At 37.3% G+C, this 144,179-nt stretch overlaps 6 protein-coding genes across 6 annotated transcripts; all 6 read right to left on the reverse strand.

The window, feature by feature from the left end:
- Nucleotides 1-1,712: 1,712 nt before the first annotated feature.
- Nucleotides 1,713-17,407, reverse strand: tbx19 (T-box transcription factor 19). The gene is made up of 8 exons (XM_067373826.1): nucleotides 15,240-17,407; nucleotides 10,260-10,524; nucleotides 7,263-7,397; nucleotides 5,584-5,645; nucleotides 3,753-3,814; nucleotides 3,409-3,612; nucleotides 2,519-2,654; nucleotides 1,713-2,363 (listed from the first exon to the last, which is right to left on the reverse strand). Exons 1-8 carry the CDS (start codon nucleotides 15,467-15,469, stop codon nucleotides 2,126-2,128), a joined length of 1,332 nt encoding a protein of 443 aa, XP_067229927.1. The 5' UTR covers nucleotides 15,470-17,407; the 3' UTR covers nucleotides 1,713-2,125.
- Nucleotides 17,408-17,635: 228 nt separating this feature from the next.
- On the reverse strand, nucleotides 17,636-22,815 carry sft2d2b (SFT2 domain containing 2b). The gene is made up of 8 exons (XM_067373827.1): nucleotides 22,608-22,815; nucleotides 22,281-22,370; nucleotides 22,102-22,187; nucleotides 21,609-21,690; nucleotides 21,423-21,458; nucleotides 21,227-21,285; nucleotides 19,918-19,947; nucleotides 17,636-18,707 (listed from the first exon to the last, which is right to left on the reverse strand). Exons 1-8 carry the CDS (start codon nucleotides 22,668-22,670, stop codon nucleotides 18,668-18,670), a joined length of 486 nt encoding a protein of 161 aa, XP_067229928.1. The 5' UTR covers nucleotides 22,671-22,815; the 3' UTR covers nucleotides 17,636-18,667.
- A 2,822-nt stretch (nucleotides 22,816-25,637) lies between these two features.
- si:ch211-207l14.1 (E3 ubiquitin-protein ligase DZIP3) lies at nucleotides 25,638-27,343 on the reverse strand. The gene is made up of 3 exons (XM_067373500.1): nucleotides 27,051-27,343; nucleotides 26,086-26,184; nucleotides 25,638-25,752 (listed from the first exon to the last, which is right to left on the reverse strand). The coding sequence occupies exons 1-3, from the start codon at nucleotides 27,330-27,332 to the stop codon at nucleotides 25,645-25,647; spliced, it is 489 nt and encodes a 162-aa protein (XP_067229601.1). The 5' UTR covers nucleotides 27,333-27,343; the 3' UTR covers nucleotides 25,638-25,644.
- Nucleotides 27,344-30,427: 3,084 nt separating this feature from the next.
- LOC137011371 (PI-PLC X domain-containing protein 1-like) lies at nucleotides 30,428-34,706 on the reverse strand. The gene is made up of 6 exons (XM_067374182.1): nucleotides 34,236-34,706; nucleotides 33,998-34,134; nucleotides 33,592-33,720; nucleotides 33,354-33,509; nucleotides 31,192-31,372; nucleotides 30,428-31,109 (listed from the first exon to the last, which is right to left on the reverse strand). Exons 1-6 carry the CDS (start codon nucleotides 34,336-34,338, stop codon nucleotides 30,862-30,864), a joined length of 954 nt encoding a protein of 317 aa, XP_067230283.1. The 5' UTR covers nucleotides 34,339-34,706; the 3' UTR covers nucleotides 30,428-30,861.
- Nucleotides 34,707-36,381: 1,675 nt separating this feature from the next.
- rgn (regucalcin) lies at nucleotides 36,382-48,045 on the reverse strand. Its single transcript, XM_067374183.1, has 7 exons — nucleotides 47,930-48,045; nucleotides 45,765-45,930; nucleotides 45,360-45,545; nucleotides 44,768-44,974; nucleotides 44,544-44,675; nucleotides 38,156-38,310; nucleotides 36,382-38,076 (listed from the first exon to the last, which is right to left on the reverse strand). Exons 2-7 carry the CDS (start codon nucleotides 45,925-45,927, stop codon nucleotides 38,026-38,028), a joined length of 894 nt encoding a protein of 297 aa, XP_067230284.1. The 5' UTR covers nucleotides 45,928-45,930; nucleotides 47,930-48,045; the 3' UTR covers nucleotides 36,382-38,025.
- Nucleotides 48,046-48,759: 714 nt separating this feature from the next.
- On the reverse strand, nucleotides 48,760-62,809 carry vps16 (VPS16 core subunit of CORVET and HOPS complexes). The gene is made up of 22 exons (XM_067373146.1): nucleotides 62,622-62,809; nucleotides 60,779-60,867; nucleotides 60,576-60,667; nucleotides 58,327-58,455; nucleotides 58,079-58,223; nucleotides 57,840-57,955; nucleotides 56,848-56,970; nucleotides 56,613-56,668; nucleotides 56,325-56,509; nucleotides 55,600-55,676; nucleotides 55,130-55,261; nucleotides 54,858-55,021; nucleotides 54,604-54,712; nucleotides 53,137-53,271; nucleotides 52,921-53,029; nucleotides 52,696-52,793; nucleotides 51,897-52,001; nucleotides 51,561-51,638; nucleotides 51,267-51,436; nucleotides 50,505-50,601; nucleotides 50,310-50,413; nucleotides 48,760-49,339 (listed from the first exon to the last, which is right to left on the reverse strand). Exons 1-22 carry the CDS (start codon nucleotides 62,669-62,671, stop codon nucleotides 49,195-49,197), a joined length of 2,508 nt encoding a protein of 835 aa, XP_067229247.1. The 5' UTR covers nucleotides 62,672-62,809; the 3' UTR covers nucleotides 48,760-49,194.
- Between the last annotated feature and the right edge of the window lie 81,370 nt (nucleotides 62,810-144,179).

Consider the following 144,179-nt stretch of genomic DNA (forward strand, 5'->3'; position numbering starts at 1 on the left):
AAGAGTGAAAGCACTGTGCCTGCCAAAAACTGCTCCACATGCCAAAGTGTTTTAACTGATTAACTAGAGTAATCATTTATTCTGGGCCCTAATTGTCGAATTTTACCTCAGTTGAAGTTGTATTAAGCTCTCTGTATGAGTCAGTCCAATCAGATGTTCTGAGTTCAGATAACAGCTTTGAACTTTTGACCACACTGTTGTACAAATATACAAATGGACTGTGAAGAGAAATAAAATATAAAGATTTGGGGTAAGTCAGATATATTTTTTTAATTAATTCTTCAGCAATGATGCATTAAATATATCAAAAGATTCAAATAATTGCTGTTCTTTTGAACTTTCTATTTATCAAGGAATCCAAAAAAGTAATCAGGTTTCCATGAAAATGTTAAGCAAAACCACTGTTTTCAACACTGATAAGAAGAAGAAATGTTTCTTGAGTACCAAATCAGCATATTAGAATGAAGTCTGAAGGATCATGTGACACTGAAGCCTGGAGTAATGATGCTGAAAGTTCAGCTTTACCATCACAGAAGTAAATTATATTTTAAAATAGACAATTTCAAAAACAGAAATAAATCTTACTGACCCCAAACTTTTGAACGGCGGTGTACATTTACAGTTATATGACAGATGTTTTTATCCCAATTTTTTTTTTTAGCAGTATGTGAATTGAACCCATGACCTTGGTGTTGTTAGATGATCACTGACGTGATGACAACATTCACACGAAAGCTTTTCTCAGATCCACTGTAATGACTTGTAACATATCAAATTATGATTTATGACAGAAGACTGTCAAGCACATACACTGAAAGCACAAAAATGTCCCCCTTTTCTATTATAATGGATGGGCATCAATCGGAACAGGGCAATAGAGTGCAGCAGTCGGCTTCCGGAAGTAGAATCTACATTCATTTTCATTAAAAATTGATTTTTAATGATAACTTATAAACCTTTAAAGACAGCCCTACTGTGAGTTCCAAGGTTTGTTTAATCGATGATATTTGCTTCTGTTGAACCATCAGCCTGCATTATTTCAGGTTATTTTTAAAATAATTGTGTTTAACATTGGAATTCATGGTGAAAAGTTGGGCGGATGATATCGTGGCAGTATATCATTTGAGATTTTGCTAGAGTATATCGCGGTATGTAAATATTTAAGCATAGCACAGCACTGTTGATACTTTAGAGTGATGTCACATGAATGAGACAGAGCAGGATGTGCTTGATGTTAAAAAAAGAGTTAAAGGGATAGGGAAAGGGAATGTTGTGGTAATCAGTAGGGTGAGTAAGCTATGACAAAATTTTCATTTGTGGTGAACTATCCCTTTAAGCGTCTAAGTTGTGAAAAAGTGCTCGCTCTGACTGACACGTGTGCACAGAAAGCAGTGTCATATCGTAACTATATATCATGATATACATCGTTATCACAAAATAAAAATTTCTCATATCGTGAAATAAGATTGGTTATATAGCCCACCACTATTACCCATGATGCTGTACAGAAAATTCCACCAATCAGAGAGTCACAACAATCAAAACACACCAAAAAAGCTCATTAGCCCCGCCCACCCCCACGAAGCACTGTGAAAAACATAATCGAGTCAGTCTCCCTACATTCTGAAAATACTTAAACATTTGTATGTATGCATGTATATTATATATTATATACACACATATATATATATATATATATATATATATATATATATATATAGCAATAAATTTAATTGTTTGTTTATATTGTAATATATTGTTTATATATAAAATCAACATTTTTAAATGAGTAATTTGATTATGCTGTTTGCAATGCTTTATGGGATTGTGGTTCAATCCATTAAATGCAGTCTTGTACCTTTGTATTTTTGTCAATACTTTTTTTGCTTTCAAATCAAAGTTTGCAATGTTATGATTCACCTCATAGCTTGTCGTAGCTTGGTTCATGGCTCATAACGCTTTAATCCTTATGGGAGAAATGAATGGAAAAATTACTTCCGGAACCAACGGCACTGAAAAAGTGGTGCACTTTTGCACTCTATTAGCACTTCAAAACCTGCTGTACACTCATAATCTTCAAATATCATGTATGTACACCTGTTTCTTTGCAGTTTAATGAGATCACTCAAAATGAGTGGGTGGTGACCGAAGACCAGCTCACCCCGCCTACCCTAATGTGATTAGCTTGATCTACACCATTCTCGGAGCTGGTTGGTCCGTGGCTCTGCAGTAAGGAGCAGGGTGATGTAGAAGTGGAGCCACCATCTGCAGGCTCCTCCTGGCTGTGTGTGGTGCTCACAATACCCCCTGGAGGGCTGGATGATACAGTGCAACTGCTCACAGTCCACAGGCATGGATACTGACTGAAAATCACAGATGAACAAACAGAACTTTGTGGAACACTTTACTTAAGGTTTGTATGTAAAACTGCATTACTTTACCTTATTGTTTGACATGTTGTCATACTTAATAAAGCTTAAATGACTCATCTGTATATAAAGTCAGTTCTCTTTCTGACCTGCTGGCTCCGGGTGAGTTCGGAGCAGGAGGCATAGACAGCATCGCAGCAGGACCAGGAGGAGACACACCTGTCCAGCTCTCGTGACCGGAGAACATCTGCATAGCACCTGGACTCAGATTCTCAGAGAGAGACACTTCAAAGAAAAACAAAACAATTAAAATGAGTTAGCAAAAAAAAAAAAAAAAAAAAGTGGATACAGATATAATAGTAGGTTTATATCTCTGTTATATAATGTAATACCATGTAATATAATATAATATATAATAAAAAACCTTTTTTCTCTTCACAATAGGCAGCACAAAATCTCATTTCAACCCTTTTGACGAATGGCTATGTTATTTTTAATTTTGCTATTTTACTTGAATATCAACATTTGTGAAATTTACAAAACTCTGGAAAATAGTGATCAATGACATTATTTTATGTTGAATATAAAAGTTCTCTGTGTCTGTTAATGAGGGATTTGCAGACTTGAGTAAAAGTTCAATTATAGTTTTTATTTTAAAGTAAGATAACTTTAGACACTTAGGTTAAGATGATTCAGTATTTTACATTAATGACACTTTAAAAATATATAAATATTAATAAGATTAACATCTTTTTTTATATACTTTTCCCCCATCCTCCCTTAATATACCTAATAATGTACAATAAATACAAAACTTGGAAATATAGTGCATACATCTATAAACTTGAATCTTGAATCACTTTCATTATATGGAAATGATTTTTCAACTTTTCTCCTTTCATGTTCCAGGAGGAAGAGGAAAACCATACAGGTTTGGAACGACATGATGGTGAGTAAATAATTACATAATTTTTCAATTTTAGATTCATTTGTTCCCTTAATACAAAAAGCGCAGTGGTCTGTAGCTGTGATGTATTACCTGAGTTATGGCCACGGTGGTGGTGGTGATGATGATGATGACGGGGCAGGTAGGGCGATGGGTACGGAGCTGCTCGGTGCCCGTGCAGACTAGGTACTGGGTAGTGTTTGTACCCATGGTGGGGAGTAAGTGGTAAACCTCCTGGGTACGGAAAGTTGCCACCACTAGAACACAGAGTGTCTGGGTTTGATATGAACCATCCGCCTGCAAAGCAACAAATGAACACCAATATGCTTCACATAACACTGTTAACATAATGCAATAAATATGTCTTAAACAGGTCTATAAATCAGACAAAAACATTAGTTTTGCCAACATTAAGAAACCGGAAAATGATCACTAACAGTGTGGTATGCCCACATGCTGGTTTTCAGCTGAAGGTTCAAGATGATTCTTAGGATGGCTCCTATGGAGAGAAAAAGCTTTGTGCATGAGACAAATCTCAAATGAAAAACTAACCTATCAAAACCATTCATATCCATAAATCAGTCACAAACACCATCTTTCAAAAGTTTGGGGGCTGTACGATTTTTTTTTAAATGTTTTTGAAAGAAGTATTTTATGCTCACCAAAACTGCATTTATTTGATCAAAATACAGTAAAATAATATTTTACGATTCAAATTAACTTCTGTATTTCATTGTCACATGATCCTTCAGAAATCGTTCTAATATGCTCAAGAAACATTTCTTCTTATTATTATTATTAGTTAAAAAGGGTTGTGCTGCTTAATATTTTTCTTGTAATTTTTTGCTGTAACATTATAAATAGAGTCATTATCGATCAATTTAATTAATGTTTTCTCCAAGTATTAAAGAAAATCTTACCAACCCCAAACTTTTGAATTGTATAGTGTATGCAAAATCATCTAATTTACATCATCATGAGTTTTTCCTTCTCTTTTCACTATTTATATTCTTTTCAGGCAAATCATGTGACACACTACTTTATGGACTGTGGTGGAAAATCCTTTTTACTGTAATGCAAAATATGTAAATAAAATATATTATTTAAATTGAAAAGTTTTATAGTTCAAAGTAGTATTTTTGTTGTGTTGCCTTTAATTACTGCTTTACATTAAAAATAATCATTAGCTGTGTCCCAAATGATGCACTTATACACTATGTCCTTGTGCACTATATACTCAAATGTGTAGTGGATGAATTTTATGAGGTTATTTTGTCATTCACCGTTGGAATCTGACAGCCCCTCCCCCTCCGCTACATAATTAAAGCTGCGACAGTTGAGTGCATAAAGTGTCCAACATTCCACACTTTCAGTGTGTTTGAATACTTGCCTACTATATAGTATATAAAAAACAGTATGCCAAAAGAGTAGTATTTGAAAAACAGCAGGCGAAAAGTCCCTGAATGACCTTCTAATTTTGCCGAGATTCTAAAGTGTGCATTCGATGGAGGCCACGGGAGGGGATTTATGAATGGAAGTGAAGTGACTCGCACTATTTATACTACAAAACAGCATAGAATAGTGCATAAGTATGCAAACTGGGACTCACCTGTTCTATTATAGTAATGAAAATCACCAATGAAAATAATAATGGGAATTACAAATTATAGTAACAATAATAATTTGGGGCTGGAATTTTTCTTTTACAATTGTCATGAATGTAATGCAATGTAAAATATGCAAATGGTCCTAAAACATGTATTCATTATATTTTCATATTATATGTGTGTACATTTTCTTTATAATTTCTTTTTCTTTCTTTTCTTTTGATTTTTGGAGTTAAAGATGTTTACGAGATTCTTCAAATGTACAGAGTATAGAGTGAGTATCATTTAAGTAGGAGTGTTGTACCTCTGCTCCAGTGAAGTTATGACTACATTTACTGGAGTACAATTATTCAGCGCTCATTCCACCGACATTGTTGTGTAATATCTCACACATTCTTCACTGTAGCCGCTTAAAATCTCTCACTCTCACTTCACACTGCCTCTCCAACAAGCTCCTTTACTCACACACTCACTCGATTCAAAGCATAAACGTTTAATAATTGGTCGCTAATCACGGCTGATTTCGCACAGTCATGCTAGCTTGACTAGCACTAATGCCTGTTATGATATTATGAGTTGAAATACGCATTGTTAAATTGGTGAGAAAACTTATCTTCTGACACAGACGATGTTTGTTTGATGTCATTTAAATAAATTGTACCTTTCCTTTGCATCGAGGAAAGCTTTGGCAAACGGATTGTGTTTTATCTTCAGTGCAGTTATCTGTGAAGGGAAGGAGACCAGATGATCGTGAGGATAACACATTCATACACCAGAGGTCATATATTTTCATCTATTAATATAATATTTTTTTATTATTTTTTATACCATTATATTTTGCTTTTAGCAAAACACAAACAAGTAGCTTCTTTTTAAAAGGTAAAGTTTACCAGCAAGATTTTCCACTGAAAAACAACTTAGGGGCCGTTTACACAACACAGTTTTTAACTAAAAATAAAAAACGTTTTATGCCTTTTGGCCGTTCATTTACACGACAACAGGGTTAAAGGGTTAGTTCACCCAAAAATGAAAATTCTGTCATTAATTACTCACGCTCATGTCATTCTACACGTGTAAGACCTTCGTTCATCTTCCGAACACAAATTAAGATATTTTTCATAAAATCCGATGGCTCAGTGAGGCCTGCATTGCCAGCAAGACAATTAAGGCCAGAAAGCTACTAAAGACGAGACAAGAATAATTTTTGTGCACCAAAAAAAACAAAATAACGACTTTATTCAACAATATCTAGTGATGGCAGATTTCAAAACACTGCTTCATGAAGCTTCGAAGCTTTACAAATCTTTTGTTTCGAATCAGTGGTTCGGAGCGTGTATCAAACTGTCACGCCCCCCAGTGGTGAACCAATGAAATTTCAAAACACTTATGATGCAACAAAACCTTGTTTACTGAAATCACATGACTTTGGCAGTTTGATACACGCTCCAAACCACTGATTCAGAACAAAAGATTGGTAAAGCTTCGAAGCTTCATGAAGCAGTGTTTTGAAATCACCCATCACTAGATATTGATGAATAAAGTCGTTATTAGTTTTTTTGTTGCACAAAAAGTATTCTCGTCGTTTCATAACATTAAGGTTGAACCACTGTAGTCACATGAACTGTTTTAAATATACGTCTTTAGTAGTTTTCTGGGCCTTGAAAGTGTAAATGATCTTGCTGTCAATGCAAGCCTCACTGAAACATCGGGTTTTATAAAAAATATCTTAATTTGTAGTCGGAAGATGAACGAAGGTCTTACGCGTGTAGAATTACATGAGCGTGAGTGAGTAATTAATGACAGAATTTTCATTTTTGGGTGAACTAACCCTTTAAAATAGACCTATTATGCTCAAAATCTTAATTTTGTTTTTGGGGTCTAGGTTTTTTGTGCTTGAATGCTCAAAAAACACATTATTTTTCTGATATTTTGCATTATTACAGCATATTTCTTTAAGTGTGCTTTGTTTGGCTGTACCAGTGTGTTGTGATTGGTCAACCTCTTCGAGTTTTTTGGGAAATATTTTACTATTAAAGCAACTCATCCAGGCCTCGTACCCAATTTTTGGAGGTGTTTCAGGATGCTCAGAAGCAGTGTGCACTAACTCCCTTTTAAGTGACTTTCTGCTTTGTGATTTTGGAGACCTTTGGAGAGTTTGTCATTATTTATTTTCACTTCTTGGTAAAGAGCAGCATAAACATCCTGACTAACCGCACTTTTCAAGGTATACGGAAGAAATGTGTCTGTCCTTTGGAACAACATGACAGTGAATAAATCATTTTTGGGTGAACTATCCCTTTAAGCATGTTTATCCTAAATGTTTTGTGAAGATGCTCTGACCTCCTCATTCTGGTAGGCAGTTACAGCAATGAACTGAGTGTCTGCGAAAGAGATGTTGGTCACCATCCTGTGGCTGCCTCCTACACGAACAATGTGAATTTGAGGTTCGTACTTATGGAGAGAATTCAGCATGATCTGGACCAGGTAATCAGAACAGAAGACAAAAGGAAAGTTAGAAAGAAATTGGTTCTTTACAGGAGGATAGTGTGTAAGGTAACATACAAATGTAGGTCCATACTGCACCCGTATATAAATATTTTTTAGACTGAATTTTAATGAATTCAAAAAGAGGTATCAAACAAAGGATGTAAAATTGCAAATCGATTTTGTAAAATATAAAGAAGAATTAAAACAGACTGAAGTCCAGTGCAATTCATACAACTGCTGTAAATGGGTATAATACATACACAGAGCAAAGGGTAGCACTTTATTCTGATGGTCCACTTTAGACATTCTACTAACTATAAGTAACTTTGCAACTACATGTCAACTATCAGTCATTAGATTGTTAACAGACTGTCTGTTTAATATCTGCTCACGCTTTAGACCTTGATTCTACTAAGTAACTTTGCAAGTGCATGTCAACTTATTCTACTAACCTGGGCAGTTTTTCCTTAAGTTGATCGAAACCAATGAAGCTATGCTCAACTTAGGCTTATGATGCTTATGTTTTAAAATGTATTCCTGCGATGGCTGATGAATTTTCAGCATCATTTCTCCAGTCTTCAGTGTCACATGATCCTTCAGAAATCATTCTAATATACTGATTTGCTGCTCAGGAAACATTTCTTATTATTATTATCAATGCTGAAAACAGTTTTTGCTCCTTAATATTTTTGTGGAAAGCATGATACAAAATGATTCAAAAACTTGTGGTAAAAAAGAAAGAAAGAAAGAAAGAAAGAAAGAAAGAAAGAAAGAAAGAAAGAAAGAAAGAAAGAAAGAAAGAAAGAAAGAAAGAAAGAAAGAAAGAAAGAAAGAAAGAAAGAAAGAAAGAAAGAAAGAAAGAAAGAAAGAAAGAAAAGAAAAAGAACTTTACAGAAAAATACATTTATTTTATTCAGCAAGGATGCATTAAATTGATCAAAAGTGACAGTAAAGACATTTATAATGTTACAAAAGATTTCTATTTCAAATAAATGCTGTTCATTGAACTTTCTTATCAGAGTCCTGAAAAAATGCCGTTTCCACAAAAATATTAAGCAGCAACCACAGTTTTCAACATTGATGATTACAAGAACATTATTACTAATTGATCATCAATAATAATTGAACACAAAATCAGCATATTAGATTGATTTCTGAAGGATCATGTGACACTGAAGACTGGAGGAATGATGCTGAAAATATTTCTGTATTATTACAGCAGTTATATAAATTGTATTGAATTTCGTTCCATTTATATTTTCTTTGTAAGTTTGCCATAAAACAGTGGCTATTTTGTAGTGCTCTATATGGCAGAATTAAAATTAGTTTGATAGCCGTTTATTATTTTGACAGTGCTGAATGTAAGAGCAATATGTCTAATCAGATTAAAAATCATGTAGGCTGTTTCATATATCAAGATTATTCATGTCATATCATAACACTGGGATGTAGCCAATGTAATTCAAATGCCAGTTGCACTTTATTTTACAGTACATGCACTTTTAATGTATTACAGTGTACTTATCAAGAAAGTACTGAGTAATATAAAGTTGCTACATGGGTCAAGATTAGGTTTAGGTTCAGAACTAGTATCTAGTTATTACCCAGTTATTGTAATTACTGCAATAAGTATATAGTATGTACATGCGAAACATGACTGTAAAATAAAGTGCTACCCAAATTCCAACTCATCAGTTGGAACTTTTGAGTGAATAATTCTGATCACTACATATTGCTAAGTTTTTATATTTACACACCGCTTTGTCTAAATAAAAAATTCTTCGAATGACTGCAGTGACCATGTCAAGCATGAATAAAGCTATCGACTGAATTCTGAGAAACAGACAGGCGGAATGAGAGTGAAAAGCTGATATTTTTTTACTCTAATTGGTAGATTACAATGGCTGATGAGGGGCAGGTACTCATCTGCATGGCTCCAGGGGACATAAAGGGCTTTGTGTGCTTTTCTCTCCCCGCTGCCTTTTTTAATATGTTGCCTTTTTGAACATCTAAGGACTGATGGCTAAATTAATTTTGCATAGAAAAAAACAGAGGTAATTACCATAATGTACAACTAACCACAGCAATTATTTCATTTAGAGCTGGTTCTCTCTCATCGTCCTCTCCGCTGCCAGCTCTGCGTTTAAAAACCCCGGTAAATAGGGAACAGGCAGGAATACAGGAGAAGAGGATGGGGTGGCGGGGAGGCTGCAGGGGAGGGGTCATGTAAATACCAATAATAATTTGGTGGCGGAGTCATACTCGAATGGAGCGGGCTGGAGCACCTCGCAGCGGCCCCGCTGAAAGCCAGGATGGCTAGCTGAAGTAGACCACTCTCTGTCTGAACGGCAGGAAGTGCATTAAACGAGAAAAGTGGCAATTAAGAGCTGTTTATTCCTGTTTACATGCAGTCCCTGCTGAACAAAGGGGCTCCATAGGTGAAGTGGATGCCGAGGAGAGCACTAATTGTATAAATGCACACTTGAAATTTCCCCGTGGAAGCGCACAGGGTGATTAAAGGCAGGCCAAGACTCCTAAAAGCTACAGAGAGGCCTGTTTGGACACACAAGAGACCTGAGAGGCTACTCAAGATTGCAGAACAGGCCACGTACAGCATTACACACCTGCGCAACATAAGCGTTACGTTTATGCATAATGTGCAGGGGGTCTTTGTTTCTGTAGATTTTAATACAGGGAACATATGTCAGTTTGACAGTACACATGACTGAGAGAGAGAGTAGAGGAGAACGGCAAACTTATGGCTAAAGACAGGCTGGAGTAGGAACTTATTTTAGCCATTAAGCTATTTCATTCATTACATATGTCTTCTATGTGTCAGGGTTTCTGCACCTGGCCGCCTCCGTTGAGTTTGTTGGTCAGTTTGACTTTGTTGAAGGACACCGGAGCTTTCATCCAGTGGGCACCAAAGTTGGGGGAGTCGGGGTGTATGTAGACGCAGCTGTGAGTGTGAGGCTCTGGCTTGCCTGCAGGGACCCACTCGCCATTTACGTATTTCCAGCGGTGGCCGTCTGCAGGGCTGAAGTCCAACAGGAACGAATACATGGCGTTGGGATCCAGACCCGTCACGCTGACCTTCAGGACTGGAAACATCCTCCTACAGAGGAGGAATTATGACAGAAATATTGCTTTAAAATTATCTCCTGTAATGTCATCATTTATACTCACCCTCAAGTTGTTCCAAACCTGTTGTATTAATTTCTTTCTTCTGCTGAACACAAAAGAAGATATTTTGAAGAATATGGGTAACCAAACAGTTTGTGGACCCCATTGACTTCCATAGTATGGGAAAAATACTATGGCAGTCAATGGGGACCATCAACTGTTTGGATACTGACATTCGAAATATCTTTTTTTGTGTTGTCAGTTTGACAGCAAGCATGATTGAATGTACATTTTACAACCTTTCCATCGCACAAAAGATTCTTTATAGTGGAAAAAAAGTTCTTTAGATGATTAAAATGTGCTTTACACTAAAAAAAAAAAGGTTCTTTTAGGAACTTCACTGAAAGGTTCTTAAAGGGATAGTTCACCCAAAAATTATAATTATCCCATGATTTACTCACCCTCAAGCCATCATATGTGTATATGACTATCTTCTTCCAGATGAACACAATCGGAGATATATTTAAAAATATTAGTCCTCCAAGGCAGTGAGTAGTTCATTTAATTCTACCTTAAAATAATATTAAAACCGAGCATGTTTTTATAACTGCCAAAATGCCATAAATCCAGTACATTTAATCAAATTACCTCATCATTTGCAGTCAAAAATGACTGATTGCGTGCAGTCTGCTGCCTTAAATCGCGCTAAATTACTGCCGTTCTCGACAATGCACCTTTGTAAAAGTGGGGACTTAGCACTTACTCACATGAAGAACAAATAGACACATATAGTGGATTAATTTCGATTTAAGACTCGAACTTTCTCCGATACAAAAATACCTTGTTGTGTAAGTTCTTGTATTTAACGATGATAACGAGCAAGAACGAAATTGTTCCCAAATATCCTCATGACTGCAAACGTGACATTATTATACAACAGTCCAAAAAAACAAAACATACATTTTAAACACAGTACTGTCAGTATTTGCTCTATTTTGCAATGAAATAATAGCGCTAACGAAAACCACAGCAGAACTACAACACGCATCTGTGTTTCGCGAACAATTCTGCGGCTTTGAACGAATCGTGAGAGTCAGTGATTCAATTAGCTGGGTCTCATTTCATTTAATTTCAAAGGCTGCATCCTCAAGAGGACGAATCCTGTGAAGGATGCGGTATGGAGTGTCCTTAGCCAGAATTAAACGAGACGTCCTTCGTAGGACACACAGGCAGGAAAGGAAGGAAGTATATCGTTGCTCGTTGCGCTCTCAGCGAATGAATGAAAATTATTAACAAATTTGTATGTAATTTGAAAATAAAATGTATTTACTTGTTTTATTTTGGTTAATGCTTGAGGAGCTGGCTTATGTACAACATATATCTGTTACAGAGGCAAAAGAGGAGGATATTAGGAAGAACAAAGTTTAAAACAAAAAAAAGCATTACTTACATTTAAACACATCTTCGCTTGTATGTACATTTGCCGACGCCGCCATTTAGTTTTTTTTTTTTCTTTCTTCAAATAAATGACGGTTGTTAACAGCGACGCAAAGAATTGTGGGCTATCTGCAGCAGTGAATGATACACCTCATGTATCCTTCGAATTCCTGTGAAAGAAGGATGCATTCCAAGGTCGCGTTCGGAGAGTCCTACTTACTTTTCTGAAACGATCAAAGTCCCTTTAAAGACAAGTCATTTCACTCGGCGGCCATTGAAACGCCTCTCGGGCATCCTGGGCATCATGCAATCTCTTTGAATGGGGAAGCATCAAATTCTCAAAAACTGTTCGCCAACCTTACGATTAAATTTCATATTTGCAATCAAATCTAACAACAACCGGCTCATAAATTTAGTTTCTAAACGCTCGAATCATGACAAAAAAATATATATATTTTTCAGGCTGGATCAAGGTAATGCACATGCGCAGACCTAAATGGACTGTTTCTATAGAAACCGGTGCTACTAACGGCCGCTGAAGTGACGCGAAGACTTTTTTACCAGTTGGCGATTGGCTCTTATTTAGAAGGCGGGACTTTTTCCGCCATATTGCGCGTTACACTTTCTCCCATTCAAAACAATACGAGTGACACGTCTTGTGTTATTCTATAGTCTTTGAAAGTACCCCCCTTCAGAGGGTACTCCAAGCTAAAAAGTTTGGGAATCACTGCTCCAAAGTTTATAATAGTTGTGAATGGGGGACCGCTGTTTTGAAGTAAAAAAATACTGCATCCATCCATAAAAAAGTAATCCATAATAAAGGTTTAAATAAAGACCTTCTGAAATGAAGCGATGCATTTTTGTAAGAAAAATATCCATATGTAAAACTTTAAAAATCCAAATAACTAGCTTCCGGCAGACGACCCGCAGAATGCATGATTTGCAGTGGAAGAGTACTTTGACCTGACGCACAACGTAATGACGAACGCGGAGGCGCAGAGGATAGAGCAAAACAAATCACCGCTCACGGATTATAAGACTAAAACAAGATTTTTAGATTTTTTAAAGAGAAATGTTGGAGGATTTTGATATAAGAGAAGAGGAGCTTAAATTGGTCACAGCCAACATTTGTTTGAACCGTGAGAGGCGTCTAAGCTTACGCTACTCTTACATCATCGTGTCAGAGGGTTACTCATTTGTCGCGAGTCGACTTGCACATTCTGCATACGGTTGTCCACAGGAAACTAGTTATTTGAACTTATAAACTTTCAAATATGGATATTTTTCTTACAAAAAAGCATTGCTTCACTTCAGAAGACCTTTATTAACCCACCAGAGTCGTATGGATTACTTTTATTATGGATGGATGCATTATTTTTTACTTCAAAACGCGGCCCCCCATTCACAACCATTATAAACCTTGGCGGACTAAAGATATTTTTAAATGTATCTCTAATGGTGTTCGTCTGAAAGAAGATAGTCATATACACCTGGCTTGAGGGTGAATAAATCATGGGATAATTTTCAATTTTGGGTGAACTATCCCTTTAAGAGAAGCCAAAATCATTCTTCCATGCCATTGCTGTGAAAACCACCATTTGGAATCTTTTTTTTTTAGGAGTGTATGTTCTATGTTTTCGTGTTTCTTTTTCTTTTTTTCCATACAATGAAAGTCAAAGGGTTCCAGTGTTGTTTAAGATCTAACTGGCTTTCACTGCATGGACAAAAATACTTCAGCACATCATCTCTTGTGTTCTGCATACAGAAGACAGAAACCCATACAGGTTTGGAATGACATGAGGGCGAGTAAACGATGACAGAATTTTAACTATCACTTTAAGATGAAAATCTTAATAAATCTGTCCAAAAGCTGTCACACACTCACATCCGTGATTAAAAAGTTATCCTCCAACAATGATTCACACTGCCTGCCAAAACTCTACGAGCAGTTACAAGCACAAACTTCACGAGAGGTTGGACGCTATAGTCATTTTCCACTTTTTTCCCCCCATGATTATTTTTTATGGATGAGAACAAGTTTAAGAGGGGCCGCAAATGGAAGGACACCCACCTGCAGAGCTGACCTATAACTACTGAATGAGTTGGTCAAGACACCCTTCAGCTTGACAACACCACAACAAGCCTTTTCAATTAAATTAATCTGCCTGTTCCAAAAAAACATCAAAAACAGCACCATCTGCCAATACCAGCAACACAAAATAATAAACCTGCTTAGAGATGACAAGGCATTTGATAGAAAGACAGATATAAAACTGACTAGAGAGACATAGTTTGATCATTTTAATGCAAAATGTAATGAGAATCCTTAAAATAAAAATCCTTATAACAATAAAAAGACCAGAACTACAACTGATATTAACATTTTCAAAATTGCTTTTAAAGTTTTAAGTTCAAAAAGTGTCTTGTTTGTTATATAGATTATACTGTTATAATTTTTATTTGCAGTAAATTTTTATATGTGCAGTATTTGAACACTTAAGTCACAATTAAAAAAAATGTCCTAATGTCATTGTATTAGATAGAAGAAAAAAAAAATTCTCAATAAGTGTTTTTGCATAACTTTAACTCCTTAAAATAACATTTGTTCAACTCCATTCATAAGTCAGTTTAATATAATTTAAGTTGAAATAACTTGTACAGCCAATTTAAATATACTTAAAAATGTAAGGCATCAACAGTTTTTTTTTTTTAGTGTACAAACTATAAAAAAAAACTAAACAATGTGGCATCTGCAAACTTTTTTTTTTTTTCCAGAACTAACTTTACTGAGGCATTGTTACAATTACTTTTAAGCAACTGAACCCAAAGTTATTTTTATTGGATGTGAAGTCTCCAGAGCGACAACCAGATAGTTTCAATTTTTTCTTCATTTTGAACAGTATAAATATTGTTTTATTACTTAAAACCTTTTTTTTTTTTTGCTTGAGTGCTTTTACTATCTTCTTTTAAAATGTTTCAAAGAAAGATGAGAACAAATATATAATTATGATATTTTGTAAAATACTGCAGAGACATAATGCATCATACATTTCTGTGACTTCACATTATTTAAAAAATCGGATTAGAAATCAAAGTATAATTAAAAATAAAACCAAAATAAATATATAAACAATTAGAACGTATGCATTTTCTTCATAAGTTCAAGTAAACTATTTCTAACATCTGTGCAAAATAAATGTATTAATTAATATAAACAAACACCACTGCTTTAATCAAAATCTTTTCCAATGTTGGTTCATCGTGTCTCACCTCCCGTTCTTCGTCACAATCATCTCATTGGTGACTTCTTTGAATTTCCTCCAGAGTTCAGCATCTTCCAGAGTGACTTTGAGCTGTTTCTCAGTGGGGTCTCCCTTCTCTCGCCCGGCCTGTAACTCGCTCTCCACTACGCTCAGCAGTCTGGTGATGCAGCAGTCGTTGCTGCCCCGACCACCGGTCACCGCTCCGCCGCCGCTCCTCAGCTCTTCCTCCACCTTCATGAGTGACGCTTCTCACGCGCTTCCAAGTGGAAAAGAACTGTATTTTAACTTTGACTCACTATAATTTATGAGAAGACTTAGACCTAACAACTTGTGGACGGCATCAGTCATAAAAAGAAAAAGAACTCTCTTTAGTATGGCAGTGGGTGTTTTCTTGATCTGCACCTTCAGCTCACTGCGACACCTGTTCTTATGACCGGGGGACAAACCTGCAGTCACGTGGGTTTGCTCTAATTAAGTGATTCATTCACAACCCTTTTATTTTCCATTTCAAAACCCGTTCTAATGTTCAAGATTATTTTCAGGATTCACTTTTATGTTTAGGCAACGTTATAATGTTGAAAATTGCAGAAAAGTTCAAACGAAACTTCTGACAGGCAAAATATTTCATAGAGAAAAACAATAAAAAACATGATGTCTAAAAGAAATATTAAATCACGCGCCGTATGTGTTGTAGGCCTATTGCAAATATATAAACGACTTTTTTTTCCAGAAACAACTCGCCGTTTCTTTTCAGAACCAAGGACAGCTCGTACAGGACGTGTGTGTGTGTGTGTGTGTGTGTGTGTGTGTACTTGTTTTTGTGAAATATCAGGACACAAATGTGTATAATGACATGGGTATGACATAGGTATTACAAAAAGAGGTGAAATATGAGGACATTCAGCATGTCCCCACTTTTCAAAAGGCTTATAAATCATACAGAATGAGTTTTTGTGACAAAGTAAAAGTGTGCACAGTTTCCTGTGAGGGTTAGGTTTAGGGATAGGGGTAGTGTAGGGGGATAGAAAATACGGTTTGTACAGTATAAAAACCATTACGCCTATGGAATGTCCCCACATTTCACAAAAACAAGTATGTGTGTGTGTGTGTGTGTGTGTGTGTGTGTGTGTGTGTGTGTGTGTGTGTGTGTGTGTGTGTGTGTGTGTGTGTGTGTGTGTGTGTGTGTGTGTGTGTGTGTGTGTTTTAGAGATAAACTCTTGGGCGTAATCTTAAATTCACAATTTATAGACACATCAGGTCTGTTAAATTACCTTTAGGCTACTTTAAATTTGTAAATGTATTAAGTGATGTAGACCAGTTATTTAAATACATAATATTTTTCAAAAATGGCTTGAATACAGCTTATTTTTATTATGGCAATTATGTTTCCAATTCCTCGACAAAAAGAAAAAAATTGATTTTTTTTGTGGGGCTTAAAACTGTCCGGATTAAAATAAAAATAAAAAAGTGCTTAAATTTTGACCTTTTTATTATTATTATTATTATTTTTATTATTAATAAAAGGCATGTTTAGCTACCTTATGCGATCATATAAGCTACGTACATAATTTCTGTAAAAAAATAAATAAATAAATAAATAAATAAGTTATTAAATGTTTTATTAAATGTTTTTCGAACGAAGAAAATCACGTGGATTTTTTTTTTTTATCTTAAACATTGAAGCATATGCTAATATACAGTTAGCCTATTTAAACAGACAAGCATTCGGGTCTCTTTCGCAGCCTACTAAAAATACGTAGGCTAAATCAGCATATTTCCTTTAAAATTGAAGTTAACGAACGACCTACACTTCATTTTGCTTACTGCATTCGGACTGGTATGAAACATCAGAACATCCACTGTGATTCACGAGACGGACTCCTGTGTGCCGGCGCAGATAAGGGCACGCTGTCAAAGAGCTTATAGTATTGTACAAGCCATGTGGAGCATAAATAAAATACTGGATGTTCTCTGCAGCGAACGGGAATGAACGGAAACTCGATCCAGCGACCGGCGCTCTAATCACAGAGCCGCGCGCATGGAGATTAGAGGATTCAAAGAGTTTAAATCCGAAAAAAAGAGTCATTAGCGGGGAATCCTCCTGCATATCAAACATCAGAAAATCAACCCTCTGACCTTTCACTAGCAGAGATGAGTTACGCACATCACTGAACTTTAACTTATAAAAGTCTTATTATGTGGAAGAGGGCTTCTTAAATGACAGCACGAGCACGTACCTTGAATTAAAGAAAGAAATCAAAGAGATGCAGACATTGACAACAAAATGTACATAAAACTAGAATTAGAGAAGGGGAAATTGATTCATGCAGAGGAGATAAATCTAAACAATTTTTAATAGCAATGATTGTTAATATGTTGTAGAAATAACAATTATTAAACATCTCACATAAAAATATATTTTTCATAGCCAGTAAAGCACTATATAATGAAGCACAAACATGGGAAATACATCATGATGATGTAGGGGAAACACACATATTCAGCCATGATAAAATAATTCTGGAATGCATTTTTTTCCACAGTAGAATATTATTTCTATAGGCCTACCTATAAATAAAACTAATCTCTTCAGTAAATACTGCTGACAAAACTATTTAAAAGGCAAGCAGGAAGAACTATAAATCAAAAGTTATAATCTTGAAATTAAAAGTTAAATGGAAATGTGCTTGACATGATTTGAAAATGCAAGAAAAAGCCACATGATTTTGCACTTAAATGCAAAGCAAACTGAAAGCAGTAGGGTTGTTTGATGATAAATGAACCTTAAAGATACACTGGCACCCTAATGAGTGTTTAATATTTTACTTATCTAATAAGATAACATAGCAAGATACCATTACATAGGCTAAGTAATAAGACATTTCTGTCATCCTTTTACAGGTAATATCTGAAGTAAAAATTGAAATGCAATTATAGAAAACCCTTAGTAGCAAAAACTCAATTTTTCTTGGAAAAAAAGAAACAAAACCAAATACCAAACAAAAACAGCAACACTGGCTACAGTTCTACCCTAGTTCTCAAGTAATCCTTGGACGAAGGCACATAGGAAAGAATTCAGCAATTAAACAGCAGTTAAATGTAAAATATGCAATTCCATCTTGTTTCACCAAGCATGTCGAGGGCAGTCTGAAACCAAAGCATTTACCTAATTACATATTTCATAATTTCCCACTTGAATGTGAAGCACAGGTGTGTGTGTGTGTGTGTGTGAGAGAGAGTACTTGTCTGTGTGTGCGCTTGTTCACACAGATGGAGAGTGTCCATCCGTGAGGGAGAGCAATGGGAGCGGCTGTAGTGTGGTGCGGTGTCTGTGCCAGGTTGCAGAGTGGGTACATGAGTGGCATTGAACGCAGAACCAACGCTGGAGCCAGAGCAGCACACAGAGAAACAGCCAAGGCCAAATGTAGAGGCATCTCACTTGAAGCACGCGGAGAACAACTTAATAATTGCATCCCTGCATAAAAACAAACAGCCAAAGGTAAACAAACGCCAAAGCCAAAAAATAGATGACTAAAAGTGTCTTTTTTGGCTTTGACAGAATGACAGCTTTGATCTGAAGACCTTATTTTAGTCTAATAGGCACTCTGATGAATTGCAAAACTGATGTTTTAAAATGGAAATGGTCATTTATGTACATTTATATAATTTAGCCTTCTGAGACCCAAGCATAGACTTTTGTCCACTCTAGTGGACGTTATATGTTAGCAAATTTCTCTGACATTGTATGTGTCATAGTTTTAAATGTCCTGTAAAGAGCAGATTCAGGGCTTTTCAGAGATAACCAATGTTTGGATGTTTCACAATGACATCTCCCTCTCCTTGGTCTTTAAATATGACTGACATTGATCAAATTTAGCATTCTTATGGAAATATCCATCATTTAAATCTGACTAATTTTCAAATTGTTTGTCATAAATCAACATCTCAGGGAAAACGTTATGGGGTTTCAAATCAGAGTTTGCCTTTCAGCTATGAAACAGGACATTGATTTATATACGTCCACTGTAGTGGACACCAGGAGTTAAAGCATGTAAATCAAGCATTTTGGGAGATATTCTTATGAAAAGGTTGCAGATTTTTACTCCCATTACACTTATTTTTTCATTACATGCCGCTCCAAGAATACATTAACATGCAAATTAGATACAATGTAGCATTGTATAGAATGGGAAAAGCCGCTTATGGCACACACATCGCATAAATTAAAATATCAAATCATTCTGTTATATCTTTCATAACTAGTTGAGAATCATCTTTATACAATGTTTGGTTAAAGAAAATCCTGAAACCTAAAAACCTAAAAAAAAAAAAAAAAGTCTGGTGAATGAAAAATAATCCGTTGTTTTTGCATATACATGTCTATTCATGCCTTGTTTGACATTGCATAACATATGAATAAAATATATATTTTTTACATTTGTTTCTTGTGCTCCGAGCAATGTAATGACAATAATAATAAAAAGAAAAAACTAAATTCACATTTTTTTTCTGGGTCTCAGGAGGATAAAATGCATAATACTTCTAGAATAATACTCAAACTGCCTTCAGTAATGACAAATTTTGCCTTGGTTGCTAATTTATTTGCATCATAAATGATTGTTAATTTTCATTTATGTCAATATGATTTTTTTAATGGATGGTTTTGAAAATAGAAAGTAACCCACCTTGCAAATGGAATGAAGGATAAGCTATACCTGTGAAATAAATGGATGTGATTTAAATACAGACAAATAAGTACAATTTGTGAATTATTTCTCACACATGACTCTCCATAGGCGTAATAGTTTTTATTGTGTACAAACTGTATATTCTATCCCCTTACGCTAATGTATAATGTATACCCATGTCATTATACACACGTGTCCTTACAAACCATGTATACAAGAACACACACACACACACACACACACACACACACACACACACACACTGCCATTTGCACTGCCAGCGATTTGCAGAGACAAATTGACTGGAAGTCATTCATTTTCAGTAAGAATTGGCAATTATTTAGCCAACAATCATGTCACACTAAACGATTCAAAACTTAGCCAATTTAATAAGATGTCATTACAATTTAATATGGAATAATTACAGCATTCACTTCATTACTTTCATTCCTTACTTTGCAAAAATCAGGCTACCAGAGCAGGCCACCTAATTCTGCATTAATTAACTAGCTTATGATGAGAGTGTCTGTTAAATATCATCAATGTAGATTCACTATACAAACATTGTCCTCATGTCAGTATCCCAAAAGTTGCTGAAAAAGCTCCTTCAAGCACAGTTAATTTAGTCATGTGTATTTGTAGCAACATGTTATTGAAATAAATAACATTTTTCAGCCTCGAGAGATCTGTTAAAAAGAACTAGATTTGTTTTAACATTTATAAAAGGTACTGCAAGAAAAGTTCTGCCAGACTTAGTGACTGAATGACACACACCACCTCTTTCTAAACCCCACCCATTGAGTTTCCAAACCCCACTGTAATCAGAGATGGAGCAAGAAAAAGGGCAGAAAATATTATCTCAGTGTTGCCAAAATGAATGCAGGACAGGGTTCTAGTGCTCAACTTCAATTATACACTTAAATATCACACTCTCAGAATTCAGCTTCCCATACAATAAGTGGGCTGTCCACCAAAAGCACAAAATAACTTATGAAAAGTTTTTAAGAAGAAAACACTTTTGAAAGGTTTACAAAGCCTAAGGCTGTCACAGAGACAGGTGTGATATTTCAGGACACTTAATACAGTGATATTCAGGGAATAGTGCCGGTCCATTAAAAAAAAAAGAAAGAAAAACATTGCTTACAGCAATGTGGGGTTCAAAGGTCAAGGAAGGTGTTTTATCACCTGGAGTTCTCACTTTTACTCAGCAAATATCACTCTCTCTCTCTCACACACACACACACACACACACACACACACACACACACACACACACACACACACACACACACACACAGTATCTTACCATGTAAAAGCCAAAAACTGGAGGACACAGAACAGCAGAGCAAGGCCTTTGTTCTTCCACTAAAACAAAAAAAATGTAATTAAGATCAAGCAAAGCAAAGAATCAATAATCATAATAAACATGCAGACTGAAACATAATACAACAACTTTATAAGGCTATTAAATAATAATTGTGCTAAATAAGAAACCAACTTACCCAAAAAGCAGCACAGAAGGTTAGCACCAGGCATGTCTTTAAAAACACAAATGTTCAGTTTACAGAAAAGGCCACACATATTATGATATAAGAAATACTGAATCTCTCTGTATGCATTACAGTCTATTATATCTGTGTGTGTGTGTGTGTGTGTGTGTGTGTGTGTGTGTGTGTGTGTACTCTTACGATCATAATGCCGGTTGCCAAAGCTCTAGTCTTGTCACACATCCTCTTGAGTTGCTTTAATGGACCCATTAAGAACATAGTGCTGAAAGAAATCCACACCCAAAGATCCTCAGTACTGACTTACAGATTCTTGTTGATGCTGCATATCAAAATTCATTCGGATATATTTTTGGGGTATATTTTTGACTTTGCCATAGCAAGGTTAGTTTGAAAACCCCAAGAAATCTTTATGATATTCATGCTATCTGGGGGAAAAAAAACTATGATGCTTTAAAAAAAAAAAAAAAAAAATATTGAAGAGGTTTACAATGACTCACATTTATGAGATAAGGAAAATATTTTGTACTTTATACTTTATGGTTACAAATCAATTCATTTGTTAAAAATCTTTTCTAAAAGTCAGTATTTGTCACTGACCACATGCCAATGCAAACATTGACACGCCTTGGGTGAGATCAATTCAACGGTTGAGAGATGAAGCTGCATGACTCACCTTAAAATAGAAGCAATATTACCTAAACTGTAAAACACTGCAAAGAGTGTCAGTCCGCTTTTCGGAACCCAGAGCAAGCACGTCCCCTGAATAACAAAAGTGACGAAAGATATGACGTTTGACTATTGCATATACTATTAAAATGAAACGACATAAGACCATTTGTGCATTCGTCTTACCAAAAGTGAACACAAGACGCCCGCCACAAAGCACGCGACGAATCCCTTGACGCGCGTGCCCCATCCCAGTGTTGATGCTTCATTCGCTGCCTAAAACAGCATCGTTATATTCATGGAAACATGTTCACCAAAAACAGAAAATGACTTCAATCAACTTGATATTCATAAATAGGCAGATTTTAAAGCTTTTGCGAATGACAGACGGGTAAACACGCAGACAACAAACGTAGCAAAAGTCTAGATTCGGATTCAAAACGAACCCCCTGTTTATTTTAAACAGACATAGCGATTACAACCAAGTCCAAACTCAGTCGAGTTTGCAACTACCTGCAGTACGTTGAGGTCGTCAGTGTCATCTTGGCCACTCAAAACTTTCTTTAATTTGTCCATGAAGGTTGAGATTGACGGCTTTTAAACAAACAATTCAAAAAAGATGCCTCAGGTTAATAAAAACTGCTTCGAAGCTACTTTGTTCCAGTATTTGTATCGATTCGTTCCCTTTCCTGTTTGATAGTGTAACAGGTGCACAAGATAACTTCCGTGTGTAGCCACGGCAACGATTACGCGACGTCATGACGTTCGACGTACTGAATCGACAAACTGAAACCAAACGCACAACCTGTTTTGTCTGCATATTGTTTAGGCTTAACGATGATTTATACTTAAGTGAGAGTATAGGTGCTTTGCCAGTATTTTACCCATTTAAATTTATAAACTATCTAAATGGAGAAAAAAAAAAAAGTGAAAAAGAAACTTAGCTTTTGAATTTGACTCATGAAATCCACAAAAACATAAATGTTCACATTTAAGTAGCTTAATTGAGCAAAATAACCCGTTTAACCACAAAAAGGCTCCAAGACACATCAGACATAAAGTTGAAAGTGTTATAGAGTAATATTTCACACTATATAGTTGTTTCACAGACAGAATTTGAGTCGAGTTCACCTTCAATAATACAAATAAAAAAATAAAACTAAATAAAACACAAAATACATGATGAATACAGATGACATTCACACTGAAATCCGTTTTATTGGCTGTTTTCAACAAAAGTTCAGTAAACTTCACAGTACAGTAAGACTCATTGTGTATATTTTCAAGAATGACAATGACAAAGAATAAATGTCAGGATGACCAATGAAATACAGTATGAACTCAAAGTACAAATTCCCCAAATATATTATAGACTTACAGTAAGTATAGTAAAGAAGCACAATTACTCAAGCACACACCAGAGGCCTGTTGCATGAAACTAGTTGAACAAATTCTGAGTGTCAAATCCATATAAATCCAACCTGGTTTAAATCAGACTCACAAAGCTGGGTGAAAAACGTTCTCTGTCAACTTTGCGAATATCTGAAGCGCTTGCACCTGAAAGAGTGACATGTGAGGCAAACAGCCAATTCACTTCTCTTCTGAAGATTTTTATGAAAAATATCATAAAATTAAATGCATTTACAGAGCAGGAATAAACACTGCTGCTGCAGTGAAAGTTTGAGAAGGCAGCTGAAATAAAATATCTTACTATATTAATGCATATGAATCAAAGAAATAGGCCTTATAATTTATATAGCTAATTTCACAAAGACCTCTACGCTTTAAAGCTCTATTAAATATTATTTAATATTAATGCATGTTTTATATTTATTTAAAAGCAAAGTTTAATATTGTCAATTAGGCTAATATAATAATTATATGAATATATTTTATAATTCATATAATAACAATATAATAAATAATTAGCAACAAAAGACAAGCAATTTTTTCTCAATAATGTTTTCACTATAAACTGATTTAAATTTGGAGCGAGAGCTACAGGTCACTTTACTTGCAGCTGATTGGTCGAGTTTTAGTCTGTGATCTTTAACCCAGAATAAATCCTGCGGTTAACCGCCACCTTCATGAGCCCGAAAAAATTAATCTTGAACTTATCTGGTTAGAAACTGAAACCAGCTTTGTGCAACAGGCCATGGGTGACAATGCACACCTACTTTTTGGTTAAAAGCATTACTTCACTTACATGTTGGCCTCATACACACTATAGGCTAAGTTTTAGGAGTGACAACCACATTTAAATGTGGGAGTGAATCCCCTAAATCAGGGATCTCCAAACTCGGCCATGGAGGGCCACTGTCCTGCAGAGTTTAGCTCCAACACCAAATAAACATACCTTAACCAGCCAATCAAGTTCTAATTAGGCATTAGGCCTACTAGAATCTTCTCCTGAGGCACGTTGGAGCTAAACTCTGCAGGCCAGTGGCCCTCCAAGACCGAGTTTGGAGACCCCTGCCCTAAATTATCATTACATGTGTGAACAGAAAACGACTTACTCCCAAATATGCGATGATTGACAGCTTGGAAACCATAGCAACGTTCTGGCGTCTCTTGTGTTTGGTATCCGTTAATGTGACCAAAGCAGCATTACAGTGACTAAAACACTCGTTTTCAGCAATTTAACTAAACGCAGTCAACAAAGGGGTCGTGTTTCATTTTAAGCTTGTACAACCTGTTTTACAGAGGGGCGATTTATCTGTGTTGCCATGATCACTCATTATCAGCGTTTTTGGGCTTGTTGTTTAAGCTCAACTTATTAAGCGATCGGGTTAATTAAGTTATTAAAGTGAGCAGACATGAGTCTGTCTTATTTTCAGCATAAAGCATTTGGAGGTTTATTTTAGGAGCTAGTTCTTGTCACTGATTTTTTTAGCAAGATCTGGCAACATGAACGAGTCCAGGCTTGTACCGCGTTCCTTGTGCTGTGATTCACCGCTCTTACAGATGTTGTATGTTGAACTTGTTGTTCAGTTTGGTTCCGTTCACACTGCACAGAATTGCTGTAAATGCAGTTGGTTATTCGAGAGTTAATTCGGTTGTAGAATGCGGTTGCCACTCCCGTATTTTACTGAACTGTGTGTGTACAGAAGGGGATTAAGCACTAAAAGGTGAACTGACAACCCAAATTTAGCTGCAGTGTGTATGTGGCCTTTTTTTAATATTTCGAGTATGCCTACTTCAAATTACTTATTGAGGGATACATTTTACAATTTTACATTTTCATACAACTTGTTCAGTTTGCTTAAATGTATGCAGAAAAAGATAACCACAATAGAAAATAACACATTCAATTTCTTAATTTGTAAATACAATTTTTAAAAAACAGTTTTACACTAAGTGGTGGCAAAATCAGTTAGCCTATGTACAGAGAGATGTTCTGCCCATCTGATTCCATATGAATAAAATCTCCCTGCGATCGGTCAGATGACCACCCTTTTTTCCCTTTCATATCCATTGTGATTTGTCCGCATCATGTAACCATCCTGTAAAAGCTGATGTCCAAGGTAGTTTGAATGGGTGCTGGAAGAGCTCAGGGCACTATTACTCTGGTAGATGTCCAGTACAGGGGCTCTGGCATGGCAACATGCTTTTGACATGTGGGACAGGTCTGCTTGGTCCACAGCCACTCCTCTATGCACTAAACCAGCAGCAGGAGCACAATATTAGTTTTAAATTCAGCTATTTTGTACAGGGCTTTCAAAGCAGCTTTACAAAAGACAGCATCTCAGTACCTAAGAGAACAAGCCACACGGGACAATGGCACATATGAAACATTGTTAGGGAGAATGAAGATGAACTCTTAGGAGAAAACAATGGCTCGGCAGCGACAGTAAGTTCAAATGCAGAATAGATAGTAGCTAATCTGAAATGTCTTGATTTCTGGGCCATTTACATTTGGAAATAATGCAATTTTGAAGTTAAATTTGACCATTTATAATACCTATCCTGGCTATAAAGTCTGAACCCTTACCTCACTGTGGAAGCTGTGGGAACAGTGAAGCTCTCTGATTCCTCCTCCTCCTTTGCGTAGGTCGTCATGACAGATCAGACACAAACTGTCCGCATCACTCTACAAAACAAAACCAACCATACATATTTGATCAGCAATACAAAAATGCAATTCCATTTCACATTTTTTTTATGACCTTTCCATTTAATTAAAGTGATAGTTCTCCCATAAATAAAACAACTTTGCCATTGACTTTTTTTTCCAAATAATCTTTTTTTTTTTTTTTTTTTAAATCCAAGTTTGTTTTGGATAAAATAATCATTAGGATGTGAATGTAAAAAGTATTATGAATTTATGCTTGAGTGAATTTATGAGCGCTGAGACTCAATCACCATGAAATCAAAATGGAAAACTCTTATTTTTTTGTAGAATATTGCAAAATTTATTATAAATTATTTATTTGTGCATGTCATAATGTTTTTTAAAATTCTTGTGCCTTTATAATCAAAATAACTTTCTCTTGCATTGACGTCTCTTCTCTTCTCTGATGACAGACATGAGGGCGGGGAAACCTGTCACTCACATGACATCACAGTAATAGCAAACCAGAACCATCCAATCAATTCCCAATGTCAAGTCCCGCCCAACATTTTTCTTGCTTGAGAAGTTGTTTCACTCATTTATACATAACAATAGGGAAGAAAAGACTATCAAAACTAATCTAAACAAAACAACCCTATTGTGTAAAAAACTGTTCCTGTTTCTCAACAGGTTGTTTTTAGCTTTATTCATTTATTTTTTAGCTTCAGGATATAACATGTGTTGTACAAGCCTCAGATTTTTCTAGCCTTGTCAAAGCACTGTATCATAACAGTAAAATCTTATCTCATGTTTGCTTATCTAAATGCTCCTGAGATTGAATAGCCTATTAGTAATCATTCACATCTTTACACATTAAAAAGCAAAATCATATAAATCACACCAACCAGAGACATGACATTGCGGCTCCTAAATCGGGCTTTTCTCTCCAGAGTCTCGTGCACCTCAGGGATGGTAGGGATGGGATGTGGCCGTCTTTCACATGTGCTGCCCTTGGTGTGCGTTCCCTCCTCTTTATTGCCAACATGGCTGGAGCGAGAGCACGGCCTCGCCTCACCGCGCTGAAGCCAGTGGCTCAGGTGAGCTGGGCTTGGGGCCATGGTGGCAGATTGCAGGCGGCTCAAATGCATTGCATTCAGCTGAGCCTGTAAAATATGCATAATATGCATGCAAGCATAAAATAAGAAAGGGCACAAACAGTTCATTTTTCATTACATATGAAATTATAACAAAAACAGCATAACAATAGTTCAATCATGACATCTCTCGGAATAGTTTTAGCATGTTTTTGTATATGGCAATGTTAATGTATTAGATCTTGGTGGACTAGATCTGCTACGATACGAAGTATAAGAGCAAGTATGGACTTGCTACAGCTAATAGATACGCAAACACACTGATGTGAGCATGTAAGATGTGCTGCTGCTGCATAAATAAACATAGATAAATCCCATAGCAGATCTAGGCAGGTGGAGCTGGGGGAGGTGGAGGGTTTCAGAGGAACTCTGATAGCGCTGCAGGACTAGCTTACAGCAAACAATGAACAATACTATTTAAATGTTGAGCAACGGTTCCCATAGAAACCTTATTTAAAAAAAAAAGGTTCCCATAGAAACCTGAGACTTATGCTTAGGACTGCACATGCACAGAGGGTTGTGTAGCCTGAAAAATAAGCTTTTTTAATGCTATTTAAGCATAAAAACAACATTTATGGGACAGTTCATGTCAGATTTTGTTACTGAAAAGGGTAGTCATTTGAAATATGTTATTTAATTGTGAGTTTGCCAAGCAGTTTTTGAGATTTCAGGATTCCCCCATTCAGTTAGATAGGACTTGGATGCCCTAAATAGCTTCCCGGAGGCGATGCAAATATGATATTTTGATCTGGATAAAATCATCAGTTTGTGCTGTTCAAAGTTTTTAGTAAGATTGGGACACCTTTGATCCAAAAAATCTGGATTATACTGATGCCATCAGAAAAGTGGATTTCAGGAATAAAAATGTAATAAAACTTTAAAACTGGTCAAAAAATACAACATTTGTATCATGTTATATACATACACAGATATTTTGTATTTTACTCTTGATTAGTTTAACTGTTAAAGTAAATTAGAAGTAGACATTAGGCTATATTTAGCCTTCTGGTAACCTATACTGTTAATTCCCAAACAACTGTAAATATCAAACAAAAATATTATATTTAATTTAAAGTGTTTTTATCACTGTTTGCAAACTACATTGACACAATGATGAACCAGTCAAAGTTTCTCGGGTGAACACTATGGGAAACTTTTCTGAGAGAATGCAAATATTTTTTTCTCATATTCTTTCTATCACCATGTTCCTTTCGGGGCTCTGAAATTTGAAAAAGTGTATATTTGTGTCATCCAATCCAATATTGCTTTCAAAAACCAGCACAAAAGTAAGATGGATTACCTGATCCTGGATAGCAAAACATAGGATTTCCAAATCCAGATCATTCTGATCCAGATTAAACTTTTTGAACTGGCCCCTGATGATCCATATTATCCAGTATGTGAGAATGATCCAAACAACATTTTGTACAATGAGCTCACAGTTGAGAATTTCACATATTTCTTATTGATCTGACCTCATGTTTAAATTATTTTAAAAACTATTTTGATGGAGCTAAAAAAGAAAAACTAATATCAGCCTGTCTGAAATGTCTGACTTTACTTTAATCAGTTTTGTCCAAACACTGAAAGGTAATTTCAGCATAAACTCTTCCTAAAGTTTAGATTATGCAAATTGTGTCCTGCTTTGATCTCTGATGTCACAAACCCGTAAATCAAAATGTTGCATTTTCACAGCTGTGAGATGTACCTTTGGATTTGCAACCTGAATGATCTGTTTTTCTGTACAGAATGCGACATTTTAATGATTCATAATTATATTGGGTCTTCATTTCTGTAGGGCAAATTGTGTATATTTATGCACCAAACATCATCATGTTTTTATTTAGCCGAAGAATTATTTTTAACAAATCAGTGATGGTAAAATAATTCGATTTAGCTTTCAAATAATAATTAAAAAAAAAGAAATAAAAATGTAATTCATGTAATTGACTTGATAATTCAATTGTAATAAGAGAATAAATAATATGAAAATAAAATGCAAAATGTACTACGGAAGGAAGAGAAATAAATTGCTTGTAGAAAAGCTCCTAGTGTGGCTTTGAGATACTATTTAAAAGTGTTAATTGAATCAACTGCTCGTCGGCTGCCTGTAAGACAAATCCACAGCTTGGCCCAAAGCGACTGGTGTCTTTCTGCTCTCATTTAGAAGATCGTGTGCCATAGCACTCAAACTTGTACAAGCTACACACACACAAAAACTTGCATTGTGTACAGACCGGGCATGGAAGTGAAGCTCTGCGACTGGCCAATGATCGACTTGGAATTGGGACATCCCAACTGCTCTTCCTCTCAGCCTCTGGCTCCTCTTGTTCTTCTTCTTCCTCCTGCTCCTCCACATCTTCCTGCCCTTCATATCCTCCCTGCAATGCTGTAAAGATTTCATCTTCCTCTTCCTCGTTCTCCATGTTAAACAGCTGTAGTTGTCTCCAGTCCCCGAGACGAATACCTCTGAAAGAGAAACTGTGAGGTGCAGAAGCTTGAGGCTGTGTGACTGGGTTCTGGACAGGCCTTGGATTGCTGATTAAGCCTCTGTAATTATATCCCCTGGTTTTCTTATCCCATCTGTTTCCTCTGTGGCTCTAAGCCTCATAGAGACGACACAGCGACCGAATGCAGGCTCCTTTAACTCCCGAGTAATCTGTTTAGGAGAAAGGTGGGGACTTGAAAGAGGAGGGAGGGGATTCTCAAAGCTCTCTGGAAGCATCTTGCTCCAGATCTGTTCAGAATGTTCTAAATTCTTTGGATATTGCATGTAGTGCACACTATTCTACAACGCAATCGTGGAAACAAATTAGATCAAAATGATATCCAGGTCAGTGTCTCTGCATGATATAAAACAGTTGCCCAAGAAACATATTGTGATTTTGTCTTGGAATAAATGAGACATTAAATTTAAAATACATTCTGAAAATTTACCTCATACACCCTACACAAACCAAGTGTGAAAGGCATCAGTGAACTGGATTATCACTTAAGTAGATACTATAAATGTTAAGCACCTTAGAAAGTGCAATCTAAAATTAGACCCCACAAATACATACATGGAACGCACATGGATTAAAAGCCAAACACAGTGTCAACAACAGTTGAAGTCTTGACAAGACATTGGATGTTACTAAAATTAAGTGTGACTCATTGGACAGGTAATGCTATATAATCTATTGAGCGTCTTAGTCTTTGATTATATGAATCTGCCTTTTCCGTTTTATCAAACATCCAAGAAAAAGCAGGAAAGACATTTAGTTCTTTGACATTTTTAAAGCTTTATGTAAATGAAATTGCAAGTAACAAAATCTCCAATGCAAACAAGAACCTATATGGATTACCTCTAGATGGCAGCAATGCACAAAACATTTTTTTCCCTTTCACAGTTTAGGGACCGTCATAAAAGACTGGAAAATTATTGGCATGTAAACATTAAAAATAACAACGCTTGCATTAAAATATATCAAGAATGTGCAAGATAAACTGTAATAAAGATACTATATTTTATGAAATACACAGTTTCTTTATGTAACATAATATGTGGCATATTTATAGATCAAGTCTCTTTTAAGAGTCTTTGATTGAGTCCAATAACCAGCTGGGTGAATTCATTACTGAAAACCCCCACAAAATCTGCACAGATGATGTTCAAACATGTTTTGTCCGAGCCTGGACGCTGCTGCTTGACCCAGTTCAAAAGCAGACTATAGGAGCTCAGGGTCATGCTTTGCATTGACTGGCATGGATGACAAAGTATATACTTGGCATCCTCGGTTAGGTTCAGACCAGCAGCAAAAAACCTATCTGAAAACAAATTTGGGGAAATGATTTAAGGAAGAACAACCTTTAATGAAATATATCTTCTCATTTTTTTATTGTGACTGACCTGGTCTCCCTTCCTCTTTCCTCTCCTCCAGGTAGGATATGACACGGTTTGGATCTGATGTGTTTGCCCACCAATATTCACACCGGGGCCACAGTTCCTCATGTCCAGATGCAGCTGAGTCATCATATGACAGAATAACCTGATAACTGTGTTTCCAACACTCCTGCAGTGAGGGTGTGACCTGAAATAACACAAATAACAAGGGAATTATAGGGGAGATAGTATTCAGCAGCGGGTCATGTGATCTCAACCCTAAGAAGCAACCATGGAAAATAAAATAGCTTTTATCAATTTGCTGATAGGGATGCACCGATAGGATTTTTTGGGGGTTGATATCAATTATAACAAACAATTATTGTCCGATTCCGATACCAATATTTATCACTTGGTCTCTTATTTGAAGTTTTATCATTAAAATAGATAGTGTTTTGATCATGTTTTAAATTAGCAAAGTTCAAAATGTACATATTAAGTTATACTAGCTAAATTATTGCTGCATCATCAAATAATTTCTAATGAACATCCATTTAACATTCAGCAGGCCAGCATAAATACATAAACACAAGAGAATAAAGATACAGTACTTAGGTTTTTAATAAACTTAGGTTTGTTTTACAGTAGTTTTCAGGTACAGAAATAAAGTAAACAAATGTAAAATAACTGCATATTCTTCAGTGTATAAATTAAATACATATTAATCCTTAGTAAAGTTATTTTGTAAAGAGCAGTGAGTGATTTTTTTTGTCTTTTGTTGTTTGATTAACATTAAAACGCAGACAGCAGCGCAGCAGGAATATTAAGCTGCTGTCACTTTAAAAGCTGCACAGATCCAATATACTGTTACACAAGCGTTTTATTTCTCAGCTGTTTACATTCATTTAAGACACAACCGACTATGTTATACAGCCATGTTGATATACTTTTGTGTGATTTAGAAGCGAAAGACTTCATGGACTAAGACGCTTTCCGGGCTCGCGCTATGGATGTGTGGGAATTTCTCAACTTCTTGCGCTTGAATATTTAAATTCGCAGTTCTTAAAGGGATAATTCACCCAAAAATGCTTACCCCCAGGGCATCCAAGATGTAGGTGACTTTGTTTCTTCAGTAGAACACAAATGAGCATTTTTAACTCCAACCGTTGCCGTCTGTCAGTTGTATAATGCGTGTCAGTGGGGGAACTTCGTCTATAAGAGTAAAAATAAACATGCACAGACAAATCCAAATTAAACCCTGCGGCTAGTGACGACACACTGATGTCCTAAGACACGAAACGATCAGTTTTTATATCATTTTTTATCTCTAAAACACCACAATGTCCATCTGCTCTCCGGTTAGTGAGGTCTGAACGCGCTCTGACAACAGAAGTGATCTCTCGCACTCATTGAAGCAAAGCGCGAGACATCACTTCCGTCATCAGAACGCGATTTTTGACCTCACTAATAGGATTTGCAGGCCAGTTAGACATTGTGGTGTTTTAGAGGTAAAAAAATTATATAAATACTGTTCGGTTTCTCGCACAAACCAATCGTTTCATGTCTTAGGACATCAATGTGTCGTCACGAGCCGCAGGATTTAATTTGGATTTGTCTGTGCATGTTTTTTCTTATAGACGAAGTTCCCACTGACACGCATTATACAACTGACAGACTGCAACGGTTGGAGTTAAAAATCATCATTTGTGTTCTACTGAAGAAAAAAGTCACCTACATCTCGGATGCCCTTGGGGTAAGCAAATAAACATCAAATTTTCTTTTTTGGGTGAACTAACCCTTTAAAACCACATGTAAAGGACAAACTTTCACAAAGATGCAGCACTGGCCCATTCGGGACAGTGACAACGTTGTATTTTGTACAGTTTTCATTGTGTTTTGGCAAGTATTTTATTATTTTACCCAGAAAAAAATGATTCATTATGCAACAGACATTATACAGCTCAATGCCTTCACACAGTTAACTAATAAACCAATGTAAACTGATCAACAAACGGCTGATACATCGGTGCATCTCTAGATATAACCGAAATCTTCATCTCTTGTGAATGTACATCTATGTGTAGAAGTTTTTTGACGAGTTTTTTGAGAGGTGATTTTTGATGGTAAAAAGGTCTTTAGTAAGCAGCCCAACACACGACATGCGAGGGGAAAAACATGAACATACTTACATGATTGGGACAAATTTTATTGTTAAAAGTTCTTATGAGGAATTGAATGAGGTCTCTGTGTTGATGCAGGTTCATTCCATCAAAGGCAGAAAGTGCAATGATGACCACTTCCTTGATGTGCTGGTCCAACCAGTGAGAAACTTCTGTGAGCGCTTCCTTCAAATAACACAGCCAGAACACAACCAAAGTTATTCTCCATTGGAATTAGGATTTAACATTCTTTTAAAATGATCAGTACCTTCACTGTCAGAAGAGAGTAGATCCCATGTGCAAAGTAGAATACGTCATTAGGGTCTTTTATCTTATGAGCTATTCTTAGATCAAGAAACCGAATGCCTAAATCCAGCTGGTTAGAGATGCTGTCCTCCTGGACAAAAAAAAAGGGATAAAAATAAGCCATGAAAAATGCTGTATTTCATCAACACCTGTCACAATTTACCCACATTAAGAATGTTCTAAAAACCTGCATGACATATTTTTTTCTGTGTTACACAAAAGGAGGCAGAATGACACACACAGTCACCAAACTTTGTTGTTGAAAGAAGCAATGAAAGAGAAGGCTGTTAGTCATGTTAACATTCTTCCTTTTGTGTTCCACTGAAGAAATAGATTTATAAAATTTAGAACAACATGTCTGTTACTACCTGTGTTGTTGACCATTTGATTATACAGGGCCGAACGATACAGGGAAATAAAGCGGCTAACACTTGCAGCACCTTCGGCTCAGACTTCAGCACTGAGGACTGCTGATCTAAACAGTAAGTCATGGTGTCATGACTTCCTGAAAAACAGTAAACAGATGGTGATCATTGTTAAATAGTAATAGTAATCAATCAAAAGGTTCACCAATTAATTGCAAAACGGAAAAATTAATCGACGTACCGGGTATAGCGAGATTCCACAGCGGGATGTCCCAAAAACCCGCGGACATCTCGGACATCCAGTCCGAACAACATCTGGAGATGCAGATTTCCTCATCCTCCATTTAGCCTACTACGTTTTTAAATTCGAATACACCTAAAACACGTGTGTTATTGTTCATTCACAGCATCCTTTACAGTACACTGACCGCTGAAACTAAATATAATCGTTTCCTGCTTTTTTCTGTGTCATGTGATGTCAGTCAGAAACACCGTGTTAGAAAATGCACGGGATTCCATTTAGCCATGTGATCATTACAGTTGTGAAATACGAATTTGTTAGTGTTCAGAAATGTAAAGATTTCCCATGATCGTGACTTTTCCTGTCTCGAATCTGGATGACAACAATGTTAGGGACCATCTGAAAGTGCGATTGTTTTTCGTTTTGTTGAAGAGACCGAACACAACAGACACACGTTTGGACTGGAGTTTTAAGAATTTTAATTTTGTTATTTGTTTAAAAGATGTTTGTCATTCAGAAGCTCACAAATAGCCTACTATACATGGTAAGTAAACATAGATTTCTCTATAAGCTGTACCATTGTCATCAAAAACGAGTGAAACTGATATAAAAGCAGCTACATGGAACATTGGCTAACGTTCTGGCAAGGTTCTCTCAAACAACGTTCTTCCAGTAACGTTAATAGAACGTTCGTTTAGTGATCAGGTCTTTAATAATGTTCTCAAAAACATTACACATCGTTCAAACTTTTTTTCCTGAATTTTTTTTTGTTTTTGTTGGATGTTTCTTTAATGCTTCCCCCCCCCCCTTTTTTTTTAATGTTAGGAGAACATTAATGTTCCCGTAATGTTTTCAAATTGATACAATGGAACGTTTCCTTAACATTCATATAACCAAGGAAAAAATTAATTAAAACATTTAATAAACTGGACATTTTGAACATTCAGAAATAACGTTTTCATAACTTAAGGGGAACGTTAGAAAAACGTTCTTGGAACATATTTTGGTTAGCTGGGAAGATTCTGATTCTTCTTGTACTGTTTGAAGTTGACTCCAAAGACCCTCTCATGACCCATGGTCTGTTGAGCTGAATGATATCCTGAGCAAGGCTCAAAACCTCCAGCAATGATGTCGATGCTTTCTTTGTCAGAGGGTAGGCCACCATGGTCTTCTCCTTCTCAATTGGACACATTATGAGTAAATGACTAAATTCATATTTCTTGGAGCATTTTGTTGAAACTAAACAGACTTTTTAGTAAACGTAAGGTATTTTTAAGCCATCTCTTAACTTTTCTGCCTATTCAGTTCTTGTTATTGAGGTATGAAATGACCTCCTTGGGATCTGAATAATCAATTTGAGTACACTCTAAAAAATCCTGGGTTATTTCAACCCAATTTTGGGTCAAATATGGACAAATCCAACCATTGGGTTAAATCTCTCAATTAATTTTTTAACCCAACAGTTGGGTTTGTCCATATTTGACCCAAAATTGGGTTGAAACAACCCAGCATTTTTTAGAGTGTACTCAAAAAAGTTATCATTGCAGTTTTTCATAGGGTAAGGTATTTTCCATTAAGCCTGCTGTATTCGATTAGCAAACAAACTCAATTCTGTTCTTGTTCAGGGGAATTAAATTAAAGTGAATATTCAAAAGAAACTTGATCTATAAGTTAACACCAAAGCACAGTGGTAATTTCTATTATTCTAGGCTAATATTAAACTGAAAATCCTCAAAAGTATTTAATCTGTTTATCTGCATCTGTTTAATGTTTATCTGCTTATTGTTCATCTTATACTGTATGTGGTGCAAAAGTGTGCCATTTGCGTCACAGGTAGAGTGAAAGGATGATGATAAACTACATGTTACAAGCTTGTTTTAATTATTTATCCTCAAACATTTAAAGAGGCAATATTATACCCTTTTACAAAGTCTTGATTTTGTTTTTGGGTTCTACCAGAATAGGTTTTCATGCCTGAATGTTAAAAAACATTATTTTTCACATATTTTACATTGTTGCAGCATCTCTCTTCCCAGTCTGTCTGTAACGCTTTGGGCTGCATTTCCCAAAAGCATCGTAAGCCTATGTTGATCATAGAAACCATTGGTGGCAATTGTTCTATAATCAACTTAGGCTTACGATGCTTTTGGGAAACGCAGCCCTGTTTAGTGCCTTTCTGCATCTGAAATTGCATACTTCCCTACTATATAGTAGGCAAAACAGTATGTGACAAAAGAAGTACAGGTATGTACAAATTAAGGGAATAAAAGGGTAAGCAAAAAGTACCCGGATGACCTACTACTTCCGGTGAGATTCTGAAGTGTGCATACGATTGACACTTTACTATCCCATGAGGCCACAGGAGAATATTTGTGAATGACAGTGAAGTGATGTAATTGACGCTGGTAGGTCACATGATAATGACAGCATGGCAGATGTAGTATGTCCGAATTACAATTATACTGCACACATTCATACTGTATAGAACTTAATTTTTTAGCTGCCGTTAAGTAATTATTCAAAATAAGTACCTACTCAAGAGAGTATGTGATTTCGGATGCAACCCCCGTCTCTGTAAAGCTCCTTCTTCTGAAAAGCGCAATGTGCTCTGATTGGTTGGCTTGACCATTGTGTTGTGATGGGTCAAACTACTTTGAGTGAGTTTCGGAAATGTCACGGCCCTTCCCATAACCGTGAGATTTAGCACACTACTAGGGATATTGTGACTTGCACGTTCCCAATCGTTCAGAATATAAGAGAATAACTCCCTTTGGAGTGACTTTGTTGCTCTTTGAACATGAAAAAGGTGAAAAAGTTGAAAAGCACAATGTAAAACTGAAAATGTAAACAAGCATAATAGGTCCTCTTTAAACTCTTGGCAAAAAAAAAAAAAAAATAGAGAGATATTTTGACTTAATTATAAAGTTTTTTTAATTTCAGGTTATTCACAAATACAGCAAAACAAACAAAACAAATGAATCTATTCAACCTTTGCACCAAAACCTGTAGGTTTATTTAGTATCCTCAAAGTCAACATGAATCTGACCCTATTCACCCTTTTCATTCTCTTAATGCATGGTCTGAAATGACTTTTCAGCTATCCAGCCTCTTCCCTCCAACCACCATTCTGGTATATAACAGCTACTTTTTCCAGTCCAATCAGTTCCCAGTAGATAAAATCAAATCTGAAATACAGATTTTGGTAGTAAAATAGGTTGTGAATGGTGTGTCATTTTTACATTTGTTTATAACGTAAATCAAAATTCCATCATTTTTAAAATCATGCTTGTTTGAATTAATTCAGTACCTCCCTTCAGCTAAACAAGCATCAAGTTTATGGTTAATATACATTACAAGCATTCATTAAAATTACCTTCTTTAATTTTAGTCATTTAGACAAACTGCTTCTTATATCTAAGAACGTGTTTTTGGGCTTAATGCAAGGCGCAGGTCAGTGGGGATTCGCATTTTTTAAAAAGTTAAACTTTTACTTGAGCGCCAAGTTTTTAGAACGCTGTGTCATGCACGAGACACCGTGTCAAAGACACAAGACATGAGCGCAATGGTCAAACACGTCTGTCTTGCGCATGTTTGCATAGAAAAACAATGGAAAAGCAGCACAGTTGAATGCAAAACACATTCTGTGTGAATGGACCCTAAATAATCTGAAATGAGCTCTTTATATATTATATAAAGTTATATCACTGATTGCACAATTAGAACATTGTTGTAGTATTGTGACAGCAAAATGATCATGATGTTTTCATTAACATCACTTTTTCCTTTGTTTTCATCCAGTGTATGAATATGGTGGGATGCCCTTCACTCCTAAACCAGACACCTGGAGTAAGAATAAAGAATATAATGTGTCAGAGGTGATGTCATGCCACTTTGAGCGTGATATGAAATGAGACGTCTACCTTAAATATGCATCCGGCCTGAGGTTGCTTAGCCAGTGAATCTGAATCCATGCCTGTATACGCTGAGGTGACGTAGAGATCACTGTAGTCCTTCCCTCCAAAACAACATGAGGTGGTTTTCTCAGCTGGTAGTTTCACTGTCTGCAGCCGTGTGCCTGAGGGAGGAAGTTCATTAACTACTGAAAGATCAGGCAAAAAAAGCCTAGTCTTCCCCAGAACATGTACACCTGTTCTCTGTTTTTCATTTACATGTTCTATTTATATTCAATTGACTGTTAGTCATTTGCAAGCTCTTGATAGTTTACCGCTAGTCTGTAGTGAGTATAGAGATGTTCAGTTTGTAGTCCTAAATCCCAGAAGATAAGTAAAAATTGTGTCTCTTTTTATACAGTAGATATTCTAACCTGTACTTACTTTTTTCCATTATTTATGAGATGAACAAATAATGGTATTTGCACCTGATGTGGCGGTTCTCTCATGCTTATCAAGGCTGCATTTATTTGATAAAAAATATAGTAAAAACAATAATATTGTGAGATATTATTACAATTTATAATAGCTGCTTTCTCTTTTAATATATTTTATAATGTAATTTGATACTGGTAGGGTAAAGCTGCATTTTCACTATTCTAATATGCTTATTTGGTGCTCAAGTAATATTTCTTATTATCAATGCTGAAAAACTGCTTAATATTTTTGTGGAAACTATGATACATTTGTCATAAAAGGATCCTTTTATGAATGTAAAGTTAAAAAAAACAGCATTTATTTGAAATAGAAATGTTTTGTAAAATTATACATGTCTTTACTGTCACTTTTGATCAATTTAATGTGTCCTTTCTGAATAAAATCACATTGAACTCAAACTTTTGAACTGTATATTTTTGTCATGAACATGAGTTTGATGACAAATTATGGAAGCAACAGTGTGCAGGCCTTGACAAAGCCCTACCCTCTGACAAAGGCCTTGTGCTTCTTCCCTCAGGAATCTTCTGCTGGGTTTATGGGTCAATTTATGAGTAAATTAAAGCTGCAGTCCATAAGTTTTGCCTCTTTGTCGCCATCTCTGTTTGAAACCTGCAACTGCAGTTATTTGCGGAATGATCATCTTTACATGGGTTGTGCAACGGCACGGCTCCTCATCGTGGATGAATCTAGTGCTGTCATTCACCGCATCGGTGTGGATACTATACTTTCACAAGATTCGATATCTTGGAAGTATGACCAAAATAAGAATTTTCACCGGAAAATGTCATCTGAACAAGTAAGTAACATGTCTGCTACTTTTGTTCTGACCAACTGAGAAAAAAAGCATTACAATAAATCAAGCTGCCAATAGTGATTAAAGGTGCCCGAGAGCGTTTTTTCACAAGATGTAATATAAGTCTAAGGTGTCCCCTGAATGTGTCTGTGAAGTTTCAGCTCAAAATACCCCATAGATTTTTTTAAATTAATTTTTTTAACTGCCTATTTTGGGGCATCATTAACAATGCACTGATTTACACTTGGCACTGCCCCTTTAAGACGTGAGCTTCCTGCCACACGAGCTGTCGACTATATTACAGCGCATTTACAAAGTTCACACAGCTAATATAACCCTCAAATGGATCTTTACAAGATGTTCGTCATGCATGCTGCATGCATGCTTCAAATTATGTGAGTACAGTATTTATTTGGATGTTAAAAGTTTTATTCTGAATGAATTTGAGGCTGTCCTCCGTGGCTAACGGCTATTTTTACACTGTTGGAGAGATTTATAAAGAATGAAGTTGTGTTTATGCATTATACAGACTCCAAGTGCTTAAAAAATGAAAATAGCGACGACTCTTGTCTCTGTGAATACAGTAAGAAACGATGGTAACTTTAACCACGTTTAAAGGTGCCCTAGAATCCGAATTTGAATTTTCCTTGGCATAGTTGAATAACAAGAGTTCAGTACATGGAAAAAACATACAGCAGGGCTCTCAAGTTTTGGAGACAGGCAAGAGTGACACCCCCCCCCTTTAAAAAAAGGGTGAATGAGATGATGCTTATTAGTCGCCTTTTACCTGACATCTTCGAAAGACAAATGCAATGATTAATGCATCCACAGTGTTTCCCACAAGATTTTGAGAGACTGTGGTGGGTGGACATCGGTTCCACTAGGGGGGTCTGGGGGCATGCCCCCCCCGGAGGAAAATTTTGTACATTTTAAATTTAAATGCATGAATCTAGTGCATTCTAAGAGCAAAATGAAGTGAATAGATCAATGAAGAAATTTGTTCTCTTGTAAACAATTTTGTGCTCTAAAAGTAATTTATTTATGGTGATGGTGGGGCACATTAGTCATGTACACAACATATAGTAGGCTAAATGATAGTTCATAAGTGGTCAAACATGTAGAGTACACATTTAAACCATTAAAAATATGTAGCAAAAGATGTTACCTTTGTTGAATTAATTTATTTGTGGGAGCCTGTGACTGTATTTGTGGAACTAATGGTCACTCTTTGATTTGTTAACCAATCCAGAATGCACTAAACACACTACTTCATTATAGATAAAAATAAAAAAATGAATAAAAACATATAATCATAAGCTGACCAATAAATAAATAAGTAAACTAGGTGAGTATATAATTCAGCAACAAAAAATATTCTAGCCTAATTCTTGGAAGAAAAAAAAAAGCTATGGAATGGCTTCAGATGACTTTGAATATGGCAGGGCAAGGCAGGGCAATTTATTTGTATAGCACATTTCATACACAATGGTAATTCAAGATAAAATTATTAAAACTATTTGGAGAGAGAGATGTTTAATGTAACAAAATGTCAGTCATCATGTCATTGTGTGATAGCAAAATATAACTAGGCCTAGACTACTCATTCTGAGCAGGTGTCAATGAACAGGCTGTAAAACTGTTGGCTAAATTCAGACACTCATGAAAAACTGATGCTGATTATCTAACAGCAGTCAAGTTGTCATTGTTTGTGTCAAACAAGTTGTGAATTTGTTCTAACATTAAAATATGAGATCATGACTTATTCTGTGCTCAAAGTGATGCTGAGAGCTCCAGTGGTTCCCTCTTTGGGTGAACGAGGATGATGGTGAACAATTGCAGGATATGCTTTTTTTCATTGGTTGTTGCGTTAAATCTTACCCAGATACAATAGTGCTATTTTCTGATTGGCTATTGTGTAGCCTCTTTCTTTTTTTTTTTTTGATTGGCTGATAAGTGGCAGGCTACTCCAGGTGCCCGGCGCAGCAGCATATTAATATATGAAAAATAGTTTTTCTCCGTGAGAAATACAATGTGTGGCGGGAGTGTGTGACAAAAGACCGAAATGAGTGACTGTCACGCTCAATGCGTGACACTTGAGAGCCCTGACATACAGTGAGTCTCAAACTCAATTGTTTCCTCCTTCTTATGTAAATCTCATTTGTTTAAAAGACTTCCGGAAAACACGCGGATCTCAACATAACACCGACTGTTACGTAACAGTCGGGATCATTAATATGTATGACCCCAATATTTACATAATGCCAGTCCATTCGACGCATTAGACAAGGAAAGGCAGTATTAACCATAGGTATTAACGGCTGGATCTGTGCACAGACAAGGTAAGCCAGCAAGAACAACAGTGAAAAATGGCAGATGGAGCAATAATAACTGACATGATCCATGATATCATGATATTTTTAGTGATATTTGTAAATTATCTTTCTAAAGGTTTCATTAGCATGTTGCTAATATACTGTTAAATGAGGTTAAAGTCACCATCGTTTCTTAGTGTATTCAGAGAGACGAGAGTCGTTGTTATTTTCATTTTTAAACACTTGCAGTCTGTATAATTCATAAACACAACTTCATTCTTTATAAATCTCTCCAACAGTGTGTAATGTTAGCTTTAGCCCGTTAGCCACAGAGCATAGCCTCAAACTAACACAGAATCAAACGTAACCATCTAAATAAATACTATACTCACATAATTCGAAGCATGCATGCAGCATGCATGACGAACATCTTGTAAAGATCCATTTGAGGGTTATATTAGCTGTGTGAACTGTGTTTATGCAATGTATATATAGTCGATAGCTCGTGTGGCAGAGGAAGCGCATCTCTTAAAGGGGCCGTGCTGAAAAAATCAGTGCATAGTTAATGATGCCCCAAAATAGGTAGTTAAAAAAATTTATAAAAAAAAATCTATGGGGTATTTTGAGCTGAAACTTCACAGACACATTCAGGGGACATCTAGGACTTATATTACATCTTGTAAAAAAACAATCTAGGGCACCCTTAACAGTACATTAGCAACATGCTAACGAAACTTTTAGAAAGACAATTTACAAATATCAGTAAAAATATCATGCTATCATGGATTATGTCAGTTATTATCGCTCCATCTGCCATTTTTCGCTGTTGTTCTTGCTTACCTAGTCTGATGATTCGGCTGTGTGCAGCTCCAGATGTTAACTGGCTGCCCTTGTCTAATGCCTTTCATAATGTTGGGAACATCATGGGCTGGCATTATGCAAATATTGGGGTGTACACCCCGACTGTTACGTAACAGTCGGTGTTATGTTGAGATTCGCCTGTTCTTTGGAGGTCTTTTAAACAAATGAGATTTATATAAGGAGGAAACAATGGAGTTTGAGACTCACTGTATGTCTTTTAAATGTACTGAACTCTTGTTATTTAACTATGCCAAGATAAATTCAATTTTTGAATCTAGGGCACCTTAAAATCTAACGATCGCTTAGCTTGGATCATGTCAAACTGTGCAAATTATTATTATTGTTAAACTTTGTTCTCAAATTATTAATGTTAACAACATCAGCATTGCGTGACTATGTGTATTTAGTGTGTATTAGCGTTACCTGTAGATTTCAATTTCTGTAGCCACTCCGCACTCTGAAGTCTTTTGCTTTTGCCTACGGTGGATTACAATCCGCCATTAAAATGAAAAGTTTAATTATTGTAGCTCCTGTGAGAAATGGCTATAAATGATCTGCCGCCTGTAGCATCCTCACATGCCATTAGCCCAGTAGCAGGGACTCCTTCTTTCTGTTTACAGACGTGACGTAATGATGCAAAGACGAATGGCGGCATGCTCGAATTTCCTAAGGATTTTATTTTAAAACCGATTATAATTTTAAACAAAACAAGCTTACCGTTGTGAATCGGGCTAAGGTAAGGAGATAATTTTGAACACTGGCTGGTTATGTACTTGCTCAAAAATTGATTTTGGATAATTTTTAACCAAAAAAAGCTACGGACTGCAGCTTTAAGGTTAACGTACTTCAGGAGACTTTCACATTTTGATCTAAAGCATAAATTATACACACAGTCATACCTCAAATGTGAATTTTAAAAAAATGACATCAAATTACACATTTCACCATTAGTTTTTGAATTATTGTTTTGCCTGGGCTATACGATACTTATACTTATATATACTTATATGTATTTAAAGGTGCCATCGAATTGCAAATTGAATTTACCTTGGCATAGTTAAATAACAAGAGTTCAGTACATGGAAATGCCATACACAGTGAGTCTCAAACTCCATTGTTTCCTCCTCCTTATATAAATCTTATTTGTTTAAAAGACCTCCGAAGAACAGGCAAATCTCAGCATAACACCGACTGTTACGTAACAGTCGGGGTGTACGCCCCCAATATTTGCATATACCAGCTCATGTTCAAGGCATTACACAAGGGCAGCCAGTATTAACATCTGGATCTGTGCACAGCTGAATGATGGAGTGATAATAACTGACATGATCCATGATATCATGATATTTTTAGTGATATTTGTAAATTGTCTTTCTAAATGTTTCGTTAGCATGTTGCTAATGTACTGTTAAATGTGGTTAAAGTTACCATCGTTTCTTACTGTATTCACGGAGACAAGAGCCGTCGCTATTTTCATTTTTAAACACTTGCAGTCTGTATAATTCATAAACACAACTTCATTCTTTATAAATCTCTCCAATAGTGTAGCATTAGCCGTTAGCCACGGAGCACAGCCTCAAACTCATTCAGAATCAAATGTAAACATCCAAATAAATACCATACTTACGCGATTAGACATGTTGCATGACGAACACATTGTAAAGATCCATTTTGAGGGTTATATTAGCTGTGTGAACTTTGTTTATGCAATGATAGTCGAGAGCTCGGGAGGGGCGGAGAGCACACGGGCAATTAAAGGGGCCGCAACATGAATCGGCGCATTTCTAATTATGCCTCAAAATAGGCAGTTAAAAAAATCAAAAAAAAAAAAAATCTATGGGGTATTTTGAGCTGAAACTTCACAGAAACATTCAGGGGACACCTTAGACTTATATTACATCTTGTAAAAAAACGTTCAATGGCACCTTTAATACACTTGTACAAACTCACACACCTGTTTGTGGGTCGATACGCAGCACTCTTCCTCCATTGTAGCAGGCAACCCACAGTTTGCCCTCTGTGTCTATGCACATCCCGTCTGGTATGCCTTCATCTTTCTCCATCTTGTAAACCATTCTGCGGTTAGCTTAAAAACAATTTTTAAAAAAAAAAGTTTTACAAAACCACACCAACTCAATTTTTACATCAATACCACAATACAATGCCCAACAAACTCACATAGCCCTCCAATCTGGATGTTGTAATCAAAGGCCTCCACCATGAACGTCAGACTGTCGATGTAATAGAAGATGCGGTGATCAAGTGACCAGTCCAAACCATTGGAGATCCGCACTTGGTCAAACTGCTGGACAACAGAGTGGTCAGGATGGAGGGTGTACAGCGCCGCATCCATCACGTCAGGCTTCATGTCCAAACACATGGTACCTGGACACAGAAAAGGAGAAGTGGGAATGGCCTAGTTCAAGTGTGCTTATTTACTGTACAGAATTAAAGAGAGAGTTCACCCAAAAATGAATATTTTGTCATCATTTATTCACCCTCACGTTGCTCCAAACCTGTATGCATTTCTTTCTTCAGCTGAACACAAAAGAAGATATTGTATTCTGTTGAATCCAAAACAGTTTGGTTCCCATTGATTTCCATTGTATTATGTGTTCATACAATGGAAGTCAGTGGGAACGGACACAGTTAGCAATATTCTTCAAAGTATTTCTTCTGTGTTGAGCAGAAGAAACAAATGCATACAGATTTGGAAGGACATGAGGATGTCTTATAGTTTACATAAAATGTAATCTCTCTCATACAGTACCTGCAAAAAACCTGCCAGCTGGGTCTACTTTTCCATCATTGAAGCGGGTGTTTGGTTTTTCCTTGTCATTGACATGGGCAGCAGCTGTAATTGAACGCTTTACCCAGTCAACAAATGCAAACCGAGTTCCCTCCGCGATGACGTAACCACCTGCCTGCCGTGGAACCACAGAACCTACAAGTTTCTCTGTGCAATAAGAAAATATGGCATCACAGAATAAAGTACAATGATATGACATTAGCTAATTCAACTTGAATCAATGTCTAATGCATCTTTGAATAAAATACAAGCTTAAAACACAGAATACATGACTTTTAATGTGGCAGCTGTTAACTTTGGTTGCATTTTCACCAATTTCATTCACTAAAAATGCAGCCCACACTAAACTTACATCTTCAGGCTTACCTGTGGCAATACTTTCTATTTGACTGGTCAGAGAGTTCCACCGGCTGACCCTTCGACCCGTAATATCAACATACAACAAAGAGGAGTCCTTCTCCTCCCAGACTGGACTCTCACCGAGTTCATTCTTTTCTTTAATAACACATTCGACTTTTATGGAAGACATGACCTAAAGCACACAAGTATAGTTCATTTAAGTGTATGATGTCCTGAAACAACCTTTACATTAGACACTGATTGATTAAGCAAACATCAAGGAAAACAAAGTTCAGAACAATGCCACATGCCAAATAATAAACTAATCTTGCAGCTTTATTTCAGCTATTTTCAGTAGATTACACTCACTTTTAGCACACACTCCAGATGTCCATGCAAATTCAGCACATAACTTAATCAGTCATTATGACATTATAACATACGGAAGATGATTAGGGCCAAGCAATAATAAAAAAAATAAAACCATCTCAAGATTAAAGTTGTTAAATTTCGAGGAAAATGTTGTTAAATTGAGAAAAAAGTCGAGATAAAATGTTGAGAATAAACATTAAATTTTGAGAAAAAAGTTGTTAAATTACGAGAACAAATTCATTAAATTACGAATTTTTTCTCGTAATTTAATGACTTTATCCTCATAATTTAATGTTTATTCTCATAATTTAATGAGTTTATTCTCAACATTTTAACTCGACTTTTTTCTCGAAATTTAACATTTTTCTCGAAATTTAACAACTTTAATCTCGAGATGGTTTTATTTTTTTATTATTGCATTTTTCTCATAATTTAACGAATTTGTTTTCGTAATAATTACTTTTTTTCTTAATTTAATGACTTTATTCTCATAATTTAATGAGTTTATTCTCATAATTTAATGAGTTTATTCTCAACATTTTATCTCGATTTTTTTCTCGAAATTTAACGAGTTTTTTCTCGAAATTTAACTACGGAAGAGGATTAGGGCCAAGCAATAATAAAAAATAAAACCATCTCGAGATTAAAGTTGTTAAATTTTGAGAAAAAAGTCGAGATAAAATGTTGAGAATAAACTCATTAAATTACAAGAAAAAACGCGTTAAGTATCGAGAAAAAAGTCGAGATAAAATGTTGAGAATAAAGTCATTAAATTACGAGAAAAAATTCGTTAAATTACGAGAACAAATTCGTTAAATTAAGAATTTGTTCTCATAATTTAACGACTTTTTTCTCGTAATTTAATGAGTTTATTCTCAACATTTTATCTCGACTTTTTTCTCGAAATTTAACGACATTTTTCTCATAATTTAACGAATTTGTTCTGGTAATTTAACAAGTTTTTTCTCGTAATTTAATGAGTTTATTCTCAACATTTTATCTCAACTTTTTTCTTGAAATTAACAAGTTTTTCTCGAAATTTAACAACTTTAATCTCGAGATGGTTTTATTTTTTATTATCGCTTGACCCTAATGCTCTTCCGTATGTTGTTCATTTTGTGTACATGACTGATCTGTATAATTGTTTTGCGCCACTAGTGGCACCAAATGGAATTGCAAAAATGAACTGTTGTGAAACCGGTTTCCCCTGAACTCTGCAACTGATAGTAAATGTTTGTGAAACACTTATTAATAATATAAAGTGTAACAATTTAGTATTATAAAAATACATGTATGGATAATCAATGCAGAACCTTAATCAATTAAACCATGAGCTTTGAATGAATATGTGTGACAACAAGTGATTGTATAATGCAGTTAACAAAGCTATAGAAAATAATTCATGTTAAATGAAAATGTGAAAAAACTGACACATTTTATGCAGCATGTACTTTATGTTACAAACGAATCATTGCTCAATCACAATTTGTCGTCGTGTAACACGCTTGTTTACAAGCGAGCTGTCATAAATACAGTGGAAACTGCACCAGAACTAACACATTCTCTGAAAAACTGATTTTAAAACAAAATAAGATTGTGTGAGAGGTAACGTTAAACATAAGACAGACGCCGCCACAATTTTCATTTGTAGATACACCAACAAAACAATCAGAACTGGAAAAATCAGCACATTTTGTGTAGTTTTCTGCAAGAGCTGAACTACAAAACCACGTGATAAAGAAGTCACGCGACTTTGTGAAAACAGTGTATGTTGGACATCATCACGTTGCCTGCAAATTAAGACGTTTGTGTTGTCGTACCTTTTTTAACTTATATCCTCTTTTCCTCTATGGTCGGTGTTCTTGCACGTAGTTTCGCACTTTGCAAGGTTTCCGCCTGTACATGTGATGTGATGTGATGTGAAAGTGAAATAGAGCGCCCTCTGCGGTCTTCTTTATAAATACACCCCAAAATCTGGATAAAAGTGCAAGAGATGAGTTTGACCAAGAGGTTAAATCCATTTACCTATAATTGTTACTTATGACCCATTCACTCAATCTCTGTGCAAGAGGGAAAGCGTGACTGTGGTAAAAACATCATAGACCACCAGAACCAAAAGTGAAGAAATTAGGAAAAATATATAGTAAGCCATTTTTTATCAGATGAAAAATTGAAATTATGACTGGAAAGTCATAATTATGACATAAAAAGTCGAAAAAGTGAAATACTAAGACGAAAATATGACAAAATCTCGAAATTATGACTTAAAAAAGTCAATTACATTGTCAGAATTATGACAGAACCCAACTTTTCTATCTCATAATTACTCATTATTATAACTTAGTCATAAGTGTCTAGAAGAATATTAAGATATTTAAGGTATAATAGAATATTAAGACGTACAGTAGTATATTAAGTCATATGTAGTATGTAGTGTCATCATTATGACTTTGTATCTCATAATTATGACTCAGCATGTCATAATTTCATCTTTATCTCATAATTTTGACTTTTTATGTCATAATGACTTTTTCATAATTATGACTTAGTATGTCATATTTAAGATTTACCAAAGCATGATTTTTTTGTTTTTTTTGGCCTTCCATAACAGTGTGATTCAGGTGCACAGATTGCATCCAACACATTTCGGTAGCCAATCAAGGTTTAATTAAAATAACAAATGTTTTGTTATATTCATAAAGGCAGATCATCTCTACAGAACACAGGCATATGATCAATGACAGTATGATTCTGAAACAAACACAATAATTCATAATGCAATCACAGGTACAAAGGTTAAGGTTTACAGTGAAGTGCAAGATGGGAACCGCTTCTAGCTGTCCGACAGAGGCAGGGAAAACATAAAATGCTGACGTGCAAGTTTTCTTGCTGTCTGTCTTTTTCTCCCAAGATATTTTCCTTCATTTTGCAGAATTTTCATGAAAATGTTCATTACATCAGGAGTTGTTTACTCAGCCGAAAGCAAACTCTGCTGTGTGCGGTTTTGTGCTGGAGAAATGGTGCACAGGGGTTCACTGTTTGACAGCAAATGCAGTTCAGTTGAGCAGGGCAGAAGTGGACAGGCTCATTTTTTGGCAGCAGTGGCTTTAGCACGGTTGAGGCGCTCCACTAGAATATGATCAGTGGTGGCTGAACAGCGTGACAGAACAGTACTGATCTCGGATTCATTACGCCTCTCGATGGCAGCCTCTGCGGCACCTTCCACATCCCTGAGAGAGAGAGAGAGAGAGAGAATACTATACAGTGGCTCTTTGTCTTAATCATGAACAGTAATGTACACTCCCATTCAAAAGTATGGGGTCAGTAAGAATTTAAAAGAAGTCTCTTATGCTCACCAAGGCAGCATTAAATTGATCAAAAATACAGGAAAAACAGTAATATTGTGAAACATTTTTACAATTTAAAATAGGCTGTTTTCTATTTTAAAACATTTTAAATTTGTTCCTGTGATGGCAAAGCTGAATTTTTAGCAGCCATTACTCCAGTTTTTAGTGTCACAATATGCTGATTTGGTAGCAATTGGTCATTTCTTATTATTATCAACATAATAATGCTGCTTAATTTTTTTTGTGGAAAACATTTGATGAACAGAAAGTTCAAAACAACAGCATTTATCACAAACAGAAATTGTTTGAACCTTAATATACGTCTTCACTCTCACTTTTGATCAATTGAATGCGTCCTTTCTGAATAACGACCCGTTCACACCAAGAAAAATAAAAATAAAGATAACTATAATGATAACTATATTAGCGCCACAGCAAGTGCTGTCTGCTACTTTAAATGCTTGAGCTCTTTAATGCAGAATGGATTCTGATAGGCTGTCAATGTTTTTTTTATAGTTTATCTGTGCTGTTACTGTATATCATTCTAGTTGTTGTGTGGACTCTGCTATTCTTTTACATTTACAATTTTTAGAACTATATCTTTATCATTATAGTTATCGTCCTTGGTGCGAATAGACCTTAAGTTTTAATTTCTTTCAAAACAACAACAACAACAACAACAACAAATCTCACCGACCTCAGACTTTTGAACAGTTTAGTGTAGTTAGTGTATACTGCGTAGAGTTTAAAACCTAACAAATTTGTTTGTCATTTTGTTATCTAACACAATGACAGTAATACATTTACACAAAATGGTCTAACTGGTCAAATACTTCTCAGAATAACCTCTTACCCCACTGCAAGGTGTGCTTTGACCTTCTGCTCAGGTGTGACTTTAGAGACATATTTCTTGGCTTCATATTTGTTATGGTGTTTAATGCACACTTCAACAAACGGCTGTAATCCAAGAAAGACAGAAGTAAGACTAATTCACCACAATAATTCTAAGAATAATTCACATGAGACAGATCAATAGGACATCAGTTACCAGATATCCAATAGGAGACTTTTTGCTTTTGGCAAATTTCTCCAGCTCTTCCCAGTCCTCCTTCTCAGCCAGAGCCTTCAACTTCAGCCACCAGAACCTGATAATGAGAAACACCATCATTCGTATCATCATGACGTTCACATTATATTATTCTTCATTTAGAAACATACATTATATTAAACACCCTATCTAGGTTTTTACCTACAACCTTTTGGGTAACATGTATTTATTAAAAATAATATACATATGAAGACTTCAAATGCAAAAGCCTCCAAGGGCCATCTGAAATGTTCTTATAAAATTTGTATCAAGCTAATATGTTTATGTTTGGTTATAAATAGGTCCTTTCCATTGCCATTAAAGTGAACTGACTAAACATAAACTTAGGAGCCTGATAAAAATAATAATTTTAGAAAAATATTTCAGATATAAGTCTTCATATACATATATATTTTTTTAAATTCACGTGCCATCTTAATCTCTTCTCTGATGACGTGTTTACCAGTGATGCCAAGTCTATGAATTAATTGTTCGTTTGAACCGATTCTTTTTGATGAATTGGTTGAACCAGTTCACCAAATCAGACTCAACAGTCTGAAACAGTGTGCAGCTCGAGTCAGAACAGATCTACAAGTTACTCAAACAAAACTCACTTTCAGACATGCCTGATGAAATGAGCCAATATCTATGAGTGTATGATCCTATGTTGCCGACACCACCAGTGGGAAAGATAAACTATAAATCCTGCGAGTAAAACTATACCTCTTGTCTGGCACTTTGAAGTCTTTGTAAAGTTGTTCGGCTTGTTTGTGCAGTCCCACTGACAGCAGCATGGTCATGGTGTCATGAAGAGAGAATCCCACAAGCGGCTCACCCTTCTCTTCCTCTAGCTTCCTCTGAAACCGCAGGAGACGCATCTCATCTTCTGTGGCCTGAGAGAGAGAAAGGCTATAATCCCTCTTGATAAAACACAGATGTAATGTTCTGGTTACACAGACAATGAACTCTGTCCCAGGCTGCTAATCTGCCTGTAACAGAAGAGTCTGAGGTCTTCACCTTGGCAGAAAATTCATTTTTGGCTTTGTAGTACTCATCCACGGCACTTTGTAAAAGAGCAATCCGAGCTTCCAGTCTCTGCGATAACACATATACACACACACACACACACACACATTACATTTTGTTCTTAGTAAAAAAAAAAAAAAAAAAGTCTGCACATCATGCTAATAAAACTACCATGTATGAAGAAATGAAGGTGGAAAGCAAAGAAGACAAACCTCACCAATTCGTGGAAATGAATTGTTCATAATTTCATAATTTCTTGAACTTCTGTCAATCAAATCATGCAAGTGAGAAGAAAATGAGGTGCTGTAAAGAATTGTAAGCACCTACCTGCTCTTTATAGCTGGCCTTTACATAGAAATTGCCAAGTTCTTCATGATCATCATCTTGATTGAAAAGATCTTTCAGTGTTTCCTGTTCTTGATGTTTACAGAACTGAAAAATAAAGACAGTCAACAATCAAGGTTTAAAAATGCAGAGGACAATGCAACTTTATCTAAGTGTAAACAGTGATCTTTAAGTGCTTTTTTAGTATTATTCATATAATATTAAAGTGTTTATTAATATTTTGCTTTAGTTTTTATTTGTAGATTTTCAGCTTTCAATTTATTTTATTTTATTTTAAGTTTTAGAAATGTTTTGATTTTGTGTTTTTATTTATTTTTTTAATATTTAGATTGAATTTTTATTAATTTTTAGTACTTTTCAAGTTCAAGTTTTTCCATATTATATTGAAGATTATTTCAATTACTGAAAATGTTTTTAATAGTTTCATTTTGAGTTAACAATAAACAACAAGAAAAACTGACATGAATTGCCTTATTGAAAAATTGCCCTAAATAGGCAACAGTAACATTTGTTTGTCTCAAAAAGTGACATGTAAATGAAGCAACCCAATCATAGCCAATCAGAAGAGATTTGATGTTTAATACTCAGCTATGAGCAGAGTGGTTTGGACCGATGAGATTTTATTGTGGCCATTTGTCACGTTCATGCCTTAGCCTATGAATATTAACTAAGTTAGCACAAAAAGAGGTAGGGACATGTCCACGTCATAAATAATGCCTATGGTTCCTCAGGTCTGCAGCTGCAGGGTGTGTTTGTGTTGTAGGGAAGCAGATGTGTGTACCTGTCTGTAGAGGCTCAGAGCCACAGGTTGGTTCCTCAGCATCATGAAGAAGTCTCCTCTGTTCAGCTCATTCTTCAGGTACATGACCACTGTGTACACTAGCATAAAGAAAACATGTAGGTAGGTAAACCATCTCTATGTATCCAGTAGTCTATTAAGTAAGTAACAGGGTGTGTGTTTCTAAGTTTTGAAGGTTTTGGAAGATATATGTGAATGTGTGTTTACCGAGGTCTGTGTCTCCACTTTCAATGGCTTTGCTCAAAGCCAGAGGACTCTTCTTCATTTTTAACAACAGTGGGACCTGCTCACCAGAGCGAGGCTCAAACTCCAACAACTGGAAGGGAGAGACCAACACAAACTGAATGGCAACCCATAATTTCAGTTAATAATAATTCTGTGCCCCTTGGTCTTTATTAGTACATGTTCTGTGCATGCATGTACCTTAATGGCGAGCTCTGTGCGTCCACTCTCATATGCTTTAGTGGCGATTTCAGAGTAGGAGATTCCTGCAGCATCAGCTAGCTTCACACTCACAGATTTTGCTATGACTTCATCTGATTCCTCCTTCTGCTGGACCTACATTAACACACACAAAGGAAACAAACGTTTGTAGAACTTCACTTGATGGGCACTTCCCTCACAAGCTTCCTTGTGTTGCATTGAAACCTCTTTAGAATGGATGAAATGTCATACAAGTTTTAACATGTGCAAAGAAATGTGCACCTGCAAATGTGCTCTGGTTCTCTAAACAACAGCTGTGAAAACCATTCATTTCTGTGGTTTTATAAAACTCATAATGAACGGGAGAAATCAACGTTATAATGAACGTGAAATTACTGAAATAATTAAATAAATAAAAATCTTAAATATAACATGTAATATTGTATAATTTTCATTGATTGTTGTTATTCATATTAATATTAAAATAAAAAAAAATAAAAGATTAACATTAAAATTCATTAAAGGAATAGTTCAGAATTCAAATTTCCTGATAATTTACTCACTCCCATGTCATCCAAGATGTTTGTCTTTCTTTCTTCAGTTGAAAAGAAAAGTTTTTGAGGAAAACATTCCAGCGTGACCTTTCCAAAATGATTACGTCATGCGTGGCATATTGCAGAGCAGTGCAAAACGAGCATTTGTGGTTAAAAGGTTATATAATTTTTTTTTTTTTTTTTTTAGAAAATGGTTGATAGTTTCGCTAGAGAAGACCCTTATTCCTCGTCTGGGATCGTGTAGAGCTCTTTGAAGCTGCATTGAAACTGCAATTCGGACCTCAACCCGTTGGTAACCCTTAAAGTCCACTATATGGAGAAAAATCCTGGAATATTTTCCTCAAAAAACTTAAATTTCTTTTTGACTGAAGAAAGAGAGACATGAACATCTTGAATGACACGGGAGTGAGTAAATTATCAGGAAATTTTAATTCTGAAGTGAACTAATCTTTCTGTGGTTCCCAAATTAACCCATAAATCCAAACCACCCCCTTACAGACATTGTCTGGCATTTGTAGCTTTCAATATTATTATTATCATTATTAGGCCCATTTTTGCATACCTTTTTAACAGTCAGGACATCACTGATAACTGTGTTTTTTTTTTTTCAACTTTCATGGGGATATTTTCAGACATTTGACCTTCAAAAGTATAGTAAATGATCACCTTGGAATTATAAGGTTCTATCTAACATTTTTGTCAAAATTGAGTTATTCACATATTCTTAGTCTGTGACAACTTATTTACATTATGTGATTTTTTTAAAAGTTGTGTACATTTTGAGACTTTTTTTTTTTAGAAAACAAAAAGGTTCAATCTACAAAGTCGAATGGAATGCAAAAACTTTGAAGCTCAATATCTCAAAACCTTATAATTCCAAGGTGGCGAAATATGTACACACACACAAACAAACCTTGTAGCAGGCCCAGTGTTTGAGTACTCGGCTCACTCCCTGATATTCTGGAGTTTTTAGATAGCGGCAAACCTCAATAGCCAGTGGATAGAGTTTACGATACACCAGTCTGAGACAGAGAAAGAGCCATAACTTAAAATGAATAATCTGCTTTGTTACATTCATCTTAAAACTTTGCTCATTTCAAAGGAAATAATCACAAAACAGATCCCAGCAATGCAAACAGACAGCTGTTCTGCACAAAATCATCTCACCTGTCGATGAGCACCTGTACGGTCATCTGTTTGAACTGAGTGTGGGTAAGAGGAATGCCGACGGTATAGTCTCGTACTGCATTCAACACCCGCAGTTCTCTACACATGCTGACAAACTGCTCTGGAGGAAAATTACTCAAAAAGCACTTCCCAAATGAGGCCGCCTGCAGGCAGAACGAGAGAGAAGGAGATACAACAAACCCATTTTTAGTGTCATTCTATCTGTAAATTAAATGTCTCTCCTCCTGCAACCTTCAGCCTGTGTGCCTCACCCTCAGGAGAGTTTTCTGAGTCTCAGGTTCATGTTCATGTCCAGCGGCCTCCACACACTGCCTCACTGCCTCGCTCAGCAGACTCTGTTCTTTAATCTCTCTCAGATACTCATCTGCCTTCTGACTCTCTTTCTGCAAATATTTTCACACATAAAACCATTAGACTTAATATACAGTACCTGCCGTAATTAGCTTTAAACATTAAGACTATTTCATGTAGGCAATTTTTTTTTTATTGTGGCCATTTGCCACATTCATGCCTTAGCTTATGAATATTAACTAGGTTAGCACAAAAAGAGGTAGGGACATGCCCTCGTCATAAATAATGCCTATGGTTCCTCAGCTCTGTTAAACATTTTGTCCTAATAGATTATCCATCTATTATGTATTAGGAAACTTTTAACATTTTTCACTGTAAAGACACCATGTCAAGTTTTAATAATGTGTTTCCAACATTCACTGTGTCTTACCTCATATTCTTTATGTGCCTCCAGCAGTAATGCTCCAGGAGCCATTGAGGCAATTTTAAAGATCTCCTCACACGCACCTGCAGAGAATCATGGGAAAATCAAATCATTTGTGGGCTTGTAGGACGTAGCAAAGCACCATTCACTGGGTAGCTGTGGCCTAATGGTTAGAGAGTCAGACCGATAACCCGAAGGTCGTGGGTTCGATTCTTAATACTGGCAGCAAAATGATTTGCAGTGTGTGTGTGTTCACTATTCACTACTCCTAATGTGTGTGTGCGCACTAACTTGGATAGGTTAAACGTCCAAATACAAATCCTTTCAAAAGTTTGAGGTTAGTAAGATTCTTTTGTGAAAGAAAAGAATACTTTTATTAAGCAATGATGCATTAAAATTAAAGCATTATAATGTTACAAATATTTCTATTTAAAAAAAAAAGTTCTTTTAAACTATCTATTCTTCAAAAGAACCCTAAAAAAATGTATTGTGGTTTCCACCAAAAATATTAAGCAGCATATTTCAACATTGGTAATAATAAGAAATGTTTCTTGAGCACCCAATCAGCATATTAGAATGATTTCTGAAGGATCATGTGACACTGAAAAGTGAAGTAATGGCTACTGAAAGATCAGCTTTGTCATCACAGGAATAAATTACATAAAAAGAAATCTGTCTGACCCCAAACTTTGAACAGTAGTGTACATTTTCCTCAATATACATCTTCTAACCTGGGACCTCTTGCAGAAGCTCATGGTGCGTTCCACTGATGATCCGGACGCTGTCCAGTTCTGGCACCAGAATCGATTCATCGTCCAGGTGGTACTTAATTGTTTCTTCACACTCTCCCACCACTAGGAGAAGCCCATCCCACATGATCACAGCCGACGGCTGCTGACTCTTGGGCCTGCGACACCTGCAAGAAAAACATAACAAACTTGTCCTTAAAACTAAATGTCAATGAAAATATAGCATATAAAAAATACATAAATCATACAAAGTGTAAAATGATCTCATACCAGGCCATCTGTTTGGGGGGAGTTTTGATTTTGGTGTCCACCTCACTGAGTTTCTCCTGCACAAGACAACATTCATCACCTGATGCTGCTTTGTTGTGCAAAACTATTAAGTAATTCAGACTAAAACTAATAACTAATCAATTAAAGTTGACAGTAATGACAAGCTGCTACGATTGTGACCAGTATATATAGGTTCATAAAATACATTGAAGTTATATTGCTGGATTTCACCTACCTTTAAATTGGACGTGCCCATCCACACATGACCAGAGTCAGTGAGGAGTGCCAGATACTTATAACTGAATGAGACACATATGTGAACTATACTGGATGCTTCTGGAGAGAGACCTGGAGGAGTCTGACACACACACACACAAACAAATAAAACATTTTTTAGCAGATGCTTTCTTAACCACATTGGCTGTTTTCACACTTGATCTGAACCAGATTCCACACTTTTGTATACGGACTCTGGTACATTTTTGTTATGTCACCGTGATTACTAATTTTCTTAAGAGTTTTAAACCTTTGACCTTTTTTGTAAAGAAGTCTCTTATGCTCACCAAGTATGCATTTATTTAATCAAAATTGAGTAAACACTGTAATATTGTGAAATGTTATTACAATTTAAATGAACTGTTTCTATTAAAATATATTTTAAAATGCAATCATTGATGGCAAATCTGATTTTTCAGCATCATAACTCCACTCTTCAATGTCACATGATCCTTCATGTGCTGATATGCTGAATTGGTGCTCAAGAAACATCTGTTAATATCATCAATGTTGAAAACAGGAAATCGTGATATTTTTTCTCAGAATTCTTTGTTGAATAGAAAGTTCAAAAGCAGCATCTATTTGAAGTAGAAATCTTTTGCAACATTATAAATGTCTTTACTGTAACTTTTGATCAATTTAATGCATCTTTGCTGAATAAAAGCAATTTATTTAAAAAATAATAATAATAAAATAAAATAAAAACCTTACTAACCCCAAACTTTTGAACAGTAGTTCAAGAGTGACTGTTCAATGCTTTTTAAACATTTTTTTATTTATATAATCTGAAATCAAATGGACATTTCAGAAGACAGCTGCCTATGAGGCTATTTTGATGCCCTTCTATATTTCTGTTACAGTGAGTGAGGTTGTCTGAAAATGAGAGTTCATTCTAGAGACTGATTAAATGTGAATATCTGTGTAGACTGAGTGTTTGCGAGTGCTCTTTACCACAGATGTGCAGGCTGTATTGTCTAAGATGAACAGATGAGATTCACTGGCCACCAGCACTTTACATTGCCTGTCCTGAGTCAGGACTGCCCAGGATGAAGGTGCCCCCTGTAGACCTGAAATAAATTATCACCAAATTAAAAAAATTAGAAACCTCAACCCCTCGATTCTTCTAACTCTCTTACAGAACCATGTGGAATAAGGTATTCTTATAATAGCACAAAAAATGATTTTTTTACCTGAAATTTCAGGTAACCGTCTCAGTTTTATGTCGTCAATGTTCGTGGCCAAAGTGAATCGCAAGGTACCCGTCAATATGGCAACTCCTGTCCCGTATGGTGAATGGAAAATCTTGGTCTCCAGTACCTGACTCTGAGAAACTTCCTGTGAGAGAATCAATGCTATGGTTCAGTGATGAATCAATACTGATTTAAAGAAGCAATGCTTTAATAGCATTGAATCACAGATGCATCCTGTGCATTCTCACATTGCCCATGCTGAAGTGTCTCTTGAAGCCACCGAAGAGATCATAGACAAGCACAGTGCCATCCTCCTGAACACACAGTAGGTCATCAGACACCGTCCAACCCAACTGCTTCACTACTCCACTCTTCCACTGAGACAGACAAAGAAAGAAAGAAAGAGAGAGAGAGAGAGAGAGAGAGAGAGAGAGAGAGAGAGAGAGAGAGAGAGAGAGAGAGAGAGAGAGAGAGAGAGAGAGAGAGAGAGAGAGAGAGAGAGAGAGAGAGAGAGAGAGAGAGAGAGAGAGAGAGAGAGAGAAGGGTTACTATACAGCATTTCTGTTTAGAAATCATTCAAACAGAGCAGTATTTTTAGTCTCTCATAGTCAATGAAAAGGGCTGCACCCTTTTTTAGGGAAAAATCAAATTTTGATTAAATTGTGTGAATTCTAATTTTATTTTAAAAAATAAATTCCAATTCCAATTTTAAAAAATTCCAAGTTTGCTGTGTTTGTTCGTTTTGTTTGTTTATAGTGTGGCACAATTTGGCCAAAATGTTGTGATTAAATATCAATATGACAATAAAATGATAATATTTATAATGATTACTTATTACCAATAAATATATAAAAACTACCAAGTAAAAACTAAATAAGAAATATTACTATTGTAATATTTTACTGTAAAAAAAATGTATTTTTAAGAAAAATAATAATTGTATTTGAGTAAATTTGAGAATTTTGCTTCTCTTTTGTTGATAAGTGCTTCTCTTTAAATTTTTGTCAAACATCAGGACTTAGTGTACAGTATATGTTGGGAAGACAACATGGTAAGCAATTAACAATAATCAATTTCCTATTAAATTCTAACAAATCAATACTGTCCTTATTTCAATATTAAAGGGTTAGTTTACCCAAAAATTTAATTTCAGTCAGTAATTACTCACCCTCATGTCGTTTGTATGTATGTTTGTTTGTTTGTTTATTAAGTTTTTACACCATGTTAGCATCATGGCTATTTACATGGCAAACAAAAAGGTCAATATCATACATAAAATTTGCATTATTATATAAAAAATTTCAACTTAACATAAGATAGAAAATCTAAAATACATTCAGGTGATACATTTTGAAATATTCCATGCCAGCATGTTTCTAAATAAAAGTGTTTTCTAGCAGCATTATAAAAATTACAATTCAACAGAATATCCCTCATGTTGTCCCAAACCAGTAAGACCTTCGTTCATCTTCAGAACACAATTTTTTTTGATGAAATCCGAGGGTTTCTGGACTATACAGGCAGCAACACTGCACATTTTGAGGTGCAGCGACACTGCACATCAATAAAATAGTCCATGTGACTACAGTGGTTGAACCTTAATGTTATGAAGTGACGTGAATATGTTTTGTGTACAAAAATAAAACAAAAAGAATTACTTTATTTCATCAATTTCTTCTCTTCTAAGTCTGTCTCCTACACAGTTGATGTAGTGAACGCAGTGAAGGCTTCCATTTTTATGTCCGAACGCCTGCTCAGTATTGGCCGACGCTGTACACGTGAGCAGCACCACGCATGTGTGTGATGTGGAAGCAGGAGCCGGCCAATACTGAGTCAGCATTCTGATGTAAACATCGGAAGCGCTGCACTACTTCAACTATGTAGGAGACAGACAGAAGAGAAGAAATTGTTGAATAAAGTAGCTATTTTTGTTTTGTTTTTGCGCAATCAAAATTGCGTCTAGTTTGGACTCTTTTAACAATGTCTTCACTACCTTTCTGGGCCTTGAAAGGTACAATGAAGTTGCTGCCTATGTGTGGTTAAGAAACCCTTGGATTTCATCAAAAATACCTTAATTTGTGTTTCGAAGATGAACGAAGACCTTACGGGTTTGGAACGACATGAGGGTAAGTACTAAATTACAGAAATTTCATTTTTGGGTGAACTAAACCTTTAATGGGGAGTAGTGTGGGAAGACGGTGGGTGCATGTTACATTCCAAGTTCATGTTAAAGCAACCCAAACTCAGAGCAGATGCAGAAGTGAAGTTCATGTGGAGCAGCATTTAATGCAAACCAAGGCTGCAAAAACTGGCGGACAATGAGCTCCTCACATGCAAGAATACAGTGCCATGCTTCACTCTGAAACACGCAGCGCATATACTGTATATTCAAAGAAGTTGCAACATTTGCAATTTGATAATAGCAAGAAACCACTATGTGATTTCTGTTTTATTTTGATGAATCGTGCAGCCCTGCTGTGCCACAGTGTGTTCTTACTGGAAAACTGGCCAGAGGCAGTCCTGAGGAAGAGTAGATCTCCAATTGAGGTCTGGCACTGGGAGAGCGGCGGTTGCGCCCCTTTAGGAGAGCTGATCGAGAAATAAGTGTCATTCTCTTTGAACTCCACAAAACAACTCTATGTACTGAGATATAATCTTACTCAACAACATTCAGCTGGGCTGATCTCACCCAGAACTCACCGATGGGACCCCCATATGGAGCTGCAGCGACTAGACAGTCTCTCAGACCATCTTTCAGATTCCAGCTCATCTCATACAATTCAATCTTTCTGTTTAAAAAAAAAAGCACAAAGAATGGGTAGGAGAAAGGGGTTAAAAGCATAATGGCACATAATATAACTGATTTGCAGGACAACATAAAGTCAAGCTTTGCCTAGATAAACACAACCCATGCTTTCTTGCAAACCTCCTTGGGGTTTTGTCCTCTGTAGAGGACATTTGTTTTCAAATCAAACATGGCACAGATGTAATGTACTTTAAAGCAGACATCCTGCCATCCACTAAACATATCATTTCATTGAAGTGTTTAGGGGATGGAAATGTCTTTTTTTGCTGGCATTACAGTAAAACCATTTAGTTAAAAAGCAGGTATATTTGTAATATGTAATATTTTTCACATGGCTTCTTATAAATATCTTTGTTTTCTAAGCAGTGAATGGATGACTATTTTCCCCAAACATCCACTGAATGGAAACTTCAGGACCTAGTGTAGAGTATATATTGGGAAGACACCACAAGTCAAAGTGGCCAACAATTACCAATATTCCATTTCCTATTAAACTCCAACAATATTGTCCCTACTGCAGTACAATAATAGAATAAAAATGTTAATTAAAAAGATATTATAATAAAGAATACATTTTTGCCCATGTGTAATAGATCAGTAAGTAAATAGACTATTACATAAATAAATAATTCAGTAAAGAACAAACATGTGAGGTCTGGTTTCATGTATTTAGTGGAAGTTGAGGTTTGTGTGTCAAACATTTGGTTACAATATTTTAAGGTGACGTAGTTACATTGGTAACACTTTACAATAAGGTTCATTTGTTAAACATTAACTAATTAACATGAACTAACCATGAGCAATACATTTGTTACTGTATTTTCTAATCTTCGTTAACGTTAGTTAACGGAAATACAGTTGTTCATTGTTTGTTCATGTCAGTTCACAGTGCATTAACTAATGTTAACAAGATTTTAATACTGTATTAGTAAATGTTGAAATTAACAAAGATTAATAAATGCTGTATAAGTGAATTTCATTATTAGTTCATGTTAACTAGTGTAATTAACTAATGAACCTTATTGTAAAGTGTTACCGTTACATTGTACTTAGATAAGTACTGAGTAATATTAATTAACTACATGTACTTACTATAGAGTTAGGGTTTGGTTTAGGGTTAGTTACTTGTAATTATGCATAATTTACTGTTATTACTATAATAAGAACATGAAGTAACGTCACCTTAAATTACATTTTATTAAACAACTTTCAAATGCTGGCACTGAAAATTCATTCGTATACTGGTGTACATCTAAAAGAAGCAACTTTTTATAAACCTAAATGTATTTTACAACACATTTATTATCAGTGTTGCAGAAATCAGATATTTGTGAATGAAAAGCATAATTTTTGACTGCATTTGTCTTGCCTTCATTAATTATTGATGCCCGCTCATAAAATATGAATAAAATAATTTTACCATGGTCAGACCAATGTCATTTCAGTTAGATTAGATTAAAAAAAAAACGAAGGAATTTATTGAGAACAGTAGCCTAAACACATTTTGAAGAAACAGGCAGTTGCGCTGCTAACTTATTCACTGCCACTCATGACAGCTGTCACATGACCTAGTGACAACTCATAACAAACCCCCAGTTTAAAAGCTGTTTTAATTAAATTTAATGAAATTTCTCAGTACCTAAATGAGCAGGTTGAGCATTTTTGCAGGGTTAAGGTTTCATACTTATATTCCGCACTATTTAATAAACAGAATGATTAAGCTGTTCTGTTATTTACCTGTAAAAAGCCTCGCCCAAAGGGTTCCAGTTCGCTGTGACAAACGCCATGACCTCCTCTCCTGATGAAACACTGCAAAGTCTTTAAGCTTATGATAAATGTCCCAGATAGCGCTGCATTATGATTACTTATTTTTGTGTTGTTTATGTCATTCTCTCTCGCCCATCTCTTCCTACCATCTTCTTCGGTGTCTGTGAGGACGTTGATCAGAGACTAGCGTCTGTGTTTGGCGCCTTCTAGTGTTTTGGAAGTCGCACTACCGTACACTCGATGCTGTTTCTAATTGCTTATTTATTTTATTATACAATTTATTAAAAAATAATATATTGTAAATTAAGTGGCTATAAGTGCCTCTGTGCAGTTATTGAAGTAAAAATCAGCTGTTGAAGCACGTAGACTGCGTTATCACGTGGTATCTGTTACTTTTCTCAGCGCAGGTAAGAACGGGTCAAGTCCAGTCAAGTCGTTTGCGGTTATAACAAGGCGTTATACAAGGTTCTCGATTTGTAGGTCAATTACCAGTGATTAGAAAGCGCTTGAAATCACCTCCGGAGGAAGACAACTTTCTTCAACAGCATTTTGCAGCGCAGTGAGTAATGAATGACCACATGGTGTCGCTGCTCCTCCACCTGTCACATCTATCCAGCTGCATCACACCTGATATTATGGACACCTGTTGTGTCGTTTGATCCAGGAATGGACAGAAGAATGGCGCAGGTGTGTTGGCTTTTAAAACGTACCCTCTGGGCGTAGCTGTTGTCTTCATATTGCCTATTTGAAACGTAACCTCATTCATCTAGAATGTAGCAGGCTGTAATCATTAGGACCTTTGTGGTGGGAGATAACATGCCGCTGTTGAGCGTCTCAAAATCGCATTATTGTTAACATTACAAAAGCAGTCTTGCTATAATTACACTCTTGTCTTGTGAGGTTGTGGGTTGACCATTTAACTGTCAATCAAATGAGACCACTGGGAGTCTGGGAGTCCTCTTTTCATCACAGAGCACAAAACAAATTAGCTAAAGGATAAAACGTTGTATTAACAATAATACATACTTATAAGAAGTTGATGTTTATTTTAAATATAGAATCTGCTCTCATCATCATTATTATTATTTTTTAATTTGATTAATAGGTAGACCTTATTGTTAATTCTAGGATATGTGTGGTGATTCAAAAACAATAAAAAAATATGAGTCATTCTTTAAAATTAGCTCTAACGCTGTAATAATGTAAGAAGACATGACAAAAGAAGATTTTTGAGAGGAGGAGGGCTGGGTCTGTGGAGGAAAATGAATTTATTTTTCACTCTAGCTAGAGCAGGACACATTTATGTAGCCTTACTGGCATAAATAATGTCATTATTTATGTTAACAATGCAGAATATGCCAAGTTGCCCCTATATAATTACAGTTATTCTAATCTAAATAATGACATAAAAAAGTATACACTAGTATTCAAGTTTGGGGTCAGTAAGGTTTTTGTTTTAAAGAAATTAATACTTTTATTCAACAAAGATGCATTAAATTGATCAAGAGTGACAGTAAAGACTGATACATAAACATTCTATTTCAAATAAATGCTGTTCTTTTGAACGTTCTATTCATCAAAAGTATCAGAGTTTCAACAGAAAAGTAGCACGACTGATAATAATACTGTATTTTTAGTCAAATACAGTAAATGCAGCATTGGTGAGCATAAGAGACTTCTTTCAAAAAACATTAACAAATCTTACCAGCTTCAAACTATATGATAGCGGATAATAACTTGAGATCGCTGTATGAATAAACTTTCTGAACATAACTGTATTTCACACTCTACTGACTGCCGATCTGTGAAGTTACATAGTTGCAATAAAGCATCAATATCTGTAGGTGGAGGGTGAACCAACTCCAGGGTAAGGCTAGATGCATTTCCTCCTAAAAACACATAAATAGAATGTCATGAAATAGTTTCAAGTTACATGTCACTTAGCAACAACCAATACATCCCAGCATAAACGCTCCTGATAAATTATTTGTTATTAAAGCGGCTACGTTCACAAACCAGTTTGAACAGAAAAATAATTATACTGTATAGTATGTGTGATTTGGCATGGCAGCCAGTTCGAATGATAAATAATCATTGCCTTACCTAATGCAGCATAACAAAAGTTTTATTAAAATTACTAAATGGTTTATATTTCAGTGCTTATAATCACTAAAAATCTGTCACTTTAAATTCATTGTGATCTCACAAAGTTTCGCTATAATCAGTGAAGCTGACTGCTCAATGAATCTCTTATTTAGCCTACAGAATGTCTACTTTTTTAGTTAGAAATGAACTTATTACGAGAGGAATTGCTAACGTGCAGAACTCAGCGATGTGTGGATTCTAACTTAAACGCGTTTGATTGGCCATTGTGTTCAAGAAGTCAACAGATATGTTTGTGATTGGCTGTATTGCTCAATGCTGCAAAATAAGTTGTAAATAGAAAACTTTGATGCTCTTAAAGGGTTAGTTTACCCACCCTCATGCCGTTCCACACACGTAAGACCTTCGTTCATTTTCGGAATGTAAATTAAGATATTTTTGGATCCATTAATGTGCTAAAAACATATTTAAATCATTTCATGTGAGTACAGTGGTTCAATATTAATATCATAAAGTGGCAAGAACATTTTTGGTGCACCAAAAAAACAAAATAACGACTTATATAGTGATGGATGATTTCAAAACAATGCTTCAGGAAGCATCGGAGCGTTATGAATCAGCGTGTCGAATCATGATTCAGATCGCATTACGTGACTTTGGCGCTCCGAACCGCTGATTCAACACGCTGATTCATAACGCTGATTCATAACGCTCCGAAGCTTCCTGAAGCAGTGTTTTGAAATCGGCCATCACTATATAAGTCTTTATTTTGCTTTTTTGGTGTATCCAAAAATATTTTCATTGCTTTATAATATTAATATTGAACCACTGTACTCACATGAACTGATTTAAATATGTTTTTAGCACATTAATGGATCTTGAGAGAGGAAATGTCATTGCTGGCTATGCAGGTCTCAATGAGTCATCGAATTTCAACTAAAATATCTTAATTTGTGTTCCGAAGATTAACGAAGGTCTTACGGGTGTGGAACGGCATGAGGGTGAGTAATAAATGACATTATTTTCATTTTTGGGTGAACTAACCCTTTAAGAGTACAAACACCAAATTTATTTCGCCAATATGCTATTATTACTGAGAAAACTGATCCTATACCAGCAGTTATTGGCTTTCCCTCTAAAAGCAATTAGAATCAGCAGCAGTCAGTGAGAAAAGTCCACGTAGTCTCAAGTCTTTTCTGCATCACAATGTACTTTGATAAAAGTCTTTACATGAGGATCTCAATATTTTTGCAGTGAAGCTGTGGTGAAAAAAAAATAACTACATTTATGAATGACCAGCCAATCCACTCATTCTCCTGAAGGCGCTTGATTGAAACCTTGGCTATAATGATTTTTCAACTGATTTGAATGGAATAAACATCATTGCAAGCAAACCTTCCAGTACTGATTCAACCTGAAGAAGTTGAAACAACCATTAGTGCTCTTGAACGCTGTTTGCTGTGTGAGTTAGAGAGCACAGGGAGGCTGCCATGCAGGGATTGTGTCTGATCCACTGCTGGTGAGGCAGATGGATGCTTCTACGCCTCTGTGGCCCATGATTTAGAGAGCGCGACAGCTCTGGGGTTGTCTGAGGTGGCTGCCACCTTTCTGATCAGGCTGATGAAGAGGAAAAAGCAGACCATCCATCAGCGCCCGCACAGCGACCACTGTCACTTGCACACTTACAGTCAGAGAGAAAGGGACTTAAAGCTTGTGCAAAAGTGCCTACTTTTCAAATGTCAGCTGACATGGGCCTTTCTTCTGCTGGAGTGGTTCTGTCTTAGAAAATAACCCCAATCTTCCTCTATAGTACAAAGCTTTTCCTTCAATGGAAAAGCTTAGGGACAATCCTGAAAGGAAAATTCCAGGTTCAGTACAAGTTAAGCTTAATGGACAGCATTCGTGTTCAGCAAGCTGAATTTTCAGCATCATTACTCCAGTCTTCAGTGTCATATGATCCTTCAGAAATTATTCTAATGTGCTAAATTGCTGCTCAATAAACATTTCTTACTATTAATGTTAAACTATTAACAGTTGTGCTGCTTGATATTTTAGTGGAAACCATTATAACCCCCTGCCCCCAAGATTCTTTAATGAATAGTAAGTTTAAAATAACAGCATTTGTTTGATATAGAAACCTTTTGTATCAATGTAAAAGTCTTTCCTATCACTTTTGATCAATTTAATAATAATGATAATAATAATAATAATAATACATTTTATTTATATAGCACCTTTCAGAAATAAAATGTAGTTCAAAGTGCTTTACATGATCAAGATTACACAGATGAACAGCAAAAACAATACTGAGCTTAAAAGATACATCAGCATAAAATGTAAAAAGGATTTAAATACGTCACACAATATAAGATACAAACATATAAGAAAAAAACCCAAAATGAAAATAATTTTCTATAAAACACAAAATGATAAAACATAAAATAATAATAATAATAATAATAATAAGAAGAAGAAGAAAACCAAAAGTACAACTAAGTAAATGCCAAAGTAAAAAAAAAGGTTTTTCAATTTTCTTTCGTTTATACTTGGGGACCTCCAGTAGACCTGCATTTGATGATTTTAAAGTTCTTGATGGAATATAATTAATGAGAGAGTTAGCAATATTAGGTCCTTGTCCATTACAAGCTTTATACGTGTTGAGTAAGACTTTAAAATCTATCCTAAACTTTATAGGAAGCCATTGCATTGTAGCCGTGTTATATGTTCTCTTTTTTTGGATCTAGTTAACAACCGAGCAGCAGAGTTTTGGATAAGATGGAGTCTGTTCATTGATTTTTGTGGGAGACCAGTAAAAAGTGCATTACAATAATCGAGTCTACTTGAAATAAGAGCATGAATTAATTTTTCTGCATCTTTCTGGTTTAAAACCATTTCTGAAGTGAAAGAAGGAAGATTTTGTTACCTTATTAATGTGTGAGTTAAAACTTAGATCTGAATCTAAAATAACACCAAGACTAGTAACCTCTGGTTGTACCCAAGGAAATAATTTTACTAGATTCGTTAACAACAATTCTCTTTTAATTTTTGGGCCAACTAATAAAATATCAGTTTTATCCTCATTTAATTTTAGAAAATTAGTACTGATCCAATTAATTACTGCCATAAGGCAGGTAGTAATCGAATTAATAGCCTCAGTGTCATTCAGCTCCACAGAAATGTACAGTTGAGTGTCGTCAGCATAACTATGGAAACATACATTATGTTCTCTAATAATGTCACCAAGTGGCAGCATGTACAATGAAAACAATAAAGGACCAAGGCAGCTTCCTTGTGGAACTCCAAATTGAGTTTCATGTTTCTCAGATACATACTCTCCAATTTTCACACAAAAATTTCTCTCTTTAATATATGTTTTAAACCAATTTAATACAGAATCAGAGAGACCTACTAGTTTTCCTAAACGATTGATTAAAATGTCATGATCAATTGTATCAAACGCTGCACTTAAGTCTAGAAGAACTAAAATTGAGACCCTTATTTTTATCATAGTTTATTTTGAGGTCACTAATTATTTTTGTGAGGGCAGTTTCAGTACTGTGGTGTACTCTAAAACCAGACTGAAATTCCTCTATAATGTGATTTTCTTTATGAAAGCTGTTTATTTGTGCTACAGCTACCTTTTCTAGAATTTTACTATGAGAAGTTAGATATCAGTCTATAATTAGCCACACTGCTATCCAAATTAGGTTTCTTCAATACAGGTTTTATGATAGGCGTTTTAAAAGCATCAGGGAAGCAACCAGTCTTAAGAGATGTATTTATAATATGCAAAACATCAAACACTCTTTTAAAAAAAGCTGTAGGTACAGGGTCAATGCATGAGGTTTTGAAATTAAAGGTGGTTACAATCTTAGAAAGCTCAGTTAAAGGATTAGTTCACTTTTTAAATTAAAATTTCCTGATAATTTACTCACCCCCATGTCATCCAAGATGTTCATGTCTTTCTTTCTTCAGTCGAAAAGAAATTAAGGTTTTTGATGAAAACATTCCAGGATTTTTCTCCATATAGTGGACTTCAATGGCCTCCAAATGGTTGAAGGTCAAAATTACAGTTTCAGTGCAGCTTCAAAGCAATTTACACAATCCCAGACGAGAAATAAGAGAAACCATCGCTCATTTTCTAAAAAAAATTTAAAATTATATACGTTTTAACCATAAATGCTTATCTTGAACTAGCTCTCTTCTTCTTCTCTAGAATTCCAGCAGGGTAGACGCTGCTAAGTGTATTACTGCCCTCCACAGGTCAAAGTTTGCACTAATTGTTATATACTTTCACTAGCATATTGTATATGACAATTTAGTTCAAACTTTGACCTGAGAAGGGCAGTAATACACTTAGCAGCGTCTACACTGCCAGAATTCAAATAGAGAAGAAGAAGATAAATGAGTGATGGTTTTTCTAGATAAGACCCTTATTTCTCGTTTGGGAGAATGTTTTGAAGCTGCAATGATGAAATTAATTTTGACCTTCAACCGTTTGGAGGCCATTGAAGTCCACTATATGGAGAAAAATCCTGGAATGTTTTCATCAAAAACCTTCATTTCTTTTCGACTGAAAAAAGAAAGACATGAACATCTTGGATGACATCGGGGTGAATAAATTATCAGGAAATTTTGATTTGAAAGTGAACTAATCCTTTAATGTTACACAAGTTAATGCACCCTTGCTGTACACTCTAAAAAATGTTTGGTTAAAAACAACCCAAGTTGGGTTGAAAATGGACAAACCCAGCAATTGGGTTGTTTTAACCCAGTTGTTGGGTTAAATGTTTGCAAAACCTGCTGGGTAGTTTTATTTAACCCAACTACTGATTAGAATTGACTATATGGCTGGCTTAAAATGAAACCAAAATATGTTGGAAATTAAAAATCAGACACATAATTACTAGAGGCAACAATAATAATCAAAAGGTGTACATTTATTAATAAGCAATTTAATAAATGTTTATTGTTTATTATTCATTATCTTATTAATAAATGCTCATTTATTAAACATATTAATAAATGTTAATTTCCAGCATATTTTGGGTTCATTTTAAGCAAGCAATACAGTAATTTTTATACAAAAGTTGAGTTAAATAAAACTACCCAGCACGTTGGGCAAACATTTAACCCAACCACTGGGTTAAAACAACCCAATTGCTGGGTTTGTCCATTTTCAACCCAACTTGGGTTGTTTTTAACCCATTTTTTAGAGTGTATAAAAATATTATTTTCTTTCAAATAAAATATTACTGACCCCAAACTTTTGAACAGCACTGTATAACAACATACATCAAACTAAGTGGCATCTTCAAACAAATGATATTTGTGATCTTTTCATGCTGAGCAGCATAGATAAATGATATAATAGGCTATATGCTGTGTGTAAATGATGCAAAAGGTGATTTGCAACACAGAATCTCCATTTCCCAGCATGCATCAGACATTTGCCCAGACTGCTTTCATTTAATACCAATCGAGCCCACAGCCGGCGAAGAAGATTTAAGTCATTTCCGCCATAAAATGCTTCCTCATTAAGCCGCATCTCATCGCATGTGTAATCATTAGTCCTTTATACAATGCGCTCAGATTCAGAGAGTGCTGGGGTCATTTTTAAGCAGCACTTAAGCAGCCGTTAGGAAGTCTGACATCATGATAGGGGCACTTCCCTCTCCATTCGTAACACTATCTCCCCCATTAGGCTGCAGGGCTGTGGAGGGGCAGTAGCATACGGGTAAGGGGCAAGAGGGGAGCGTGTGTGTTTATATGGTCTGTCAGAGTGGGACGGGGTGCGTGGGGGATGTTGGCTTTTAAGGTGTCAGTGGTGAAATTTATAACACACCATAGAGAGGCTTTAGTAGCACTTGCTGGCCGCACTCACTCAATAGAAATCAGATTAGAGGGAAAAAGGCCCGTCAGTTATCGGAGTTTGGAGAAGCAACGCAGTTTGGCATCAGACCACCTGGACTGGAAGTGAGGGGTGGAGTCTTGGGAAAAATCTCCCTGCAGAGTCATTACTCAGAGAGTCATAAGGCTCAGGTGTCTGTGTTATGGACGTATGCGATGAGGCAGTGCATTGGCTTATGTGAAAACACACACACGCACGCACACACACACACACACACACACACACACACACACACACACACACACACACACACACACACACACACACACACACACACACACACACACACACACACACACACGCACGCACACACAGAGGAATGGATTGAGCCAAAAACCTGCCTAGGATGCTATTTTAATACAAACTATTGCCTATATAGTTCACATAAAGTCATTTTCATATTTTATTTGATACATATGCAAAGCATATTTCACATTTTGATATGTCTATAGCCATTTTTAAATACAGTGCAATGCAATTGACACAAACTATAAATATAAAGATTTATATCAGGGGTCATTAATGTTGGTGGAGATGAAACGCATGTACTGCATTAAATTAATTATTGTTTTGTAAGCCTGGATGCATATAGTACTGTATTAGTGTATTTACATTGATTAATTACATTGCAAAGGCATTAAAATAATCATTATTAATGTACAGAATCATTTACTTGTACATTACATTTTAATTAAACGTGACACTTTTTAATGTGGGAGGAATAATGACTTTCAGCTGAACTTCAGCTTTTGAAAATTTACCATTGGTTGAAATTAACTTGATATTGTTTAACACATTTATTGTGTGCACTGTCAGAGGATAAAGGTATAAAGGTATGGTGCTTGTCACTGGGGCAGTACCTCAATGTACAAAGGAAAAAAGGTACTAATATGTACCTTTAAGGTATGGACCATTTAGGGGTAAGTAAGGTTCAAAGATGTACCTTTTCACTTTTGTAGCGTAGGGTTCTGCCGCATAACCTGTTCAACGTGATCCTGGGTCAACATTTTTGTTGATCCAGGAACAACATTCAAATCAACCAATCACATTTAAGGGACAAGTTTACAGATTATGTCAAGTTTAAGCTTAAAATCATGAATTGGTGCTTCTACATCAGTGTTATTCATCTATCATTTCCCTCTGATTTTTGGGATAATTTATGGGTAGGGTTAGGTTTAGGGATAGGAATAGGGTTAAGACTAAATTATCAGACTAGAATGTTGCTCCAGGAGCAACAAAATATGTTGACCCAGGAATGCATCTAACTCAGCAATATCAGGACGTGTGGGTACTGCCCCAGTGATGGCGCCGTATACCTTTTTTTTTCTAACAGTGTGTATGTGTGTATGTATTTTTGCAATGCCATAAACCCTAAATGAATGTAAAATGATTTACAGCTCAAATAAAAATTTATTCATTTAATTAAATTTATTTTTACATGAATTAGTTTAAAGATAATTTTGTTACACTGTAAACCGAATAAGTTGGCAAAACTAAAAAAAAATTGAGGCAATCAGTTGCCTCAACATTTTTAAGTCAAGAAATTCAAAGTTTAACTAAGCAGAACTGGCAAATTTTTATTTTGTACTCATACATTTTAATTGTTCTTAAACTGAAATGTTTGAGTACACTAATTCATACATTTAACTTGATATCATCATGTAACCTCAATGTAAACATTTTATTAGTGTAAACTTAGCTAGCTGTAATAAGCTAATTCAGAAAATGCTAATTTTCTAATATGCTAACATGTTAACAATAACATGGTTTAGCACTCGCTGAATGAGTACAGCAATATAAAGCATTTAACATTCTTGCTTTCAAACCAAGGCCATGCACCACATGATACCATGACTGCAACTCTCCAAAAACCTACATTAACAGAAACTTCTCTTAATTAGCATAACAAAACATTAATCACTACTAAATCTCCCACTTAACATTAATCTTGCACAAAAAAACATTATATAACACTTAATTTTAGCATTTACTCTCCCTTTCGAGTGCCATGGGCAAAGCATGCTGAGAAGTAGAAATCCCAGCCCACTTTAAGTTAAACTTAAGTTTGTCTAAATTAAAAGAAATGAGTTCATAGTTCATGCAACTCAATGAAACAAGGAAAAAGTTCAGTTTACTTAAAATATATAAGTTCTGTGAACTCGAAAGAAAAAGAAAGTGCTAAAGTTTGTACTTTAAGTTTGTCCTACTCAAACCAATTAATTATTTTGAGCATTAGAGTTTACAGCAGCATTTAGGAACTTATTAGGATTATGCGATGCAAGAGTGTTCAAATTCATGGATTAATTAAACCACAGAAAATTTTGCATGTATATCACTTATGGCAGGATCTGCCATTGTGACCTAAATAGGCTGGCCTGAAGATGTGGGAACTTTTTCTCCCTTTAAAATCTGCTTGGTAACTGGATGACCTGTGGATGATACTCCACAAATAAAAGTGGAGTGGGAAAGAAATGTGTAACCTGTCAGAAGAAGTGAGCTCATTTTTATTTGAAAACAGTGGGGGAGTCTCCAAAAAGTTTTGGCACATTGTTTGAGAACATATAAAAGGATCAAAACTCAAAGTGCGTGCTTAATATTGCACTCCACACCAGCAAGACACGATCTTGCCAAGAGGCTTCAAACTGAATATCCTTTGGCCAAATGGATTTGGATTGTTCTGAGGTAGGAGATGACATTTTAAGGGTTTACCTTTTCAGGTTTTATTACTTTATTGACAAATACAAATAAATGTGATTGACTATTTTTATGCTCTTTGAAGATCTTTACCTCATCAGTTGAATTCTCACGATCATACTCGCCTCGTCTTCCCCACTCTTGCAACTCATCTCTTTTCACAGGTTTCTCATTTGATATTCAAACATTTCAGGTCACTTAATCACCCAAATCATTTTCAGAGGGGCGTTCTAACCGAATTACATCCCTGTTTTCCATTCCAGGAGGATATACAGCAGAGACAGAGGAGCTTTGAAATGTAAATCTCAGCAGATCTCCTTTTGGAGGCTTTTTAATTAAACCGATGTACCTTATTTACCCTGGATCAAGAGGATATTCTCAGCTCTGAAAAAGAGAGCTCATTCTTACACCCAAGAAAAGATTCAATGCATACTGATATTATAGTTATTTTCTATAATGCATAGTCTAACCAAAATCTGTTCAGGGGAAGAGGCGAGAACGCATTTCTGCGTGAAGATATTTTTTTCTGGGGGTGGATTTCTATCTAATTATATGAACATGTCATGCGCTCTTCACACTTAATTAATGAATTTGTAGTGATTATTCAAACAGAAATGAACTCTGTTACCTTTTCAAAGAGTTAGTTTTGTTTGACCTCTCTTTCCAAATGTAAACAAAGAGAATGTCAGTCATGGTCTACACAAATGGATGTCCTTGAAAACATATCCATTTGAAGAGAGACACAGTGATTTTGGTTAAATCTGGAGAAAAATAATCCAGATGATTGACATAAAACAATATTTGTCGTTTATCCTCTCATGTCATTCCAACCCTAATTATTTTTTTTCTTACATGAAAGATGTTAGCACGTTCCCAAATGCGATTCACATTGTTGTATAGTCAATTGAGATATATTAATAAAAAAGTTATGGATTTGGATTAATGTGGGGGTGAGTAACTGATGACAGAATGATCATTTTGGGTCAAATATCCCTTTAATTGTACAGCCTTACCTTAAAATGTGGCAAAATACCCACCTTTATTCATTGCATTTGAAAAGTGATTAGTCATAGGCAATTGTTTTGAGACCACTTTGGTCAACCACTTCAGTACTGTAATAACTTCTTGCTAATGGCAGTGTGATTTTCTCACTTATAATTAGTTTAATGAGATCATTGTTCAGCAAAGTCTGATAAATTGAGGTCAGTCAACTCACAACAAGTTGATAATGGGCTGAATTCTCTTACAGAAAGATTATTTAATGAAATAATTTAAAATATCTTTTATATATAGGGCCTACAGTACATTTCAGCAAAGACATTGTGCTACTGATGATTTGTCTGACCTTGTAATTAAGCTATTTATGAGAAAGGTTGATTATTAGCTATGATTTCATAGTGTACCTACTCTATCATCTGTTCCCCACGGAAACATTTAGGAATGAAACACCACTACAGTTGTCTAACTGTCTAAAACGTAAAAAAAAAAATGTTACTCAATGTGAACTCCTTGTTTATTGCACTGCTGTATAAAAGCAATATCACACTTTGCACTGTCTCCATGTTACTCCCAACTTCCTGTTGTTGCTAGTTCTTCTAACATGACATTTTCAAATTAGTAACATATGCTTTAACACATATTTTGACCCCCCATTAAGAAGAAACACAGACAAAAACATTGTATGAAATGTGACGACAATTACTTTATCTCTGTTATATTTAACAATGTTATCTAATATTTCACACCTAAAGTCCCCCTGAAATCAAAATGTAAGTTTTTTTAGCTTTTAGTATTATGTTAGCCTTAAGATTATAAGCCGGTGTTTTTCCAAAACAATGACAACATTCGCATTTAGGAGATATAAGCATTCAAATCTCTCACTTCCACTAAAATGGATCACAGATTTTAATGACATCACATCGCACTTCAGCTTCTCATCAAATATTCTGCCAATTAAATGCTCTCTAGAATCTGAAGTTCCGCCCCCTCCTACACTATAAACAGACACTGAAGCTGTGGCTGAAATCGGTCACACGATTACTAGTTCCCTTTCAGTCGGTCACGTTCGACGTACGTCAGTAGTGACCGACGAATTGGGATATCGCTTAGAGAGCCCTATCATCTTCGTGTAAACTAAAACAAGCCAATGGAATTGGCGTGCGATATTTGCATAATGCGCACCGCCCCCGACAGGTGTATATAAATAGGAAGCAGATGCAATCGCACTCTGTCTTTCGCTTCGGAGCCATTCACTGGTGTCCTGTTTTAGAAGACTCCTTTCTTCGTTTGTTTTATTCTAAAACATTGCCTCAGAAGAGGATTTACAGCGAGCTTTCAGTGCTGGTGAAAGGGCACGTTCAGCGAGGTCGCGAGTCTCCGAGGAGCTGAGCTATAAGCTCGAAAACTGCTGTTTTCACAGCAACACAAAGAGTGTGTGCGTGTGTAGCGATTTGGGCCGGTTCCTCGGTGTGTCAGGGAGTGGTGTACCTGACACATCGCGTCGCTCCCTGGGTGCTTCAGCACGAGTGAGTTGACTTCCCCTTCTAAAAGAGCTTTACAGACGAACCCTGACAGTATGTCATTTCGTCTGTGCGTTAATGGGTGCGGTCGTTCCCTGGTCCCTGCTGATGGGCACAATCGTTGCATCTCGTGTTTGGGCATTCTGCACGCTGAAGCAGCTTTTGTGGATGGTTCATGTTCCCATTGCGGGAACATGACTATCGCGATGCTGAGGTCGAGACTCTCCTTCCTGAAGTCTCAGGAAGCGGGGGTCCCCTCTCCTATGCCGCGTACGACCGTTTTTTCCGGCCCCGGGAACCGGAATGACGGTACGGCGCTGTATAGGAAGGGTGACCGGAGGATTACGGTCAGGGCTTCCCCGCCGAGCGGAAACGCTCCTCGGGCCCCTGCCGCCTCATCAGCACCGCAACCCATCGTGCCACCGTTGGTTTCCGCTGGGCCCTCTACGGACTGTCCAGCCGTTACCTTTGGTGTGCTGGCGGCGGATCGGATGTCGATCGCTGCATCGGAAGGTGAGCCTGAGTCCTCGGGGGAGGATTCGGACGCGCTGCCGCCCGGGACGGTAGCGTTGCCCGAGTCGGATCCCGAGCTCACGGCTGTGCTCTCCCGGGCCGCCTTGTGCGTCGGGCTTGAGTGGAACCCTCCACCCTGTCCCGGCCCATCTCGGTTGGACGATTGGTACTTGGCGGGGGTCGCGCTGGTCAAATCCAGCGTCCCGCCCCAATGCCTTTCTTCCCGGAAGTACACGATGAGGTGACCAGGTCTTGGCAAGCTCCGCATGGGGCTCGTACAGGGCCTGGTCACTCGTCTGCCTTCACCTCCCTGGACGGCGGGCTAGCCAGGGGGTACGCGAAGATCCCGCCAGTCGAGCGGTCTGTTGCGACGCAGTTGTGTCCAACGGCCGCTGGCTGGCGCGGTGAGCCGCGTCTCCCGTCCCAGGCCTGTGAACTCTCAGCCGGTCTGACTGAGAAAGCTTACAGTGCCTGTGGGCAGGCTGCCTCTGCCCTGCACGCGATGGCCCTTTTGCAGGTCTATCAGGCAAAAGCGCTGTCGCAGATGCCCCAGGAAGGTCCTGACCAACAGCTGCTTGGGGAGCTGCGCGCTGCCACTGACCTTGCCCTCCGGGCAACGAAGGTGACAGCGCGTTCTGTTGGCCAGGCGATGTCTACTTTGGTAGCCCAGCAACGCCACCTCTGGCTGACCTTGGCAGACATGAGGGAGACCGACAAACATCGGTTCCTGGATTCCCCCGTGTCTCCGGTCGGCCTTTTCGGCGACGCGGCGGAGAACTGTGCCCAACAGTCCTCCGCTGCACAGAAGCAGGCTGAGGCTATCAGACATGTCATGCCACGGCGGTCCGCTGCTGCCTCCACCCAGCCGCCCGTGGCTCAGCCTCAGCCCGCTCGTCGCCGAGGGCGCCCGCCTGCGTCTTCCTCCGCCCCTGCTAAGTTGGCAAAGCAGCAGCCTACACCAGCCAAACAGCAGGGTGCCGGGCGCGGACGTGGTGCCCAGCCCGTCTCTGCCAGCCAGGTGGCAAGCGGTCGGGGAAAACTCGGCCCTGAGACGGGCGACCTGGAGCGGAAGGTTCCTGCCCTTTGGGAGAGTATTCCATCTGCTCTCCCACCCCCGGAGGAGGGCCGGGGGGGATTTTGTGGCGGCTGTCCATCTACCGCCGCTGGCTCTCCGGAGTCCAGCGGTACCCACTTTGCCACAAAAAGAGCAGTTTCCTCAAACTCCAGGTCACAACAAGGGGTGTCTGCCAGTGTGCCAGGCTCCGCCTCACCGCCTCTGCCTTGCTGCCCCACCCCCGGTGCGTCTGTGGTGCCTTTGGTCCCGCTGGCTCAGTGTCTGGAAGCGTGGAGCACGCTCCCCAGCCTGTCCAGTTGGCTCATTCGTACTATCAGACTCGGCTATGCGATTCAGTTCGCCCGGCGTCCCCCGGTCTTCAGGGCTGTCCACTTCACTCCGGTGTCGTTGGACAGTGCTCCTGTTCTCCGGGTGGAGATTGCTGTCCTCCTGGCGAAGGGTACAATCAAGCCGGTCCCTCCAGCCGATATGAAGTCGGGGTTTTACAGCCCCTACTTCATTGTACCGTAAAAGGGCGGTGGGCTACGGCCAATCCTGGACCGTCCCCAGGATTGGTTTGCAGCAATAGACCTGAAGGACGCATACTTTCATGTCTCGATTCTGCCTCGACGCAGACCCTTCCTAGGTTGGTCTGCGTTCGAGGGTCGGGCATGTCAGTACAAAGTCCTACCCGACATGGTTGTAGCTCCCAACCGGTTGGGTCTTCAGGTCAACTGGGACAAGAGCAAACTCGCCCCCGGGTAGAGGATCTCTTGTTTCGGTCTCGAGCTAGACTCGGTCGCACGGACTGCGTGTCTCACCGAGGTGCGCGTCCAGTCGGTGTTGAACTGCCTGAGCTCGCTCAAGTGCAGGACAGCGGCTCCACTGAAAGATTTTCAGAGGCTCCTGGGGCATATGGCATCTGCAGCCGCGGTAACGCCGCTCGGATTGCTTCATATGAGACCGCTTCAACACTGGCTCCGCGGCCGGGTCCCGAGATGGGCGTGGCAGTGCGGCACGCTCCGTGTCCCCGTGACACCGAGCTGCCGTCGCACCCTTGTCCGGTGGTTGGACCCTTCGTTCCTGTGGGCCGGAGTACCCCTCGAACGAGTGTCCAGGCACGCTGTGGTCTCCACAGATGTCTCTGCCACGGGATGGGGGGCCACGTACAACGGGCATGCAGTGACAGGTCTTTGGACGGGGCCTCAGCTGCATTGGCATACCAATTGCCTCGAGTTGCTAGCGGTCCGTCTTGCGCTGGCCCGCTTCAAGGAGCTGTTGTCAGGCAAGCACGTTCTAGTCCGCTCACTAAGCATTGCAGCCGTTGCGTACACCTACCGTCAAGGTGGTCTACGCTTCCGTCGCATGTTGCAACTCGCCCGCCATCTCTTGTTGTGGGAAGGATCTGAGGTCCCTTCGGGCCACTCGTGTCTCAGGTGTGCTCAACCGTGCAGCCGACGAGCTGTCACGGCAGCATCTACTTGCGGGCGAGTGGCGGCTCCACCCCCAGGCGGTCCAGCTGATTTGGCAGCGGTTCGGCGAGGCCCAGGTAGTCCTGCTTGCCTCCCCGGAAACTGCCCTCCGCCAGTGGTTTTATTCCCTGACCGGCGGCACGCTCGGCACGGATGCCCTGGCACACAGCTGGCCCCCGGGTCTGCGCAAACATGCGCTTCCCCCAGTGAGCCTTCTCGCACTATTCATGTGCAAGGTCAGGGAGGACGGGGAGCAGGTTCTGTTAGTGGCTCCGTACTAGCCCACTCGGACCTGATTCTCAGACCTCATTCTCCTCGTGACAGCACCTCCCTGGCCGATTCCTCTGAGGAAGGACACCCTGACTCAGAGACGGGGCACCCTGTGGCACCCGCCTCCCGATCTGTGGAACCTCCACGTGTGGTCCCTGGACGGGATGCGGAGGTTCTGAGTGATCTCCCGCAAGCGGTCGTAGACACCATCACTTCCGCTAGAGCTCCTTCTACTAGGAATCTCTACGCGCTGAAGTGGAACCTGTTCGTCGAATGGTGCGCCTCTCGCCGAGAGGACCCCCGGTCATGTTCGGTCGGATCCGTGCTTTCCTTTCTGCAAGATGGGTTGGAGCGAAGGCTGTCTCCCTCCACCCTCAAGGTGTATGTTGCCGCCATTGCCGCACATCACCATGCAGTTGAGGGTAAGTCCCTGGGGAAACACGATCTGATCGTCAGATTCCTGAGGGGGTCCAGGAGACTGAATCCTCCTCGCCCTTCCTCCGTACCCTCTTGGGATTTGACCCTGGTTCTCACAGCTCTCCGGGGTCATCCCTTCGAACCTTTGCAATCAGTCGACCCGAAACTAATGTCTCTTAAGACGGTTCTTCTGGTTGCATTGGCTTCCCTGAAGAGGGTAGGGGATCTGCATGCATTTTCGGTCGACGAAACGTGCCTAGAATTCGGGCCCGGTGCTTCTCACGTCATCCTGAGACCCCGGCCTGGATACGTGCCCAAGGTTCCTACCACTCCCTTCAGAGATCAGGTAGTGAACCTGCAAGCGCTGCCCTCGGAGGAGGCAGACCCAGCCCTAGCTTTGCTCTGTCCCGTCCGCGCTCTGCGCGTTTACGTGGACAGAACGCGAAGCTTTAGGACCTCAGATCAGCTCTTCATCTGTTACGGAGGCCAGCAGAAGGGAAAGGCTGTCTCCAAGCAGAGGATGGCCCACTGGATAGTGGATGCCATCGCCTTGGCGTACGAATCCCAGGGCGTGCCTTGCCCGCTCGGGTTGAGAGCCCACTCCACCAGAGGGGTGGCCTCTTCCTGGGCGCTGGCTCAGGGCGCCTCGCTGACAGATATCTGTAGAGCTGCGGGCTGGGCGACACCTAACACGTTCGCTAGGTTTTATAGCCTACGTGTAGAGCCGGTATCCTCGCGTGTACTCGCATCCACTAGTCGGTAGACGTGTTGTACCCACTCTAAGTGTCGGCTTGCAATGCCATTCCCGCCACTGGCCGGATACGTGCATACTTCACTCCAGTCGTGTTCCCCGCTTGGCGAACCCTGTCGAGTTCCTCCGCCTCCCCCTTCGGCTCGGACATTGCGGAGTGTCTGATGCCAGGCCTACATCCGTCGCTGACGCTGTCTGTTGGCTGGGGCCCATATGTCGTGACCCCTCTACGTGAGCGGTCCCATATGTGTATTTTCCACGGTTTGAAACTCCCTACGGGCCGAGTCCGTGTCTTTCCCTTAGCAGAGCCAGCTCTGCTGTCACCTGTCAGATGAGTCTCCCCCTAACCAGGTGGAGCCATCCCAGGGACTCCATATGCGTACTGCCCCCCCGGGCCAGTCCATGTGTGTATTCCCACGTAAACTCCTCCCCCATTGGGTAGGTAGTGGTTTCCGCAGCGTCCCTTACGGGTTCGCTTCCCCAGTGTGTCTAGTTTACTTAGTGGGTAGTGGTTAGACAGCAGTAGACTCTCTCGCTGTAAGCTCGCCCCCTTCACCGCCAGCCGGTGCCATGGGTGGCTGAGCTTGTGCTGGGCACTGGAAGGGGTTTCGTAACTGTGGTGCTTTAGTTGGGATCCCAATTCGTCGGTCACTACTGACGTACGTCGAACGTGACCGACTGAAAGGGAACGTCTCGGTTACGTATGTAACCCTCGTTCCCTGAAGGAGGGAATGGAGACGTACGTCCCGTCACCACAGTTTCTGTACCCTCGCTGTAGTGCGGACACCAGTTGTCTCCTCAGCGAAAAACAGAGTGCGATTGCATCTGCTTCCTATTTATATACACCTGTCGGGGGCGGTGCGCATTATGCAAATATCGCACGCCAATTCCATTGGCTTGTTTTAGTTTACACGAAGATGATAGGGCTCTCTAAGCGATATCCCAATTCGTCGGTCACTACTGACGTACGTCTCCGTTCCCTCCTTCAGGGAACGAGGGTTACATACGTAACCGAGACGTTTCTAGTGAATGGCACATAGTGCACTATATAGAGGATAGGGAATGATTCAAACAGTATAAATATGCTTTCCATTGACGCAAATGTGAACCTGCACAGCACGAGAGCAGTCTGCTCTGGTCCAGAGACATGAGAGCACAGAGTGGATCATATGCGCAAGCTGGCGCATATGATTTTAAAGTGATATAGAGGATATTAAGTACCTCAGAGATGACGTGTTTTTGTATGCAAAACCCGGAAGCAAGTTAGCATTTTAGGACTCCCGGTTCCATCGCCCTAAAGTCAATGGGTTTGTTGAATGGGTTTTTGCTAAATCACCTGAAATAAGGTCTGTGGTTAACAAAGCCTCTAAATATTTTCGTATTTTGATCTATGACATAAAGGTTTAAAAGGTTTTTTAAACCTTAGTTGTGTCTTAAAAAATGGCAGTTGCTAACAAGTTGCTAAAAGGGACTACTTCCTTCGGCAGGGACTTTAGATGTCATTGACTTGAAATTGATACGGCCATAGCTAGTGCTTCTGAGATGGTAAGCGCGTTTTTTTTTTTTTTTGCGAATTGGGAAATGGTATACAAACACAGTATACAATCAAACATAATACAGTGAAAGATCATTTGTAAAGTTTATTTGGGGCACAATGAACAAGCATAAGTATTCTTAAACAAAGAAAATAATATTAAGGTTTATATAAATTAACAAAAATAATAAACAAATAAATAAAACATTATTAACAAAAGAAAAAAAAGCTCATTAAATTATTTTCTAACATTTTTGGACAAAACGAATGGACAGTATTTACCAAGCTCAGCACTCTGGCCGAGCTGTGATATAAACGAAACGCTATTGGCTATTTAAAAAAAGGGGCGGGGCTGTTTGATATATCGCCCTGTCTTCCTGTTTCAGTAGAAATTATGTCAACACACTGAATAATGCTGCACGTTCCAAGACACTGCAGTGGGCCTTTAATAGATACAATGCATTTATAAATAGACAATCTACTATCCATGCGTTCCTATCCAGACGTGACCAATCACGATTAGCATCGTCACTCTCTCAGTCAGTGCCTCAGCGAACACATTTGAGAGCGAAATGACCAGGCATTGAGGGCAAAGAAAAAAAAAAATAGACAACAGGTATTAGATAAGGGTTTCAATAGGAATTAATACAGCATGAATATGAATAGAATTGGCTTTCCGATGATGGAGTGCTGCAAAAGCTCTGACAAAATCCTTATCCAGAAATCTCTTAACGTCGTGTTATGACAGCAAGTGCCGACACAGTCTTTTTTGCAGGATGGTGGACCACAGGTATGATTTTATCAGCCACAGATAGATATAAATTAGAAAAATGAAATTATGATGAATTTATTGGGCTGGGCTCTTTATCGAGCACAAGCGTAGGCCCCTTCTATTGCAAGTGAAATGTTTCAATATTACATATTCAGTCTAGATTCTTGTCCGTTGAACCTGAATCATGGTTGTTCTGATAGACTTCCATAACACACTCTTGATTGTGTGATACTGCTTAATTATCTGCTAAAGGGGAATTAGCCTACTTTTGGTGTAACTTTTGTTGAATCTGCTTACCCAGATTTAACATTCAACAACATACTGTATAGAGACCAAACATTCCAGAAATGTTAATCATACAAAATGATAAACCTGTCCTCAAGTTCAAATATTTTTTTTATTTTAAAGTAGTCTACTTGGATAAACAAATGTAAAATTATAAACATACCATACCAACTTTATTTATTAAGCACTTAACAACAACCAAGGTTGACCAAAGTGCTGTACAGGAAAAATACAACATAAGTAATGACCACACAATAAAAGCATTTAAATAACAAAATAAGTCAAATAAATACATAAAAAACGACAAATTACTAGGTATCAAAAGCCAAAGAAAACAGATGAAGGTTTTTAAAAACAGGTAAAGAGGTGGCCTGCCTAATATACAAAGGCAGAGCATTCCATAATTTATACATGACAGACTGAATAGGAAAACTCATATAATGGCAAAAGTGGGATTTACAGTCTTCAGTGTTTGAAATGAAAATTTCATGTTCTCTGTAGCCAGTATAATTCACCACACACTGGTCGGCACATTTTCATTTTTGTTGCAAGTTAACCCGTATTTCATGTAATTTGCCTCTTATTTTGCATAGTTCAAGGTTTTTGAGGATGAGCTTATCTCATACAACTCATCCACATTGACACACATGGCCTTGGACATGATGACCCATTATATGAGAACCACTGCAATATCATTGGCTACAAAACTAAGCCAGTTTCATTTTGAACACAGGGACTCCCTTAAATGTAACACATTCATAAACAGGTCATTGATTTACTAATCAAGAAAATGTCATGTATTCATCTATTTCCTTCTTTTCCTCTCCAGAGTGTTAAAAACATAAGAGAGAATAAAAAGCTGGAATCTCACTCAGTCTAATGCACAAGCGAGATTCATCCTAGTAATGAATGAATCACTAAGGGTTGATGGGACACACGTGTGGCCTAATATCATCATCTGAGTTGCTTAGAGGGAGTAAATAAGGAAATATCGCTTATCTACCACCATGTGAGTTTGAGATCATATACTGTACAAATTTACATATAGCCTAATATATATTTTATTTTACTGTTGTGGTGTCTGCTGTTTTGCTATGACAGATTGTGCAGTCACAGATGAGAGTCCATAACAGTTCTATTAATACTGAAAAATGTCTGAGCATCATTATTGATTAAATGGTTAGTTCACCCAAAAATGAAATTTCTGTCATTAATTACTCACCCTCAAGTCGTTCCACACCCGTAAGTCCTTTTGTTCATCTTCGGAACACAAATTAAGATATTTTAATGAAATCATAGAGGGTTTTTTTATCCTCTATAAAAAGCAACAAAATTACCACATTCAAGGTCCAGAAAGGTACTAAAGACTTTGTTAAAATAGTCAGCATGACTACAGTGGTTCAACCTTAATGTTATGAAGTGACAAGAATACTTTTTGTGCACAAAAACAAAACAAAAATAACAAATAACGCCATAGAGCGGCTCTGATGTAGAACCTGGAAGTGGTGCAAAGTTGAACTACTGCAGTCATGTTGACTATTTTAACCATGTCTTTACTGCTTTTCTGGACCTTGAAGGTGGTCATTTCGTTGCCTTCTATGGAGGATAAACAGCAGAAAATTTTATTGTAACACAGTTTGTAGATAAGGAAGAAGGAGGCGGGAACCGGCGAACGTTCAACAACTTTAATTCAAAATAAACAAACACAAAATGAAAGTAATACTCGCCGGCCCTGCTCACCACATACCCCCATCCACCCTTGCAGACCAGGGGGGTACCCCCGAGACGGGGCTTACTAAGGAAGAAGGAGGTGGGAACATAACTTTAATTCAAAATAAACAAATACTGAACGAAAGTAATGCCGGCAGACCAGTGGCGGACTGGGACAGTAAATCAGGCCGGGAATTTGACTCCACCCCAGGCCACCTCTGCTGCTGCAGTCACCACCACCAAATTCATGTGTCCACCAGCCTGCTAAACTTATAGGGTAACCCTGTTAGTTGATGTAACAGGTAGACTACCATTCATAATATGAATGGATAAATAAATAAACCCTCAAAAACTCACTAGGAATAGACCATCTATACCACACCAAAGACAAATATAAAATTGGCTTACACATTTTAAGAAGGGATAATAAAAGCTACATATTCACATGTTAAAATATTTATATTTTATATATTTCCAATGCTCAACTCAAGTATATCAAAAGTATCAGAAACACAAACAAAAACAATACAAAAACAAAACAAAACGGTTTGTTTCATAGTTTTAGAGTCACGGTTTCGGTACCGTTGTTGCTATATTTATGGAAAAACTATACTTTCAAATATATATATATATATATTCTCATATTATTTAGAATATTCTAACTACAAAAAAAAAGCACAATTAAATATAATAGATTAAAGATACAAATAAAATAAACTGACTTCAGTTTTTTTTTTAGGGAGGTCTGGCATTAGTTTTTAGGTACTGAAATTGAATAAAGTAATAATGTAAAACAGCATTGCATTTTGGACTATACATTAAAGATTATTCTTTATTAAAGTTACAAAAGCTTTTTAATAAAGAGCAGTGAGTGATTTCTTCGTTGTTGCTGTTCAATTAATATAAAGACTGTCACTTTAAGAGAATGCACTGATACAGTGTTCGTATTTAACAAGAGTGAATGGTTTGTCCACGGTTTTATTTTATTTTTTTCATCACTGTTGTTGTAATGTCTGGGAACCCAGAATGTTCATCCATCAACAGAAACATATATTAACTGAACCCTGATTGTTTTACGTGTTATTTATATTAAACCATATTACAGATGCTTCGTCAGATTTAAGTAGAACAGCGGTCCGAGCGCGTGCCGAACCGAGTGTGGAGAACCGAACGGATCGATTTTTTTTCCCCACCCTTGGTAAATATTATGTAAATGTAATTCTGACCGACCTGTTCCCTTACCGGCGAACATGGCTGGGATTTTGCAGCAACTTGCTGCGTCTGTGGCCAGGGCTTTTCTCATTTTTATGCGTTCCCTCTCTGCTCCTCCTTTGCGTTTACGCTCCATTTTTTGCACTATTTTTCAAGATAAAGCCTGCCTCTGTATTTAGCCAATTATGCAGCGCTTCGCTGATGTTGGGTCATGTGGTGTCATTTTCACTCCGCGATCGCCTGATTCGTAGATTCATAAGTGCGTCAATTAATTCGCAGTTGCATACACGTCAGTCTGATCGACAGCACAGCGGCAGCCGGCAGGCCAGAATAACCATCAGGCCACCGGGAAATGTCCCGGTGCTCCCGACGGCCAGTCCGCCCCTGCGGCAGACCCTCGCGGACGTCTGCCGGCCACACAAACATAATAAAACATAAAATAATATCCAGGCCTGGTCCTCTCTCGTCATTCACTGTCGTCGCTCCTCCTTTTATGCTCAAGAGACTCAAGGCCAGTGCGCCTCGCAGGTGGAGCTCATTATCGCTTGCGTCACCGGCCTCGCGCAGTTCCCTCACGGCTCTCGCCCGCCCTGCTCACCACAGTAATATAAGACTCACATGGGTCCTGATTTTTCTATGGAGGAAAAAAAAAAAACATCAAAATATCAGGTGTGGAACGACATAAGGGTGAGTAATTAATGACAGAAATTTAATTTTTGGGTGAACTAACCCTTTAACCTCCTTCCACTGAAATTTTTATTTATTTATTTATTTTTTTTGTGTGTAGGATTTACCTTGAAACAATTTTTACTCAGAAATTGCTAGTAAATTTCACAAAAAAGGCAAGTAACACATTGATTTAAACAAGGAATTTGAATGTAGAAAAAATGAAATAGTGTTTTCTCGTTTTTTAAAAAAAAAGAATAAACCTGTCAAGAACAATTAACGTTTAACCCCAAAATCAATGACAGTGGTGAACAAAATATAATAAGTAAAAAAATAAAATATCTTATTTTTTGGTTTTGTTTTGATTTCTGGTGAAAAACAAACAAACAAAAAACACTGACAGAGCCATCATAATGAGTTTAATAACTCACCTTTAATGTAAGGATGCAAATGTTTCCATAAATGTAAGAGTAAACTAATTATTTTTACATTGGAACAAAGACAAATCTTTTCCTCTAAGGTAATTTACAGAGAAACTCTGAGCCTTAATTAACAGGCCACAGCACTAATTACTCCTCTGATAGAAGATGACAATTGCATCATAATATCGCTAATTTTTGTGGGTGTTTATGATGTTATAATGTAGTGGACCATGACTAACAACTCTGGTTTGAGCATTGATACACCAGAGGCTTTTGTTTTGCAACACAGAGGCATTAATAAACTCCAGAGTTCATAAACCGCATGTCAACCATTCAAACAAACCCACAGCTCTTGAATCCTCAGTTGTACTCTAGTGATAATATGATGATCTAAAGAACAGAAACAGTATTATCTTCTCTTTGTATGTTTTATGTAAAGCCTTTTCAACACTGATTCCCCAAACTACAACCAACAAAAATGTCAGAGTTCTCATGTGACACGGAAGATCATTTTGTGAGCATGTTGCTACTTTTTTTCAGGGGAATTTTTGACATTAAAAGTTTAAGACTTTTAAAATTAACTTTTAATTTTTGTAAATTGACGGACAAATCCATGTTGGTTTGGCTGTTTATGTAGAGGGAGTTAATATGGAGGATGTTATAATAGACTCTGACAAAGTGAGCAGATGTAGGCACAGAAGGAAGCATGGAGATACGGCAGGACTGCAGAAGTAAAGCCCCAGGCCTTCCCATCAGCTGTGTTGTTTAGTGTTGTCGTGTATGTGTGCCCAGCTGTGTCTTTCTGAGGATGGACAAACTACAGACAAAATGGCAGGCACTTTCTACCATATTTGTTCACAGCGTGCATTTATTTCCTCTTAAAAACAAAAAAGAGTTTTATAGCTGTTTAATGCCATTTTCATAAATCACTTAATAATTAATAATTTTGCTGTTTAATATTTTTTATTTATTTTTAAAAAGTGTTATAAAAGCTTGACAGCAAACTAATGTTATAAAAATATTTGTAATATTGTTTAAATGTAAGAAGCATGGCTCAACATGAATTCTTTTTTTTCTTACAAAAGTTTTTGAAACAGTATTTTGAAGAGGAAAAAAAAAAATAGCATAAATAGTGCTAAATAAATGTTCTGGGGTATTTTTGTTTTTGTTTCTTGCTTCAGCGTGATCTCATAAGAAAAACTGTGTATTTTTATGTAAAGTGTGGTTCTACCCAGTGTTTCCAAGTCTGCAGAATTTGGCTACTTTTACACTGTAAAAATATCTGTGGGTTGAAGCAACCCTAAATAACATGATATTTAGCCCCTGGGATGCGAATTTTACCAGGAAACCCAGGCAAAAACGCGGATTTTACCCCCTGGAACACGATTTTTACCCTGAAATGCAACTGGGCTATTTTGAGAAGCAATTGGTTTAGCCTACTTACGTTTTCATACACACAAAAATGTACATATTTATAGCACTAAAATGTAAAAATAACTACATATTGACAGTAATAAAACGTTAATTATTTACGTATCCAAGTGTGAATGTGTATCATGGCACTAAACAGTGGCATTAAATTAAAATCATGTTATTAATGTCTGTTAATTAATGTTGCACTTATTAAATGCAGTTCACTCATCTACTTAATATGAAATAACATTTCTGTTAGTGACTTGATGTGCTGCAAACTCGTTTCGGAGGATTACACAATGTTAAACAAGACTTAAAATGAACAACATTTCTGTAATTGTGTAATCATTTTAATCAATTTAGTTTGTTTGCTGTGAGACACAAACAACGTTTTCTCCTATGCAGTGACTGACAATACAACCATGAGATACACCAAAACACAACAGAAATTCACAAATCACATCAATTTTATTTGTTCACTGTACTCCAAAACTTTAGGGCCCTATTTTAACAATCTAAATGCAAAGTGTACAGCGCATGGCGCAGGTGCACTCAGGGCGTGTCCAAATCCACTTTTGCTATTTTAACGACGGAAAAACGGTCCGTGCGCCGGGGTGCATTTTTGAAATGGGTTGTCCCTATTCTCTTAATGAGTAATGGGCGTAACGTTCAATAAACCAATCAGAGTGTCATCTCCCATTCCCTTTAAGAGCTAGATGCGCTTGCGCCATGGCGGATTGCTATTTACATGGCGGAATTTGTTGGCGGAGAAGCTGAACGCTTTTCAAGCGAAGAAACCGATCATTGACTTTAGACTTTAGACCAGGTTTGAGTTGGTCTATGGCGCAGTCTATTTTCAGCTTCTTAAAATAGCAATGCGCCGGCAATGTGCCTTAACACACCTCTTTTTTAGACCAGCACGCCCATGGGCGCACTAACTGGTGCAAATGCATTTATTAATTTAAGGACGTGGCGCTGAACGGGAAAACGCGAACGGCACCGGACGCAAACTAGCAAACACACTTGCGCTGCGCCTTGTGTCGCATTGCGCCGGGTGTATTATAGGGCCCTTAGAATCCATATGTTTGTAAGGAACAGATCCACATTCAGCCCTTTATCCGACGATCTTCATCTTCATTCAGCAGCGACCATCACTTTGCCTGGCTCATTATAATTCAAATTTGAAAGTTGAAAGTTGAGACCTTTGCAACATGTTTTATAACACTGATATTGAATGTGTTTTCAGTGGATTGACTTTTGAAATGAGTGCGCGCCTTCAAGGAGAGAAGCCAGATTCATATTTTCATTGATAAATTATTTTATCAATATAACAATATAAATCAATATAACAATATTATCAATTTTAACAATGTAAATCTTTAATTCTGCTCTATATCATCATTTGAACTACTTTTGGTAACGTTACCACTATTGACATTTTTCACACTTAATAAATTATTGTGATAATGCTTGTTTGTCTGTTATTTATAACAGTACGTAGTTTTAAGAAATGGTTATGGGTACGTTTAGGGGTAGGTGTATGATTAGCGGCTCAAAATATTGTTTTAATGCTATTGTTACTAAAATTGTAATTTTCCTACACATTTCTGTCCATTATGTTTTATTCTTCTGATATTCTGTATAAAATGGGTATGTTTAGGTTTGGGGTGGGGTTTAGGGATCTTACATTTATCTATAAAATGATAAATGGAAAATTATACGTATATCTATGACATGAAATGTAAATATTTTATGTTTTTTTTGCTGTAAAAACGTAATAATGCTACATTTAAATCCTGCCAATACATCCACATTGTACATTTTAGCATTTATCCAAACATACAAAATTGTACGTTTTGTGTCTTTGAAAATTACATATTAATATCCACGTATTACCAGTAAGACCACACTGTAAAAAATGACCGTGATTTTAACAGTAAAAGACTGTAAAAATGCTGCGGTGAAAAACTGTCAATTTGTTTACAGAAACGTTCCGTACTATATAGGGTGAATAACTGTAATAGATCTAACGGTACATTTAATGTGATTTACGGTAAAATACCGTTAAATTCACAGTTTTTGAAAGTGAAAAATAACAATTCATTGTAAAATTTACAGTGAAAAACCGTAAATTGACATTCCCACAATTCCCTGCGTGACACTTCACATTTGATATATTTTTGTTGAAATAACTCTGTTTCTTCTTAGTTTTTCTCATTTTTTTCTAATCAGTTATGTACATTAGGGTTTTATGTTACATCTAATGTTGTTAAATTAATGTTTATTGCATTTTTTTAATTTCATGCATGTTACCATGATGGTGTTTAGTGTGTGTGTGAATGACACTGTGTGCACCTTCTATATGTTAGTGTTGTCCTTCTCAGCTTGTGGAAAAGCTGCTTGTGATGAACTTTGATTCATCATGTGACTCTTATCACCACTGTGTTTGGTGACTGTCAGTGTATTATAAAGGTACAAAACAGATATTAGTACTTCATTAGGTTGGTAAATTAACATTATATCAGTTAATGAAATACATTATTTTACCGTAAATTTAACAGATTTTTTTTACGTTGCTACTGTATTATTTACGGTAAAGTTCTGGCAACCACAGCTGCCATTTTTTTACCGTAAATTTTACTGGGTTTTTTTTTTACAGTGCAGGCTGCTTGGTTATAAAACCTAGAAACCAATATGCTGATCTTGACATGGGGTCAGTTTAGCTGGTTTGGCATTGTAACAGTAGCACCCATTGGTAGATGCCATAACTGCACAATTTGGACCTAAAAAGTATAGATCTAGATGTTTTACGAGGGACAGATGTTTTTGGAAGGCTATTAAATGCCTGAAATAAACATACTTTTTTCCTATCTGTTGCTTTTATGGTCACAAGATGTTCAAACAATAATGCTCAACAGTAAATCAGAGCATCAGGGGGCCTTTAGACAGGTCCGTGCCCAGGGCAAAGCTGTGTTATAATCCGTCCATTTTTAGAAGTGAATTACAGTTACTTTACAAACTGTAAAATGTTTACTTTCCCCAATGACAACTAGCTGCCCCACTTCTTGATTTATAACAAGAAACATTTATTCAGATGCTGCAAGGAATATAAGAACCTTTTGTTTATTAAGAATGGACGTCTTTGACTAAAAGTATCCAGCTTTCTGCAGATCCCTTTTAAGCTTTGAGAAAGAAAGAGAGGGAAAGAGTGAGAGAGAACCACAGAGGTTGACTCAATGGTCTTTTGCACTGACCCTTTTATGAGAATATGAATTATTCTCCTTTCCTCCCTTTCCACCTCTTAGTTCGACCTCTTTCTGGAACTGACCTTCACACAAGAAGTGAAATGATGAACCGAGAATAATAGGAACAATATTCCCTCTGTTCTTTCCACAGAGGTCATAAATGCTCGTACGCCTGCCTGGCCACTTTCATTGTTAATAGGACCCTGCGGCATGCTTTGGCTCGCTATCTGTTCTGCTGATCGGTGAGTGTGAATGTACAACCCCACAAAATTCCTTATCTTTTCTGGTCTGCTGAGTCTGGCTGTGGCATGCCTCAGGTGTCCGCTTTAGGACCACTTGGATTCCTCTTTAAAGATTCTTAATTTTCTGCAATGATTGCAATTTTGTAATACGAATTTCAAGCCTTAGCACAGACTAGAGATTTAGTTAATAGCACTCTATCATTTGAATTTCTTTCTTTATTAAAAAAAACAAAACAAACAAACATATTTTTGCTAAATTACATATAATTACAGCTATAACAATAACCAGCTGTTATGTGTATTCCAGAACAGACATCTTCAGTATCTTTTCCATCTTGCAATACATCAAGACCAATTGTTTTTTTTTACATAATGTATAACTTATATTATATTATATTATATTATATTATATTATATTATATTATATTATATTATATTATATTATATTATATTATATTATATTATATTATAATGTATACATATATTATTATCTTATTTTTGCTTTATTATCAAAGGGATAGTTCACCCTAAAATTTGCAAATTTTCCGAATCACAACATTTTAATTCTAATATAATTTGCTCATTTTCCAAACCTGTATGAGTTTATGTGGAACACAAAATGATTGTGTTTGGTTTATATACTGACTTTGGTTTATATACTATACTTTGTTGCTGCATAAATATAGAAATTTGTTGCTGGAAGTCGCTGTCAGTGCGAACGAAAATTTTTTACTTGCAATATATTGTACTTAAACCCCTTAAAGACATAATGAACCAAGAATGAACACTTTCTATACAAATCTTTCTTTCTGAAAATGTTCATATTTATCATCAAGTAAACTGAATAAAATCTTATTTTTAATGGCAATTCAAACAGTTTGCAATCAGATTTATTGCCAGTTGCTCAGCACACCAATAACCAACCTATTAGCGATGAACAGTAAAAGGATTGGGGTAAAAGGATCTGTCCTAAGGCTGAAATCGTATAAACCCTGGTACTGTGTGTATGTCTGAAAAGTAAGAAATGGTAGCTGCCAGGTGATATAACATGGTTTTTCTCTGTGTGTGTGTGTGTGTGTGTGTGTGTGATGCTCTCTCCCAAAGGCCAGTATACAACAGAAAACAGATGCTTCAATCACATTGAGTTCCCTATCCTCCCTTCAGCTCACCTATTCTTTCTCCTTTCCTCCCCGTCTATCTCTCTGTACCACACACATACACACGCTTCTCTTTCTCCCGTTCTTTAGAAAAGATGAGAACAGGTGGCCAGCCAGTAAAAGCCACTTTCCCCGTCTGTTCATCCAAAAAAATGGAGTGGTTCTCAGAAATAAGAATGAGCACATTTAAGTGTTCAGAGAAATGAGCCAATCCCTGGAAGAGACTTCTTTAACAGAATACCGCTGCATGCAGAGGTGTTCCGAACAGCTCTAAAAACACAATAGAACCAAAGCGGAGAGCTTTTTGCTCTCATTTCAAGAGAGAAACGAAGAAAGAAGCTGGTAGAAGGAAAAAACGCATTTAACATTTGGTGTTCAATGCGGTGTGAAAACCCCAAATGCAGAAAGCTTGTGAAACCCAGTAAAAGGCTTTTTATTTTTTGTTGTAGTGATATCTGTGCTTTATGCCTGCCCACGCACAAAGCAGATAATTGTTCTACGCGATCATCTAACAGCCTGTTAATTTTACTGCCAACACATTTTCACACCATCCATAAAAAACATGAGCAATAATTACGCCATATTAAACAACAAAGGCTATAACAGGTGCAGTAACTCTGAGTTTTTGGAGATGCTGTTGAGCAGTCAGTAGATTTAAAGATTTTTTAAATGAGAAAAAGAGAATAAAAAGTCAACAGAGTGCTAATTAAGTTAGGGACGTCTTTAGTGCATTTTCAACCTAATTGATGTACATTAAGGTTGAACCACTGTAGTCATGTTGACTATTTTAACAATGTCTTGACTACTTTCCTGGACCTTGAATGATGATAATTATGTTGCTTTCTATTGATTTCTCTTGGATTTCATCAAAAACATCTTAATTTGTGTTCTGAAGATGAAAGAAGGACATACGGGTTTGGAACGACATGAGGGTGAGTACTTAAAGGGTTAGTACACCCAAAATTGAAAATTCTGTCATTTATTACTCATGTCGTTCCACACCCGTAAGACCTTCGTTCATCTTCAGAACACAAATTGAGATATTTTTGATAAAATCCGATGGCTCAGTGAGGCCTGCATTGCCAGCAAGATCATTTCCTCTTTCAATGGCCAGAAAGTTATTAAAAACATACTTAAAACAGTTCATGTGATTACAATAGTTCAACCTTAATATTATAAAGTGACGAGAATACTTTTTGTGCGTCAGAAAAACAAAATAACGACTTTTCAACAATATTTAGTGATGGGCGATTTCAAAACACGGCTTTATGAAGCTTCGAAGCTTTACGAATCTTTTGGTTCGAATCAGTGGTTCGGAGAGCCAAAGTCATGTGGTTTCAGTAAACGAGGCTTCTTACATCATAAGTGTTTCGAAACTTCAATAGTTACATGCAATAATACACGCTCCGAACCACTGATTCGAAACAAAAGATTCGTAAATCTTCGAAGCATCATGAAGCAGTGTTTTGAAATCACCCAAAACTAGATATTGTAGAATAAAGTCATTATTTAGTTTTTTTGGTGCACAAAAATTATTCTCGTTTTAAATTCGTCTTTAGTAGCTTTCTGGGCATTGAAAGTGTTAATTATCTTGCTGTCAATGCAGGCCTCACTGAGTCATCAGATTTTATCAAAAATATCTTAATTTGTGTTCTAAAGATGAAGGTCTTACGGGTGTGGAACGACATGAGATTGAGTAATAAATTACATAATTTCATTTTTGGATGAACTAACCCTTTAAGATGGACATTTAATCAGAGCTATTATTAGACCGAATCAAATAATACAAGAATCTTAAAACCTGAGATACATTTCAATATTCTTTTCACCCAAACCTTTCCTCCTCTTTTCAGTATGATTTATGTTTAAAAATGTAGGGCAAGGAGCAGCAGGTAACTGGAAGATTACTATGTAAAATGTAGCAGATAATGTTTATGCAACAGAGGTCCTCGTTCTTCATCGAGGAGACAGGAAGTGTGTGATCAGACTAGAGCCTCTTCCCCAAGCTGGCAGATACACTGCTGAACCATGCAGCGTAGCATAAATATTTATTGAGCATATGTACTCATAAATACCATTATACGGTATGTCAGTGTGTCTTTATCTAAAGAAGCATTTATACCTCATAAAAGACAGATTAAATACTCTATAAATGTGATGTGGCACTTTTCATATAAATAGAGTCTGAAACTCGTTTTTGTTGTCTTTTTCAGAATGATCAATGAAAGATGGTACTTAATCCTCAGAAAGTGTTGATCTTCATCACTTAATAAAAAGTATTTCTTTGATAATTTTTCTTATAACTTGAGTAACAGAGTCTTACTCATGTAGCCAATGCTACATTTTGTTTAAAAATATTAATAAAAAAAGTAGGCCTCATGTTTTTGCTAAATAAAATTGATTTAAAAATGTGTTTAAAGCCACTACTACTTTTCATACTAGGTTAAAGGGATAATTCACCCCAAAATAAAAAATTCTGTCATCATTTATTCACTTTCAAGCCCTTTCGATCATCTTCGAAAAACAGATGAGAGATTTCTGTCCCTCCATCAGAAGTCTATTGGACCAAAACTCTGACGCTTCAAAACTTTCATATATCATTTGACAAATAAATCCATATCGAGCAGTTTAATTCAATCACTTTATAAATAGATTTAATTTAGGCTTTTGTAAACATATACACTAGCAGTCAAATTTGGTAAAAGGAAGCTCAACTGCATTTGCTTGACGGACTTGGTTCTTGCGGAAGCACAACCATACTTGCGTGATGCGAGAATAAACCTCATTGGTTCTCGCGCATCAATCAAGCACGCTTGAGCTTCAGTTTACCAAATCTGTGTTCACTGTGTATGTTCGCTGATCAATGTTTATATGTGAATAAAAGCCTAAATTTCATCATATAAAGCACTTTTGTCTTTTCAGAAGACTTGGTTTAAACCACTTGATTAATATGGATTTATTTTATGATATCTTTATGAGTTTTAAGGCGTCAGAGGCTTGGTTAAATGAAAAGACTTTCAATGGAAGGACAAAAATCTATCAGATTTCATAAAAAATAGTCGTTGAAAGATGAATGAAAGTCTTATACTGTACGTTTGGAACGTCATGAGGGTGCATAATTGATGACAGGATCAATTTGTACTTTAAAAAATTAATGGAACACCAAGGGTTAACCAAGGGTTCTGACTGTAATGCTAAATCGTTGGTTGTCAGTCATGCGACTCTGACAGATATTATTTATCAGCTATCGATAGTAACAGCAGGTCATCTCCTGGGCTCGCTAGCATATCTAAGCCAGGGCCGGATCAATGCCAAGCATAACCCCATCTCTGTGTTTTTCTATCATAAATCCCAGTTTGAGTTGAAATCAGACACGGTTACTTCACTCCTCTAATCTGTGCCGGGGTGGGAGCATTAATCTCAATCAGGCAGAGGGACAGCCATTTTGAAGCTTTCTGCATCTGGCAGGCTCCATTTTGTTTATAAATGATCTGAGCCGAAAGTGGACATCAAGGAGAGAGAAAGAGCCATCAGCGAGGGCCTTGATGAGCCCTGCACACTAAACTGCATTCCCTTCTGGGATGCTTTAAAGAGACTTTCTTTAATGGTATAATCCATAATTGCTGATACACCCTAACTGCTGCATGAGTGGTCAGCTCTGAAGCAGAAAGAAAACACTGAGCCAAAAGTCGAAATAAGAAGAATTTTTATTGTTTGAACATGTTCATTATTGCACTTCCACTAATGTACAGAAACAAATGTATTGCCTTTTAGTTTTTCTTTGTAAAGTTTTAGCTTCTGTGAGACTCTAGTGTGGCTGCACTAAAAAAATAATTGGCACAGTTTTCAATAAGGTCCCAATAATTAAAGTTATAAATAATTAAACAACTTTTGATTTTAATAACATATTAGTAAATGTTAACATTAACATTAACTAAGATTAATAAATGCTTCAAAGTGTTGTTCATTGTTAGGTCATATTAACTAATGTTGAAATGAAACCTTATTGTAAAGTGTTACCAAATAATCTTGCATTGTATTTGTTTTCACTCAATTTCCAAAGTCACTTTAATACTTTACAGTAAGGTTCATTAGTTGACATTAGTTAACTTCTACAGCATTTATTAATCTTTGTTAATGTTAATCAATATTTACTAATACATTATTAAAATCTTGTTAACATTAGTTAATGCACTGTAAACTAACATGAACAAACAATGAACAGCTGTATTTTTATTAACTAACGCCAACAAAGGATAACAAATACAGTAACAAATGTATTGCTCATGGTTAGTTCATGTTAGTTAATACATAATGTTAACAAATGAACCTTATTGTAAAGTGTTACCGAATTTTTAATTGTTTGAGATTTTGAAGCTTTCTTTTTGAAATATATAAAATAGTTGTATTTTATTACTTTTTATTTTATGTTTTTTGAAAATGCGTGACATAAAATTTACATTAATGCAACTGGGTTACAAACAAAATTCAAGCAACACGTCACTTTTTGCAATGTTTTTGGGTCTGTGTAAAAGTAATTCTGTGATCTGGTCTAATGGTACGGTCCCTCCCAAAAAATAAATGAATGTGCATGCTCTCACTTGGATCAAAGCAGCTTAACAAATCTTTCAACCTACATTAATTGACCAATCATTTAACAGAAGAAGGCACAGCCTTCAGAGCATGAAATAAGCATCTGTGTCAGCTGCTGCCCCAGAACACCATGCTACATCTCAGACTCTCCACTGCGATCACTGCATCCTTCACAGACTGCAGCTGAGCTTTACTTCTAAACAAAAAGGGATGAAGAAAAAAATGAATGACTAGCACAAACAGCTTTGATTGAGCTGTTTAGCTGTTTAACATCTAGCTAAAGGAACAGCAGGTTGTGAGTTATGGAAGTGTTTCGAGGCGTCTGACCCCTGTAATTAAAAGGATATGTTAACAAAAAATGAAAATTTTGTCATCATGTACTCAAAAATTGATTTTTTTTTTTTTTTACATGAATACGTTTCTGTCAGAATATCACTTCTTTCACTAAACAATGGCCAAATATGGAATCTTGAGTCTAAGACCTTTCCAATTATATGTATCTTGTCAAGATTAGAAAAAAATGTGGTTATAAATTTAGTAACATTTGAAACATGAGACCGCCCATTAGGGGGAGGAGCCTGCTAAAATGCTGCAAAGTACCATTTTCATAGTAGCACAACATCCAATTTCAAAATGTTTTTTTTAAAGGTGCTCTAGAATTAAAAATTGAATTTATCTTGGCATAGTTAAATAACAAGAGCTCAGTACATGGAAATGACATACAGTGAGTCTCAAACTCCATTGTTTCCTCCTTCTTATATAAATCTCATTTGTTTAAAAGACCTCCGAAGAACAGGCGAATCTCAACATAACACTGACTGTTATCTAACAGTCGGGCTCATTAATATGTACGCCCCCAATATTTGCATATACCAGCTCATGTTCAATGCATTACACAAGGGCAGTGTATTAAAGTCTGGATCTGTGCACAGCTGAATCAACAGACTAGGTAAGCAAGCAAGGACAATAGCGAAAAATGGCAGATGGAGCAATAATAACTGACATGATTCATTATAACATGAGATTTTCAGTGATATTTGTAAACTGTCTTTCTAAATGTTTCGTTAGCATGTTGCTAATGTACTGTTAAATGTGATTAAAGTTACCATTGTTTCTTACTGTATTCACAAAGACAAGAGCCGTCGTTATTTTCATTATTAAACACTTGCAGTCTGTATAAATCATAAACACAACTTCATTCTTTATAAATCTCTCCAACAGTGTAGCATTAGCCGTTAGCCACGGAGAATAACCTCATTCAGAATCAAATGTAAAGATCCAAATAAATACTATACTCACATAATCTGATGTATGCATGCAGCATGCATGACGAACACTTTGTAAAGATCCATTTTGAGGGTTATATTAGCTGTGTGAACTTTGTTTATGCAATGATAGAGTCGAGAGCTCGGGAGGGGGCGGAGTGCATGAGCAATTAAAGGGGCCGCAGCCTGAATCGGCGCATTTCTAATTATGCCCCAAAATAGGCAGTTAAAAAAAATGTATTTTAAAAAATCTATGGGGTATTTTGAGCTGAAACTTCACAGACACATTCAGTGGACACCTTCGACGTATATTACATCTTTAAAAAAAAAACGTTCGATGGCACCTTTAATGTTTAAACTTTCGTATGATACCAAATTTATGATGATTACTAAAATTTGTAATAGGAAGGGTATCAATATGTATCAATAGTATCAATGTGTAATTACTATAATATGTAAAAACCTGTAAAAAAAGGCACAAGTGTCCCACTACTGGGACATGGACACTGACAGTTTACAGGATAAATGTGTTTTTATGTCAGAACTTCCTGTTAACCTTTAAAAAAAAAAAAAAAAAAAAAAAACTGTCACTGTAGTTAATTAATTGTGACTTCGCTCTTCATTAATTGCATCCTAATTCCATTCATAATTACTCTGTCTAGTCTGTGGGGACAATGAGTGACACCTCTTTATGGAGCGTTCATAATCACTTTGTCCTTCGTCTGAAATTGCAGTGGGTTTTGTTTGAGGTCTTAGAGAAATGTGTGTTTGACTACCACTCATTAAGACATAGGAATTTCGGAGTATGTTTATTGTACACAGTAAATAACAAGCACAAAAAAGAACTGCAGAACAATAATTCATAGCGATTAAGGTAATTACAATTCAGACGCTCAAACCCGAGGCACATTCTCTTGTGTATACACAGATCATCTTCTGCCAGAAAGGAAAGGTAACTCCGAGAGTGCAGCTGTTCAGCTGGAGATAAACGACTCTCCATAGTCATAATTAGTTTATATATTTCTAAAAAAAAATCAAAACTAAAGTGTTATGATCATTATCCTGAACATGAGAGAATGGAGAATGATTGAATTTTGGATCCTGAGTAGGCTTCATCATTCAGCTTTCCTTCTCAGATTAAAGTGTGATATAGCCGCTCTGATGGTTGGCATTAATCCGCCCATAATGACATTGCGAAACACATCAGGGTCATAATGGGCTGGTCGAGTCCAAGCCTCCGCTTCTTGTAATGACCCAGATGTCAGAGAAAACAAATGTTATCGCCGGAGTAATAAATACCCCAGTCAATTTGCTCCTGGCCAGTAAAGAGCTTTAGGCCATTCTGAGGAATTTCCATCAGAGTGAGGGAGGAATACAGACTGATGGTGTCATTATGACAGCACTATGTCATTACCAATCAACTGATCGCTGGCCTAACAGAAACAGCTATGTAGCTGAAAATCTATCAGATCTTTCACTTGGACATGCATTATATCCTTGCTCAGACAATCTGAGAGGACCTTTCAGGAAAATTTACATACATATCCAAGATTTACTTCACAGGCTGCGAGATACCCTTACAAAAAAAAAAAAAGTATAAGTTAATTAGTTAATAATAGTATTAGTTAATAAGTTAATAAGTTAATTTTATAAACTATACTTAAGTAAAGTTCAAGTATATTTTTAAGACTAAATTGTCTCACTTTTTAGTGTATAAAAATATACTTAAGCATACTTTAAGTGTAACAGTAGTAAACTTTGAGTACACAACTAAAGTTTACAGCTATGTTTTTCATTTGTACTGCAACTAAATAAAAAATAGCATTTTTTTTTAGTTTATGAAAGTACACTTTGAAGTATACTCTCAGTTAACTACTAGTAGTTTTATACTTTGTGTACTTTAACACTCTAAAAAATGCTGGGTTAAAAACAACCCAAGTTGGGTTGAAAATGGACAAACCCAGCAATTGGGTTGTTTTAACCCAGCGGTAGGGTTAAATGTTTGCCCAACCTGCTGGGTAGTTTTATTTAACTCAACTATTGTTTAAAATTTACTGTATTGCTTAATTAAAATGAACCCAAAGTATGTTGGAAATGAACATTTATTAATGTTCAATGAATAATTATTAAACAATAAACATTTATTAAATTGCTTATTAATAAATTTATATTAATAAACTATTCAACTATTAAATTTATATTAATAAAATATTAGAGCTGATTAATAAACATTCACCTTTTGTCTATTATTGTTGTCTCTAATTGCATCTGGTTTTTAATTTCCCAACTATTTTGGGTTCATTTTAAGCTAGCCATATAGCAATTTTTAAATAATAGTTGGTTTAAATAAAACTACCTAGCAGGTTGGGCAAACATTTAACCCAACCGCTGGGTTAAAACAACCCAATCGCTGGGTTTGTCCATTTTCAACCCAACTTGGGTTGTTTTTAACCCAGCATTTTTGTAGAGTGTAAGATTTCTTTAAATGAACTTAACATTATACTTGTAGTTTACTATATATATTTTATTTTGGCACTTTAAGGATAGTACTATGTTCCTATTTAGGTATTAATTTTTATACTTGAAATATACCTCTAACTGTACTCTTTCCCTGGCAGCGTTGCAAGCCAGTGTCAGCATTTTTGATCATTTTCACAAAACTTTCATGACCCCCAGAATATTTTGTCAACACTTGAATGTGGGTAAGTTTAATAAAAAAACAAAAAAAAACAAAAAAACAAAACAAAACTACAACAACAAAAAAACAACAACAACAACATTTTGAACAAAAAGCTGAGAAAATCACATATTTGTCATAGTCTATGTCTGGATTGGATTCAGAACGATGATCAGAACAATGCTTCTCTTGTTGTTTCTGCTTTTTCTTCACCTGTGTTTTGATCCAGAGATTCTGTACTATTTCAGAAGATGCGTAATAGCGCCCCCCTACTGTATAACAGTGAAAACATGGATTGCCGGAAAATATCATCAAATGCCGGGAAACTTGTGTCCAAGTTTGTGTCATAAATTATGGAAAGTTGGTGGGGAAAGAGGTAAGTAGATTTGAAGTAAATTCCTATGTACACTACCAGTGGACTACACACAAATTTACATACTCAGAATTAACATATCTGTTTTTTTTTTTTTTTAATAAGTCAATATTTTCAAACAATATAAGTTTATAAGACAGTATGTAAATCTATGTGAAAAAAGTATTTAATAGGCTACTCAATCAAACGAGTAAACACGACTTCAAGCCAAGTATACTTAAAATATTTAATTATATTTTAAGTATATCTCGATTAAAAGATTGAGTATAAGTATAGGCCAAATATATGTAGACTTTTCTGTCATTATAAATCAAGTATACTTAAGTGTAATTTTAAATATATTTCTGAGAAGTACTTAAAAAGTATTCTGAAAATTACTTACTACTTACTTACGCCTACAACCCCTCTTGGGGCATAGGCCGCCGACCAGGGATCTCCAGCCATCTCTGTCCTGGGCTTTTCTTTCCAGCTGGTTCCATGTCACTCCCATGGTCTTGATGTCTGCCTCTAGATCTCGGCGCCAGGTGTTTCTTGGCCTTCCCCTTTTCCTTTTGCCTTGCGGGTTCCACTGCAGCGCTTGCTTGGTGGTGTTGTTTGCTGGCTTTCGTAGAGTGTGCCCAATCCATCGCCATCTTCGTTTCTTGATTTCTTCCTCTGCTGGGATCTGATTTGTTCTCTGCCATAGTTCTTCATTGCTAAGGGTATCAGGCCAATGGATGCGTAATATTTTGCGTAGGCAGCTGTTTATGAAAACCTGTACTTTCTTGATGTTGGTGACGGTGGTTCTCCAGGTTTCTGCTCCATAAAAGAGAACTGCCTTGACATTAGTATTGAAAATTCTTACTTTGGTTTTCGCTGACAATTCCTTTCCTATCTGTGCCTTGACGTCTGCATCGGTGTCTCCTTGCTTGTCGATGACACTGCCTAGGTAGGTAAACGCGTCCACCTCCTCTAGTTTTTCGCTCTCCAGTGTGATTGAGTTGTTGTTAGTTGCGTTAATCTTGAGGATCTTGGTTTTATCTTTGTGGATGTTGAGGCCTATTTGTGCAGAGGTGGATGCCACATTCTGAAAGTATACTTTCTTATTTTTTAGTTTAAAAGAAGTATACTAATAGCACACTTGAATAATCTTTTTTTATAAGGACTGAAGACAAAAAAGCTGATGATGTACATTGCAGTTGCCCCCTTTTATAATCATGATTGCTTTGGTAGTGACATCATAGACTGTCGTCGCCCAATAAAATTGTTGTATTGGCACACATGCTTCAGACACCAGTCACGCTGATGCTGTTCCCAGAGCATCAATTCAGATGCAGTGTTGAGTTCCATTTCAAAAGGGAACTAACATTTTACTTTTATAGAAACTATATATCACTGTTGTTGTGAAGTGCGTTATGCAATCAGAGTCTTTAAGAAACATGCTACTTTAAAATTTACATTTACACACTTTAAAATGTTACAAAAAAAATTAAAATGCAAAAAATTATATGTATATTATGCAAACAAACTTTAATTTTGGATGTGGTTAATTGCCATTAATCATTTGACAGCACCAATTAAAATAGAAAACAGTTAAGTTAAAAGTAACATATAGCAAACATTAAAGGTCCTCTAAGCGATGTCAAGCGTTTTTTAGGCCAAAACATTTTTTGTCACATACAGCAAACATCTCCTCACTATCCGCTAGCTGCCTGTCCCCTGAACACACTGTAAAAAATGTGGTCTCTGCAGTCACCACAAGCTCCGAAAATGGCAATGAAAACAAACTGGTGCAGCCTGGACCACGAATCATAATAAACATGCTCCAGCCAATAACCGACAAGAATGATTTTAAATGCGCGTTCATGACTGTTTCAGGAAGCACGGAGGGGAGGGGGAGGAGAAGGAGGAGGGAGGGTCTAGCTAGCCTCTGTTTTGTTTGACAACACTTCGAACGTCAACAGGAAGTTACTCCGCTCAGGATCACTTAGAGCACCTTTAATATTATAACTAAATTAATTGTAAAAGCAGCTGTATGCCTCAGTAGAAAAGAACACATTCAAAAAATGTTTCAGTCTGATACTACAAGTTATCCTCTCTAAACCCTCTTTGTTCGCTTGGCTTTGTCTGTTCTTTTGTTTCTCTATACCTCACTATCAGAAAAATTTCATCACAGAAGATGTGTTTAATATCTAAATGACCAGAGGGCTTCTTTAGTGTCTTAGTGTCAGATAACTGGTGAAATCTATGAATGTCAAAATGCAGGTTTAATCTCGCAGGCCAGAAGCCTAGTTTACTATAAGCCTGGTTATCTATGAATTCAGAAGATGTATGGTCTCTGAGAATCTTTTTCTATCCATTTTTGCCCTTCGTCCACGCTGAGATGGCATTTTTGTCAGCAAAGACAGGGCTTTTTGAAAACAGATAAATTTAAAAACACTGTTTCACGTAGTAGTGTGTTGACCCTGAAAATGGAGGTAATTGAAAACGATGATGCATGTTTAGTCACGTGATGCATATTGTACACAGGGTTATACCCGGCATTGTTGTGCCTGCTATTTACTTTCATACTGTTGCTAAAGATAAATGTTCCTTTGTAGAATCTTCATATTACACTTCTGCAAAGATGACAGAAAATTTACCGGGAATTGCTGTCCTGCGGCAAAACAAGGTGACGATTTTGTGTTAGTCCATACAATTTTGAGTGTGACCTGGAAGCAACAGTGAGTGGTGGGATATTTTGCTAATAAAATGATCATGTCAGAAGAATAGCATGAGAGCTCTCTCTGTATCATCTCGTGTGATAGCGATAGGTGATTTAAGCATTTTCTGACATTTGAGTGTGGATGAGCAACTTTAAGAAAACCTTTGAAAATGCTAATGTGTACGGAGAGCGTTTTGAAATGAAAATACTGTGTTTAAATGTTTGTAGACAGCCTAGGAATATATGAATAATTTGGTCTCGGCATACAAAATAGCTTGTGTAATCTCTCAGTATATCACAGTCACCATATTTATGACCATCAGCAGGGGAAAGCAATAGAAGATTCAAAAGCAAGAAGTGATATCAAGAAATGTCAATCATTGGTTTTGATCTATACCAAGTCTTAAGAATAATTTATGGTATACTGATCTGTAGTCAGCACAGACATCATCAAATCTGACATTGGCAGATATTTACATATATTTAATCCATAATCCACAGCAACTGTGAGGACATTTACGTGTACAGATACCTATATAATTATTCTGAATGTTTTTTCTCTTTCTTAATTTTTCATGTTGTTTATTGGTCTGATCTTGCCACAGTATAAAACATTATGTTCTGATAGTGATGGTATGATTTTAACAGTGGCTTTTAGAGCAGAATTAAGGGTCTAGCTCATGAAGAACACAGAAGGCAACCCAACATCAATTTGCATAATGTTTAGAATTAGTGTGTGGGTGAGGGATAGTTTTTAAACTACTGCTGTAATTAGCGGATGCCGTCATGCATTTGAAAAGTGTGTCTTTGGGGCTTCAACGCAATTTAAAGTATCTCTGATGTTGTGAATAAACCTGTGTGTCAGAATCTGTTTGGTGTTTTTAGAAACTGAGTTTCACATTATTAACCTTTTTTCCTAATCCTTTTTTCATCTTCATTTGCAACTATCGCATGTCTGGTGTTATAAACATCGTCCAATTTTTGTTTTGTGAGAATGTAATAAAAAAAGATAATGACATATCAAAAATGTTTACAGTTTCAAAGCTTTAAGATAATTATTTTCAGAAAATATGAGCAAAAACCATTAGTTCTTAAAATAATATCTGCTCTACACCAACTCGATTGTTTAATGACTACGACACTTAAAAAACCTTAAAAAAAAACCCTTAAAGGTGCCCTAGAATCAAAAATTGAATTTATCTTGGCATAGTTAAACAACAAGAGTTCAGTACATGGAAAAGACATACATTGAGTTTCAAACCCCATTTCTTCCATTTCTTATATAAATCTCATTTGTTTAAAAGACTTCCGGAAAACATCTCAACATAACACCGACTGTTACGTAACAGTCGGGATCATTAATATGTATGACCCCAATATTTGCATATATGCCAGCCCATGTTCAAGGCATTAGACAAGGAAAGGCAGTATTCACGTCTGGATCTGTGCACAGACAAGGTAAGCCAGCAAGAACAACAGCGAAAAATGGCAGATGGAGCAATAATAACTGACATGATCCATGATATCATATTATTTTTAGTGATATTTGTAAATTGTCTTTCTAAATGTTTTGTTAGCATGTTGCTAATATACTGTTAAATGAGGTTAAAGTTACCATCGTTTCTTACTGTATTCACGGAGACAAGAGCCATCACTATTTTCATTTTTAAACATGTGCAGTCTGTATAATGCATAAACACAACTTCATTCTGTATAAATCTCTCCAACAGTGTAGCATTAGCCGTTAGCCACAGAGCATAGCCTCAAACTCATATAGAATCAAGCGTAAACATCAAAATAAATACTTTACTCACATAATTCGAAGCATGCATACAGCATACATGACGAACATCTTGTAAAGATCCATTTGAGGGTTATATTAGCTGTGTGAACTTTGTAAATGCACTGTAATATAGTCGAGAGCTCGTGTGGCAGGGAGCACGCCATTTAAAGGGGCGGCGCTGCCAAAATCAGTGTATAGTTAATGACCAGTGTTGTGGGTAACGCGTTACAAAGTAACGCGTTAGAGTACTCTAATTACTTTTTTCCTGAAATGTGTAACTTAACGCGTTAGTTTCGTGCGTAAGTAATCAGTAACTTCATTATTTTTAAAAAAAAGTAATCCGTTATTTTAAGGAAAGGAAAATCCCGACTGCAGTCTGTTTTTTGTCAGACAGTAGGCCTAGGTCTACTGTGCCACCTGCGGATGTATCAGCGGAGCCGAAGCTCTGTGATCGTAAAGTCAATGGCTGCGATACGTCTGTCTGTGCCCTGCGCCTAACCCTGTGTGTGTGGGTTTTTTTTTCGAACTCCCGGCAAGATGGCAGAGAGGACAGCGTTTGGTTTATGGAAGTACGCACATTATTTTCAATTTGTCAACGAAAAAGAAAAGAACATAACGGTAAAATGCACACTCTGCGTTGGTGAAAAGCTTCTGTCGACCGCCAAAAATTCTACCTCAAATTTAAAAAAACGTCTCGCATCCAAACATCAATAATAATTAGTTCGGCTATTAAGCGATTGTCATTTGCCTGTGTGGCAGTGAAGGATTTAATTCGGTTTGTTATCATTTTTGTTTGACAGGCAGCTGTTAATTTCTGTTAGATCGTTGCTGGCTGGTTGTTCATCATTTCTAAATGGATTTAAATCTGCAAGCCTGTTTAAGGTTGTGTTTAGAAGTAAGCATACTTGTACTTTGCTAACTGCATTATTTAAAGTGGTGCTCATAATATACAGTAGCCTAGCCTAGGCTACCCGGGCTGGGTAGGTGCGAATTTTGATTAATAATATGTTCTGTGATAATAAATAAATAAAACGCCATGTGGAATAGCCTATTGCTGACTGTCTTTCCTGTTATTGTTATTCTGCAGTGTTAATTTAGTCGGATGACTGACGTTATTCATTGTCGGGAGTCACGACTTCTAGGTGCATTTAAAGGGGCCGGGGGCTGTGTCTGTCATGTGTGAGCCGCTGCAAACAGCTTTTAATTTTTGGTAACGCATGAGTACTCTAACGCGTTACTTTTATGAATAGGTAACGCTGTATCATAACTGATTACTTTTAATTGATGGTAACGTTGTAACCTAACTAACTACTTTCCAACGTAACTATACCCAACACTGTTAATGACACCCCAAAATAGGCAGTTAAAAAAAATTAATTAAAAAAAATCTATGGGGTATTTTGAGCTGAAACTTCACAGACACATTCAGGAGACACCTTAGACTTATATTACATCTTGTGAAAAAGCATTCTTGGGCACCTTTAATGCTTTAATTAATAACTGCAAAACTGCCACAATGTAAAAACGTTTGTAATTTTTTATAGAAACACTATGTAAACAGTAAATAACTTTTCATTGATTAAGTTACAGATTGTACAGTGAAGTATTAGATTTAACAGGATTGTACAGTCCATGCACTTTTACTGTAAAATTCTGTGAAAATTATTTATTTTTGCTGCTGCAAGGTTTTTACTGTAAATGTAATTTTTTTTCATTGCATGTCTGAGCTTTCCACTCCTATCACTGAGAGTGATTGCTGCCAAACAGGATTAACATAGGATTGCTTTGCATTGTGAACTCTCATTCCACCTCACAGAATCAATCTCTAGCTCCTATATAGAGTGAACAAATCCTGGCCTTTTTTGCTTGCTACCTTTTTGCATTCACACTGTTCTATTCTCCTTTGCTATCCATCACCAAGCCACACCCCCTCCTCCGCCCACATGAATAATGAGTAAAGGTTATAGACACCTGAAGCTTATTTCCTGATTTACATGCATACACATCCTTCCTTTTTCTCACTCCCTCTTTTCTCATTCTCTCAACAAGCTGTTTTAACACCACTTCTTTTAATGCTTTTTGCCCAAATAAAAAGGCTCCACCGGCTAGCACATTTTTAACAAATTTGTGACCTGTCATTACTTGCACAGGCTGCCAAAGTGTTTATAAATGCCTTAGCCGTATTCATTTTAATGTGCGTGAATTATACACAAACACTGCTATGTTCAAGACAAGAGCAATAGACAACTGTCATTTAGAACCAAGTGTTGATCAAGACAAAGCATTTGACAAGGTAGATAACAGTTATCTCAGAGGCTGTGTTCTTCATTAAGTGTCTTCTCTCGTGGTCAAGAATTCTAAAGCTGCCTCATTGCAAGAGGTGTTGAGATCTCCATGCTTTTGTCATCAATTACAAGTTTCAATCTATGAAGCTGATCAAGATAAGAAATCAAGCATAACATTATGACTACTGATGGGTGAAGTGAATAACACTGTAGACCAGCAAGGGTGCCCATGCTGACCCCTGTCCACCGCCGAAAGTGCCAACAGTGGGCATCAGAACTGGACCAGAAGGTGTCCTGGTCTGATGAATCACGTGTGCGTCACTTACCTGAGGAACACATGGCACCAGGATGTACTATGGGAAGAAGGCAAGCCGGCGGAGGCAGTGTGATGCTTTGAGCAATGTTCTGCTGGGAAACCTTGGGTCCCGCCATCCATGTGGATGTTCGTACCACCTACCTAAGAATTGTTGCAGACAATGTACACCCTTTCATGGAAACGGTATTCCCTGGTGTCTGTGGCCTCTTTCAGCAGGATAATCTGTCTTGCCACAAAGCAAAAATGGTTCAGGAATGGTTTGAGGAGCACAACAACAAGTTTGAGGTGTTGACGTAACCTCCAAATTCCCCAGATCTCAATCCAATTGAGCATCTGTGGGATGTGCTGAACAAACAAGTCTGATCAATGGAGGCTCCATCTCACAACTTATAGGACTTAAAGGGTCTGCTGCTAACATCTTGGTGCCAGATACCACAGCACACCTTCAGGGGTCTAGTGGAGTCCATGCCTCGACGGGTCAGGGCTGTTTTGGTGGCAAAAGGAGGATCAACACAATATTAGGAAGGTGGTCATCATGTTATGCCTGACTGGTGTACTTCTGCTAGAATAAAATGTATTCATATGCCAGTACATTACGGAAAATTAATAATCCAGCACCTTATGTGGTTTGTTGTGATGATACATGATAGATGGATAGATGGATAGATGGATAGATAGATTTCCCCACAATGCATCAGTCATTCAAAACATTCCACTCACAGATAATTAAGATTTCTTAGCTCATTGCTACAGTGTTATTTTAGTGCCCCTGAGTTCATCCACTTTAAATGAGAACTGAATAACACTTAGCTGTGAGTTGAAATCACTTTGATAGGTCATAACCAGAGGTGCACTACCTCCTACCCGCCTCTGAACATGCTTTGATCTTCAAGAGGGAGATCTGTTCCCCAACAACAGCTTGCTTTCTCCCACACACACAGACTAACACACATCAAAGTCAGATCACATCTTCAAAAAAAAAAAAAAAAAAAAACTTTGCTAAACTAAAGTCTCATCTGTATAATATAAGAGAGAGGAAAAGATAGGGGAAAAAGAAATTTGTCTTGTTTTTACTCACAGTTAAGACCATTAAAGATTACTAATGACCTGTAATTGCTTTGCAGTGCAAATAATATTTGTGCCGTAGTTATGTTTGGTTTGCACGCTACAATATTTGTTTAGACCTCACTAAAAAGTGGTATTATAGATGTCAGGCCTGTTTGTGTGTTTGTGAATGAATGGGCTTTTCAGCAGAGATGATTGCTTTTGCAGTGAGACGCTGTTTGCATTAGCGTGCTGGATAATCAGCGTTAATGGGGCTTTGACTGTAACAAGCTTACTTTAGGATTAGATGCTTTTGGGTAACTGAAGTTTCATCTTTTGGGCCGATTTATATTCGTTTTGGGCGTCTTTCATGAGGTTTTTAAGAAAAAATTCACTAAGACTGAATTGCACTTGCAGATAGGATCATTTATTTGCAAATGTTGATGTAGCACCAGATTCAATAAAAGAATTATGCAAATCAGGTGACAGCATAAATACCACACAAAATCTGTGCTCAATGCAATATGCATGCAAGTTCCAATCTTGTGAGTTGGTTTTGATTGCTATGTTGTGAAGAACACTACAAACTACTATGATCCGAAGTACTTTACTGGCACTGCACTTACAAAAAGTACAGAAATGAACCATTGTACTACCATGGATTTTTGAACATGATGGGTACTGTAAGAAGTACCATTGTACTGTACATATCCAAATACATTACCAACTGATGCCCTCAGTGTACGCTGTCACCACCACAGTTCTTTTTTGTAGAGGTAAACATTGCCCCACCACTGCAAACCAAGCTTTTTAAAATGGCAAAAGAGTGCTCAATGACACTGTCTTTCATTTGATCACCATTTTCTTAAGTTATTGATGCCATGATCACTAGAAATTGCAAATTTTCCAGCAAATCAAACCCAACAGTTCACAATATAAATCATGGTAAATGTGAATTCATCAAGTACAACAAAGTCAACCAGTTTATGTCAAATTGAGGCTTACAACCAGGGTTAGGTGCAATCAGGGTTAGTTTCTCACTTATCATTTCCCTCTGATTTTGGGGATAAGTTATAGGTAGGGTTAGGTTTTGGGGTAGTGATGGGGTTAGGTCTAAATTTTCAGAAAGAATGTTGTTCCAAGATTAACAAAAGATGTTGATTTAATGGCAAAATCAGAGTGACCATAAATCATCATTGTAGGCCCACTGTAGTGACTTTTTTTTTTACATTGTTTTTTTTTAATGTACTGGTTCATTAATTTCTAACAAAAAAAAGAAGAAATAATCTGTATTTCAACCATAATTCAACTGCTTAAACTGTCTTTATGATCATAGGTCTTCTAGAATTCATGATTGCCTTTGCATGCTTGGAATGCTTTAATTGGAACATCACACTTAGAAACTTAGAAAGAGAAATATTTCAACACGAGTGAGGGAAAAAATAGATTTTTATGAATAGTTAAACAGCCTTGCACATGGGGACGTGATTTCATTAAAATTCTCTGCAGGAGAAATAATGGACGTGTCTCTTTTCTGCTCCGCTGGTTGAAAACGGAAATTCAAACAGTCTGTTCCCATTGAAGATAACACACCTTTTTATTTATGGATTTATACGGTTTTATCTAAGTGCCAGTTATTCTCTTCTTTCCTCTTCTTTTTCCGTTTAGTCACTGACTTTCTCTCTCCATGCAGAGTTAAACATGTTAAGTGAGCAGGTTTTTAGCACAGCTGGTGAAATATTCCGTTTCAGTCCGCGTTAGTTATGCGCCGGTATTGTTTTCAGGCTGCCAAGAGGACACAAGAGGAATATATAAAGTGACCTGTGGCTCCTATAACTCAACAGTACAACAGACATACCTTAAGTTAAATATATGCAGTGCATTGCAATAATGAGTTACTTTTTTATGGAAAGTAATGCGTTAAAGAAAGTCTTCTCCTGATTCACAAATACTTCATAAATGTCAGAAGTGATAGTGAAATGTGTGTGTGTGTTAATGAATTCCAATCAGTCGTAAATGGTTGTGCGTGCACGCTCATTCCCAATTACCATAAATCCCGCCCATTAAATCCGACTGACATCTATATATGGGCATCATATTATGACACCAAACGAAGGATTGGTGTCGAAGGATCATTATAGGAAACAATTTCCATAACAATTAAGGGGCCATTCGTTTGCCCAGCCCTATTGAAATCAATTAATTATTTGATTAAAGTTCTCCGTTTGCAGATGCTATTACTGGCTCTCACAATAAAAGTAATTACTATATATAATATTTTTTTCCAAAATGCTGTGTAATGTACCTTATGGAGGTGAATTAAAATGCAGCCCTATTAATGAGCAAAACGTTCGGATGTTAAATGCACTATTTTCGCGTGGCTGGGAGCAGGTGTAGATTTCTTTCGTACCAACTAACATTTGGAAAATACGAACAGTTAAATGAATCCGTTTTCATTAAAATCGTGTTTCATGAATGAGACACAATAAGTGAAATGAATAAGCCTCAGGCTTAAGGAAATGCAAATTCACACCTGTACAGTAGAGGGCGCAACTAGTTCAGCACTCTTCAGTTCACTCTTCCAATAAAAACAAAAACTGAAACACAAATGAGTTCATGATTTCTCTCAACATGCGGACAGGAGAGCTGTCAGTCAAAAATTTGGAAATCAAAGTAACTTGCATTACTTATTTGAAAAAGTAACGCATATGGCAACGCTATACCACAATGAAAATTAGTCAAAAAAGTAGTTTTTCTATAAAATTATGATTTTCTTTTCTATTTAAATGCACATTTATTTTAGAAATTGATAGATTTGTATATATATATGGAACTCATGCAAACCAAAAATAAGTAGATCTCTATCATTTAATCCCTATCATTTGGCTAACTCATCCTCACTCTCATCACATGGAAGAGCTAACTCTGCACTCTTTCTATTGCACTTTCTGTAAAATATTGCTGTATTCAAAAGAAGAAATAATTTTGTTATTTATACATTAATACAACTATACTACAATAAACACTTCAATGCTACTATTTGTTGATGCTACTATCTAAAAAAAATCCCTATGGGGAAATATGCTGAAATACATTACAGCATTTCTACTGTGGTACAGCGTTGCCATATGGAAACATTGATATTTTCTTAATTTACAGTAAAACTATGTTGGGCAAATTTGATTTGTGAATAAAAATATCTAATTTACTTATCAAAGATGCTGCAAAAAAAAAAAAAAAATTGAAAAGCGATGTTTAGATATTAGGTAAATAGAGCAATTTCTGGAGCACTTCAACAGGTGTCTTCCATGTCAGTGAGAAAGAGAATTTTGGAGGGACATTCAAATGTGATTTGACTTAACAGCACATCATTGGCTATCTTAAAGGATTAGTTCACTTTCAAATTAAAATTTCCTGACAACCCCCATGTCATCCAAGATATATATGTGTATTAAGGTTTTGATGAAAACAATCCAGGATTATTCTCCTTATAGTGGACTTCAATGGATCCCCAAACGGTTGAAGGTCAAAATTACAGTTTCAGTGCAGCTTCAAAGGGCTTTAAACGATACCAGACGAGAAATAAGGGTCTAATTTAGGGAAACTGGTCGAAATTGGTCATTTTATAAAAAAATAAAAATAAAAATGTATATGCTTTATAAACACAAACGATCACCTTGTAAGTGCTTCCGTCAGACCGCCTTCCGTATTCTTCAAAAAGCTTACGCTGAATGTCCTTCACCTTCCCTATTCAACTTACGGAACTAACACGGCACCAGTTCTGTTTTCCGTAATACAGAAGGTAGAAGATACTTCACTTCATAAAGCTTTGCTTCAGAAGGCCTTTATTAACCCCCCGGAGCCATGTGGAGTCACGTTTATGATGGATGGATGTGGATGGAAGCTTTTTCTTCAGCTCATACTCGTGGGTCCCGTTCACTGCCATTATAAATCTCAGATGTGTCAGGATATTTATTAATATTTCTTCAATTGTGTTCATCAGAAAGAAGAATGTCATATACACCTAGGATGGCTTGAGGGTGAGTAAAGCTTGGGCTAATTTCATTTGAAAGTGAACTAATCCTTTAAGGCCTGCCATTTTAATTCCCATAGTGCAATATATTGTATTGTTTTCTAAATATCAAGGAAATTAGTAGAAATTAATTGTTGCCATAATGCAAAGCCATACCATAGAGGGTTAATAGTTTTAATGAACATTTAATCAGTCATACGTGAGGCTCAAAAACTCCTATAGAAACATCTGCTCACTAACAGTCAGCTTGAAACAGGAACAGCTGCATCGATTTGAAATGTAAGAGCAGAACTCACGAAATGCAAACTAACAAAAATGCAGTTGTCAAGGTGACAGGAATGACAGTTAAATGAGAGTGCACTCAGGACACTTTTTTTCCCTCTGATCTGCGCTATTGTTCAGCCAAGAGTTGGTCATGAAACCCAACACTCTCCTCATCTTCGCACTCTCCCTATCGTATATCTTATCATTGAGTCAAGGTTTTTTCCATAAATAGTCAACTGGGAATTCAAATAAATTATTCATGAAGATTTTTGAGTGATCAATCCTTAGTGGTTGGACAAACCAAGGCTGCCTCCCTGCCTGGCTGCTTGTTTTGAAGAAGTTGAGGCCGATCAGGTGGGATTGCCAGACGGTGACAGAAAAGTCTGCTGTGTTTTGAGCGATGAAACCTTGTTGCAGATGCAGGGTTGAGCGCTCTGTTGCCCTGCGCCCCTCGGAGCACACGCCGGTGCCATCCTCTAAAGGCATCATGGTTTTTGAATGGTGAGAAAAGAGATTAATGTGATATTGATCATAACGTGAATTCAGTGGCAGGCTTTGGGTTGGCTGTAATAACTGAGTATTACTTTGTTCCCAAGCGTGTCCTGAAATTCACGTCCAGTCAATATCCCATTAGAGAGGTGTGTTAGTACAGCTGTGTATGTATGTGTGAGAGACAAAGATTGTTGGTTAGAAGGATGCAGTGAAATCACATTATAAATCATTTATTAGGAAGACATGTGGCTGCCTGTAAAAATCAATGGTGATTATTGGTGGCACATCAGCACCCTGTAACTTTACATACACTTGATATTCCTCTCAGCTACAGGCTTTTGTTAGTTTAAAAGGGGACCTATTATGCAAAATTAACTTTTATAAGGTGTTTGAACACAGATGTGTGTCCACAGTGTGTGTAAACAACCAGCCTATAATGGTATAAATCCAACCACTCCTTTTTTTATAATCCCCATACATCATAAATAGTCTCTCCAAACAAGCAGTTCCTGATTTCCCCCTACTCTTAGGTAAGAATAAGGAAACCCTGTGCATGGTGACCATCTACCCTATTAGCATAGATACTGCCCTGAGTGAGCCGTAGCAGTCCAACATTTTAGTTTCCTCGCTGAACATAAAGGGGGTCGCACACCGGACGCGAAGCTCGGCGCAGCGCAGCGTCGCGTCTCTGACAACTCACAGGTATCGCACACCGGCCGCGCACATTATATACGCGCGAGCTCAATTTTGACTCGACTCCTAATAGAAGAGCTGCACAATGGGAGTGTTTTACGTCAACAAGGAAACGTTACATGCCTATGCTTTAATATTTCGCACTGAGGTTAGTGTACATGGAAAAATGGCACAACAAAGCAAAAAGGAAAGAAAATGCTACGTTTATTATACATTTTTAGACTTTATTCAAGCTGTTAAACTTAGAATGTGAAACTAATGTATCTTGCAGCACAGGGTGAAGTCAGCATGTACATTAACGACGATTTGAGAGAAATATAATATACATTTAATGTAAAACAATGTACATGGCGCTCTGTGGCGCGGCAGGATTTTAAACAACTTCCTGAGTCGTTGCTGGGCGCCGCGGACAGGCGCCGAATGTCGCCGCCGGTGTGCGTACTCTCATAGAAAACAATGCGTTCGAATTTTAAAGACGTGGCTCGACGCTGCGCGGCGCCGAGCTACGCGTCTGGTGTGCGACCCCCTTAAGAGTCTCCATAGACTCCCAGCATCTGAGCCACTGAGGACACTGTGGTTGAATTATATTTATGAAGGAAATGTGCTGAACAAAGTTGGTAAAGTGTTATTTGCACAAATCATGCTGGACTGCTTCACAAACGAGGATCGGTTCAACGCTGGATTTAACATGATGGTACATTCCAGTTGATGAGTTGAATCAAATCTACAACTACATTAATTTATCCATTAACCATTCAGAAACGTCCAGATGCATTCTAAAAGTTGAGTCCTGAGTCTCTCCATCAGTGTCCGACTTCGGTTTGAACAATGTAAGGCTGAACACTGTTACTGACAATTTCTGATATTTTGGCTGCGTGAGATTCTCCAGCTTTGTTGTTGTTGAACAACTGAAGTGAGAGCTGTTAAAGCTCCGCCCTCTTCTGGAAAGGAAGTCTGGAGCAGCAACTAATTTGCATTTAAAGTGACACAAAAACGGCGTGTTTTTGCTCACACCCAAATAGTGGCAAATTTGACAAGCTATAATTACATTATCTATGGGGTATTTTGAGCTGGAACTTCACAGACACATTCTGGAGACACCAGAGACTTTTATTACATATTGTGAAATGGGGCATAATACACTCTAAAAACTCCTGGGTTATTTCTTTAACCCATTTTCTGGGTTATTTGTGTTGGGTTAAAATTATGGGTTATTTTTTCAGAGATAACCATTTTCTGGGTTATAGGGCTAATATTTTGACCCAATTCCTGGATTGTTTAGGTTTCTGGGTTATTTTTCAAAGAGTAACCCATGTTCTGGGTTAACGCCCCTTCCCCCCGCCCCCCGCTGTTTTTCTGGAATTTTCTATAGCGGCAGTCCAGACAGCAAACTAATCCAGAACAGTAATCCAAAAGTTGTGGTCTTAAACAGGCAGAGAGACATACACGTGGCAAACAAACAGGTAATATAAATGCTTGGTAGAGACAGGGTAAACTGGCAATACTTCACAACATGAGTTACAATCAGCATGGATTACAACAGGTAGAGACAGGAAGAGAAGAGAGAAGTACCGGCAGTGTTCAGTGTTCGGGAGATGGCTGGCTCCCTCTAGTCTGGTTGTTGGAGGAATGGATGGTGGATGCAGATGTTACTTAAAAAGGCTTACAAAAGTTAATAGAAAATGATAGAAAGTTATATTGAGAACAAACCTAGGAATTTGGTTATAAATTGAAACAATATTTTTTATTAATATATATATTTTTTACAAGAAAATGTTCAAATTTATATAAAAAAAAAAAAAAAAAAAGAAACACATTAAATATTTCTTAGTAATTTTACTGCCCCTATTATGCTATTTTAAAGATTCCTAATGTTGTTTTGCAAGTCTCCTGCAATAGGTTTACATGCATCCAAGGTCAAAAAACATTAAGTTTCTCATAATGTACATTGCAGCATCACCTGTTTTCTCACAGTGTCTGAAATGTTTTGATCAAGGATTCAGTCTCTCTAAACCCCTATTTTCCATGAGTCTACTCTGCTCTGATTGGTCAGTTGGCCCAGTCTGTTGTCACTAGTCTACCGCAGCATGTGTTGGAAACAAAACATCCTTAAAGGGATAGTTCACTCAAAAATGAAAATTTGATGTTTATCTGCTTACCCCCAGCGCATCCAAGATGTAGGTGACTTTGTTTCTTCAGTAGAATACAAATGATGATTTTTTTATGGCGGGCCGGAAGGTCCAAAAATATGGCTACCGACTTGTCGCAGGAATTCACTATACAATTGCCAGTAGCCACTGAGTTTACCACTGATAGGCCGGCGGTGCATCTGTATACACACTCTCCTCACGAAGCGAACGACTCACTTTCCTCACGCAGCTGACCACTGACTCTCCTCAGCCGGCGACTCACTTTCCTCACGAAGCCGGCGACTCACTTTCCTCACGCAGCATTAACTCTCCTCACGTTTCTTTTCAAATTCTGTGATGGTGCAATAACTAACTACATCTAGTAAAATTTATCATTTTTGTGTTGTAAATGTAATTTATTCTGAAGCAATATTCCCATCAGTGTTCTGTAAACTGTTACTGTTAAGATGTAAACTGTTAATCATCAGATTTGTATATGCTCCCTTAAAGGGATAGGTCAATCTAAAATAAAAATTCTGTGATCATTGACTTACCTTCTAGTTGTTCCGATCCTGTATGAGTTTCTTTCTTCTGTTGAACTAAAAATATATTTTGAATGTCAGTAAACAAACAGCTGACTGTAGCGAGTGACTTTCATAGTAGGAAAAAAAAATATATGGAAGTCACTGGCTACCATCAACTGTCTGGTTACTGACATTCTTCAAAATATCATCCTTTTTCTTTCTTCTGTTGAACTAAACTCATATAGGTTTGGAACAAACTAGAGTGTAAGTCAATGATGACAGAATTATCATTTAGGTTTAACTATCCCTTGAAATTGATTGTCATGGCATTTTTTTTACCTTTTATAAAAAGGTAATTTTCCCCTAACCTTGGCTATCAATCTCATGTTAATTAGAATAACTCACTGTAGGACTTTTACCATTATTTTTTCCACGGCAGAGGAAACAGAATCTGCATCAGAAGTGGCATTTAGATGCATGTATAAAATTGAATATGAATGTGCAAAACAAGCATGAAAAACACTGTTTAACAACTTTACAATAAAGATCTATAAAGCTTTTGTGGATTTTACAAATTATCTTTAATATACAATATTCAGAAAAAGTGACATTTCCCTTTTTGCAAAGTTCAAATGTTGATAAAATATATAACTTAAACTAAAGATACATTTTTGATTTGCAGCTGTCATGCTTAAACACTGGTTCTGCAGTTTTTTGACATTTCAAAATTGCATTGTTTTTGTAACCATCACATTAGTTTATGGTATATGTTACTTTCATGTTTTGTTTTGTTTTTAAATCAGCTTACAACAGATTCCTTATTTGATAACACCATTCAAAAGAGCATTCACTTCAAATAACATTTTAAACAAGGCACCAACAGCTATACTGCTTGGGCCAAATGTCAAAAATCTGCAGAACCATTCAAATGTCACTTTTTCAGAATATATATATATATATATATATATATATATATATATATATATATATATATATATATATATATATATATATATATGTATATGTATATGTATATATATATATATATATGTATATGTGTATATATATATATATATGTATATATATATATATAATATACAAATCTGATGATTAACAGTTTACATCTTAACAGTAACAGTTTACAGAACACTGATGGGAATATTGCTTCAGAATAAATTACATTTACAACGCAAAAATGATCAATTTTACTAGATGTAGTTAGTTATTGCACCATCACAGTATTTGAAAAGAAAAATGAGGAAAGTTAATGCTCCTTTAGGAAAGTGAGTCGCCGGCTGCGTGAGGAAAGTGATTCGTCTGCTACGTGAGGAAAGTGAGTCGCCGGCTGAGGGGAGTCAGTGGTCAGCTGCGTGAGGAAAGTGAGTCGTTTGCTTCGTGAGGAGAGTGTGTATACAGATGCACCGCCGGCCTATCAGTGGTAAACTCAGTGGCTACTGGCAATTGTATAGTGAATTCCTGTGACAAGTCGGTAGCCATATTTTTGGACCTTCCGGCCCGCCATAATTTTTAACTCCAACCGCTGCCATCTGTCAGGCGTATAATGTGGGTCAATGGGAATTTCTTTAATAAGAGTAAATAAAACATGCACAGACAAATCCAAATTAAACCCTGTGGCTCATGACGTCACATTGATGTCCTAAGACACGAAACCGAACAGTATTTATATCATTTTTTACCTCTAATACACCACTATGTCCAATTCCGTTCAGCACTCGGTTAGTGAGGTCTGATCATGCTCTGATGACGGAAGTAATGTCTAGCACTCATTGAAGTATAAGCGCGAGACATCACTGCCGTTGTCAGAGCGCAATCAGACCTCACAAAACGAGTGCTGAACGCAGTTGGACATAGTGGTGTATTAGAGGTGAAAAATGATAGAAATACTGTTCGGTTTCTCACACAAACCGATCATTTCGTGTCTTAGGACATCAATGTGTCGTCATGAGCCGCAGGGTTTAATTTGGATTTGTCTAAGCAAGTTTTATTTACTCTTATAAAAGAAGTTCCCATTGACCCACATTATACAGCTGACAGACGGCAACGGTTGGAGTTAAAAATCATAATTTGTGTTGAAGAAACAAAGTCACCTACATCTTGGATACCCTGGGGGTAAGCAGATAAACATCAAATTTTCATTTTTGGGTGAACTATCCCTTTAACCTTATCTAAATATCAGCTCCGCAGGCTTTCTCATCAATTGTATACACAGTGATATGAACAGTAACGATGGTTTCATTTTTCCTCATTAATTCGAGCCCGTGTCCTCATCCTATGGAAGTACATGCAAAGTGGATTTGGTTTTGCAGCACAGAAAACCTCATCTTCTCAGCATGTCGACAACACAAACCAAACTCTTCCAGGCCTCAGCTACAACTTTAGTGTTTGAGGGTGGGTCAAAGTAGATGTCCACAGGCAGCCAATGAAGACCATATGCTGGCATTGTTATGAAACGAGCAGGAAGTAAGACTGGAATTACTGACGACTAGTTTCATGCAGTTCAGAATCAGTTCTTTCTTTTGGAAGACAATAACTTCATTTATTGTGCACTTTGATCTTAGAATCTTTGCAGTCTTTTTACATTCACAAACAACTATATTACACACTACATGAACGGTAATATCTGAAAAAGAATAATAGGGGCACTTTAAGGGACACAGCAAATATGGCAACATCTGCTCAAAACAAGGTAGCGAATGTATTCTTTCTCGTTATTTTTCTCATTTTTCAATTTCTCATTTTCTTACTTCAACTTAATTTCTAATCTCTTCTAACTTATTTCTCTCCACCCTTTCCTTTAAGTATTCACTTTTCTGTCCTAATTTTCTCTTTCCCTCTAAACTCTCTCTCTCTCTGTTCTCGCCTAGGGTTTAATTAGTATGAACTCAGCATCTCACGCTATGGCATCTGGCTACTCGGCTGTTGTTTTTTCAGGGACTTTTTTTTTTTTTTTGAAGATGTCTCATATTTTCCTCCTTGTCTCTCTCTTTCCCGAGTGCCTGATGGCTTTTAGGACACTGTAGGGACATTATATTTTATAACATCTACCAACACTGCTGAGCGAAGGAGAGCTAATTTGAAAAAGAGCATAAATCACAGTAGGAAGAGAAATCTGTATGAGACGTTAGCGTGGGGATGTTATAGAGACAGTGAGTGTGTCGAACAGATGGAACCTGAAGAATGATTGCCCATATCATTCATATGTGCCGCGGCTGTGTGTGTCCACACACTGGGCTGAGCTACAGGTGGCCGCTAAATATGACATATTGTCAGAGTTAATAAACGCAGAGATGATAGGACAGATGTTCCCGTGTGAAGACTGGTGGGTTGTGTGGATGTGTAATGATGGCAGATGATGATGTCATCTTGCTAGAGCAGAGGGCGGGTTGTAGGTGTGGGATAAAATAGTTTCACCAATGCATCATGATTCTTTCTCAAATTATTCGGGTTTGAAAAAAAAAGGAATATTAATGAAACCTGCTTTTTTGAAAAGCACTCAACGAACAAAAAATGACATATTTGCCATGCTGTGACACAGATGGCACATATCATGAACGAAGTGTGCACACGCAAACAATATTCTGTCAATTTCATGTTTAAAGCCATCAAAAAAGGAAATATAAAAAAAAATGAAATATCATCCAATATCATCAAGGCTACATTTATTTAATAAAAATACAGTAAAAAAAAATGCAATATTTTGAAATATTATTATATTTTAAAATGACTGTTTTTTATTTGAATATATTATAAAATATAATTTATTCCTGTGATGGCAAAGCTGAATTTTCAGCATCATTACTCTGGAAACCCTAAAGCTCAAAATACTTAATTGGAAGATAGGAAAAACTTAAATTTAACAAATTAGTTCAGTTAAATTAACTGTTAAGAGTATTTAGAACTTTCTTTTTTCTTTTGAGTTCACAGCACTGAAACATTTCAAGTAAACTGAACTGTTTCATTGTTTTGAGTTGTATGAACTCATTTTTTTAATTTAGACTAACTTAAATTTTTACTGAAACTGGGATTTCAATTTCCCAGCATGTTTTACCCATGGCTCTCGAAAGGGTGAGTAAATACTAAAATTAAGTGTTCTATAATGTTTTTTATGTGCAAAATTAATGGTAAGGGAGATTTAGTAATGATCTCTTAATGTTTTGTTATGCTAATTTAGAAGAGTTTTTGTTAATGTGGGCTTTTGGAGAGTTATGGTGGTGCATGCTGCTTGGTTTGAGAGTTGCGTGTTTTAAGTTGCTGTACTCATTCAGTAAGTGCTATACCGTGCTATTGTTAACATGTTAGAAAATTAGCAAGTTGGCATTTTCTGAATTTTCTTATTAGGGTTTGAATTTAAGGGTTTACATGTAACTCATTTGATTTGCAAGAACTCAAAAAAAATGTTAGTAACTAAATATTTTATGTTAATTGCTATAAAAATGTATGAGTACTTCAAGTTAGGAGCAATCAAAACTTAGTTCTGCTTACTTAAAATTGGGAACATCATAACTTTAGCCCAAGTTAGCCCATCTTATTCAGGTTTACAGTGTTCAGTGTCACATGATCCTTCTGATTTACTGCTCAAGAAACATTTCTTCATTATTATCAATGTTGAAAATAATATATTATATATATTATATTTTTTCTGGATTCTTTGATGACTAGAACATCATAACTTTAGTTAGCCCAAGTTAGCCCATCTTATTCAGGTTTACAGTGTTCAGTGTCACATGATCCTTCTGATTTACTGCTCAAGAAACATTTCTTCATTATTATCAATGTTGAAAATAATATATTATATATATTATATTTTTTCTGGATTCTTTGATGACTAGAAAGTTCAAAAGAACAGCATTTATTTTAAAGGGGTGGTTCATTGCAATTTCACTTTTTTAACTTTAGTTAGTGTGTAATGTTGCTGCTTGAGCATAAACAGTATTTGCAAAGTAACAGTACTGAAAGTTCAATGCAAATGGAGATATTGTCTTTTAAAGTTGTGGCAGTTTAATGCCTACAAAAACGACCGGTTTGGACTACAACTAGCTTCTTCCTGGGTTGGTGACATCATAAAACCTGCAATTAAAGCTGCATTCACGTCACCTCGTATTTACCGGACAACACGTGACGTTATATTCGGAGCTGTTCACGTCCTTTTGGTCCTTGGACTGGGAATTATGCGTTTCCATGGCACCACTATCAACGCCTAATAAATCAATCTACTGCGGTCAGGTGGTACAGCGGCCACGTGGTATATCTGGGAGCTTTCAGAAAACTCCCAGCTTACAAGCTGTAATTACGAGCTCTACAAGGACGTGAATGCTTTTTACAAGCTAGAATCTTGTAACTGCAGGAATATCGAGGCAGCGTGAACGCACCTTAACATAAACCCTGCCAACGGGAATGCGCAACAAAGTGGGTGAGGCCATGTCACGCGGCATTATGGAAGCAGAAGAGTTGTCTACACCAGATGTGTCAAAAAATAACAGAGGCTATTACTGAAAGATGAAGCAGTTCCCACTTTAAAAGCAGAAGCTGCTGTTTATGGGCCCCTAACTGTAAGTATGTTTTATTGTTTGTACATGTCTTTTAAATGTATTATGTTGCTATTTTTTGGTTGCATCAAGGACGTAAACAAAGACCAACGCGTTTTTGCTTCGCTAGCCAGTTAGCTAAATTCTATTGCATGCTTCTCCAACAAATGCCAACAAACACCAACAAACTTCTATGTTCATGCTATAAATTAAACAATACCTTTACAAAAAGGCTACTACTCAGTAATGTATTCAGCTACAGTAAAGCTTTAATCAGGATAAAACCGTTTATTGAAAGCGAACAAACAGCAGTAACATTTACAAGTGACAGCATATCTAAACACTTTGACACAAGTACAAACGGAAATACTTACCATTCAAAAACGTCCTTTAAAAACCGTGCTTGCAGAGGTTCTGCTTGACCCTCTTCCTCATTACAGCTATCTGGGTCTGATTCGGATACACGAATACACAGGGCCAGCTAACCTATCTGAGCACATTGCGTATTACGTAGGGAGTGGTATCATAGAATCAGGAAGTCAAACCAGCCGTTCAAATGACAATGGAAAATAGCGGTGTAGAATAAAGGTAAAATATATGAAAAATACAGTTTTTTTTTTTTTTTTTTTTAAACGAAGCATTAAGACATGTTAAACACTGAACCACCCCTTTAAATAGTTTTTTTGTAATATTATAAATGTCTGTACTTTCACTTTTGATAAATTTAAAGCTGAATAAACATATTCATTTAAAAAAAAAAAAAAACGAAACTTTTAATCATTAGTGTATAGAAATTTTTAGTCACAGCTTATTTTGAATGGTCATCAACAGAGAAATGTGTTGAAACAATCAAACCATACATGTTATAAGCTTATGAACTATGTGTCCTGAATTTAAAAGGAATATGAACTTAATCAGGAATTACAATTATAATCATGCACCCAAAATATGATCATTCAGAGCCACAGAAAATGACACAGTTCTGTACACAGAATTCAGCCACAAGCTACTTTAAATTGGCAAAACATTTAAAACATGAGACAAGCATATTTTTGCCCATACCAAAAAACTGAGGTACAGTGAGAATCATTTTGGAAACAGATTGGGACTCCCTGAATCGAAATAAAATCGAGTTGTGAAGTGCCTAGTGGGAGAAAATACAAAAAAAAAAAAAAAAAAAGACAAAAAAAGAGAGGGGTGACTGACAGAAACCTTCTTAATCAGCGCGTCTCATTCCAATCGTCTGCCGTAGATTAGGCCTAAGATTGCTTTGGTGTATTGGGGGATTAGAGTTGGTGCCATCATCACCCAAACGTCTGCCTCTCTCTCCTCAACTTCAATCTAACAGCTTTCACAGATAGCCTGCATGTCTGCAGATTGGCATCAGGTGAAAATCTCATTATAAAGACAAAGATGCCATCTTTGGGCAGTGTTCTCCACCCTTTTCCATTTAACTGCGTTTGAAGTCACCTGAGATTTAAAGAAGGTGGTTTTGTCAGCCAAGGAAAAGACTACTTGGAAATGAATTGTAGATTTGGTGACAGCAGCAGAATGTGAGAAAGCATTGTTAGTGTATGGGGACTTTATTGTCGGGAAGAAACTCTGGTGATTCAACAGCCATGTGGTTGAGTCATTCTTCGCAAAAAAACTTTGGCACACTCTCCACACAAATGAGTGGGTGGGAGGAAGGGGTTTTGGCTAGAAAGAAAAAGAGAAAAACACTTGGGGTACCCAATTAAGGTCTAAAAGATGACACATCGGATATCGCCATTGACAGTCTCACCATGGTAACCGGTTTCATCGAACAGTCTCTTTTCCTCCCTCTCCGTCTCCTTTCCCGCCGTCGCTCCTTGTTCTCGTTGCATATGAAATTTTCATGAGACGTGCTAGAGTGGGTGTCCACCTGAAGCCCTGAGGCACAGGTGCGATGAGTCTAATGGGATCTTCATGCAAAACAGATGCAGTTTGTGTGTGAGAAAGGAGAACAAGGGCAAAATAAAGTCTAAACAAACAGGTATGCAGATAAAATCGGTCTAGACAGTGGAAGGTGGGTTTTTCTTTATGTACACACTCCCTGTGGTTTCACATCTTCATGCTAGTGTGCTGAAACGAAGTGCACACCTACATAAATAATTCAAATGTGCTCCTCGAGAGTGCCATAGTGCCAGCATTTATCTGATATAGAAAGCTTTTGTAACTACACGCGTCACATCCATTCAAAAGTTTGGGGTGAGTACGATTTTAATTTTTTTGAAAGAAATTAATACTTTTATTCAACCAGGATGCATTCAATTGATCAAAAGGGACAGTAAAGACATTTATAATGTTACAAAAGATTTCTATTTACTATCTTTAATGACATCCCATTCTTAATCCGTAGGGTTTAATATGGAGTTGACCCACCCTTTGCAGCTATATCAGCCTCAAATCTTCTGGGAAGGCTTTCCACAAGGTTTAGGAGTGTTGTTTATGGGAATTTTTGACCATTCTTCTAGAAGCGCATTTATGAGGTCAGGCATTGATGTTGGCTGGCTCACAGTCTCCGCTCTAATTCATCTCAAAGGTGTTCTATCGGGTTGAGGTCAGGACTCTGCAGGCCAGTCAAGTTCCTCCACACCAAACTCGCTCATCCATGACTTTATGGACCTTGCTTTGTGCACTGGTGCGCAGTCATGTTGGAACAGGAAGGGACCATCCCCAAACTGTTCCCACAAAGTTGGAAGCATGAAATTGTCCAAAATGTCTTGGTATGCCGAAGCATTAAGGGTTCCTTTCACTGGAACTAAGGGGTCAAGCCCAACCCCTGAAAAGCAACCCCACACCATAACCCCCCCTCCACCAAACTTTATACTTGACACAATGCAGTCAGGCAAGTACCATTCTCCTGCAACCACCAAACCCAGACTCGTCCATCAGATTGCCAGACAGAGAAGCGTGATTCGTCACTCCAGAGAACAGGTCTCCACTGCTCTAGAGTCCAGTGACAGTGTGCTTTACATATACAAGTTGCTTCCAATTTGTTACAATACCACTAACAGTTGACCATGGAATATCTGGTAGTGAGGAAATTTCACAAATGGACTTATTGCACAGGTGGCAACCTACCACGGTACCACGCTTGAATTCACTGAGCTCCTGAGAGCGACCCATTCTTTCACAAATGTTTGTAGAAGCAGTCTGCATGCCTAGGTGCTTGATTTTATACACCTGTGGCCATGGAAGTGATTGGAACACCTGAATTCAATGATTTGGTATATATATATATATATATATATATATATATATAATATATATATATATATATATATATATATATATATATATATAATATAGAGAGAGAGAAATCAATACTTTCATTCAGCAAAGACACATTCAATTAATTTTAAGTTTTTTTTTTTATTATCATACATGCTTTTCAAAATGACTGCTGTATGTATATATGGAATTAAACACACACACAGAGAAGGATGGAGGTTTCAGAGTTGGGGGTCATCCAATCTCCAACACCCTTGGAGTTATTTTTGGAAAAGCTGTTGTGGATTAAACTAGATGCTCTCAGTCTCAAACCTAGTGGGAGTCTGGATGCAGAACAGCTAACCTATTTGCTGTGCCACCAGCATCCTATCAGTATCAATGTTCTGTCAGTCCTGCAGTTTAAATTTTTCAAAATATATATTCAAAACACAAATATGCTTAAAATATGCTTTTCTCCACACATAGCAGACTGCAACATGCATCAGTTTTCACAGGAGTAAACAGGAGTACTCCGGGCCCACGGCCAGCAAGCCAGGATATGCATGAGTGTGTTTCATCATCAGATTCGTGAGCATCGCCGCATGTTTGATTTCACCTTCCGCCGCAGAGCTCACCTGCTGGGAATGGCCAGAAATGTCCTGCTCATTCAGAGACTGATTTTCTTGGAGATGAAATGTTCACTCACACAGAACAGCACCCTTATTACAGGTCATAGAGATAAGAGAGGGAGAAAGAGCGGGTGCTGGGGTTTAAGCAGCCACGGTATGACACACAGAGGAGATATGACCGTTTCAGCCGTGCTTTTAGGGTAAATGTTCCATTACAGCTGAGCAGGGGCTCAGATGTTGGAGAGAGTGTAGAAAATGAAAGTGAAAGAAAAAAAGAGAAAAGCACATGAGGATAGATGTGGAGTATGAGAAAATTTAAGAAGGCAAGTCAAGGTAAGCTGGAAAACCTTCTGTAAGGTTACACTAATGCAAAAGACATTTAAAGGAATAGTTCACCCAAAAATGTAAATTCTCTCATCAGTTACTAACACTCATGCCATCTTTCTTTCTTCAGATAAACAAAAACAATGTACATATACAGTAATGCCAGTGAATGGGTGCCACTCGTTTTACGCTTGAAAAACTACACACAGCAATCGTAACATAATCCAGATGAATAATAGATAATCGTAGATGAATCAATGTCTTCTGAAGTGAAACGATAGGTGTGTGTATACCTGACAACTAATATTGTAATATTTTTTAACTATTAATCATTGCTTCTGGCCAATATGAGCATCCAGGAGCGGGACGTTGTGAAGTCGCACGAGAAGTAACATGGAAGCACTGTTGAACGGCACTTCTCGCACAAACTTCACAACGCACTTACGTCACGTGTCAAAATATCCCTCTCATGAACTCTCATATCACAGTACACTGGAAGAAAAAAAGGAAAAAACATTAGTAGGGGGGGGGGGGGCAAGGGTGTAGATTTGGTTTCAACGTTGAACGTATGCTGCCTGTTTGGTTTTTTTGTTTTTTTTATATTAAAAAATAATAATCTGTTTTATGTGTAGTGTTATTGGATAATCTAATCTATCTATCTATCTATCTATCTATCTATCTATCTATCTATCTATCTATCTATCTATCTATCTATCTATCTATCTATCTATCTATCTATCTATCTATCTATCTATCTATCATAACTTTATGAAATGTATGTATAATCATTCATCAAATTCTAACATAATGGTGATTCTAAAAAGAAAGAAATTATGTTAAATATTGAAACCGCCAGTAGGCGGCAGCGATTTGCTTTTTTATTAAGTGAGTCACTTAAATCGTTCATTCAGCCAATTCGTTCAAAAGTCAGATTAATTTAGGAAGAAAACAAACACCGATGTGAATAATTTTGTCATTGATCATTACAGACACTATTGAAAAATGAACTAACAAAACAGACGGCTGTTTTGTTACACTGATAGTTATGGCTACATTGCAATGGATTAGCTAGCTAAAATATGAGTGTATTACACAACATTCTCATACCTCCTTCTCAGTACATGCTTTATTCTTTTTAACGGACCAGCGGTTTAATATAGTTGGCTGGGCAGCGGTTCTCTTCATTTTTGGTGCTACCCGTGCTCTCTCATTCAAACGGTACAGCACTACTCGCGTTGTTTTGGTGAAAGAGCGGCGTGCATTGGTTGGGCGTTACCAATCGGTTCAATGGAGGGATGAGAATATTTTTGTTTAATTTATTATGACAAACTCATATTTGAATACAAACAAAATTATTGTTACAAAATAAATGAATTCTACATATTTTGCATTTGATCTACTGTGATTTTCATGTTGAAATATTGGGGGGGGGGGGGTTTGTAACTGAAGCATTTGAATATTGGGTGGGTGACAAACTACGCCCCTGGGGGGGGTATTCATATTCAATGAACTGCGAACAGGTGCGCGTGCCAGAAGGGAGCGCGAGATTCAGTGAACTGCAAACAGGTGCGCGTGCCAGAAGGGAGCTCGAGTGCATGGAAATATTAACGCGAATGGCCTTGCATCACCAGTGCAGACCACCATCAGAAGCTGAAAGCATCAGAAGCTGAAACGTTAGCCAGCTAGCTAAAGCTCCAGTGGAAAATTATTAGCTAACGCTACCGTTTTTGAGGAGGTAGATTTTGAGGTGAGGGGACTGACAAGGCAGAAGGTAAAGTGGTCCACCGTTCTATCAATAAGCAGACCTGCCAACCTGTACGCAATTTGCGTAGCGAATACGCATTTTGACTTCAAAGTACAAAATACGATTTCAAAGTACGATTTGTCACTCTAAACTACGCAAAAACCTGGTGACGCCTCTGTGCACGCGCAATCCTCAAATCAAGCAACAGCAAAAGAAGAAGAGTTCGACCAATCATAGTGCTAGGTTTTTCCCCCAAATAGCAAGTGGGGATGATTGACAGATGCGTAAAGCCTATCATTAAAAAGAGACTGAAAATCGACACCAATAAATATTCACCTTAGAACATCTGTGGAGAAAGGCATATAATTCATCACAACATCGTAACATACATCATACATGTTGACAAGTGGTCAATACATGCATGCTAGAAAGTTTAACATTTGTTCAGTGGTATAGTGGTTTGTTGTTGCTCCACCTACTCCATTTGTTTTTCTACTGTGTAGAAAAAGACTAAATTTACAGCACATGCACTGCACACATACACTAGCATATGCACAAAAATGCATACAGTACATGCAAAAAAAATACACTTTGGGCTAAAAACAAGGTACATTATTAAGCAGCATAATATGTGTGGCCTATCATTTGGAACAGGCTTTGTTGTCTATGTAAAAGGCTCAGTAAGTATTTTATGTTATTCACACAAATACTTCATTCCCAATTTTTCTCTCTGTAATGCTTCATTTTCTTTATGCTTCTAACAGTCAAATCCTAAATAACTACAGAATGTATCTCACTTTTGATTTCCTGTATTGACTCATAAATCCATGGGGTTTTGACCAGAGAAAAATCCTGGGTGACATTTTGAACATAGGGCTGGGCTTGACTAATCAATAAATAGTGTGAGAGACTTTCTTCTCAAGTCATTAATAATAGAATCTCATTTGAAGCTGTTGCTTAGGCAACCATATAGCACTTTCTGTGGCAGTCCTGCCTGGGTGAGAGCGAGGGAGGTTAAAACATTGAAGACAATGTCTGAGATAATAGTCTTTAGACTGCTCTGCCTAATCAGACCGAAACAACAAGGCACAAGAAATGTGACAAAGTCAAGCTTGGGCCACTTAGGAGTTGCCCTGCCTTTACTGGGAAGATTTGCAAAAAATAATTAAATTTGACTTCCTGGTGTTACCGCAAAAGTCAGGGGTAACTGAAGAGATAAAGACTGGAATTCTAAACACCAGTTTAACATTATTTCCACAGCAATGAGGGGTATGACATCACTGCAATAATGCAATATGTCCATGTCAGAGAACCAAAATATCATTATGTTGGGAAGGAGGTCTTTGAAAGCATTCATTATCTCAAAGAGTGTGCATGAGGAATGGAGTAAATTTTGTTATAATGATTGTTATGCAGGGGGAAGTTGAGAATTGCTATGAAATCTCTGTAATGAGAAAATAAAACTTGACAACTACCAAAGAAAAAAGGAAAAAGAAAAAAGGACAGAATATATGTTAAATATATTTAGAATGTTGTCACAATCTTAAATCACCCACACAGTCAACTCAGGACTACACTTCCCAGCATCGCTTCTGGTCCCCACCTGCACTCAGTCAGCCATCATCACACCTGCCATGGATAATCACTCATCACCCACGCATCAGCTCGTTATCTCCCTACATAAACGGTCATGCTCAACATCACATGGTGTCTGGTCTCGTTTCTGTGTACCTCCTTCAACTTACCTAGCTACATACCTGTTGGAATATCCACAGTCTTCTACGAGATCGACATCATCCATCTTCCGTCTTCTGCCTTCAGTTATCCGTCTTCTGTCAGCTGTCTCCAAGATCCAGTGACTCTTATGATCATCCATTTCCATTTAAAGCGCCTCTATGAGTTTTAAAGCGCCTCTATGAGTCAGGTGCTAGTAGTTGGATGATTTTATGGATTAAGGAGTTTTTAAAAGGTCGCCCTCAGCGAGTTTGTGTTAATAATGTTATGTCGGATTGCTTGGTTTTAGATACTGGGGTACCGCAGGGATGTGTACTGTCTCCAATACTTTTTTCCGTATACATAAATGAACTGAAGTGCAATGACGATAACCTTACCCTTATAAAATATGCCGATGATATGGCATTGGTTTCATGTCAGAAAGAAATGAACTGCACCTCATATTTTGAGTATATTGACAGTATTATTTGTTGGTTTGAGAGTAGTTTTTTATATCTTAATATTGAAAAGACAAAGGAGCTATGTTTGAGAAATCAGTTGAGAAGAGTAGATACCGTATCTGAATATAAACCAGTTGTTATAAAGGAAAAAATTGTAGAGCAGGTCTCGAATTTTAAATATTTGGGTACAATTATAGATGAGAAACTTAATTTTGAAAGTAATGTGGAGTACATTCATAAAAAAGCACGACAACGCTTGGGTCTCCTCAGGAAACTGAGAAGCTTTAATATCGGTCAGCAGACCCTAACCATGTTATATCGATCAATGATAGAGAGTATTCTCACATATAATATTGTTTCATGGTACGGCAATCTAACATTAAAACAAAAGAACAAACTCTCACAAATAATTAATCAAGCAAATAAGATTACTGGACAAAAACAACAGCCACTTCAGTGCTTGTTCGATCATTTCATGGGTAAAATGGCAATTGCGATTTTTAAAGATAACACACATCCTCTTCACTCTGCTTTTGAATTGCTCCCATCTGGACGTAGACTAAAAATTCCCTTGGCTAGAAAAAATGTCTTTAAAAGATCTTTTTTTCCATTGGCAGTGATTATCTTGAATCGTACAGTATTTTAATTGAAATGATAGAATGGCTGTTGATATTTTTAATTTTTCTTTCTTACAGTGTTTAATTATAGAATTGTGTTGTTGATGTGTGATGTGATTTCTAAGTAGTGAATGTATGTTACAGTGTCAAAGAAAAATTTCCTCTCTGTGAAAACAGACTGGACAATAAAGTTCAATCCAATCCAATCCAATCCATCACCACCTGCAAAACAAGAAAAAACTCTTACCGTACAGCTATCATCTCTCGCTTCATCTCTCACCTGATAATCTCACCCACTGCTATTATCCATTCCTGCAAATAAATGTACCTTTGTTTCAGTCATACCTGCGTTGTCTTCTTCTGTTGATAACAGAAGGCCAGACCAAAACATTGACAACAAAAACAGCACTATGAGCCTTTCCATCACCCCTAGCGATCCTGTGAATTTGCTCATCTCTATTTTTTTTAAGATGGTAATCCAATTGAGGATTACATAAAAGAATTTCTTGAGCTTTCCAGCTTGGTTCCATGGAATGATGGTACCATGAAGATCATGTTTTAGAGTGGATTAGACAACCATTTTATCACCAGATACTGGCGTCAGCTACCACTTGTTCCCTTGAGAACTATATCGATCATATGCTGTGGCTAAGCAGTTCTTCCCTCACTGTTAGTGAGGTTAAAGAAGACCAACCATCCTGACATCAGAGGTTTTATCCATCGAGCCACCAAACACCACAGAACTCCTCCAAAGTCCTTTGCCATCTTCACTCCTTCACTCCAAGAGTCAAGAGTCCTTTCCTGCAACTAAGTCCGCATCAAGGTTTCCTTTCCCAATTCTAGGAAAGCTGTTTCTAATAGTGCAGACCTGATGGCAAAGCTAGCAGACCCACCTATCATGGCCGTCAAGACAGCTCTTAAGATTTCCACTCTTCAGTCCTCATGTCCAGAGTCTGTTTCAGTGAGAAAAGTTCCCTTGTCAGTTTTACCAGAAAGCCTCGGGAAGCAAGGAAACATTTGAATAAGATTTATTTAACAGTTTGTATGCAAATATCGAATAGATGGAATGATAAAGTTCTTTCCGGAGGGTAGCAGCCGGTTGCAGATCCTGCCTGAAGATGAAGGCAGGGGCGGAGCCTACCCCCGATGTATGGACAGGGACCGACCTGGTGGTGGAGGTGGAGGTGGTGGTGGTGGGGAGGATGGGGGTGAATGCCGGTGTTTGTATCTGCGAACACAATAGTCAGTGCACAGAACTTATATACTCAGGTGACGTGTAATGATTGGTTAGATAATGAGCAATGATGAGCATTAGAGTCTTCTGGGTAGAACTTCTGCTAAAGCTCCCATTTAAAGAGCTTACCATTCCTGTCTGCCCTGATGGGTTTGCAGAGGTGATCCTGTCCAGTTATGTAGCTGCTGTTATGTGTGTTTGGGCCACATACACCCTGGCTCCAGCCCCTGACCAAATTTCAGGAATGGCTCCAGCCCCTGACCAGAATCCAGTGATTTATCCAGCCCCCTGGCCATAGTCTAGTGATGGCTCCAGCCCCTGACCAGTGTCCAGTAATGGATCCAGCACCTGACCAGAGTCCAGTGATGGCTCCAGCCCCTAACCAGAGTCCAGTAATGGATCCAGCCCCTGGCCATAGTCTAGTAATGGATCCAGCTCCAGACCAGAGTCCAGTGTAGACTCCAGCCCCTGACCAGTGTCCAGTAATGGATCCAGCCCCTGACCAGAGTCCAGTAATGGCTCCAGCCCCTGAGCAGAGTCCAGTAATGGCTCCAGCCCCTGAGCAGAGTCCAGTGATGGCTCCAGCCCCTGACCTTTGTCCAGTGATGACTTCAGCCCCTGACAGTTGTCCAGTGTAGACTCCAGCCCCTGAACAGAGTCCAATAATGGATCCTGCCCCTAAACCATAGTCCAGTAATGGCTCCAGCCCCTGACCATTGTCCAGTGATGACTTCAGCCCCTGACAGTTGTCCAGTGTAGACTCCAGCCCCTGAACAGAGTCCAATAATGGATCCTGCCCCTAAACCACAGTCCAGTAATTGCTCCAGCCCCTGACCATTGTCCAGTGATGACTTCAGCCCCTGACAGTTGTCCAGTGTAGACTCCAGCCCCTGAACAGAGTCCAATAATGGATCCTGCCCCTAAACCATAGTCCAGTGATGGCTCCAGCCCCTGACTATTGTCCAGTGATGGCTCCAGCCCCTGACCTTTGTCCAGTGATGGCTCCAGCCCCTGACTATTGTCCAGTGATGACTTCAGCCCCTGACCTTTGTTCAGTGATGACTTCAGCCCCTGACAGTTGTCCAGTGATAGCTCCAGCCCCTGACCATAGTCCAGTGATGGCTCCAGCCCCTGAACAAACTAATGAGCAAATGAGAAACACCTTAACACAATGAACCAATGAGAAAACAGAACTGAGAAACACATGACCATAACAACCAGAACATAAGTGTATTTGACATCGGCTGTGACTGGATGTAACTGAATGGCAAGAGTAGCTGCGTGCAGGTGGGAAGGAGCTGAAAAAGGAAATGTGAAGTCGGACACTTTCTGCTTTTGTTTTGTGTTCAGCAGAAAGAAATTAATACAGGTTGAAGGTTAGTAAATGATGACAGAATTTTTGTGTGAACTATCCCTTTAAGGGATAGGGTGATTTGGCTAAATGTGATTAATTAAATTTCATGTAATATTTTTTAATGAACTAAAATACACTTCAATACAGTTCAATACACTAAAACAGTATCTGGGTGCCTTAGTAGTCAGCACATCTTGTATTAACCCCAGGAACACTAGTGGTCATTTCACATTGTATGTGCCTATACTGGCGTAGGGAAATAGTGGTCAGCTTGCACTGTAAATGTAGAGGGCACTGGTATTCAGGTTCTTTTGGCAGTTCTGAGTCACGTAGCCTGAGACTTTGGAGACCCTTGTCAATCTGAGAATCCAGGGCACTGACCCCACTGGCCCAGTCCACAACATAGTCTGGTACAAAAGAATATCAGGTACAGTAAACAGGCCCCTTGCCAATGGTGACAGATCAGGCCTGAACATGCGCCGGGTGGGTTGCTCGGGAAAAGACTACATCTCTATTCTCTGTCATGCTGACAGCAGGTGTAAAAAGTCACAACAGTCATTTGAAAAGGGGTTTAGAAGAGTGACTGGATGAATGGAATACCAGGTTAGGTCAAGAATGCAACTGATGTAAAAGTATGGATGAGTGCATCTGGGCTCTTTTATCTGGGATAGATGGATGGAGAAGCAGAGAAGAAAAAGGCCTGCAGCTTATTCACTAACCACTCACAATCCAGTTTAACCAGATACTTCCCAGAATCCTGTACCGATAGCATTATTTAGTTCCAGGGAATGGATTATAATAAAACCCTCCTAAATGGTGCATAAAACTAGTAGCATTTAATCAAAATTAAACCAGGTTCTGGTTACACTTAATGTTGACATATTTGCAGGTTAAATAAATAAACACTTACACTATAAAAACAAACAAAACCCAGTACATTGCTATTTTGTAATTTTACATTAACAAAGTAATTCTCTATTTTGTCTGTCAAAATAAAGTACACCGTGTGCAGAATTATTAGGCAAGTTGATTTTCTGATCATATTTTTTTCCAAGCACATTTTACCAATTCCAAACCACATCCATCTTAATAACTACTATTAATTTTGTATTTAATCATTTATAAGTGATATATCATTGTTCATGAAGGCTGGAAATGAAAAACACCTTATATTCAGGTGTGCAGAATTATTAGGCAGGTTTTCTTTTACAGGCAAAATGAGCCAAAAAAAGAGATTTATTAAACGCCCATGAGAAGGATGCTATACTATTGCAATAATAGAAATTGCAAAGTTAAAACATGACCAATGGACAGCAAAATGCTCATTGAGTCAGCAGAGTCAGACAAAAACAGGTGGAGAAGAAAAGACACATGTTAACTGCAAAAGAATTAAGGTGAAGAATTAAGTGCAAAACCATCAGGAACCCTTTAGTCTCCAGCGCCACCATTTTCCAGAACTGCAACCTACCTGGAGTTTCCAGAAGTGCAAGGTGTCAGGATCTCAGAAACTTAGGTTAGGTGAAGAATCCTAAAAAATTAACCCCACTTAATAAGAATCACAAGCTGAAGTGTTGTAAAATACATGAATACTGTTTTTTATAGGCTTTATAAACAGACAGATTGACTCTTGAAGGACCAGCACCACATCCTCTTGTACCAATGTTTGTAGAATTTATCTTCCAGAATCTGGCAGTGAGGGAGTTCATTTTTAGTCCATCTCCTATCCTGAAAAGTCAGTCTTGCAGATAAAGAATAAAAATTCTTCCAAAACTTTGAAACTTGCGAGATCTGCTTGGTTACAAACATTCTTCCAAATATCTCCCTTAGTGTTCAGCACAACAAAGAAATTTATACAGATTTGAAACAACGTGAGGGGGAGTAAATGATGAATTTTCATTTTTGGGTGAACTATCCCTTTAAGTATTTTAGTGTAAGTTCTGTTAATCAAATCAACAATATTAATGGAAATAATTGTACAGGGTATGACAAAAATCATAATTGTGAATTATTATTTCCCTTGATTTTGTTGATTTGATTAATAGAACTTACAGTAAAACACCTAAGAACATGTAAGGACACAGCATATCTGTCTTAATTATTTTATTATAAGTTATATTAATCATATCTAGAATTTCAAGGACAGCTTACAATTATAATTTTGTTATACCCTGTACACATGCTAACCCACACACACTTACTTGAAGCTGCTGACACAGGGCTGAGGACCACACTGAGACCTCACTTTTCCAACCCTTTTCTCCCTGTAGTCATAAAAACCAGAAGATCAAAAGCACCATGACTTCAAAGTAGGAGGAGCAAGCCAGAGGGTTGAGCATCTGTCATAATGACTGCTGCGTTTTGTAGACTCGTCTACAGTCCGGGGCTTCAACATAAGTCCATGAGGAGAAGGACATCAGCAATTCTTCTGCTGTTCTGTCTCTTGTTTTCTTTCACACATCTTTTTTTTTTTTTTTTTTTTTTTTTGCCTGAGTTTGCAAAGTTTTTGTGAAATGCAAAGAAACTTCAAGACTTTGACGGCCAGCAGCAAAATGGCCATTATTTTATATGTCCTATAAAAAATTCCTGATCAGCAAGTGAAAATCATCAATCATTGCATTGTTAATGTTTCAGTTTTTGTAGATTGTTTTATCAGATCTGCATATGGAGAAACCTGCTGTTAAATTAGGAACATATTGTTAAAATGTAATAGTGTGTATGCGTAACGTCGGAAAAAGTTTAGTAAGGAAAAGTTTAGAAAGCATCTGTCATTTTCAGAACAGAAACTTTAATGAGCAACTTGGGGTGGTGTAGTCTCTTGTTTAACGATCTTGTCTGGCAACTGAAAAGTTGCATTTTCATTATAACACCTTTGTGCACTTGAAAGACATGTGACCCATTTAAGCCTGTAGGTACCTAAAGTTTCTACCTTTCTTTTTCCATCTGTACAGCAGAAAACAACCAGATACGGTGGAAAGCATGCATGAAGAAGAAGATTTAAGTAACCAGTCTTTATCATAATGCAAAATAATCCGATGTGTTCATATAAAAGATTGTGCAAATAATTCTATATAGCTTTGTTCAGAGGGGCCTGGGCCTCTCTCGTCTCTCACTCCTTTTATGCTCCCGGAGCTCCTCCGTGAGACATACAGTACGAGGCAATTAGCAGTCACGCCACCGGCCTCACTCTGTTCTCATGGCTCTCGGCCCTGCTTGCCACAGTAATGTGTTACGCTACTTTTGCGTTACTTTTTCTCATCTGGGCTGGCTAATGTAAAGGCCCTTTTACAAAAGTGAAATTAATAAGCCTCAGGCTGAAGGAAATGCAAATTCCTCCTATTAAATTACTCCTGTACAGTAGAGGGCGCAGCTCAAACAAACCTTTCAGCTGTGCTGCCATTCTGGATATGAATGTTTTTTCCTTAGGCTGATCACATAGCGCTGAAAAGACAGCAGTTTCTCCCTGAAGCAAAGAGTATAGAACCCAAGAGGCGAAACTCTTATCCTTTTTGGGCAACAGCCACCAGATGGCGCTCCGGTAGCGTGGCCGCCATGCTAACTGGCCCATTGAATTCTTCATATCTTACGCACCCAAAATCGGCGAATTTCACAACCAAATCAGAAGCGCAATAGAACATTTTTCAGATTAAGTCACCAGTAAATTTTATGGCTCCTACAGTAAATGTTGTATTGTCTTATATATGTTTTATTTTACCAGTTGTGGAATGCAACCATTCAACCATCTGAGATAATGTAGCCTAGTTAGCCTACTTTATTGAGTATTTCCATTTTATGCAACTTTACACATTTATTAATAGTAAATGAATACATTTAAGATCATCATGTTTGCAGCGAACAATAATAGATCAAACCTAATGGAATAATAGTATCACTCCACTATCTGAACTGAAATATATATTGTACGTTTTAATGGATCACGCTACAAACATAATGATCTAATAATAAATGATGCATTGCTGTGTCCGTTATCCCATAGGTTAATTCCCACTTTTGGACACAAAACAAGCTGTTATTTTCTTTTATATATTGTCCAACATTGCCAATATTTCTGATGCATGTCCTTAAATTTGAAAAAAGTGGAAGTTAAGTCTTCCACAAAGCCTGTAAAATAAACTGTTAAAAGGATTTGATGATCACTAGTGATAGTATTTTATTCTGTGTTGTCGTCATTCAGGTTGGATTTTAGCTTTAATGTATGTTTTTTTTTAACAAGCAGCTGATGTTGCCATCGCTTTCACCCCAAAATGGTGGAAATGCAGGGCTGCTGTTGGACGTGGAACGTTCTATTGAGTTTTGCTCCTTGTTAGTGTATATTCTTTGCCTGAAGTTGGCAAGCGCTGGGCAAGACTTGTTCTCATTCCTATGCCACACCAAAGTGGCTGCTTCGAAGACGTTGACAGGCAAGTGTGTCAGTACGTAGCTGAAATAAGAAATGAGGGGCCTCAATGGTGGGTATGTTCAGCTCTTGGCAATATCCTTCAGCTGGATGACAGCTCTGGTTATGGGCAGCCCCTCATTTCTTTTTTTGGCTACTTACTGACACACTTGCCTGTCAATTTTTTTCGAAGTAGCCGCTTTTAGGACCTCTGTAAGCTTTTCTTTGACTTTCAGCATTTTTAAGACTGTTTACACTCTGACACACACCATATTTCTTGGCTGCTTAATGAGAGCTGTTGATGACTCTGCTGCGTTTATCATCATGAGCTTGAAGTTTGCATCATAACCTCACCAGTTGCTGGTTCACTTGTCCGACTTTTGAACTGCTCTGTTCTAGATGGTCATTCGCCATCATGAGTTCCCTTGGCACTGTAAGCTACCGGTAGTTTACAGGGGCAGGTTGCTTCAGTCCTGGGGGGCAAAAGTCTAGACCCTGAATATAATAGTGAAGTGACATGTGGCCAAGTATGGTGACCCATACTCAGAATTTGTACTCTGCATTTAACCCCTCCAAGTGCACACACACAGCAGTGAACACACACCCGGAGCTGTGGGCAGCCATTGCTGCGGCGCCCGGGGAGCAGTTGGGGGTACGGTGCCTTGCTCAAGGGTCTCACCTCAGTCGTGGTATTGAGGGTGGAGAGAGCGCTGGATATTCACTCTCCTCACCAACAATCCCTGCCGGACCTGACACTCGAACCCATGACCTTTGGGTTACAAGTCCAACTCTCTATCCATTAGGCCACAACTGCCGCAAAAGACGAGAAAAAAACACAGTCTTCTATTCGGAAGAATACGGTAATGTGTTACTTTACTAGTTACTTGAAGAAAGTAATCTGATTACATAACATTTGTTACATGTAATGGGTTACCCCAACATTGCTGATGCTTGCAAGCCAAATATCAACATTAAAATCAGATTATTTTGGACTTTTCAGATCAGATTTTTGTGAATCAGGATGTGATACATTTGTAAATGAATGCAAAGTGCGCAATTTTGTCTAAAGCTGTGTCTGAACACATCTGCTCACTATATGACACTCAGCATGTAGTGAATGTGCGTGCTTGACTGAAAGAGCCTTTTAGACGCAGTCATTATAGACACTGTTTTCAAGTTCAGCAATGTGTCAAGACTTTATAATAAACATGAGCATGAAATTGTTCAGTTTTCCATCCTCTCACACTGACAGCAATTTTCAATTGCTGTATGGAAACATCTCGCTGCAAATAGTAAACTAATAACATCTTAAATGTCTTGTGATGAAAATTCAGTGGATATTGACTACAGTTTAACGAACCTATCAGATTTCATCACTACCAAAACAACAGTGTGGAGAGTCCTAAAGATTGGATTTGAAACCAATAAGCGTAGTGTGTTATTGTGAATTAAAGCACCAGCTGAATAAAATGAGTCAGTATAATTCTGTCCTGTTCATCTCACAAGACTGTGTTAGTTTACTGTGCTTGAAACAGACATGTGCTTCTGCTGCCATATTCAAATGAAGCTCTTCGCAGTCATTTTCCGCTATTTGTCACCAACTGCATCGGACATGTTGTGTCACAAGACTCAAGGGAATATTGTGCAACACATGTTGTTTAAAAGCAAGTCAAAGTCCATCTATTCCAGCTCCTCCTAATAGACTCTCCTGACTCTCTGTCTGTGTTTTTGGATCCAGGCGACTTATTTTGCTTTCATCAGGAGAGCTGATCTGTTGGCATGGAAATCAAAATGCAAATGTCTGTGAAAGGAGGATGCACTAGATAGAAATTCAAATCGCACAAGCAGCAGCTTGTAATCATGAGCAAATTCACAGTGCAGTGTTGACATTATTAAATTTCGAGACAGATTAAGGCATTATGGGAAGCTTTGTGTAATCCAGCGAATCAGCATATTGCTTCACTTTCGCAAACACGCTCATAAATTCCATTAGAGGTGGTTTGATGAGTGATGTCAGCGTCTGAGATTGAGTGTGATTTTCACTCCTCTGGTTATATAAACTCACAGATGAAAACATCCGCTGAAAATAAAGAAAGCAGTTCTTGTGCGCTTTCAACTAGCTGGCTTCAACATCTAATGGGTTTGTCTGCTGTGCTCCAAAACGAACCACTTCCAAGGTCAAATTAAAGGTCTCCAATCTTTTTTCAAGAGTAAACTTTATTTTGTCCCACTTGTGTTCAGTTTTAGCTGTACTGGCCAGTAGGTCAGCAGTGCAGCAGCTTTGCTTGATTTTAGGTCCTTTCTCAGTACAATAGTTCATGCTGCATGTTTGACTCCATCTCTATGGAGCAAGTGAGGGGGTGGAAAAAGATAGAGGTATAGGAATCACAATCTTAAGTTCTCTATGACCTTTGACCCCTGTGATCAGTACATTCCCACGTTCTCCCCATCAAACAGCTCCTTGAATGACGGGGTCACTCAACAGGTCAATTTTATATGGGAAATTGTTTGGATATAGCGTTTGTTTCATCTTCAATCCCCCAAACACAGTAAACTTATGACGGCTCAAAGGCATAGATTGGCTTGACACTTCCATTCTCCAGAAAGTTGTCAGAGCAAATGAGAAACCAGTAAGCTATACGTTTGCAGAATTCAACAGAAAGCTCCAGAAGCTGCAGAATTTCAATGGGATCTGAATGGGATTCGTTTTTTAAACAATTTTTGAGTTATTTACATGGTGTCTGAGATTTCATACTGTATACTGATACGGAAAGGAATTGGTTCTTTTTTTTAAAGGAATATTCTTGGTTCAATACCAGTTAAACTCATAAATAAACAGCATAATGTTGACTACCACAAAAAAAAAAAAAAATGTATATTTTGACTATAGTTCACCTTGTTTTTTTATGTTTTTTTTTTTCTAAATCAGTGTTACAGAGACACTTACAGAGTGAAAGGGGGTCATTTTGTAGAATTTAAAAGCAGAAATGTGAAGCTTATCATTTTTAAAAAGCATCTACATTGATTCTTCTGTTAAAATGAGTGTATTATTTGTGCTGTAAAGCCACTTAAATCATCATTACAATAGTTGTAGGGTTTTAGGGTTTATGGAATTGTGTTTTTATGACGACACTATGATAAGTTGTAAAATTAGATATACATTTAAACTGAAAAATCATTTGTTCACATTTTGTGACCATACCATTGAAACAATGACTATTTTGTATACAGATTGGCTTTTTCATTTGAATTGTAAGCACCTCTCTGTAACCCAGGCTTTTTCTTTTTTCTTTTTTTTAATAAAAGGAGGGACAACTGGAAATATATTTTTGTGGTAAATGGTAATCAAATGCAATTGTCCATCCCGGTTTAGCACATGACAATAAATACAAATAGAGCACAATCAGAATAAAATGTGAAATAAGCTTACAGTTTCCACATGAACCTAATTAGTCTAATAACAGTACTAGTATATGCTCATATACTAATGTCCATTGGAATGTAAGATGGCTTTAGCTCACTTACATATGTGATATCTTCTTTCAGAGAAGTTATGCAGAGATTGATGTTTTTTCAAATCAAACACAACAAGAGCAAAAAGATATCTCTATATCACCAGGGCCACAAAGTTGATTTCAAGAGCTGAAATATATCAGAAATGATGCCTCATCATAGATGCATTGAAGCCACAACTCTATCACAGTGTGCAGTTTCCATTTCCTTTCTGTTACACTTCTGAATCCAAATCTCAGGATATTGAGTCAGTCATTGGCATCAACAATAATGCAGAATGCACTGAGGCATTATATGAGTCCAGCATCATTCTGACAAGCATTATCATCTCTCTGATTGCAGATGTGGAATTTTAAAATAGACTGTGCATAAAAATGAACATCAAAACTGTTACCTGTGTAATGCATCAATATTCTAAAGATACTTAAACTTCAAGTTTTTCAAAAATGTATGTATAGGTAGATTACACAAAACATATTTAAGGGAAATTATGTATTTATAAGATGATATAAATTGTTGTAAGATCACATAAACTGGCTCAAATATGAATGGCGGATCTTCAATAGCTTTAAAAATAACAAACATCTTGGGTTAATAACATGACAATTTTTTTCTGTGTCTGAATCTATAAAGTTAATAATTGTAATTCATACAGTATTGACATGAATTCACGTCTGTGATGAACAAGTTTTACATTTCTGAATAAAAGGTTATTTTAATATTTTTGGTGGAGCTTAGAGCTTAAACAAATGTGTAGGTAGAGTAACTATAAAGAGAATATTATTAATTGAAGAAAAAATTAATTGACAGGCAGGCAATTTTGTTTTACAAACCTGATGCCAAAAAAGTTGGGACACTGTACAAATTGTGAATAAAAACAGAATGCAATGATGTGGAAGTTTCAAATTTCAATATTTTATTCAGAATACAACATAGATGAAATGTTTAAACTGGGAAAATGTATCATTTTAAGGGAAAAATAAGTTGATTTTAAATTTCATGGCATCAACACATCTCAAAAAAGTTGGGACAAGGCCATGTTTACCACTGTGTGGCATCCCCTCTTCTTTTTATAACAGTCTGCAAACGTGTGGGGACTGAGGAGACAAGTATTCCTAGGAATAGGAATGTTTTCCCATTCTTGTCTAATACAGGCTTCTAGTTGCTCAACTGTCTTAAGTCTTCTTTGTCGCATCTTCCTCTTTATGATGCGCCAAATGTTTTCTATGGGTGAAAGATCTGGACTGCAG

This window comes from Chanodichthys erythropterus, chromosome 21 (assembly GCF_024489055.1).
Source record: "Chanodichthys erythropterus isolate Z2021 chromosome 21, ASM2448905v1, whole genome shotgun sequence".
Lineage (NCBI taxonomy): Eukaryota > Metazoa > Chordata > Actinopteri > Cypriniformes > Xenocyprididae > Chanodichthys > Chanodichthys erythropterus.

What these genes read in the sequence shown, in the direction of transcription:
- tbx19 (XM_067373826.1), bottom strand. Translation starts at nt 15,469, where the DNA reads ATGAAGGTGGAGGAAGAGCTGAGGAGCGGCGGCGGAGCGGTGACCGGT. An exon ending in CTGCCTACCAGAATGAGGAG is followed by an intron (nt 5,646 to 7,262) that starts GTCAGAGCATCT and finishes TTCCCTTCACAG; the next exon opens with ATAACTGCACTGAAGATAAA. An exon ending in GCATGTGGGCATACCACACT is followed by an intron (nt 3,613 to 3,752) that starts GTTAGTGATCAT and finishes GTTGCTTTGCAG; the next exon opens with GCGGATGGTTCATATCAAAC.
- si:ch211-207l14.1 (XM_067373500.1), bottom strand. Translation starts at nt 27,332, where the DNA reads ATGCATATTATGCATATTTTACAGGCTCAGCTGAATGCAATGCATTTG. An exon ending in GCCGCAATGTCATGTCTCTG is followed by an intron (nt 26,185 to 27,050) that starts GTTGGTGTGATT and finishes TTTGTTTTGTAG; the next exon opens with AGTGATGCGGACAGTTTGTG. An exon ending in CCCACAGCTTCCACAGTGAG is followed by an intron (nt 25,753 to 26,085) that starts GTAAGGGTTCAG and finishes CTGCTGGTTTAG; the next exon opens with TGCATAGAGGAGTGGCTGTG.
- LOC137011371 (XM_067374182.1), bottom strand. Translation starts at nt 34,338, where the DNA reads ATGGAGGATGAGGAAATCTGCATCTCCAGATGTTGTTCGGACTGGATG. An exon ending in GTGGAATCTCGCTATACCCG is followed by an intron (nt 34,135 to 34,235) that starts GTACGTCGATTA and finishes ACTGTTTTTCAG; the next exon opens with GAAGTCATGACACCATGACT. An exon ending in TCAAATGGTCAACAACACAG is followed by an intron (nt 33,721 to 33,997) that starts GTAGTAACAGAC and finishes TTTTTTGTCCAG; the next exon opens with GAGGACAGCATCTCTAACCA.
- rgn (XM_067374183.1), bottom strand. Translation starts at nt 45,927, where the DNA reads ATGTCTTCCATAAAAGTCGAATGTGTTATTAAAGAAAAGAATGAACTC. An exon ending in AATAGAAAGTATTGCCACAG is followed by an intron (nt 45,546 to 45,764) that starts GTAAGCCTGAAG and finishes CTTATTGCACAG; the next exon opens with AGAAACTTGTAGGTTCTGTG. An exon ending in GCGTATCGACCCACAAACAG is followed by an intron (nt 38,311 to 44,543) that starts GTGTGTGAGTTT and finishes TTCCTCCCTCAG; the next exon opens with GCACACGGCTGCAGACAGTG.
- sft2d2b (XM_067373827.1), bottom strand. Translation starts at nt 22,670, where the DNA reads ATGGACAAATTAAAGAAAGTTTTGAGTGGCCAAGATGACACTGACGAC. An exon ending in ACGACCTCAACGTACTGCAG is followed by an intron (nt 22,371 to 22,607) that starts GTAGTTGCAAAC and finishes ATGCTGTTTTAG; the next exon opens with GCAGCGAATGAAGCATCAAC. An exon ending in CAGTTTTTGGCTTTTACATG is followed by an intron (nt 19,948 to 21,226) that starts GTAAGATACTGT and finishes TTTATTTCACAG; the next exon opens with GTATAGCTTATCCTTCATTC.
- vps16 (XM_067373146.1), bottom strand. Translation starts at nt 62,671, where the DNA reads ATGGCGTTTGTCACAGCGAACTGGAACCCTTTGGGCGAGGCTTTTTAC. An exon ending in AGGCACATAAAGAATATGAG is followed by an intron (nt 55,262 to 55,599) that starts GTAAGACACAGT and finishes AAATATTTGCAG; the next exon opens with AAAGAGAGTCAGAAGGCAGA. An exon ending in GCACAGAGCTCGCCATTAAG is followed by an intron (nt 53,030 to 53,136) that starts GTACATGCATGC and finishes TCTCCCTTCCAG; the next exon opens with TTGTTGGAGTTTGAGCCTCG.